The sequence below is a fragment of the Hyperoodon ampullatus genome (genome assembly GCF_949752795.1).
Source record: "Hyperoodon ampullatus genome assembly, chromosome: 11".
In the NCBI taxonomy this organism is placed as follows: domain Eukaryota; kingdom Metazoa; phylum Chordata; class Mammalia; order Artiodactyla; family Ziphiidae; genus Hyperoodon; species Hyperoodon ampullatus.
The window spans coordinates 66,780,324-66,901,861 of NC_136924.1; the positions used below are offsets into that span (position 1 = coordinate 66,780,324).

General features: G+C 39.1%; 2 protein-coding genes across 4 annotated transcripts; one reads left to right on the forward strand and one right to left on the reverse strand.

Annotated features, from left to right (window-relative positions):
* Positions 1 to 8,882: 8,882 nt before the first annotated feature.
* On the reverse strand, positions 8,883 to 72,887 carry LOC307060449 (uncharacterized protein C12orf56 homolog; the record flags this gene model as incomplete). Its single annotated transcript, XM_079714957.1, is given in 21 exon segments — positions 8,883 to 9,009; positions 12,510 to 12,688; positions 15,761 to 15,835; positions 16,145 to 16,213; positions 18,256 to 18,357; positions 18,582 to 18,603; positions 32,035 to 32,124; positions 32,761 to 32,867; positions 39,625 to 39,717; positions 39,720 to 39,738; positions 39,740 to 39,769; positions 48,263 to 48,336; positions 52,354 to 52,443; positions 52,445 to 52,766; positions 61,882 to 61,954; positions 62,135 to 62,599; positions 62,655 to 63,031; positions 63,112 to 63,267; positions 66,425 to 66,576; positions 72,635 to 72,811; positions 72,813 to 72,887. Coding segments are annotated over 21 exon segments (2,874 nt in total).
* Positions 72,888 to 84,123: 11,236 nt separating this feature from the next.
* XPOT (exportin for tRNA) lies at positions 84,124 to 118,750 on the forward strand (the record flags this gene model as incomplete). Of its 3 annotated transcripts, XM_079715190.1 has the most annotated exons (25): positions 84,139 to 84,198; positions 87,627 to 87,709; positions 89,586 to 89,642; positions 90,646 to 90,715; positions 91,485 to 91,703; positions 92,589 to 92,773; positions 92,859 to 93,027; positions 94,752 to 94,790; positions 94,911 to 94,988; positions 96,895 to 96,933; positions 97,068 to 97,130; positions 98,517 to 98,641; positions 99,018 to 99,162; positions 99,321 to 99,440; positions 99,797 to 99,891; positions 100,471 to 100,540; positions 102,244 to 102,482; positions 103,404 to 103,689; positions 104,638 to 104,827; positions 107,484 to 107,600; positions 107,780 to 107,895; positions 109,190 to 109,237; positions 113,085 to 113,156; positions 115,655 to 115,711; positions 118,138 to 118,750. In XM_079715190.1, 25 exons carry the CDS (start codon positions 84,139 to 84,141, stop codon positions 118,162 to 118,164), a joined length of 2,769 nt encoding a protein of 922 aa, XP_079571316.1. In that variant the 3' UTR covers positions 118,165 to 118,750. The 3 variants fall into 3 exon arrangements, with proteins under 3 accessions (XP_079571314.1, XP_079571316.1, XP_079571315.1); XM_079715188.1 differs by having other exon boundaries at positions 84,124 to 84,198; positions 94,752 to 94,988; XM_079715189.1 differs by having other exon boundaries at positions 91,491 to 91,703; positions 94,752 to 94,988; positions 107,490 to 107,600.
* Between the last annotated feature and the right edge of the window lie 2,788 nt (positions 118,751 to 121,538).

Sequence of the window (121,538 nt, forward strand, 5' to 3'; positions counted from 1 at the left end):
GAAGTCCCACAATTAAAATTTTTTAAATTGTGTTTATTTTTAAATGCACATTAGAAATATGTAAAAAAAAGAAAAAAAGAAATATGTAAACACAAGTATTTAAAAATATATATCTGGGGCTTCCCTGGTGGCGCAGTGGTTGACCCTGCCTGCCGATGCAGGGGACGTGGGTTCGTGCCCCAGTCCAGGAGGATCCCACATGCCGTGGAGCAGCTGGGCCCGTGAGCCATGGCCGCTGAGCCTGCACGTCCGGAGCCTGTGCTCCGCAACGGGAGAGGCCACAGCAGTGAGAGGCCCGCATACCGCAAAAAAAAAAAAAAAAAAAATATATATATATATATATATATATATATATATATATGACATCAACTCCATGATTTCCCAAGATATTCTTTAAGACATGGCTAAAGTAGGTAGAGATACTAGAAAAGTATTGAATAAATAATGATGTTAGGAAAATATGGAATAAATAAAAATACAGATGATATGGCAAAAATTTTGTAGGTTCTACTCAAATAATTCAGCTTAGAGAATTTAGCTTATTAGAACAAGAACCCAGTTTTATTTATTTTTGTATACCCTAAGTATCCAACTAGCTCCGAATAGATGCTTATTGAGTTGAATTGATTTCTCTCTGGGACAGTGAGGTCCTTGAAAATCATATGAAACCTCCTAAACGGCAGACCACGTTTAAGACATTGTCCCCACAATGAGTGTCCCCGGCACACGTGCCAGGGACAGGTGGTGCTTTTTTCCCTCTCCCTTCCCTGTCCATTATGACAAGTTGCCCCAGTTGGGGCTTGGTAAATGTGAAATAATGCTAATAATATTCATCATCTGAAGGAAAGAGGACTCAAAGTTGCTAGAATGCTCTCATTAGTATCACTTCAACAGACCAATCTCAGCAAATATCTGTTTGTGGGACATTTTTAGAGAAATATTTCTCAGTCTCCTTAAAAATCATATTTTATGGCATCTTTTCATTATTATTAACACTGAACCATCTGAAGTCACATTGGCAACTGAATTTGGTCTTGAGACTTGGCAGCGAGGAATCATTTTGTTGTGTAGCAAGCCCAAAGCATGATATTAGCCAAATTATGTCATACAGTTACAAAACTGCTGTCCTGTCTTCCAGCTTTTCTGAGTAAATGTGGCCCTTTCAGAAGTTTCGCTCCTCCTAACCTAAAATGACCTTATATGCTCTCAAATATCAGAGAATCCTCATTATGATGAAATCTTTCATTTTATGTATTTCCTTTCATATATAGCCTGTGTTTTGAGGTGGTGTTTTGGGAATATGGGGAGTCAGGGGAATCCCTGAGGCCTCTTAGTCACAAAAGAAGATCAGAACATGTCAAAAGTTTGGTTTAACCCCCAAAGCTTGACTCATATTGGACTAGATATGCTTCTCAAAGAAGCCTAAGAAGCTTCTGTAAGTGGCTTTAACTTTTGTTTCCTAACTCCCACTGCTAAGGCACAGGTCTTTCCTGATCTTAAAACTCCATGCTGGGACTGGTTTCTAAGCAGATATAACCTTATTACTTTATCATCCAAATGAGGACACTATTGAAAATAAAGCAGAGGGTGCTGGGGAAATACAGGCATAAACCACCCAGGGAAATTGTAAGGCCAAGTCACCATACTGACAACATTTTGAGCCCCTTATCCTCTGTAGCAGAGCCTCTCAAATTGGGGTCTAGATTTCAGCTTGAAAGTCTGTGGGGTTTCTTAGGAAATCTAAAGTTTTGTTTTCATTTCAACAAAATGCCCGTGTTTGCGTTGTCTATGTTGATCCATTGTTTGTCCCTAAGTGGGAGAACTTTAATTGTCCTTGGCCAAAAAAGAGAACAGAAGCAGACTTCATACATAGTGAAATGTTCAAGCTAAGGGACAGTCAGAGGTCTGCATGGCCTGTACATAAAGATGTGTAGTAGTTCTGAAAGAGAAGTGAAATGTGATAGTAGCATACTGAGCTCAAGAGTCTGTGTGGTACATTCTACTGTCTTCATTTTGCAGAGGAGTTGGAATTTGAGCAAAATATCATGCATTATGTTAATGATATTAATTTGCATTTAATTTTGTAAACTTTTAAATTGTATATTTGTGTTGATCTTATAAGAGCATATGGAGCTTTCTCACAACTAGATTTATGTTAGTACATATTAAAGACACCTGACAACAAGAATTAATTTAATTTTGAAGGTCAGCAGGAATTTTAGAAGTTTAAGAATCAATACTCCTAGAGCAGTTTTGCTTTTCTTTCTGTCCTCTAGTCCAATTATGCCCCCTGGTGGTTATAGTTGCTACTAGAAGTAGAATACTTCCTTTATAAATGTGTCCTTTCCAAATTCATTTGTCGGTCAGCTGTGCAGAAGACAGAATAATTTCCCTGTAGCAACAGTGTTATAAATAATGGCCACTATTGCAGGATAGCCCACAAAAACCCACAGTGGCCCCTATGCCACTTGATCTACACCCTCTACCCTCCTCCACTGACCTCCTTGCTGGCAAAACATACAAATCACCATATCTATCATCACTGCCACCACCACTAACTACTCTGTCCCCATCACCACCAAAAGTAGAAAGAGGAGGGGGTTAGTGCCTTGATCAAATCCATCATCTTTATTTATAGGCAACAACTTACGCCCTGAAATCCTACACCCCTCCTGGGATCTTCAAAGGAGTGGACCACCTAGAAGGAAACTTAAAGGTTTCTTTGCCTCTCAGAATCTTGGGGCAAATATTAATCTTGCTTCCTTTTATTTTGTCCCACCTGTAGCCCCTCTTAGTTCTCCAGGGTCAAAGTCACCTTCCAAGTAGAAGACAACAAGAAAGAAAAGACCAGAAAAATAATGGAAGAAAACCCTTTGCCCCATGGTTTCTCCAAACCCAGAAGCCAGAACTTTCTCAGATATGTAATGAATACACCTTCAAAGCCTTATCTCTTCCGAGCTTTGTAACTTTCCCTTTGTAACTAGGGACCGACTGGAAGGGGAAGGGTTGAGGGCAGAAGCAAGCTGAGTCTGCTTGGTGTTCATCATACACTATCAGCACTTAAGTGCTCAGCCGTTATTTGTGCTGTGTGATTCCAAAGACCCCTTCCCAGTAAGGGACAGTGACAATGTGGACCCTGTTGTGTCTATACAGATATAAATCCCATTTTAAAGAGACTGGGAGAACTCTGTAGAATGCTATCAAATCCATCTAAAGTGACAAAAGGGAAAATTTATATGATTTTAACAATGTAGAAAAAAGCTAGAAGAACATATAGACAAGTAAAATACTTATGCTGGTTAAAGTGCCTGATTGTGGTGAATTATTTATTTGGAATTACCTTAACATTGATATAATGTTGTAAAATTTTATTTAAAATAAATGAAAGGGTTCTTGTTTTATCTGTTGCTACATAATAAACTACTCCAAAACTTAGAGGCTTAAAACAACACTTTATTTCTTAAAAAGTCAAGCTCATAGAAACGGAGAATAGGAAGTAGTTGCCAGGGGCTGTGGGGTAGGGGAAATAGGGAGAGGTTGGTACTTCTCCAAACTTTGAAGGGTACAGACTTTCAATTATAAGGTGAATAAGGTCTGAGGATCTAATGTATAACACTGTGACCATAGTTGATAACACTGTATTATATAATTGAAATTTGCTCAGGCAGTTGAACTTAAATGGTGCCCCCCCAAAAAAGATAAATATGTGATGTGAGATGGATTTACTTGAGGCGGGGAATCCTTTCACAGATTATAAGAATATCAAACATCACGTTGTATACTTTAAATATCTTACAATTTTATTTGTCAATTATACCTCGGTGATGCTGAAAAAAATCCAACCCTTTATTATATCTCACAATTCTATGGATTGGCTGGGCAGTTCTTCTACAGGTCTCACTTGGGGTCTTTCATGAGTCTGCTGTGACGTGGTGGCTGGAGCTGGTGCTCCTGTCTGTGGGCTCCTTCTGCATGTTTCTTTAGCACATCCTTCACCCAACACAGTAGAGGCACTTGGCGCCAGGCACTATTCCAGGCGTTGGGATATAGTACTCAATAAGACAAATGAGGGCCAGACCCTCATAGAGCTTACATTCTTAAACTGTTACATTGCAAAGAATGCATAACAGGGCTTCCCTGGTGGCGCAGTGGTTGCGAGTCCGCCTGCCGATGCAGGGGACACGGGTTCGTGCCCCGGTCTGGGAAGATCCCACATGCCGCGGAGCGGCTGGGCCCGTGAGCCATGGCCGCTGAGCCTGCGCGTCAGGAGCCTGTGCTCCGCAACGGGAGAGGCCACAGCAGTGAGAGGCCCGCGTACCGAAAAAAAAAAAAAAAAAAAAAAAAAAAAGAATGCATAACAAATACACTATAAGGTGATGTAGGTGGGTGGGAGGCTACTTGGGAGTGATCAGAGAAGCCCTCTTTGAAGTGACATTTGAAGATCTGGGGGAAAAGCATTTGCTAGTCAAATGTCCAGGGCTTGAACAACTTGGAGATTTGAAGGAAAACCACAAAGGCCGGTGTGTTTAGGGAGCAGCGAGTGAGAAGAGTGATTGGATTAGGTCACAGAGGTAGTCAGAGGCCAGGTCGTGAAGGGCCCTGAAAGCCATGGATTTCATCTTGGGTAATGGGAAGAAAAGGGAAGGTTTTAAGTCATCAGTTGTATTGATTTCCTTGTTCAAAAGAACAGTCCACTCTCCTTTTTGAGAAACGATTGTAGGGGTCAAGGGTGAAAGTAGGGTGACTAAATAGTTTATTGTAGTCGGTGATGGAGGTTTGGACATGAGTAGTAGTAACTATGGGAAGTCAGTAGATTACTCATATATTTTGAAGGAATTTCCAATAAGGACTGTTGATGGATTGCATTTGGAGAATGAGAGAATGGAGAAAACACAGAGGTCTCCCAACTGTCTCTTTTGAGTAGTAGCGTGAATGAAGTACAATTCACTGAGGAGGAGACTGGTGGAAGAACAGATTTCTTTATTTTGGGGGAAGGCAAGGAAGAAAATTTTAAATTACATTTGAGCATGTTTAATTATATTATGCCCACTCAATAATTTGTAATTGAACCATATGATTTAAGGTTCATCCAAATCTGTGCAAGAATAAGCCACATTATAACAAAGTGCCATGCTATCTGGGAAATTAGAATTAATGACGTGTATTTAAAGTATAAGTTCTTAAAGCAAGTTAGTGTTTCTGTTAGGATAATTGCTACCATTTATTGAGGGGTTTTTATTTGTGTGAACCATACGAAATTACAGATATTGACAATTTTGAACTTGAAAATGGCAATGCCATATGGTTTGTCTCTGTATTTACTGGCCATAGAACTATTTATTTACATATAAATGAATGAATATTCACAAAAACCCTTAAGATAGGCTTTTATTAACATATGATTGATAAAATGGAAGTTCTGAGTTACATAACCTGCCAAAAGTCTGATGACAAGTAAGTAGGCAGGCAAGAATCAAAACAGGGTCTTTCTGACATAGCATCTGGACTCTTGGTCACAAAGTTACACCACCCAGATTTCCAGCCAGAGGCATGCCGCCTTCCCCTAAATGTGAAAAGCTTCAGATCCAAAAGACAGATATACAGACACAGAGTGCTTGGTCTGATGAGATGAAAAATTGCTGACTGTCTCCCTCCTATAGAGAGCCAAATCCAAGTGGACCTTACAAGTCAGTATTGCATTTTAGAAGTAAATACAATGAACAAAGAGAAATCAGACAGTGAGTTAACACTATTAAAGGTTGCTCAAAAATTCCCATCAAATTCATTTCTTCAAGAAATTTCCAGCTTCTCTTCCACATTTATCACCTAATGTCTCTACTATACAAAAACATTAAATATAAAACAAGTGATTCTAACCTCAGAAAAAATATAATGCCGCCAGCTGGAGATATTACCAGTCAACAAGCTGTGACCACTTTTATCAATTGCCTTATAGCACATTTAATACCATACTCTCAAGCATCTCTGTACGGTATGAAAAGTGGTACTACCAGTGAGTGAGGGTCAGTATGGAAATAAGTAAAATATGTTATCAATTATAGGGACTTCAAGCTTTTCCCTCTTTACATAGTTTCTAGGTTATCTATATTTCAGTAAAATGAAGAAACTCTTCATATATTTATTCTAACAGTACCTGTGAATCAATTAGGAACTCTATAAGGACAGAATGGCTATGTCTGTTTGATCAGTTAGTAATTAGCTATTTAAATCTAAGGTGAAAAAAGAGTTTACAGGACTGAAAAGATTTCTATCCACTCGTGGGAAGAATATTTCCCACATAGCTCTTGCATTGAGAATGTCAGTTAGAGTCAATGGTCCTTGGTGGTGAGCAGTAGAAATAGTCACTTAATTAAATCACACTCCTGCTAATATAAAATTGAATTTTCAGTTTAATAGTGAAATGGATCTGTTCTTCAGTAATATATGGATTAGGGGCTGAGTATAGTAGCTATTCCCCAAATTGGTCCAAAAAATAAGGGTAATACTTATAAATCTCTAAGTTCTCAGCCAGCTTTGATAGTATTTTAATAATAAATAGTACTGCATCCTTACTACTTCCACATGCCATGCTATGTGCTTTATCAACATCTTTTCATTTAAATCTAACAACCCTATGGGATAGGTTATACCCTTGGTTTGACCAAAACTTAGAGATGTTAAGTAACTTCCCAAGGTCCAATAGTGCAGAGTTGGGATTTAAATTCAGCTCTTTGACCTCAAAACCCATGTATATATAATGGTAGAGCTAATTACTATGACTTCACTCTTAGTGGGAGTGGTCAATGGCAATCCTTGTATTATAAAGGTGGCCAGAGAGTCCAGAATCTTGAACCCAGACTGAAAACTGGCTGTGTGTGGTGGTCCTTTTGGTGATCCTTTTTATTCTTTATAAGTTACACATGTGATTTTCATATTCAAAGTTTTTCTTCAATTAGTTTCCCTGAAAAATAATTATTTTGTGGTTTAAATCAATATTTAGTCCATCACATGTGTCTGATCACTAATAGAGATGGATTATTTAGTAATTTTCTTGGCTTTGGCAATAATGCAAAAAACACATAGTAGGAAAGAATTGTGGCAGGATACCCCTTCAAAGTATTAATTTCTGGGTTTTCCCTCTTCTCCCAGACTGTGTAAATGAATAGCCATGTGTCATAAGAAAATCAAGACAACAAATATTCAACCATTAGCTTTCAAAAAAGCTACTGACTAAGCCCTACATGGAAAGATTGAGGTACATTCGGATAGAGCTTTTGCTCCCAGAGATGAGATAAAGTATGCTTTCAGAGTGAAGGAAACTGTGGGAGAGGAGAAGCAACATGGACAAGAAAGCACATGGGAAAGAGACCCCAAGCCCTCTCCAGAGCCTCACTGCTACTCGCTCAGAGCCAGGGCACTGCCTAGAAGCTGAGGCAGAGATGAGTTGGTCCTCTCGTCATTCTGCAGGCTCCACATTCACCAGTAGTCAGCCCACTGTCCACCATTTGTCCAGTTTCAAGTGCTGCTTGCCTTTGTCTTGAGAATCTTCTTCTGATTAAGCATCCCTTGGGAATAATCCCTCGTCTAACAGCCCAGGACACTCATAAACACCATTTTGCTCCCCTTTCTGTCCCCAGATTAGAAAGTAGAAGACTTAAAGTCCTGGATGGGTGAGAGTGCAGAAAAGCCTTGGACACTTTCTGGAGCAATGCTGATGACAGCCAGAAGGGAAATGTTTAGTCCAAAGAAAGCAGGATTGTTGAAATCAATGTGAAATCATCCACTGAGCCAGGGTGCACAGGAATGCACTACCCCATTACAGAGTGTTAAGAAGTGTCTCATCACAGGCAGAGAATGTTAGAGTTGGAAGAGAACTTGGAGAACATCTAGCCTTACCCTTCCACGTAGCAGAGGAGGCCCCGAAAGGAGACCTGACTTTTTCCAGGTCAAACAGCCGATTAGTGGCTTAGCCAGAACCAGAAATAAGATGTCCTGAGTGAGTTTAATTCTCTCTCCACTGAACAGCACAGGCAGATCTGGCTTGGGAGCTCTTTCCTTGGTGGTGGATTTTTCTCTGATCCTCCCTTAAGTTGTAAGTTGAGTGGAGGACCCAGTTCCTAAGTTCTTAGAAGCCCAAATTCAGTAGCTCCACAGGGATGCCAAAGTTAAGGTTTTTGTTGGATTAAATTAGCTTATTACCATAAGATATAGCGAAGACATTTTTTAAACAACTGGAAGAGCCATAACTGCTAATAGACAGTTTCTCTTTCATAGAAACTGTACTGCACATTAGCCCCCAGGTGCCTGAAACAGAGTGGCAGAATGCATTCAGTGCTGTTGAAGAAAATCCAAGCTTTTTTCCCCATGATAAATGAGGAACTGACCTTCCTTATAGCTATGCTTGTATTCTTCTGCTCGTTCTTCCATGAATACTTATGTCACTAGAATTTTTACAGGTGGAGAAGGAGGGTTTCATTCTATTGCCCAGCATTTCTCTAATGTGATCACTTTGTAATGTATACTCCCCACAACAATTTATCTTTGGATATTTCAGTGGCTTCATGCCACTCACCATTATTAGACAACCAAACTCATCAGCCTGCACTTTCTACATTTGCTCTTCCTGGGTTTCTGTTTTCTTTATGTTTTTAGAAACTTTTTCTTTTAGAAGAACGCTAGTCTTTCACCCCACTTTATGTATGTCAGTGTATTTAAACAGTTTCTTTTTTGTAGCAGATTAAAAACTTTAAACACTTCTCTTAGAGAGGTATTGATGGAACCTTCAAATAAAATCTTTGTTTATAGAACACAGGAATATCTGGATATTAAATCAAAAAATGTTTCTCATTAAGTTGACTCCCAATTAACATTTTATACTCTTATTAACATTTCACACATTGTTTCTGTTCAACCAATTTCAGAACTTCATGAAAAAGTTGAGTGGTAGGTTGGGTAATAGGGTAACATAATGGGAGCCTTTTTTCCAAGGCTGGCATGTGAAAAAAGTACCTGCAAATCATAAAACGAAACAAAATAGAAAGCTTTACAAACAAGACTTTTCACACTGGTCACATCAGTACGTACACACTTACTGGCGTAGCGTTGTTGGGTGTGGGAGTCTAACCTGCAGCATTTTTAGCCCTCCAACCACCCCCATTTGTGACCTAGAAGACCTCTGATATGTATGCCTTTCAGCTCATTGAAGCACTTTGCTTCAGCAAAGTGAATTGCATTAATAATGTATCAGTTATCAAAGCATTAATAAGGAAGCCAAGACTGTCCTCACCACAGGGTGAGCTGAGGCTCCTGCCTCTTGTTTTCTCAGGCTATACATAGCAGGGAGTTGAAATGAGTCAAGCTGGGGTGACCACTAGGGCCAAGTCAAGAGGGAAGAGGAGAGTTCATCCCCACAGCCTCAGTAAAAGTACAGTTGACCCTTGAACAACATGGGTTTGATCTGCATGGGTCCACTTATACTTGGATTTTTTTCAATAAGTATACAAAAATATATGTCTAGAACATCGTGAGCAAGACTTATGTTGAAGTGGATAGCCTATCCTTATATAGGCATAAGGTGATGTTTAATATAGAATTAATAATGTGTTAGTTTTCTTATTACTGTTTTATAACTTTGCTTTCAAAGAATTACATACCATAGAGTATGCTTCTCTCTCTGGTAACTGGAGAAACTGCATATCAGCCTATCATAACAGGTAAGTGGTTTTTTAAAAAACGTAACAATATTTCCAATCCTATATTATGAATATGACTGTAATACTGTGTGCCATAAAAATTTTATTACGATTCATTCATTATTATAAGCTAGGCTACCATGAAGCAATCATATTGCTGCTTCTTTGTTTTCAATGCATGAATCATTATGCCTGTAAATAAATACAAATTTCTTTTTCATGTCTTTTCATTTTTGATGTCTGGTGTTAGTAATATGTGTAACATCTACAGTTTTGAATCATATAAGACAATATTAATGTAGATACTGGTAGACAGACGGTTCATCTTTTAAAGACAATGTAAACTTACTGTATCAATAAATACAATACAGTACTCTGTACTTTCTCTTCCTTATGATTTTCTTAGTTTCTTTTCTCTAGCTGACTTTATTGTAAGAGTACAGTATATAATACATATAACATACAAAATATGTGTTAATAAACTTTATGTTATCGGAATGGCTTCTGGTCAGCAATAGGCTATTAGTAGTTAAATTTCGGTGGAGTCAAAAGTTATATGTGGATTTTCAACTGCATGGGGGTTGGCGCCCCTAACCACAACATTGTTCAAGGGTCAACTGTATAGCAAAGGCCAGAGAAGAGACAAAAGTAAGAAAATCTTTAGCCAGCCTCTCGGATGGCTTAAAAGATTGGTTGTCAACCCTGGATGCACATTAGAATCACCTGGGCAGTTCATTTTAAATGTCAGTGCCGAGGCACAACCCCAGACAAACTGAACAGAACTTCTACATGTGAGACCTGGGTATCAGTATTTTTTAATAGTCCCTCTACTGATTCTATGCATGGCAGGTTGAAAGTCACTTGTGTAAAAACAAGGATCACAAACCTAAATGCCCACAGATAACATAGTAGGAGGAACGGTAAGAGTAAGGACAGAGAGAGGAGACAGTGGCAAACTAAACAGTGCATGATCTACCTAAGAAGGTAGCTGCTTTTGGGCCCTGACCAACTATTGTCATGTAGGCATGTGACACTCTTTTTGCCATTGTTCTGATTTTTAAATGTGCATAACTATTTTTTAAAAATTGGTTTGTGTGATCCATGCTACAACATGGATGAACCTTGAAAACATCATGCTAAGTGAAAGAAGCCAGACACAAAGGCCATATGTTGTATGATTATATTTGTATGAAATGTCTAGAATAGGCAAATCCACAGAGACAGAAAGTAGATTAGTGGTTGCCAGGGCCTGGGGTGTGACTGCTTCATGGGTAACAGGTTTCTTTTTTTTTTTTTTTTTTTTTTTTTGCGGTACGTGGGCCTCTCACTGCCGTGGCCTCTCCCGCTGCGGAGCACAGGCTCTGGGCGCACAGGCTCAGCGGCCATGGCTCACGGGCCCAGACGCTCCACGGCATGTGGGTTCTTCCCGGACCAGGGCACGAACCCGTGTCCCCTGCATCGGCAGGCGGACTCTCAACCACTGCGCCACCAGGGAAGCCCTAACAGGTTTCTTTGACAGTGATGAAAATGTTCGGCAATTAGATAGGGGTGATGGCTGCACAACATTGTGAAATGTATTAAAAGCCACTGAGGTGCACACTTTAAAATGTTTAAAATGGTGAATTTCATGCTATATGAATTTTACCTCAAAAAAAGTGAGGAGGGGCTTCCCTGGTGGCGCAGTGGTTGAGAGTCCGCCTGCCGATGCAGGGGACACGGGTTCGTGCCCCGGTCCGGGAAGATCCCACATGCCGCGGAGCGGCTGGGCCCGTGAGCCATGGCCGCTGAGCCTGCGCGTCCGGAGCCTGTGCTCCGCAACGGGAGAGGCCACAACAATGAGAGGCCCGCGTACCGCAAAAAAAAAAAAAAAGTGAGGAAAAAATTGGGTTGTGTGCACCAACTCAGAGTGGGCCCAACAAAACTCTTTTTTGGGAGCCAGAGTGGAACCTATGGTATAAAACCACATGGAGGAAAAACAGGATCCACAAGTTGGACTGTAACATTATTTAAAGCAAATCTTTAGGCCATAATATATGCCTCCACATCCTTGTATGTCTCCATCCAAACTGGTAGCAAAGCTATGCCTGCTGCACCCTTTTCATCTTAAGTTAGACACAACCTAGGTTTTTTTTCCTTGATAGGTGCCAATGCAGGGCTGTATGGCTAAGTGCATTTGGCTTTGGCAGCCTATAAATAGAAGCAGGAACCCCTGAGGTGCAGAACAAGCTGACTAATGAAACAAAGGCTTGCTAATGTTCTTTCTTACTATTTTGTTATGGAGAGTAAGAGAGGGGTAAATGAAACAAACAAACAAAACCCCCTAATAACTGCATTCATTGTTCCTCCTTTATCAATTATTTTTCTTTCCCGGTGACTCAGTTAATTCACAACCCATAATATATCGTCTCCTTTAGTAGGGTTGGTTACTTTCCATTACTCACAGCATGTTAAAATCATTAACATGATTCTGTGAGATAGATGCTGGTTGAAATCAAGACAATGAGGGAGAAACAGTTCTTCAGAGAGAGCTTTGATGAAAAGACTAGTGAACTAGTCTTTTCTGGCCTGGAAATGTGCTTCAAGTGGCAATGGTTCTTAGAGCACCACCCCCCCACCCCCCACCCCCCACCTCCCACCCCCAAATCCTAACTTACCACAGTAAGGTAACTATTTTATCAAAGTAAAATATTATTAAAAACAAAAATTAGAATTTCCCTTTGTCACTTAATCTTCTAAATATTGGGCAGCGTTGTAGTTTTGCATGAAAATCAGAAATGAGTGGATTTTACTGCAGATAAGATTCCGACTTTTTCTCACCTGAATTCTTCTCTGTTGTCATTCCTAATATACTCAGCTAAAGTCTTGCTGTACTGCAGGCAGCTCTTGAGGATGTAAAACTGCTGGTATAACAGAACTGCTTGGCCAGGACTTAGCAGCTGAAATGAAGCTGAAAGCCCCTTCACCCCTCGTTTCCCAATTCTGGCCACAAAAGTAATCTAGACCAGCAAAATGCAGTTACATGTAGGCTGCATGACACCTGTAAGAGCACCTACTTCAGCTGGAATCTCAACTATAAATCTAGGCTGAGGTCCTCACCACCCTTACACCAATGCCCTTGCATTGTGCTATTTCTTATTGAAATGGTACTCAGAGAGCACCAGACCATAGATGCATTGTGCTATTTCTTATTGAAATGGTACTCAGCACCAAACCATAGACAAATTGGGTTTGCCATTTGCCCCCCTACAAGCAGGATCAGAACTAGTACTGACTGTCAAAGAAGTTTGGCTCCAAAGTGGAAGGAGAGCATTAGAAGTATAAATTTAGGCTACTGTAAAAAAACAGAAAGGAAAACTAGTGTTCTTTCAGGCTCTAATAAGCAGGTCATTCTGGATGCCCCTTAAATTAGTACCAATAAATGTGGCCTTTTCTATTGATGTTGCTACAGACCATTCCTAAGTAGGGCAGGTGATTTGAAGTGAGGTTTCCCCAATTCAGGTCCATTTACACATATTTACTAGGTATTGTGTCAGGCAAATGCAGATTGAGGTCAGAGAGTCTGGAGCAGGGAAACAAAGCAATGGCCATATGGGGATTAAATTTTTAATTTCTTTAGCATCTTGCTCCAACCAAGTAAGAGAATCAGCCAGCGCTGACTGGGATGGTGTATTCAATGATCCCAACAGGTTCCTTGCTTGCAAATTTCTCTCAAATGGTCTGTTTCTATCCAAACTCTTTAGAAATGGGTTAATACCAAAGCTTTAAACAGTGTTAGTGGTCCTTTTGCCATCTTTCATCCTGACATGCTTTATGGTCACAGTCTGGGCTCATAATCAACTCAGTTCCTTTGGCGAACCAACCCTAGAGGTTGATAAGGAAACTTTCCTGTTGCTTGTAGTTTTTAGGACCCCGTCTGGAACCACCGCACAGAAAAAGGAAGGGTTTTGCATCTTGCACGTAAGAGCTTCTGGGCTGGGAATGACTATAACTTTACAGCACTCTGAAGTGGGCCTGAGATTGGTCGGGGTCTATGTGCTGCTAAAGGAGCCAAGTTCTTGGGTTCAGTCTCTGAATAAGGTAATTGGCTGAACTACTGGCAAGTGTACCCTCTGCCTCCAGCCAAGTTTTTGGAAACGTATGTCACAGAGATCTGGCAAGAGAATCTAGATTCCCTAGAACAGACTCAACATCACTCTAGAAAAATACCTCAAAGCAGAAAACCACCGATGGTCAAGAGAGGCATCTTCATATATGGAAAGAGAACATAATACCACATGTCAAATCCTGCATTAGCAATGAAAATTTAGTTTGGGTTACTGCCTTTTGAAAAGATTTCCATTTAAATCTATGTTGATTGAATAGACAAATACATGAATGAATAAAGGGAAAGTAAGTTTGGGGACATGAAAAGAGATTAGGGGATAAAGCCTTTGTTAGAATCAATTCAGCAGATATTTTATTTAGCATCTATTGTGTGCCTAGCACAACAGACATAGGTCCTACCCTTACGGCACCTGGAGTCTGTTTGGGGAGAAAGACATTGTATCAATCATGATAGACTAAGTTATGCTGTGGTAACAAATCTCACAAAACGTCAATGCTTTGCTTAATACAACAAAGGTTTATTATTTGCTCACACTGTATGTCCCTTAAGGGTCAGTAGGGGGTTCTACTCATTGTAGTCACTCAGGACCATATGGAGTGTTGCCAGTCACCATGCCAGAAGGAAAAAAGAAGGCAGGGAAGCATGCACTGGCTCCTAAACCTTTGCGCAAGAAGTGACATAGGTTACTTCTCAGATTCCATTGGCCAAAGCAAAAACAGAGAGCCACCTAATTTCAAGTGGGGAAGGATGTACGCTCCTACTACGTGCCTGGAAGGAGAGAGAGCCAGAATATGTGTGGACACTAATGGCTACCACAAGAAAGAACCAAATAATAACACAAACACATGTGACTACAACAGTGACAAGTCCTATGAAGAAAAGGAAGAAGGCGCCATGCTATGATTGTGTGCCCATAATGGGGGAATCTTACCTAGTCAGAGGTGAGAGAATCATCCCCCCCACCCTGCACCAGGAAGGGGCACTGAGGCCTGAAGGACAAGTAGGAGTTAACTAGGTGGGAAAGGGAGGGGAAAGTGTTTGAGGAGGGCAGACCAAGGGAATGGTAAAGATCCTGTGACGGAGTTGGGGGTGTTGGGGGTGAGCAGTGGGTATGAGACCGACATGGAAGAGTGAGGCAACTGATGAGGCTGTAGGGTCATAATATGTACAGCCTTGTTGGCCATATTAAGAAGTTTAGTCTTTATTTGTTATATCTTTCTTTATTACGAGAGATTTAAAGCAAAGGATGACATAATCAGATTTTTATGTTGAATAGGTTCCTCTGACTGTAGTCCGGTGGGAAGATAGGACAGATCATGTAGGTGCAATTATAGTGTCAAGGAGAGAGATGGTGATATTACAGACCAGGATGGTAGCTGCCAGGACAGAGTGGCCAGAGTATTAAAAGTGTTATATTCATACTTGCCAACTCACACTCAGTGTTTAAGATAAATGTTCATTTTTTTCACTTAATTATACAGCCAATATTTTAATATTCTGTTTTCTGCATATATCTTAGGGCTTTTTTTTTTTTTTTTGCGGTATGCGGGCCTCTCACTGTTGTGGCCTCTCCCGTTGCGGAGCACAGGCTCCGGACGCGCAGGCTCAGCAGCCATGGCTCACGGGCCCAGCCGCTCCGCGGCATGTGGGATCCTCCCAGACCGGGGCATGAACCCGTGTCCCCTGCATCGGCAGGTGGACTCTCAATCACTGTGCCACCAGGGAAGCCCAGAGCTTTTCATTAAATAAAGATCACATTTAAGATATCATTTCAGTACCTTAAACATTCATGCCCCAAATATAAAAACATTTTATTGTGGTTAATAAAATCATCAAATTTACATTTTCTTCTGTTTTATAAACTTGACTACTTACAGAGAAATTTTGTTTTATTAATTAAGCACAAGAGCATCTGTTTCATTAGCCTTGAGTGGTAGCTTTGTTTCTGCTTCTAGGTACTTACTATGGGAGGACAACTTTGTAGAAAGGACATCATCCAGCTAATAGCAAACTTTGATGACCCCAATCCAAGATTTCCCTAAAAGATTCAAGGAAATAAACAAGTTATATTCATGAAGTTCAAGTTGTAAAAAGATACCTAAAAAGATATTCATTCTCAAATACATTTTATCCTGATTAATCAAAGCTTTAAAATCAGTATTTAGGAAAATAAGCTAGATGAACACTTAAGAGCAAAAGCAGTACTATCATTTAAATCAACCAATTTTGGAGATTATCTCTAATACAAACATTTTTAAGGTATATTATTAATCATATATATCATATGACAGTCATGACATATATAATAATCACACAATATAGTATGTATAATAAAAACGTATTGTACCTGCTGAAAGACAAGAAGTATCTCATATAAAAGTGCTGTAGCTGTATCTGTATATTCCAGGATAAGCTTCTGTAATGAGAATTTTAAATAGTAATCAATGCAATATCATTGGCAGAGCCAGAAAATGATCATTTCTCTTGGTTCTCTTTAAGTATTTATAAAAGAATTTATGATCAACAAAAAATATTAGTGTGGTTAATTTTCTTGTTCTGTTTGATCCAGTCATTCTCAAAAAAGTGGCTCTCATAAAATGAGTGCACATTTAATAATGGCTAAGAAAGTGGGTCAGGGAAAGAAGATACAAGGTCCTATAGAATACTAACACAAAAAAATTGCACACTTGATTTGCAAAATCATTCAGATCAGCAACCCTGCTTCCTTTCAAGAATGTAGACATTTGCTCCCCAGAATTAAAGTGGGAGATTCTCTGGGGAATTTAGTCTTATGCCCAACTTGAAGGATAACTCCTTCTGTGGTATGGGTAAATATAGGGTTAGAAACATTTTGTTGCTGTTGTTCTCAAGAAATCCAAACAGTTGGTGAAGCTGTCTTCTAGCCCATAGGCCACTTGGTGCATGAGAAAGAACTGTGTCTGTAGGCATGCTACAGGCCAACACATTTTCCCTGATGGTATTCTTCGCAAGGAAGAGCTCTATTTTGAAATCTCCCACTCTATTAGACCTTGGAACCAGAATTTATATGATTTGCTCATGGCTTCACTAATAGCCCAGGTGCAAAAGATCAGCAGATCCAAAAACAGGAAATTCAGACCTATCTACACTGCCCACTAAATATTTTCATATGGAAATATCAAAGGTAAATCAAATAAACTAATCCAAAACCAAGCTCATTATTTCCCCTTTAAACCTACTCTTCTTGTTGTAATTCTTATCTGTCACCCAGGCCAGAATCTAGAAGTCATCTAATCTTAACTCTTTATTTTCCCATCAACTTATCAACTCAGTTTCCTAAAAATTTCTGTAATCTTTCCTCTTCACAACTACTATCCCTTTTTTTCATTTATTTATTCAACAAACATGCATCAGACACTGTACTAGTTGGAGTACTGTACTGTACTAATGGAGAGTAACAAGAGACATGGTTCCTGCCCTCATGGAGTATACAGTCTAGTGGGGAACAGACATCAGTCTAATAATCACATAAATTGCACAGTTACAAACTGAGACAAGGGCTATGAAAGAAAAACACAGGAAGGTAGGAGAGCTCTAAAAAGAAAGCCTAGTTTTGTTTAGGGGTCAAGGAAGGCTTCCTTCTGGCCCATATCATCCCTCACCTGGACTACAGCACTAGCTTCTTAACGCCTTTGCCTGTCAGTCTTGCTTCCATCCTCCTCTTTCATCCCTAATTCCCTCACTCCACTGTTGATATTGGTATCATAGACTCTCTGTATACAGTCTGCTGTAACACATTGATGTTATATTTGACTAACATCTGTCTATCCACTGCCTAGCACACTGTTTAGCTCATAACAGATGCTCAATAAATACTTATTGAATGAATGAGTGAATTTAAGAGTTTTCTAAAACATAACTCTGATTGTATGTTCAACAACTATGAAATCATGTCCCATCCTTTAAAGAAATTCTGTGTTGGCCTACTCAAAATAAACTAATAATACCTGATTTATTCTCTCAGAATAAGTGCATTATAGGCACTTTGATATCTCTAATGTTTTAGTAAAACTTTAGAAAAATAAGTAACTCTAAGTTTGCACTACTTAGATAGGTAAGGAAATGGTAAACTAAGGCAAGAACGTTAATCCTAAAATCTCTAAGACAGTGCTTTTTTACCCGTTAGACACTTGCTGTGGAATTATATATGTAAATATTTTATATAGAGACAAATATAAACAGATTTATCTAATGTATAAAGAATACTAATTATTTTTCTTAGTATGCATACTTTAAAACATATAAAATGGATATAATAGTAATATTGACAGAATAACTATCTAAATTTTGAGGTTAATAACAACATATTTACTCTTTGATTTAATTATCTTTCTATACTCTATGATGTCCTGGTCCACATAGAAGAACCCAGGATCCCTATATATTGTAGTTAGATAAATTCCAAAATTCTCATCTCACCTCAGCATCAAAAGACATCTCAACTAAAGCTGAATCAGCCACCAACTGGATGTCAAACACAGGACAAGATTTTGGAATCTGAGGCTCGCTAATTAAAATTACCAAGAGGGGGCTTCCCTGGTGGCGCAGTGGTTGAGAGTCCGCCTGCCGATGCAGGGGACACGAGTTCGTGCCCCGGTCCGGGAAGATCCCACATGCCACGGAGCGGCTGGGCCCGTGAGCCATGGCCGCTGAGCCTGTGCGTCTGGAGCCTGTGCTCTGCAAGGGGAGAGGCCACAACAGTGAGAGGCCCGCGTAACAAAAAAAAAAAAAAAAAAAAAAATTACCAAGAGGTTAAATAGTGTTCCCCTGAAAAAAAATAAAGGCAATTAATGAGAAAGTTAAAAAAAAATAGCAGTGACACTAAGTTTGCAGAAACTGAGTGTAATTATACTTACAAGTATGAAGCATTGCAGACCATTCTTTTTTTTTAATTGAGGTATAGTTGATTTACAATATTATATTTGTTTCAGGTATATAATATAGTGATTCAAAAATTTTATAGATTATACTCCATTTATAGTTATTATAAAATATTGGCTGTATTCCCCATTTTGTACAATATAGCCTTATAGCTTATTTATTTTATACGTAGTGGTTTGCCCTCTTAATTCCCTATGTCTGTCTTGCCCCTTCCCCCTTCCTTCTGCCCACTGGTAAGCACTAGTTTGTCCTCTATATCTGTGAGTCTGTTTCTTTTTTGTCAGATTCATTAGTTTTATTTTTTAGATTCCACATATAAGTGATATCATACAGTGTTTGTCTTTCACCGTTTGACTTATTTCACTAAGCGTAACACCCTCCAGGTCCATTCATGTTGTTGCAAATGGCAAAATCTTATTCTTTTTTAGAGCTGGGCACTATTCCATTGTGTGTGTGTGTGTGTATACACACACACACACATATATATACACACACACACTACATCTTCTTTATCCATTCATCTGTTAATAGACACTTAGGTTGCATCCATATTTTGGCAATTATAAATAATGCTGCTATGAACATTGGAGTGCATGTATCTTTTCGAATTAGTGTTTCTCATTTTGTTTAGATATATACCCAGGAATGGAATCGCTGGATCATATGGTAATTCTATTTTTAATTTTTTGAGAAACCTCCATACTGTTTTCCATAGTGGCTGCACCAATTTACATTCCCACCAACAGTGTACAAGAATTCCCTTTTTTCCACATCCTCACCAACATTTGTATTTGTGGTCTTTTTGATGATAGTCATTCTGGCAGATGTGAGGTGCTATCTCATTGTGGTTTTGATTTGCATTTCTCTGATGACTAGTGATGTCGAGCATCTTTTCATTTGCCTGTTTGCCATCTGTATGTCTTCTTCGAATAAATGTCTTTTCAGGTCTTCTGCCCATTTTTTAATCGGGTTGTTTGGGGTTTTTTTTGCATTGAGTTGTATGAGTTGTTTTATATTTTGGATATTAATCTTTTATCAGTCATATCATTTGCAAATATTTTCTCCCATTCAGTAGGTTGTCTTTTCATCTTGTCAATGGTTTCCTTTGCTGTGCAAAAGCTTTTAAGTTTAATTAGGTCCCACTTGTTCAGTTTTGCTTTTGTTTCCTTTGCCTTAGGAAACAGATCCAAAACAGCATTGCTACAATTCATGTCAAAGAGTGTTCTGCCTATGTTTTCTTCTAGGAGTTTTATGGTTTATGGTCTTACATTTAGGTCTCTAATCCATTTTGAGTTTATTTTTGTATATGGTATGAGAAAATGTTCTAATTTCATTCTTTTACATGTAGCTGTCCAGTTTTCCTGGCACCACTTACTGAAGCGGCTGTCTTTTCTCCATTGTATATTCTTGCATCCTTTGTTGTAGATTAATTGACCATAAGTGCATGGGTTTATTTCTGAGCTCTCTATTCTGTTCCATTGATCTATGTGTCTGTTTTCATGCCAGTACCATATTGTTTTGATTATTGTAGCTTTGTAGTATAGTCTGAAGTCAGGGAGCATGATACCTCTAGCTGTTTTTTCTCAAGATTGTTTTGGCTATATGGGGTCTTTTGTGTTTCCATACAAGTTTTTTAATTGTTTGCTCTAGTTGTGTGCCATTGGTATTTTGATAGGGATTATATTGAATCTGTAGCTTGCCTTGGGTAATATGGTCATTTTAAGGATATTAATTCTTCCAATCCACGAACACAGTATATCTTTCCATCTGTTTGCATCATCTTCAATTTCTTTCATCAGTGTCTTACAGTTTTCTGAGGTAGGTTTTTTGTTTTGTTTTGTTTTGTTTTTTGCGGTACACGGGCCTCTCACTGTTGTGGCCTCTCCCGTTGTGGAGCACAGGCTCCGGACGCGCAGACTCAACGGCCATGGCTCACGGGCCTAGCCACTCCGTGGCATGTGGGATCTTCCTGGACCGGGGCACGAACCCATGTCCCCTGCATCGGCAGGAGGACTCTCAACCATTGCGCCACCAGGGAAGCCCTCTGAGGTAGGTTTTACCTCAGAAAACTATAAGGTAGGTTTACCTCCCTTAGGTAGGTTTATTCCTCCTTAGGTAGGTTTATTCCTCCTTAGGTAAGTTTATTCCTAGGTATTTTATCTTCTTGATGTGATTGTAAATGAGATTGTTTTGTTTTGTTTTTTATGAAGTGGTAATTCATCATGGTTTTTTAAATTGATGTATAGTTGATGTACAATATTATATAAGTTACAGGTGTACACTATACTGATTCACAATTTTCAAAGGTTCTACTCCATTTATAGTTATTATAAAATATTGGCCATATTCCCCATGTTGTATAACATATCCTTGTAGCTTATTTTATACATAATAGTTTGTACCTCTTAATCCCTACCCCTATATTGCCCCTCCCAGGATTGTTTTCTTAATTTCTCTTTCTGGTAGTTCATTGTTAGTGTATAGAAATGCAACAGATTTCTGTGTATTAATTTTGAATCCTGCAACTTTACCAAATTCATTTATGAGCTCTAGTAGTTTTTAGTGGCGATTGCAGATCATTCTTGACTGAACTTTTGTATCCCTAGACATGCAGACGAATGTCTAGTGATAAAACATTTAAGTGAAAATATAATTTCTTGGTCTTTTGGTTCAGAAAAAATATAGTTCTAGAAGTTCACTTAGCTTGGAAAGCTTAGGGAATCTGGATTTAAGGGAAATTTGAGTGATTTAAATTATAGCAGTATTTCCCAAAGGGCTTTTTATGGATTACTAATTCCAGGCAATATTATAGTCAAAATAGGTTCTGTGGTCAAAGGAAGTATGGGAAATACTTGGGTAAGCCATGTCACTGGATAGCTTTACTACAGGACTTCTCAGAGATTTTATATCTGTTTATCTCTGGGACAAAGAAACAGTATGAAGCATTTCTTAAAACGCTTATCTCTTAAGTTTTTTGACTTGAGAAACCTTTTTTTAACAAAGCATTTCAGAGGTTTACTGTTCCACTAAAGATCACTAGCTATTAGTGAATAAAACTAGTATTAAACTTGAAGTCTTTTGATTTCAAACAAAAATGTGGACTGTTAGTACAGTCCACTAACGTACACTAATAACTCACTTAAATGTTACTATATATTTGAATAATATATCATAGTATTTGAAAATAAAAAGGTACACACAAAAAAATCACAATTCAAAACGTGCATCCTGAGAAGCTGGGTTAGTAACCCTATTTTCATGTGTATAGTACAACCCATGTATGGTTGAAAAAGAGCTGAAGGCAGACCACTGAAAATATCAGTTGCCTAATTGAAGTCAGTATCAGAGTAGCTTTGACAGATAGGAGCAATAAAAGAATTTACATGGGCTTCCCTGGTGGCGCAGTGGTTGAGAGTCCACCTGCCGATGCAGGGGACACGGGTTCGTGCCCCGGTCCGGGAAGATCCCACATGCCGCAGAACGGCTGGGCCCGTGAGCCATGGCCACTGGGCCTGCGCGTCCAGAGCCTGTGCTCCGCAACAGGAGAGGCCACAACAGTGAGAGGCCTGCGTACCGCAAAAAAAAAAAAAAAGAATGTACATATAGCACTGTATAAAAATTCTCTATAACCTTAAGCATTCCTTTTATAATGGAATAAAGAAGAATATAAACAATCCTTGTTTAGTAATATTTGAGACTTCCTAATCTTTTTACAATCATTTAAATCATTACCATGATTAGAAGTTTACCAAAATTCTACTAGAAATATAATTCCCCTCGTTTCTCCAACTCAAAAATCAAGTCTAGGGCTTCCCTGGTGGTGCAGTGGTTAAGAATCCGCCTGCCAATTCAGGGGACACGGGTTCGAGCCCTGGTCCGGGAAGATCCCACATGCCTCAAAGCAACTAAGCCCGTGCGCCACAACTACTGAGCCTGCGCTCTAGAGTCCGTGAGCCACAACTACTGAGCCCATGTGCCACAACTAATGAAGCCCGCACGCGTAGAGCCCGTGCTCCACAACAAGAGAAGCCACCGCAATGAGAGGCCTGCACACTGCAAGGAAGAGTAGCCCCCGCTCACCGCAACTAGAAAAAAGAAAGCCCGCGTGCAGCAACAAAGACCCAACGCAGCCAAAAATAACTAACTAAATAAATAAATAAAATTTAAAAAGAAAACAAAACAAGTCTAGTTCTCATATCTGCAAAAGAAGTTAGAACATTGTCAGTTAGCACATCGCTCAAAAAAGCAGGATATGTCCTACAGGATATTTGCTAATGTTTTATCCAGGCTGTTTTATAAAACAGCCAGTCTGTTTTCAGAAGACACTTCCAAAATCAACAAAGCACTCTATTTAGAAGCTTTTCCTGATATTAAGTTTGAATTGACTTTCCATTCACTGTTATATTTAATTATAGTCCTTTATTTTCAGCAACAGCTTCATTTCAAAGTATCATATATCCTAGGCTATGGGAAGGAACTCTCAAATTCTGAGTCACTTGCTGTGGTAATACATGAATTCAACCATAAGGATACTGAAAAAAAAGAAAGGATTATGGCATATTTCAAGAATACAATGAAGTGGGTTGAACAAATAAAATTTCTACTTATGAAAAAATAAAGAGAAAAATGCTGAAATGAATAAATGCTTTTTTATTTGCTCAAATGGAATTTAATTTGAAATCTATCCCTTCTGCCAACTCAATTTAAAATCCATTAAGCCAATAATAGAAAAAAGAATTTTAATCTAAAATGGTAGTTTCATCCTGACTTATTATAACAGACTTATTATAGGGTTGACATCACACCCTTAAAAATGGTACAAACAGTTTGATACTTTCATTGTTTACATTGTTATTATTTCTAATGTAAGAATTTTTAATGTATTAAAGTATCTTAAAATACAGACTTTGAATGGCAAACTCATGGTCTCATAAGTCATCTTATGTTATTGTGGTAGGCAGAATTTTAATATGGCTTCCAATATTTTCATCCCATGGTATATACACTATATGATCCCTTCCCCTAAAGTATGTTCAGGACCTGTGAATCTATTAGGCTATCACTCTTGTCATTATGTTATGTTAGATGAGAAAGATGAAGAGATTTTGCGAATATAATTGAGATCCCCAATTAGTTGACTTTTGAGTTAATCAAAGATTATCCTGAGTGGCCCTGATCTAATGAGGTGAGCCCTTTAAAGGAGAGTTTAGGCCTTTCCTGAGCTCAGAGATATTCCTGCCAAGAAGCAAGCTGTCATGAGTTTTACAGCTATAAGGAAATTAATTCCGCTAACAACTACCCAAATGAGCTTGGAAGAGGGCCCCAAGCCTCGGATGAGGCTGCAGCCCCAGCCAACACCTTGATTGAAGCCTTATGAGACCCTGAGCAGAGGATCCACCTAAGCTGTGCCCAAATTTCCTGATCTACAGAAACTGTGACATAATAAGTATATGTTGTTTGAAGCCACTAAATTTGTGGTAATTTGTTACATGGCAATAGAAGATTATTAGTTGTATTAAACATTTATGGTGGTAGTTAATGGTATAGGTAACATGATTTGACCCCTATGAATATAAAAATTGACTGAAAAGTTAGTGTTATAATCAGACTCTACTATAGCAATATAATATATATATCAAAGGACATAAAAAGAATTAGACATATCAGGAAAGAGGCTTGATGTAGTAGGGCTGATGTGGTTGAACCAAGTTAAGACAGACAATTAATATGCAACACTTTACAACAGAGATTGGTAAGAATGATTTTCTCCATCTTGGGTAAAGAAACGTAGGGACCAAAAGGTGGACAAAAAGGGTAACATGACTTAGCAATACTTTCAGTGTGGGAGAAGATGTAAATATCATTCATAATTTTGAATCTCTCTCTTGGAGATTGGGAAAATGGCAGTACCATCAACTGCATAAAGAAGTATGCAGAGAAAATAACAGAGTATATTTTCCTTGTATGCTGTAAAGCAGGGGTCAACAAACTATGGCCTGCAGTCCAAATAGCCTAGAACCTGTTTTTGTAAATAAAGCTTTATTGGAACACAGCTGTGCCCATTCCTTTGCATACTGTCTGTGGGTGCTTTTGTGACAATGGCAGCATTAAGTAGTTTCAACAGAGACTATATGGCCTGAAAAGCCGAAAAAATTTACTATATGGCCTATTTTTAAAAAAATTTTTGGCTGCAATGGGTCTCCGTTGCTGTGTGCGGGCTTTCTCTAGTTGTGGCGAGTGGGGGCTACTCTTTTTTTTTTTTATACAGCAGGTTCTTATTAGTTATATATTTTATACATATTAGCATATATATGTCAATCCCAATGTCCCAATTTATTTCACAGACACCACCGCCCCCGACATTTTCCCCTTTGGTGTCCATACCTTTGTTCTCTACATCTGTGTCTATTTCTGTCCTGCAAACCGGTTCATCTGTACCATTTTTCTAGGTTCCACATATATGTGTTAATATATAATATTTGTTTTTCTCTTTCTGACTTACTTCACTCTGTATAACAGTCTCTAGATCCATCCACGTCTCCACAAATGACCCAATTTCGTTCCTTTTTATGGCCGAGTACTATTCCATTGTATACATGTACCACACTTTCTTAATCCATTCATCTGTCGATGGGCATTTAGGTTGCTTCCATGACCTGGCTATTGTAAATAGTGCTGCAATGAACGTTGGGGTGCATGTGTCTTTTTGAATTATGGATTTCTCTGGGCATATGCCCAGTAGTGGGATTGCTGGGTCATATGGTAGTTCTATTTTTAGTTTTTTAAGGAACCTCCATACTGTTCTCCATAGTGGCTGTATCAATTTACATTCCCACCAACGGTGCAAGAGCGTTCCCTTTTCTCCACACCCTCTCCAGCATTTGTTGTTTGTAGATTTTCTAATGATGCCCACTCTAATTGGTGTGAGGTGATACCTCATTGTAGTTTTGATTTGCATTTCTCTAATAACTGGTGATGTTGAGCAGCTTTTCATGTGCTTCTTGGTCATCTGTATGTCTTCTTTGGAGAAATGTCTATTTAGGTCTTCTGCCCATTTTTTGATTGGGTTGTTTGTTTTTTAAATATTGACCCAGCACCACTCATTGAAGAGACTGTCTTTTCTCCATTGTATATCCTCGCCTCCTTTGTCATAGATTAGTTGACCATAGGTGCGTGGGTTTATCTCTGGGCTTTCTATCCTGTTCCATTGATCTATATTTCTGTTTTTGTGCCAATACCATATTGTCTTGATTACTGTAGCTTTTTAGTATAGTCTGAAGTCAAGGAGTCTGATTCCTCCAGCTCGATTTTTTTCCCTCAAGACTGCTTTGGCTATTCAGGGTCTTTTGTGTCTCCATACAAATTTTAAGATTTTTGTTATTGGTAGTTTGATAGGGATTGCATTGAATCTGTAGATTGCTTTGGGTAGTATAGTCATTTTCACAGTATTGATTCTTCAAATCCAAGAACATGGTATATCTCTCCATCTGTTTGGGACATCTTTGATTTCTTTCATCAACATCTTATAGTTTTCTGAGTACAGGTCTTTTACCTCCTTAGGTAGGTTTATTCCCAGGTATTTTATTCTTTTTGTTGCAATGGTGAATGGGATTCTTTCATTAATTTCCCTTTCTGATCTTTCATTGTTAGTGTATAGGAATGCAAGAGATTTCTGTGCATTAATTTTGTATCCTGCAACTTTACCAAATTCATTGATTAGCTTGAGTAGTTTTCTGGTGGCATCTTTAGAATTCTCTATGTATAGTATCATGTCATCTGCAAACAGTGACAGTTTTACTTCTTCTTTTCCAATTTGTATTCCTTGTGTTTCTTTTTCTTTTCTGATTGCCATGGCCAGGACTTCCAAAACTATGTTGAATAATAGTGGTGAGAGTGGACATCCTTGTCTTCTTCCTGATCTTAGAGGAAATGCTTTCAGTTTTTCACCATTGAGAATGATGTTTGCTGTGGGTTTGTCGTATATGGCCTTTATTATGATGAGGTAGGTTCCCTCTATGCCCACTTTCTGGATAGTTATTATCATAACTGGGTGTTGAATTTTGTCAAAAGCTTTTTCTGCATCGATTGAGATGATCATATGGTTTTTATTCTTCAATTTGTTAATATGGTGTATCACATTGATGGATTTGTGTATATTGAAGAATCCTTGCATCCCTGGGGTAAATCCCACTTGATCATGGTGTATGATCCTTTTAATGTGTTGTTGGATTCTGTTTGCTAGTATTTTTGCATCAATATTCATCAGTGATATTGGTCTGTAATTTTCTTTTTTTGTAGTATCTTTATCTGGTTTTGGTATCAGTGTGATGGTGGACTCATAGAATGAGTTTGGGAGTGTTTCTTCCTCTGCAATTTTTTGGAAGAGTTTGAGAAGGATGGGTGTTAGCTCTTCTCTAAATGTTTGATAGAATTCGCCTGTGAAGCCATCTGGTCCTGGGCTTTTGTTTGTTGGAAGATTTTTAATCACCGTTTCAATTTCATTACTTGTGATTGGTCTGTTCATATTTTCTATTTCTTCCTGGTTCAGTCTTAGAAGGTTATACCTTTCTAAGAATGTGTCCATTTCTTCCAGGTTGTCCATTTTATTGGCATAAAGTTGCTTGTGGTAGTCTCTTAGGATGCTTTGTATTTCTGTGGTGTCCGTTGTAACTTCTCCTTTTTCATTTCTAACTTTGTTTATTTGAGTCCTCTCACTCTTTTTCTTGATGAGTCTGGCTAAAGGTTTATCAATTTTGTTTATCTTCTCAAAGAACCAGCTTTTAGTTTTATTGATCTTTGCTATTGTTTTCTTTGTTTCTATTTCATTTATTTCTGCTCTGATCTTTATGATTTCTTTCCTTCTACTAACTTTGGGTTTTGTTTGTTCTTTTTCTAGTTCTTTTAGGTGTAAGTTTAGATTGTTTATTTGAGATTTTTCTTGCTTCTTGAGGTAGGCTTGTATTGCTATAAACTTCCCTTTTAGAACTGCTTTTGCTGCATCCCACAGGTTTTGGATAGTCGTGTTTTTGTTATAATTTGTCTCTAGGTATTTTTTGATTTCCTCAGTGATCTCTTGGTTATTTATAACGTATTGTTTAGCCTCCATGTGTTTGTGTTTTTTACATTTTTTTCCATGTAATTGATTTCTAATCTCATAGCGTTGTGGTCGGAAAATATGCTTGATATGATTTCAGTTTTTTTATATTTACCGAGGCTTGATTTGTGACCCAAGATATGATCTATCCTGGAGAAGGTTCCATGCGCACTTGAGAAGAAAGTGTAATCTGCTGTTTTTGGATGGAATGTCCTATAAATATCAATTAAATCTATCTGGTCTATTGTGTCATTTAAAGCTTGTGTTTCCGTATTAATTTTCTGTTTGGATGATCTGTCCATTGGTGTAAATGAGGTGTTAAAGTCCCCCACTATTATTGTGTTACTGTCCATTTCCTCTTTTATAGCTGTTAGCAGTTGCCTTATGTATTGAGGTGCTCCTATGTTGGGTGCATATATATTTATAATTGTTATATCTTCTTCATGGATTGATCCCTTGATCATTATGTAGTGTCCTTCCTTGTAACATTCTTTATTTTAAAGTCTATTTTATCCTATATGAGTATTGCTACTCCAGCTTTCTTTTGATATCCATTTGCATGGAATATCTTTTTCCATCCCCTCACTTTCAGTCTGTATGTGTCCCTAGGTCTGAAGTGGGTCTCTTGTAGACAGCATGTATATGGGTCTTGTTCTTGTATCCATTCAGCGAGCCTGTGTCTTTTGGTTGGAGCATTTAATCCATTCACTTTTAAGGTAATTATTGATATGTATGTTCCTGTTACCATTTTCTTAATTGTTATGGGTTTGTTTTTGTAGGTCCTTTTCTTCTCTTGTGTTTCCCAGTTAGAGAGGTTCCTTTAGCATTTGTTGTAGAGCTGGTTTGGTGGTGCTGAATTCTCTTAGCTTTTGCTTGTCTTAAAGTTTTTGATTTCTCTGTTGAATCTGAATGAGATCCTTGCTGGGTAGAGTAATATTGGTTGTAGCTTCTTCCCTTTCATCACTTTAAATATATCATGCCACTCCCTTCTGGCTCATAGAGTTTCTGCTGAGAAATCAGCTGTTAACCTTAAGGGAGTTCCTTGTATGTTATTTGTCGTTTTTCCCTTGCTGCTTTCAATAATTTTTCTTTGTCTTTAATTTTTGCCAACTTGATTACTATGTGTCTTGGCGTGTTTCTCCTTGGGTTTATCCTGCCTGGGACTCTCTGCACTTCTGGGACTTGGACGGCTATTTCCTTTCCCATGTTAGGGAAGTTTTTGGCTATAATCTCTTCAAATATTTTCTCACGTCCTTTCTCTCTTCTCCTTCTGGAACCCCTATAATATGAATATTGTTGCGTTTAATGTTGTCCCAGAGGTCTCTTGGGCTGTCTTCATTTCTTTTCATTCTTTTTTCTTTATTTAGTTCCGTGGCAGTGAATTCCACCATTCTGTCTTCCAGGTCACTTATCCGTTCTTCTGCCTCAGTTATTCTGCTATTGATTCCTTCTAGTGTATTTTTCATTTCAGTTATTGTATTGTTCATCTCTGTTTGTTTGTTCTTTAATTCTTCTAGGTGTTTGTTGTTTAATTCTTCTGGGTGTTTGTTAAACATTTCTTACATCTTCTCAATCTTTGCCTTCATTCTTTTTCCGAGGTCCTAGATCATCTTCGCTATCATTATTCTGAATTCTTTTTCTGGAAGGTTGCCTATCTCCACTTCATTTAGTTGTTTTTCTGGGGTTTTATCTTGTTCCTTCATCTGGTACAAAGTCCTTTGCCTTTTCATTGTGTCTATCTTTCTGTGAATGTGGTTTTCCTTCAACAGGCTGCAGAATTGTAGTTCTTCTTGCTTCTGCTGTCTGCCCTCTGGTGGATGAGGCTATCTAAGAGGCTTGTGCAAGTTCCCTTATGGGAGGGACTGGTGGTGGGTAGAGCTGGGTGTTGCTCTGGTCGGCAGAGCTCAGTAAAACTTTAATCTGCTTGTCTGCTGATGGGTGGGGCTGGGTTCCCTCCCTGTTGGTTGTTTGGCCTGAGGAGACCCAGCACTGGAACCTACCCAGCTTTTTGGTGGGGCTAATGGCGGACTGTGGGAGGGCTCACACCAAGGAGCAGTTCCCAGAACTTCTGCTGCCAGTGTCCTTGTCCTCACGGTGAGACACAGTCACCCCCACCTCTGCAGGAGACCCTCCAACACTAACAGGTAGGTCTGGTTCAGTCTCCTATGGGGTCACTGCTCCTTCCCCTGGGTCCCGATGCGCACACTACTTTGTGTGTGCCCTCCAAGAGTGGAGTCTCTGTTTCCCACAGTCCTGTCGATGTCCTGCAATCAAATCCCGCTAGCCTTCAAAGTCTGATTCTCTAGGAATTCCTCCTCCCATTGCTGGACCTCCGTGTTTGGAATCCCGACGTGGGGCTCACAACCTTCACTCCAATGGGTGGTATAAGTGTTCTCCAGTTTGTGAGTCACCCACCCAGCAGTTATGTTATTTGATTTTATTGTGATTGCGCCCCTCCCACTATCTCATTGCAACTTCTCCTTTGTCTTTGGATGTGGGGTATCTTTTCTGGTGAGTTCCAGTGTCTTCTTGTCAATGATTGTTCAGCAGTTAGTTGTGATTCCGGTGCTCTTGCAAGAGGGAATGAAGGCATGTCCTTCTACTCCACCATCTTGAGCCAATCTCTTGGAGTTGCTTTTGATGTTAATCATTTGACCAACAAGACAAATTCAGGATTTAGTCCAGAGTATAGTTATCACTGAGACACCTGCTCCTCGCAGATCCCAGAAGCTTGTGGGGGCCCTCCGGGGGCTACTCTTTGTTGCGGTGTGTGGGCTTCTCATTTCAGTGGCTTCTCTTGTTGTGCAGCATGGGCTCCAGGTGCACAGGCTTCAGTAGTTGTGGCTTGTGGGCTCTAGAGCGCAGGCTCAGTAGTTGTGGTGCACAGGCTCAGTTGCTCTGTGGCATGTGGGATCTTCCCGGACCAGGGCTCGAACCCTGGTCCACTGCATTGGCAGGTGGATTCTTAACCACTGAGTCACCAGGGAAGCCCATACTATATGGCCTTTTGCAGAAATGTTTGACCATCCCTGCTATAATGCACAGTATGCCCATAGTCCCTGGCACATAGCAAGTTGCTTAAGGTATGTTAATGAGTATTATCATTAAAATTTATTTGTAAAGGTCTCTACTAAATAGCCTGGACAAATATTACTAAAAGTTCTTATTCTTCCCTCTGGTTTAAATGTTTCAGAGTCCATGGCTCTCATCCTTCTTCCACCTTCTAGTACAAGAAATGTAGATAAACAATTGATATGGGTAGAAAAAAATTAAGATTTTAGTCAGACCATTGCCCAAGGGTGTAATTCATAGCCTATAAATCTCATAAAAAGGTCAAGCAGATAATATGCAAAACATGCAAACACATACTTTCTGTGGCAAAGAATGCTGTTGTCCCTCACTATACATTCTTCCATTCTTCCTTTAAATTACATATGTCCCATTGCCATCTATAGTTTAGCTAGGCACACAGCTGTCCAACTACAGACGCATTTTGCAGCCTCTTTTGCAGCTAGAAACACCATATGCCTAAAGTTCTCACCAATAGAAGGTAAGCAAAAGCCTTATACGCCTTGCTTGAAAAGGCAATTTGCTTGCCCTTTACTTCTCTTCCTGATTCCCACAGGGAGTTATGAAAGCAAGCAATTTAGCCAGCTAACCATGAGGACAAAGATAGCATGATAGAAGATAGCAGAGCAACAAAAAGGAAGGAACCTAAGTCTCTGGCTGATCTTGTAGAGGAAAAGCATGGCTATTAACTCGGGACTGTTATGTAAGAATGATGTAAATTTCTATCTTCTTTGGGCCACATATCTTGGAGTATCTTACAACAGCTTTCCCTCCAATGTCATTCACTCCAAGGTCACACAATTATATACTAAAGGGAGCGACTATAGTTCCTGCCTTTGCAATGTGGATAAAAGAGTACTCCAGAAAATTCTAATAGAGAACCCCTCGTTTTTAATGTATGATGGTTCATTTGGTCTTTTTCAGGCAATGACAAAAGATAAACTTATGCTAACAAAATCTTTGTGCCCCCAATAATCAGAGAGAACTCAGTATGTTAATTAATCTATTCATCACAGAAGGAAGTGAGACAAAAGAGTTTAATATATTTACAAGGGGATTGAACAGAGAAGTCAAGAGAGTTGAGTTCTGGAAGACACTCAGTAGAATAGTTAATGGGTTGTAACTACAAGGTCTCAATTTTTAAAAGGCCTTACTTCTTAGCTGCCAACGTGTTCAGGAATGATGCCTCAGTTTCTGTTTCTCTGAACATCATTCCCAGAGTCTGTATAATTTCAATGCATGCCCTAGAAAACAAAGAGAAAAAAAATCACGGAAATGGCATGATTTCATTGTAAGTTCAGAATTCTACAAAATCAGTAATGCTCAATAGAACTGCATTCAGATAGCCATGTAGAAAAAGTATAGGAAGGAAATTCTGTATATTAAATTGCCAACATCGGTTGAGTGTCTACTCTGTGACTGCTACATAGTAAGCACTCAAAAATATTTGTTGAATGAATGAATTAATAGGTGCATGTCAGGATTAAAAGTCATTTACATATTGATTTTTGCACTTATTTTTTGCAAAGTTTTAATGATAATCACGCTATTTTTAAACTACATTTAATAATTTTAACTGTTTCAAGTAGTAATTTCTGGCTCAAAATTTCAAAGGTTAAAAAAGGGAATACAGTGAAGGTGTCTTTTATTCATACACTCATTTTTTTCCCTTTTGGGACAGCCAGTATTACTAGCTTCTTGTGTAGTTTTTCTTTAACTGTACAATTAGAACAAAATAAATACTATTTTTTAAAAATCTATGTGAAGCAAAACTTGCTGCACTATTAATCATTAATACAGTGTATATTTTGCCCAGTGCCTTCCATTTATCTTGAACATCCTAGGGAAAAAATATCTGTGATTATCCAGTTAGTACTTACACCAGCTCATCAGCACTTTGGCTTTTATTTTGATGTGCATTCTTATCCCTAGTCTCTGGCAAGTACTCATGAAGTTTGTTCACTAGGAAATAAAAAAGGTCACTGGTCTGTGAAAGCAAGCAGGAAAGAAGATGGTAATTAAGGTATCTGTTGGCAAAACTCTCAATTCTTACATAATAAAAATAATAAGAAATGATTTGTTCTTCAATTAGGGAGAAAGTGATTTACATTCTCTCTCATTAACACTAGCATAACCCAAATTGAAAATATACTTTTACTTACAACCAGAAGACCATTGTCCTGGTGAACAGAGCCAGAGCTAAAACCTAGCGGGTGATGCTGAGAGATGCCTTCTAGGCCCAGCTTCACCACTAATAGTGAAGATCATCCAGAAGTAGGTATATAACCTTAGGCCAGTCATTCAGTCACCTTGGAATAATAATATTAAATGGGGGCCACTATATTTCCTGCCTTTCCAAAGTAATTTGGCCTTTGTGAGGACATAATGAAATAATGGCTAGAAAAGCACTCATTTAAAACTGTTTACTAATTCAGAAACAAATGTACAGCACTGATATAGCCTATGAAGATGGTGCAGAATGATTTTAATACTTCTGTTAATACAGTGGAAATGTAGATTGCCATTTCTGCCAAAATAAACACTGACTTAAGAGTGTGGGAACCAGTTTTTTTCTGTTCCTATCCAGTCTCATGAGATAATTGAGCATGAAAATAAGCACAGGCCCATGAAATCAGGCAAGCTGGTACTAATGAGAATTGGATATAATTGCTTCTCTTTTCTATTCCTCTACTGTTCATTTTTTTCCCAGCACTTTTGTTTACTAGTGGCAACTTAGACTCTTCGTTTAGACAGTTATATGTGTGCTCAGAAGAGGCTGAGGATGGCAGGTGGAGAGAGGGAAGGACAAAAGGAGCAGGACGTACACCTTGGCCCTCTCAGAAGTGCTGGGGTTGCAGAGTGTGGTAACTTTACACGCTGACTCTGGAGCCAGGTTCTTTGAGTTCAGATACCAGCTCTGCCACTGGGTAGCTGTAGGACATTTGGCAGATTACTTATACATTCTGTGACTTTTCATGTCTCAAATGGGATTAATAGAATCACCTCATGAGGCTGATGTGAGGATTAAGTAAGATATTATTTGTAAAGCCTGAACAGTACTCAACATATTGTATGTGCTTAATAAATATCAGTTATTATTGTGATCTCCCACCGCTCAGTGGTTCAGGAATTTTCACTTATAAAATATCTTCCGGGGCTTCCCTGGTGGCGCAGTGGTTGAGAGTCCGCCTGCCGATGTAGGGGACACGGGTTCGTGCCCCGGTCTGGGAAGATCCCACATGCCGCGGAGCAGCTGGGCCCGTGAGCCATGGCTGCTGAGCCTGCGCGTCCGGAGCCTGTGCTCCGCAACAGGAGACGCCACAGCAGTGAGAGGCCCGCGTACCGCAAAAAAAAAAAAAAAAAAAAAAAAAAAAATATCTTCCGCCTACCAGCAACAACATGAAAGAGTCTCAAAAATATTACGTCAAGAGAAGCCAAACACAAAAGTGTACATAGTGTACAATTCCATGTAAGTGGAATTCTAGGACAGGCAAAACTAATCTATGATGACAGAAAGTACAATAGTTGCCTGAGGCCAGGGGTCAGAGGAAACTGACTGCCAGAGGGCATGAGGTAGCCCTAAGGGGTGATAGAAATGTTCTCAGTCTTGACTGGGGTGGTGTTTATACAGATATATACATTTGTTAAAACTCTTTACAATGCACTCAAAAATATGTGCACTTTATAATATGTAAATTGGACGCCAGTGTTTCTCCAGAGAAGATATACAAATTGCCAATAAGCATGGGAAAAAATGCTCAACATCACTAATCATTAGGGAAATGCAAATCAAAACTATTAGGTACCCCCAACACCCATTAGAATGGCTACTATCAAAAAATCAGTAAAGGGCTTCCCTGGTGGTGCAGTGGTTGAGAGTCCGCCTGCCGATGCAGGGGACACGGGTTCGTGCCCCGGTCCAGGAAGATCCCACATGCCGCGGAGCGGCTGGGCCCGTGAGCCATGGCCGCTGAGCCTGCGCATCCGGAGCCTGTGCTCCGCAACAGGAGAGGCCACAACAGTGAGAGACCCGCGTACCGCAAAAAAAAAAAAAAAAAAAAAAAAAAATCAGTAAATAACAAGGATGTGGAAAAACTGGAGCCCTTATGCACTGTTGGTGGGAATGTAAAATGGTATCGCTGCTATGAAAAGCAGTATGGCAGTGCCTCAAAAAATTAAAAATAGAATTACCATGATTTAGCAATTCTGCTTCCAACTATACTCCCAAAAGAATTGAAAGCAGGGTCTCAAAGAGATACTTACACATCCATGTTCATAACAGCATTATTCACAGTAGCTAAAATGTGGGAGCAACCCAAGTGCTAATCAATAGATGAATGGATAAATAAAATGTGGTATTACATACCTGGAATATTATTCAACCTTAAAATGAAGGAAATTCTGACGTATACTATAACATCAATGAATCTGGAAGACATCATGCCAAGTGAGATGAGCCAGTCACAAAATGACAAATGCTGTATAATTCCTCTTACATGAGATATTTAGAATAGTCAAACTCATAGAAGCGCAAAGAAGAATGGTGGTTGCCAGGGGCTGGGGGGAAGGGGAAATGGGGTGTTGTTGTTTAATGAATATAGTTTCTGTTTTGTAAGATGGAAAGAGTTCTGGAGAAGGATGGTGGTGATAGATATACAACATGAGTGCCTAACACTGAACTAGACACTTAAAAATGGTTAAGATGGTAAATTTTATGTTATATGTATTTTACCATAGTTTTTAAAAACTGAAGGAAAAAAAAACTTCATGAAGAAAAAAAGAAGGGTTGGGAAATAACATGTCTAGAGAACTCTTTCATTCATCATTGAACATGTAACTATTGATTGCCCCCATGTGGCAGTTACTATGCTAAGTAATGAGAATAACATCTTAAGCAAAACTGGCAAACTGGACATGGTGTCTGTACTCCTAAAGCTTGCAGTTTAGTCAACCTGTACAAAAGTGTTCTCGTAATTTAAATTTTTTCTTGTAATAAAATTGAAGAATAAAAATTACCTAACAGAGGAAAATTATATCCCAATGAAGTTGATTTTTAAAAGGGAAAATGATATACATTTGACCCTTGAACAATATGGGATCTGAGTATAACTTACAGTCAGCCCTCCATATCTGCGGTTCCACACCTGTGGATTTAACTAACCGTGATCATGTAGTACTTTAGTATTTACTATTGAAAAAATCAACATATAAGTGGACCCAAGCAGTTCAAACTAATGTTGTTCAAGGGTCAACTGTATATATTATGATTGTATAATATTATATTGTTTATTATATGATTATAATAATTGTATTATTAATTATAAGAATATGCCTATAGTTATTCATTATATTAATTTTATTATAGTTTTTAAATATATATGTATAATTTCCCATCCTCTTACCCAAGAACCAAAAATTAAAGCTGCCTCTAATCTCCCCACCCCAGTGTGGGTTCTTAAAGGAGCTTCACATAAACTTACATTCTGCAGGGAGCCCAGCACAAAGTTGGAAAAAAACACTGCTTTAGCTTAAGGCTATGATAACCATTTAAATAAAAGAGCTCCTAAAAGAAGATTAAAATGTTGAGTTTTACTAGTCATATTTGTTAACTCTGTGTAAATGAATATGAGACTAGATTTTGGTTGCAGATTAGAGAGAGAACATAAGGCTACCAGCACTGAGGGACACCACGTACTCCACTGAAGTAGGGAAAGACCCCAAACAGGGAGACTACCTATGTGCCTTTTATTTCCCTCTCTATTCACTTTGGCCTTTCATTTTTGACAACTAAATTAGAAGATCTTCTATTGTAGTCCATCTAAGGACATTACATTAAAGTACGGCTGCAGAATTTTCAAGTAAGAAGCAGAACATGAATGCTTTACTCCTAGACTTCCAATCAGGTTAATTTTTCACAAGAGAATAAAATTTCAATTTATTATGAATTGGTGTGACCTGATATATGCAGGCATTATGTTAGGCCTTAGGGAGAATACAAAGATGAGTATGACACATGCCTGTCCTGAAGAAGCTTATAGAATACTATGGTAAATAAAAAATATATACCAAGCAAAAAGGAGAATGTCTGTGCTAATTCTTGAGGGTAGGGAGTGTGTCTTAGTCATGGTTGCATTTCTAGTGCCTAATTACTACGCCTAGCACAGAACAGGCATGCGATAGATGTTTATTGAATCGTTAAAGAGAAAGTGCTATGGGAGATGCTGTAGAACTGCATTGTCCAATACAGAAGCTGCTAGCCACATGTGGCTATTTACATTTAAATTGACTAAAACTGAATAAAATTGATGTTTCACTTCCTTGGTCACTAGCCACGTTCAAGTGCTTAATAGCCACATGTGGCTAGGTGGCTACTTTATTGAACAGTGCAGATTATAAAATATCAAGGAGAGTTCTAAGGCACAGAACTGCCATAACAGATCAAAAAGAGGAAGGTACCAAAGTTCTCCACTGAGGAAAGGCAGAAGAACAGCATTTGAGATGAGCCTTGGAGAATGAATGGGTAGGATTTTAACAGGAGAAAATGGAAAGAGTATCCTAGAGAAAGCAGTAGTAGGGGAAAACGTGGAGGGGCTGGGAAGGGCAGGGTGTTCAAATCATTTCACATGGTTCAAGCTTTTACAGAAAAGAGGTGAGAGTGATGAAGTGGTGGGTTGAGTGGGCTAGACCTGGTTTTATTCCCTTTCTCTGCACCCCTCTTTTCCTCCACAGCCGAGGCCACCTGCTTCAGGCCTGTTTTAAGATTGGAGACACTTAAGACCAACATTCTGGCATTCAGCATCAACACCCTTCTTCCGAGTCTAACCCTTAGGTGGTAGCTCCGTTCTCCTGCCTAGACATCTGCTTTAAATCAATCCCCTGATTGTGTCCAGGTTGTCTAGGTGGACCTCTTCTTTGGGCCCTGAGCTAAGTCCTTTGCCAGTCCTTTCCCAGCTACTGACTTTACTCTTGACTTTGTATCGTTGCTACTGCCCCCAACCCCACATTCCGTGAAGGCCCTGTTCCCAAATCCTAAACGTGCAGATCTTGCTGGTGCCAAATGTTTATGCAGACATCTGGGTGTAATCCACCCACATACTATAATGCCCTGATATTTCTCATTTTGCACATTCTCTTTGTAGAGATCACTCTCGTCCTTGGGCACTGTGCCTTCTCCCTTAGCATCTACAGCTGGATTCGTTTTCCCAGTGGCTGCCCTCTGTAGATGTTGGCCCCTTCCTGATAACCCACCCTGCAAAATAAAGGCCATGCCTGTCCAAATTTGGAATCTGTGACAAGAGGTCAGTAGTGGAGAGCCTTAAATGCCAAAGCCAAAGCACTTGTACTTAATAAGGAGAGCCTCAAGAAGTTTTTGAGGAAGCAAAGTCCTCACAATCAGTGTTATAGATGAGTAAACACCATGTAGGTTGGACTGGAGAGGTTTATTTGGGTGGGAGATAATACCAATTTCTTTAGCCTTTCCATGTGGACTCTTCATAACCATATGTAAGTCATTTTGGTGCCTGTCCCTGTATTTTCCATAATTCTCTGAAGTTTTGTAGTTAAAACTTGGATGGTGTATTCCTAACAGGGTCTATCTAGCTCAAGCATTTTTGATTATACAGCACTACATCATCCTTACCTGCCTCATTGTTGGGGACACTTGATACTCTATTCTCTGTAGTTACTCTGCCCTCTAATTAGGGTGATCAACCATCCCAATTTGCTTGGGACTGGTCTACCTTTTGCACTAAAAGTCCCAAGTGCCATGAACCTCCTCAGTCCCAGGCAAACTGGGACAGTTTGTTATCCTAGTCTAGGTAAACCAGGATGGTTGGTCATCAGATGTGTCAAGCACTTAGAATCTAAGAAATGGCCAAGACTGTCAGGTATGGCTGGGGAAGCTGTGCACTTCCCAACTGTGCAATAAAATGGTGGCAACTGTGTATAAGACCACTAACCAGAATGAGTCTCATTAGCACAGCACCAGTACTCACCTGGGCTTCTCAATACCTTCACCTAAACCTCATACTACAAGTCAGTCTTAAGAGTAAGTGTGTAACTTGCCAAGTAGGAGCTAGACTGCTTTGACTTCCCAGGAGTCACCTTTTAAAAAATAACAATCCTACATTCAAAAGTAACTTTTTTTTTTTTTTGCGGTACGCGGGCCTCTCACTGCTGTGGCCTCTCCCGTTGCGGAGCACAGGCTCCGGACGCACAGGCTCAGCGGCCATGGCTCACGGGCCCAGCTGCTCCGCGGCATGTGGGATCCTCCCAGACCGGGGCACGAACCTGTGTCCCCTGCATCGGCAGGCGGACTCTCAACCACTGCTCCACCAGGGAAGCCCCAAAAGTAACTTTTTAATTATATTTTTATTGTAGGGGAACATACACGTAAGACTTCTTGAAATGTACTTTCTCATCTCACTGTCTATACGGATACTTCTTGCATGCCAGGAGCTTCCCCTCAATCTCTTTTTTTGTGTCTGCTAACCCAACCCATGTGAGCTATTATCTTTTCCCTACTGCTCTCCCCTCTTCTGTCTCCCTGGCCCCAGCACGCCATATACAATGATTCCATCACAACATTTCAGGCATCAAGATGATTGCATTAAATTTAATCAACATTTTAAAATGCAGCATCAGTATACAACATTTATTTATATTTTACTTTAAGCTTGAATATGCTGCATTTGATAAACAGGTAAAACAAGCTTTAAAGATTAAAAATAAGACAAAACAACTACTTTCCAGAAAAGCCTTTTCAGAATGAAATTTTTCGGGGCTGCTACTTTAAGTTCTGTAATTAAACAAAGTATCTTCCTCGAAGTGTTGTCTTTTTAAGAAAAAGTTCAGATTTGTTGACTGAAGTGCTTAATTTTCTCCTCAGATCTACAGAAAGAAAAGAAAATTTTCCATGGAAAAAATGATAAACAGCAGTTGAGGAATATCAACAATTATTGCTAGGTTTGTAAAACTTTGTTACTAACTGAATTTTAATATAGTTTTGTACTTCTAGCTTTGTTACTTATCAGTAATGAAACTTGCTCCTCCCAAATTGAACTATTTATTAATCTCCAAACATACTTTTTTGCCATGCCCCTTTACTCAAGTTGTACATATCATGAATACTCTCATTGTTCCTGGAAAACTTCTGTCTCTCTTTCATAGTCCAGCACAGAGTTTGTTCACATACCATTTACCATAACCCACGAATCATATGTAATATTATTTGCTTAGTATTTTTTCTTGAAATCAACTCATTTTTTCTTAGAGAAATTTTTTATACAGAAAATTTTGTATCACTACTTCACATGGGAAAACCAGTACCATTTGCTATAAATAGCAGGTAACTGTAAAAATAGCAACAAAATTCTAAGTAGTTGCTCCCTATTTTGAGCCTGAAGTCTGCTCTCCCTTTGACAAAAAGGCATATGAGCATGTGTTTGAGAGCTGCCACTACTGGCACCAAGCCAAGAGGTTCTCCCTAATGAGGTCAGACGAATTGAAAAAGGGAATCATTTTTTACCATGGAATTCAAAGTTATTTCATGCCATGTCAGAATACCACGTGAAGTCATCTTCCATTACTGCCCCATGTGCGTTCCACACTTCAGGAAAAGCTGGCTTAGCTGAAATGAGTTAACACCTTCTTCTCAGAGCTTTCCCTAATTCCACCAATGATGGGGAATCCTCTCCCATAGCACTTTTTCCATACTTCTTACACCACACTAATCCTACTTCACTCCATTGCAGTTATTTGTGTACTTGTTCTGGCCCCTCGGCTTTACAGCAACTTGAAAACACATTATCAGGTTAGATATTGTTTCCATCTCCCACTGTGCTCAATAATAACAACCTGTACTTAATTGAGCACTGACTCTATGGCGGGGTCTGGCCTGGGTTCTCTTCATGGACTAGCTCATTCAGCGTCACTAGGAGGGCTGAGCTGGGAATTACTATCGCATTTATAGAATGTTAGGTTAAGTAGCCTGTCCAAGCTAACACAACCAGTGATTCAGAGAAGCAGGGTGCAAGGTAACAGTAACAGAACATGTGTAGGTTGATGGAAATGTCTTAGAATTTCTGACTTGAAGTAAAAATATTTTTACCACTTATTCCACAAATCTTGATACCAGCCATTTATTCCAGTAATGCTACATGGAATCTTGGTTCTTGCCTACTCCTTCCCCCTTTATTTAAAAAAAATCTAAGATGCTCTCCCCTATGCAATCAATGAACCTCTCTTATTAACGCAAAAATTAAAACTTCCTGAAAAACAGTCTCTTTTCTAGTGGAGATACTGGAGGAGATGATCGTTAAGAATTCAGTCTTAGCCATCAAAAAGACCACAAATAACAAATGTTGGCAAGGATGTGGAAAAAAAAGGGAACCTCTGTACACTGTTAGTGGGACTGTAAATTGGGAGAGCCACTATGGAAAACAGTATAGAGGTTTCTCAAAAAACTAAAAATAGAACTACCATATGACCCAGCAATTCCATTCCTGGGTACTTATCTGAAAAAAATGAAAACACTAATTCGAAAAGAGACATGCACCCCAATGTTCATAGCAGCATTATTTACAATGGCCAACGTATGTAAGCAACCTAAGTACCCATCAGCAGATGAATGGATAAAGAAGGTGTGGTATATATACACAATGGAATACTACTCAGCCATAAAAAAGAATGAAATTTTGCCATTTGCAACAACGTGGATGGACTTGGAGGGCATTAGGCTAATTGAAATAAGTCAGATAGAAAAAGGCAAATACTGTATGATATCACATATATGTGGAATCTAAAAAATAAAACAAACTAGTGAATATAACAAAAAAGAAACAGACTCACAGATCTAAAAAACAAACCAGTGGTTACCAGTGAAGAGAGGGAAGGGGAGAGGGGCAAGCTGGAGGTAGGGCATTAAGAGGTACAAACTACTATATATAAAATAAATAGGGGGACTTCCCTGGTGGCGCAGTGGTTAAGAATCCACCTGCCAATGCAGAGGACATGGGTTCAAGCACTGGCCTGGGAAGATCCCACATGCCACAGAGCAACTAAGCCCATGTGCCACAACTACTGAGCCTGCGCTCTAGAGCCTGCAAGCCACAACTGCTGAGCCCAAGTGCCACAGCTACTGAAGCCTGCATGCCTGGAGCCCGTGCTCCGCAACAAGAGAAGCCACCACAATGAGAAGCCCGCACACTGCAACGAAGAGTAGTCCCCGCTCGCCGCAACTAGAGAAAGCCCACAGCCACCACCATGAGAAGCCTGCACACCGCAACGAAGAGTAGCCCCCACTCGCCGCAACTAGAGAAAGCCCGCACACAGCAAGAAAGACCCAATGCAGCCAAAAATCAATCAATCAATAAATTTATAAAACATAAAATAAAATAAATAGGGACTTCCCTTGTGGTCCAGTGGGTAAGACTCCACGCTCCCAACGCAGGGGGCCCGGGCTCGATACCTGGTCGGGGAACTAGATCCCGCATGCATGCCACAACTAAGAGTTCTCATGCCACAACTAAGAGTCTGCATGCCATGACTAAGAAGTCTGCATGCTGCAACTAAAAGATCCCATGTGCCTCAACCAAGACCCAGTGCAACCTAAATAAATAAATAAATAAATAAATATTAAAAATAAAAATAAATAAGCTACAAGGATATATTGTACAGCACAGGGAATATAGCCAATTTTTATAATAACTATAAATGGAATATATCATTAAAAGTTATGAATCACTATGTTGTACACCTGAAACATATAATATTGTAAATCAGCTGTACTTGAGTTAAAATAATGAAAGAATTCAGTGATAACAGTCATGGAGGCAGAAGAACATGATTATGAGCATAGAGGCAGTGTCAGACAGGCTGATCAATATCCTAGGTCTGTCCCTGTTCCTCTAAGTAACTACCATGGGCAAGTTTCTTAGTCTTTCTGTGCCTCAATTTCCTCATGTGTAAAATAGGGATGATGATAGTACCTATCCCATTGTGCTCTTTTGATACTTTAGTTACTTCACGTGCTTAGCATACAGTAAGTGTTTAATAAATGTTATCTAAATAACAGAGGAGTAAGCTTTGAGATCTTGCTTCCCTATACATCCATTTCTAACTACTGCCACATGTCATTTGAAAAATAACCATAGGGGAGTGGGAAGGGTAAGCTGGGACGAAGTGAGAGAGTGGCATGGACATATATACACTACCAAATGTAAAATAGATAGCTAGTGGGAAGCAGCCACATAGCACAGGGAGATCAGGCTCAGTGCTTTGTGACCACCTAGAGGCGTGGGATAGGGAGGGTGGGAGGGAGACGCAAGAGGGAAGAGATATGGGAACATATGTATATGTATAACTGATTCACTTTGTTGTACAGCAGAAACTAACACACCATTGTAAAGCAATTATACTCCAATAAAGATGTTAAAAAAAACCCATAAAATCCCTCTATTCTCTGAGAATGCCAAAAAACAGCAGAAATGTAGTTTTCACAAAGAAATGAGCTTAGAAAAGCAAAAGCCCAGAAAAAATACAATATCAGCACAATTATTTTGAAATTGATTTTCCAGTTTTTTCCGTTAGGAGTCAGCAATTTGCTAAGATCCATGTAGAAAGGAACTGTTTTTATGTTTTGGCACCTATGATATCATAGGTGCCAAAAGATTATAATATCAAACTATATTTTTTTCAAAAAGGTCAAAACAAATTTCATAAGAAAAAGCACACTAATCTCTTCATACTAAAAATCAATTAATATATAAATTGAGGTCTCATATACCTCATAAATTCAAGTTAGATTCAGTAGCCTATATTTCTACAGAGAAGTTATGGATAATCACAGTTTCTCTGAACATTCGGAGAATATTGCTTTTACACAGATGACAAACTTTCTTTGACTAATTTAAATAAGAAAAAGTCTAGGCCAGAAGACTCCATTATTCAACTTAGGAATAAGAGGAAATTTTACCTTAATGTTAACAGATATTCTGTATTTTCATGAGCTAGAAAACATAAATTCACCCAAATAATGTAGCAGAAGGATTACTGATTTAATGATAAGCTCTATTTTTCCTATTTTTTTCGTTTTTCCAGACATTTAATATCAGTAATACCTTACATTTGAATAATGCTTTACAGCTGGTATGGTTTTTCATACATTATCTCAGAAGCTCTGTGTATGTGTTCTCAATGGTCAGATTACAGAACTCAAAACTGTGACAAAATCCTAATTTGAAAACCCAAAGAATATTTACTTCTTTTAAACTTCTTTAAACTTTTAAAGGTGCCTTGTAGGCACAGACTATTTCCTATGTATCTTGTGCATATATTTGCATCCTTCATGGTGCATTAAATTACTACACTTTAAATATGTTGCCTTCAGAAATTAACTTTACAAGAAATATGCTTTTCCTGAGTCAAGATAGTGGCAGAACTCTCCTTGCCTTCAGGGATAAATTTCAAGCCACACAAAGTAAGAGCCTGTTTTTATTATACAATTAGCTTTAAAATCACTTTACATAATATAGTACCAAAATTAAAACTGATACTTTTTTTTTAGAATAAACATAAGAAAACATGTAGAAATTCTAAGCTATCTGTATAATCATCTTTTAAAAAGAGAAATCCTGGGACTGGGCTTCCCTGGTGGTGCAGTGGTTAAGAATCCTCCTGCCGATGCAGGGGACACAGGTTCGAGCTCTGGTCCGGGAAGATCCCACATGCTGCGGAGCAACTAAGCCTGTGCACCACAACTACTGAGCCTGCGCTCTAGAACCCACGAGCCACAACTACTAAAGCCTGTGCACCTAGAGCCTGTGCTCCGCAACAAGAGAAGCCACTGCAATGAGAAGCTCGTGCATTGCAACAAAGAGTAGCCCTGGCTCACCGCATCTAGAGAAAGCCCACACGTGGCAACGAAGACCCAACGCAGCCAAAAATAAAATAAATTTTTTAAAAAGAAAGAAAAAAAAAAGAAATCCCAGGACTTCCCTGGTGGTCCAGTGGTTAAGACTCCACACTCCCGGGCTTCCCTGGTGGCGCAGTGGTTGAGAGTCTGCCTGCCAATGCGGGGGACACGGGTTCGAGCCCTGGTCTGGGAGGATCCCACATAACGCGGAGCAGCTGGGCCCGTGAGCCACAGCTACTGAGCCTGCGCGTCTGGAGCCTGTGCTCCGCAACAAGAGAGGCCACGACAGTGAGAGGCCCACGCACCGCGATGTAGAGTGGCCCCCGCTCTCCACAACTGGAGAAGGCCCTCGCGCAGAAATGAAGACCCAACACAGCCAAATTAATTAATTAATTAAAAAAAAAAAAAAAAAAAGACTCCACACTCCCAATGCAGGGGGCCCGGGTTCCATCCCTGGTTGGGGAACTAGAGCCTGCATGCTGCAAAGAAGATCCCGAGTGCCGCAACTAAGACCCGTCGCAGCCAAATTAATTAATTAATTAATTAATTAAAAAAAAGGAAATCCCAAACATTATGTTATTTAACTCCTACATAACTCAGAACATATCTCAAAATAACTGGAACATTTCCTTGCAAAATCATCATTAGCACACCAACAAACCTATCAATAATTCTATGGTATTGTCTAATACCCAGTCCATATTCAAATGTTCTCTCTTGTCTTAATAATGTCTTTTTATATTTGGTTCATTAAAACCAAGATCTAAATAAAATAATTGTTATATTTGCTTGCTATGTTTCTTAGGTCTTTTAAAAACTTCTACTATGGAAAATTTCAAACATACACAAAAATGGAGAAAGTCTTATAAGAAACCCTCACATACCCATCACTTAGCTTCAGTAATTTTCAACATTTTGCCATTCTTGTTTTATCTATTCCCTTACACACACACACACACACACCTTTTAAAATTTTGAGATAAAATATACATAACCTAAAATTTACCATTTTAACCATTTTCAGGTGTACAATTCAACGGCATTAAGTGCATTCACAATGTTGTGCAATCATCACTACTATCCATTTCCAGAACTTTTTCATCTTCCCAAACAGAAACTCTGCATCCATTAAACAGTAAGTCTCCATTTCCTGTCTCTCTGTGGCTCCTGGTAACCTATATTCTGCTTTCTGTTTCTGTGAATTTGCCTATTCTAGGTGCCTCATATAAGTGGAACCATATAATATTTGTCCTTTTACTACTGGCTTATTTAACTTAGCATAATTTCTTCAAGCCTCATCCATGTTGTCACATGTATCAGAATTTCATTCCTTCTCAAGGCTGACACTCGCACACTTTTAAGTCAGATTGCAGTTTAATTGTTTGAACAAAGATATGTCATAGGTGGTGCTATGTGTTTCATGTTACATCAAATAATGAGGCACATTATAATTTTTAAGTGCTTCATTATAGCATCCCACTTAAGTGATTCTAAGACTGATCAGTGTTTAGTTATTTACATGATCCCTCCATTTTGAAATTCCACTTCACCTTTCTGTCTGATGGTTCCATCCACTGAGGATCTTTGCATAAATCTATTATTTCATCAGAGGTTAAAAAATGGTAACTTTCTAATTCTGTTAAACCTTCCACATTCATTAGCTGGAACTCTGTAAAATGGAATTTGCTCTCATCAACTTGGGCTACTTGGTTACCCTGAACTAATTACAGTTTATGCAGGAAAGGCAGGATAAATGCTTAATTCTTTCCATTTGTTTGCTGATTTGCAGAAAAATGAATTAGTGCCCTATTTACTTCTAATGGAGTTCAGTACATTTTTATTTCTTAACCGGGTGGGGGAGGGTAGGAGGGAGAACTTTCTGTCTATGATGCATCATTATACACTTTGGAATTTTTATATATTCGTTATGTTTTAACCATCTCATTCATTATTTTTTCTGATTCTTGATTTGTTCCATCTTTGGCTATCAGGAGGCCCTTCATGTGGGCTCCTGTGTCCTTTAGTTTGAGCCCTGTTACTCTTTGCATTCTGCCACAAGCTGTTTCAGACTCATTTGTATATTTCCTACCCCAGACCTAGAATCAGTCATTCTTCCAAGGAACTTTGGTTCCCTTTAATGGGGAATGAATTGTATCTTTTAAAATTAAACTTTCCCTTAGTTCACTTACATCACCCCCAATATACGTCACTATCATAAACCTCTCAAAAGTCACTCATGACTTACTTAATATCAAAATTATTGGTACCATCAATTGACAGAGTGCTCTCTAAGTACAAAGCACTGTTTTAAGTAAGAAAAACATGATAATTAATAAGACATACTCCTTGCCTTCCAGGGGCTCACAATCTATTGGAAGTAATAGTCACATCACAAGTAACTACTTCAATGGAAGGCTGACTGTGATAAGAACATAATAGAACTATGAAGTCTGGATAAAATCCAAACTCCTTTGCCTTGCATATAAGGTCCCAGCCTCTATCTTATTTCACTCATTCATTCATTCATTCATTCATTGTATAAAGGCTTATTGGCAGCCTACTATGTGCCAGTGACCAAGGAATAGTCCCTGCCCTTAAGGAGCATATTGCATAATAGGGCAGCACATAAACAAGCAATCCATAATACAGAGTGGACAGTGCTGAGGATGTTATGGAGGGGCCCTCTTAACTTAGACTTGAGAAATGATTTTTAGACAAAGGAATAGTAGAAGAGAGTAAGGTTCTAGAATAGAGGCCATCATGTTAGGGCCCAGATTAACAGGGAGCTTTTTGAGAGCTATGAGTTCATTTGGATCAGGAACTTAGGGCAGGAGTGTGGAGGACACAATAGAAAAATAAAGAGACATCAGGAAGATTTGTAAAAAGCTGTTATAGAGTGTAGACCTTCTAAGGGCAATGGGGAGCTATGGAAAGGCTTTAAGGGAGGAGTTACACGATCACATTTGTGCTTCTGAAAGATTTCTCTGTTGTATTGAAGAATGGTCTAGAGAGGGGCAAGAGTGAAGGCAGAGGCCAGCCAGGAAAATACTGTCAGAGCCCAGAACAGATAATTGGATCTGAGCATGTGGCAGTAGAAAGAAGTGGATGTTATCCAGATATATTCAATAAGTACAGTGAATCATGTGGTGACGACTGGATTAGGGGATGGGGATCTCGGGATCCAGGACTCTGGCTTAGGCTGTCTAGAGATAATGACATCATGCCCTGTTTAGGAAACACAGATGGAAGATCAGGTCACAGAAGGAAGAGGCTGAGTTCTGTTTTGAATATGCTGACGTTATGGCTCCTGTGAAACATACAAGAAGTGATATCCAGTGGGTAATTGTCTTTGCAATTCAGGGCGAGAAGAGATGTAGGTATAAATGTGATGGTCAGCATCACATAGAGTTAGGAGAGGCAAAGAGGGCGAACACCCCCTGGTGCAACTCTGTCCTGTCATCACTCCTTACCTATATGGCTTTTGACTTCCAGTAGCAGGACTGAGCTCACTAACATATAGGGGATCTTGTAAAAGAGTAGCTTTCTGAAAGAGGAAACAAAGTGGGAATAGTTAGAATTTTTGTTTACTGAAAATCAATTCCCACTACTTTTAGTCAATATCATATATCCTTTAATCCCTTCTACAGTACATGATTTGTAACTCATTCCAGTATTTGCTAATACTACAGGGAATTTTTCCTTATATAGTTTTTTTAAAGTTTTAAACATAGCATTTGTTCATTATAAAATAGAATAATCTATCAAAATCAAACAGTACAGAAATGAAAAGTAAATGATAAAAGTTCCCTATCTCTCCCTACCCTTTCTATCTCAATATTCAAAACACCTTACTATTGTTGGTTTGGTTTATATTCTTTCAGGCATATAAAAACATGTTAATTATAGCATATACATTTATAATATTTACATGTTAGATGATATATTTTTATAATATGTATTTAATACTAGCTACATCATATCACATATTAATCTGGATTCTTTTTTTTTTTTTTTTTTTTTGTGCGGTACACGGGCCTCTCACTGTTGTGGCCTCTCCCGTTGCAGAGCACAGGCTCTGGACACGCAGGCTCAGCGGCCATGGCTCACGGGCCCAGCCGCTCCGCGGCATGTGGGATCTTCCCGGACCGGGGCACAAACCCGAGTCCCCTGCATCGGCAGGCAGACTCTCAACCACTGCGCCACCAGGGAAGCCCATTAATCTGGATTTTCTTTCACTTAATATATGGTGGACAGTTTTTCATGTCTATGTATATAGATTTACTTCAGCCTTTTTAATAATGATTACCCAGTATTACATAGCCGAGATATACAATAATTTTGTTAACTATTCCCCCATTAATGGGGTTATTTTTCCTTAAATCTTTAGTGCTGCCACTTCCCACTCATACTGGGTCTTGAAACAAATTGGCATGTAGTGTTCAGCAAGTTCTCTAAATAATTTTTTATTTATGTTGAGGCTTAACAGACAGGTCAGAAGGAATTTATGAAATGTTGCTGATTTACAACTCCAAACAACTCCTGTCTTATTCCTTAATAAGAGTAGGGTGGTGGGTGGGTGTGTAGGGGGGAATTATGTACTTTTTCTTACTATTTTTGTCATTGCTCTATGTTTAAAAAAAAAAAAAGATGCCTTTTTTTTCTCTCCAAGTGTTTGCCTTAAATCTAGAATTTTAATTTGAGGATATTCATTATTTAGCTTTCTAGCTGTTATTCCACAATGTATGAAGGGCAAAGAATTGCCATATTTTGTCTTTGTAGAATTTGAGATGCTAAGCAACGCAGATGTAATTACTTTTGGTGAAAGTTACAGATAAAATGGGTTACTGACAAGGACAACTCTTTGGAAACCTTTAAAATCAGAATGAGTGCTAATTTCTAACTGGATGGTTTAGGTTAATTTTACCTGAAAGTATACAGAGAGTTAAAATGTCTAATTCCTTTTCCCAGGAGCATCTATCCATACCTCAAGATGAAAGAAATCTCAAGGCACAAGAGAGCAATTATCCAAGATAATTCTGACAGATTTAGGAGATATTTTTGTCCATTTCCTAGAACTTATGAAGATACCCAAGACTAACCAAAGGTAACCAACCTAATGAAAGACTTCAACAATGTCACAAAAAAGTCACAACTTTTAAAATGTTTATATTGTTAATATCTTATTCTCACTAGAATGAATGCTAACCTGATAGATTCATCATTTATATATGAAATATTTGCTTACTCAGTTTTCATCCTTCAAGGGATAGAGCATTGTTTTTCTTTTGGCTGCACCGCGAGGCATGTGGTATCTTAGTTCCCGGACCAGGGATAGAACCCACACCCCCTGCAGTGCAAGCACAGAGTCTTAACTGCTGGACCGCCAGGGAATTCCCAGAACATTGTTTTCAATGATAATATCTGACAACTCATAAAGATAACCCCCCTCCATCCACATTGTTTCAGTGGTCATAGAAAAAAAAAATCAGACTGTCTGGGTTCAAATCCCAGCTCTATATTAGTTGTACAACCTTGAATATATCATTTAATTTCCCTGTGCCTCAATTTCCTCATCTATGAGATGAGAATAACAGTCCTACCTCGTAGGACTGTTGTACAGATTAAATGAGTTAATATGCAGAAAGCATCAGAACAGTTCCTACCAATAATAACACTACATGTTAGTTGTTTGTTATTGCTTATAGTATCAGAAGGGCTATGAGTTGGCCTGACTTACCCCAACCATGCCTTTGCTGCAGAATTTAAAAGTGGTACTTAAAACTGGGAGTTAGTTAAACAGTTATTTTGAAATATTTAGGTAGATTTTTACAAGTCAATTAAATTGTGGTTTTTCTATTAGAACATATGAAGCCTTCTTTTAATAGATCAGGATTTTCCCTCTATTTATGATTCACTTACATTCTTAATTTGGAGAAAGTGGTTTAAAATTTTAGAGAGGAATTTTAAACATTTAACATTTAATTTAAACAATAACATTCTGAACTGTGCTATGAGAAAAAAATGAGAGTTGTCTTGCAACCTTTCACAATTTTTGGCCACTTAATAAAACCCCCTCCTTCCTAGCTTCTTCTGAGTGAAAAGAGTCTTTCATACTTCTTAACATTATTATGTTGGAAGATCAATAATAAAAATTATGTATCACTGAAGATAAGTAAAAAGGGTCATACTATTCTTTTAATAAATTACTTATTTTAAAACTGATCCTGGTGTTATAAGAAGATCCCTAAATGCGAGTTCTGACTCTGCCCCTACACATATTATATAATGTTGAGTAAGTCACTTAGAATTTTTGTGCTTCAGTCTCCTCATTTATAAAATAAGGGACATAGACCAGGTGATCTCTATAAAATTATCTGATCTTACGACAATGAGTCTGTCAACTACAAATTGGCACTTGCCATTGGCACTTGCCATCTGCCTCTACAAGGATTAAATCATGTGCTGCTGCAGCTGCTAACTTTCAACACCTCCTGAAAGGAGTTCAGGGTGGAGAGCAGAAATGAGGCACTCTGTGCTCTGGGAAAAACTGGCAGAACAGGTCTTCAGATAGTTAGATATTTTCAGGAGCCGATGTTATGAGCCCAGTTCTTGTATCTTCTCTTATCTAGAAAAGCACTACTAAAATCCTTCATGACGTCTGTTCCTCGTGACTAGCAGTAACCTTCACAAGACTAGCAGAAACCTTCTGCAAAAAATATGTGCTTGATTGCACGTACTCCCCTTTCACCAAAATCACATATATACTGACCTTCCCCCCTACCTGTTCGGAGCAGTTTCTCAGAGCTATTTGAGATGCTGTCTCCCGGGCTATAGTCATCATTTTGCCCAAATAAAACTTAACTCACAAATCTCATGTTGTGCATTTTTTTTAAGTCAAAAACTCCCACTAACCTACTTTCAATAGCACAGCTAAGAAATGCAGAACCATATTGATACTGTTGAACTTTATCTGAGCTCCCTGGTCTCTGAAAGCAGAATGGTTGAGAAATCACCCCAGCTAACTGCAAAAGACCACCCTGCTCACAAATATTCCAAGATAAGACCTGTCTCCAACCGTCCTCATTGATTCCCATGAGACTCACTGCTGACTCCCTTATTACCTGCCTCTATAAAACCTCAGGTCCATCGCCTTTTCTTGAAGACATGTCTCATTAATGAGCATTTTCCCTATTGCAATAGCCTGGTAAAATCATACCCTTAATTGTCCAGTGCATTATGTCTGCACAATATTACTAAATTCGAAGGTTAAACTTCCAAAATGGGGAGGAAGAGCAGGGAAGCCTACCCTAAAAACCAATACTCAAGGGCTTCCCTGGTGGCGCAGTGGTTGAGAGTCCGCCTGCCGATGCAGGGGACGCGGGTTCGTGCACCGGTCCGGGAAGATCCCACATGCCACGGAGCGGCTGGGCCCGTGAGCCATGGCCGTTGAGCCTGCGCGTCCGGAGCCTGTGCTCCGCAACGTGAGAGGCCCGCGTACTGCAAAAAGAAAAGCAAACAAAAAACAATACTCAAGTCAAGGTTAATTTAGGAGGATACTTACTATAACATAATTGTTCCATGAACTTTTTAAGTGCAGAAATATTGATGAAGTTGTGGAAATAATGTACAAATGAAGTTTTGACTCCTTTTTTCTCTAGGTTTGGGTTACTCTGTAAAGGGGAGGCCAGGGAGGAATTTCCTAAGTAAAACTCATTTCCGTTCCCATTGCACTTGAAAGGGATTTCACTTAGAGGGTCTTTGTGATCTGAAAGTCGCTGGGGTTCTTTTGTGTTTGTGGTGCAAAATGGCACACCGACAGCCTTGCTAGTGGCTGATGTGGGCTGACAGCTCCTCCTGGAGGGGGTAGGTAAGGGCTGACAGGCACTTTGGCCATGAAGGGACAGCTTCTTGAGGTCTGAAGGAGGGCCAAGAGTTGAGTCCTTGGATGGTGGTGTGCTGCTTTCTTGGTGGTACCTGTCAGGTAGAATTTAGAGTTAAACATAATATTCAGAATTTAACAGTAAGGAACAAAGAGAACCCAATGGCCCCATTGCAGCAGTTTAAGAGTCTGAAAGTAAAAGTCTTCGCATAAAAGAAATGCTTGTAAGAGAAAGGAGTGATTTACTCTCACCTGCGGTTGACCATTGACCTAGAGGAGGTATGGCACAATTCTTCAGTATACACTCCTGCTTTCAGAAATAAAACTCTATGCTATGTCATTTAAAGAAGCATTTTTTATATCTAAAGCATTATGCCTGTCCTTCACAGAGCCCAACATTCCCAGTGAAAGGACTTTTCATTCTAGTTTTGAAACTTGATTGTTCTTTCATCTTGCATTTCTAACGGATCCCATAAAGAAAAAAGAACTATTCATATGGAGAGATGAAGAGAGATTTTTTTTAATTTTTTGGGGGGGAGAGAGATTTTTTTAAAATGGTGTTTTCTTTGATTCATATTTTGCTAACACTCTGATTTTTCCAATATCATCCCAATAGCATCAGCACTTTTTTCAGAACCAATTCTGGGTCCCATCTTTTACCTTCTCTGTTCTCTCCAGCTCACCATGACTCATTTCTTTTCTCTGCAACACAAGGAAGCAAGTGGTGGAGGCTAAGAAGTTGCAGAGTATGAGATCTAAGTTCTAATCCAGGTTCTGCCACTCAGTGGTTATGTGACTTTGATTGACCTAAGCCTCAATTTCCTAATTTTAAAATAGGAGCAATAATAGAACCAATCTCATTGAGTTTGTGTGAGGATTAAGTAAGAAAATACATGCAGTGTTTTTTAACACTGGAAACACTCAGTAGGTGCTAGGTATTAATATTATCCTATATTGCCTTGAATTGCTGGTTTATCATTTTACATTAAGATATCTTATCTTCCTTATGAGATTGGCACCTCCATGAAAGTGGAAAACCACTTTGTTTTTATTAGTTCTTAACTTTAAACAGGTATAAAATTCATTCATCATCTGTACAATGCTATGAACTGTGCTGAGTTCCAGCCCTCAGCTCCCTCTTCCACTGACCTTACATACGTGTACACGCATGCATGCACATACACACGCATACACAAGTGCTCACCTCAGTTCACTTATCCAAGTTCCATCCCCCTTAAACAGCCATCCTTGCCAAACCCTCAGGCTTAAGGATGTGCACACTGGCATTGTGGTCCCAGAGCATGATCAGGAAAGAGAGTGTACGAGCACCTCCTCCTTCCTCCACTCTTCTTGCCCTGGGGAGTGGCACATGACATGGCCAGATTTTAAACACACAACTAAACAAATTAATGTATATGACCCATAATCTCTGAATGCCACTTACTGATTATCTTACCTTGCCCTATTTCTTTATAGGATTCTAGTATTATGTAACAGTGATAGTATCTAAGAATATAAGATGCTCATATAGGATTTTCAGGTCAATGAATATGTGTAGCCCAGAAATGGATGATACGTACTCCAATCCTCTTGAAAGTGATAGCTTTTCTTTATTCTTGTAGATGATATTTTCTAAAATTTTCTCTATGGAAATTAAGAGAGTTAAATAACCAGTGCACAGATTATGTTAGGTAATGTTATGAAATTATGTTAAAATGTTCATTTTAGGCACAACATATGTTTCATGTGAAAGGTCAGCAAAATGATTTCAGGTAGTTACAGAAAGGCACACTTGGGGCTTCCCTGGTGGTGCAGTGGTTGAGAGTCTGCCTGCCGATGCAGGGGACACGGGTTCGTGCCCTGGTCCGGGAAGATCCCACATGCTGCGGAGAAGCTGGGCCCGTGAGCCATGGCCGCTGAGCCTGTGCGTCCGGAGCCTGTGCTCCGCAACGGGAGAGGCCACAGCAGTGAGAGGCCCGCGTACAGAAAAAAAAAAAAAAAAAAAAAAGAAAGGCGCACTTGAAGTGACTGTTATTTACTCAGCTGTATGAAAAAAATATTATTTTAAAGAGCTAAGAGTTTCTAAAAAGGATTACCTTTTAGACAGCATAAATTAAAATGTCATGGACATTATAGCTTCACCAGTGAAGCAAGCCAACTCATAAAGTTGAACTGTATTTTTCACATTTAATTCAATAATACCCACTTTTAGTAGTCTGATTAAAGAGTAGTTCATTACTAAGCAAGAGTTCTAGAACCGTGAGTTTCAACATGTGTCAACTTCATATTTACACAACTAACTTGCTAAAAGTCAAGTGTTTTTCTGATGAGCTGATTATGTATCTCTAGGGAGAGCCACCGCAAAGGAGAAAGCAATGGGAGAACTGGGAAAGAGAATGCCAGAATCAAAAGTATGCACAAATCGTTTTTCTCCTTTCTCCCTCTGCATCAAACACAGATAAACTCCTTGAGGCTGAAACTGTCAGGTTAAAAGCCAGAGTCCAAAAAGCAGCAGGCAACATTAAACAGCTTCAGAAAAATCTGTTAGATGCAAAGTCAGCTAAGAATGCCAAGTACATATATACTAGCATATTGACTCTATCAAGAAATGAAGAGGGGCTTCCCTGGTGGCGCAGTGGTTGAGAGTCCGCCTGCTGATGCAGGGGACACGGGTTCGTGCCCCGGTCTGGGAAGATCCCACATGCCGCAGAGCAGCTGGGCCCGTGAGCCATGGCCGCTGGGCCTGTGCGTCCAGAGCCTGTGCTCCGCAACGGGAGAGGCCACGTCAGTGAGAGGCCCATGTACCGCAAAAAAAAAAAAAAAAAAAAAAAAAAAAAAAAAAGAAATGAAGAAAAATGGTAAATAGAATTTACTTAACTTCTTTCTCATCCTTTTTAAGAGTTTTAAAATGGAATAGAAAAAATCATTGATTTTTAAAACTCTTTAAAAGGATGAGAAAGAAGTTAAGTAAATATGAAAACGGGGAGTTTAGTTTTCATGGAAAGCAAAACACTATCAGACCAAAATTGTCAGATTAATGTGCTAAAATATAAGAAACAAGCAGAACAATAAGGAACGATGACTCTTCCATAAAAAAAAAAGATATAGACCTAGATCTCAAGATGTAGAATTTGAGCTCTCCTGAATAAAAAATTCCCCATGAAGACTCTACTAAAGCAGAATTGGTGAAATATAAGCAATTCTATGTAAAATAATTCAAAGCTAGAAAATAATTCTCAGATATTTAAGTGTAATCAAGAGGCTGGCAGAGACCAGTACCAAACTCTTCATGTGACCCAAAGTCACATAATACTCAAAATGTCCCAGACGAAATCCAAAATTACTTGACATTTGAAAAGCCAGGAAAACCTCAATACCTTATGAGGAAAAAGAAAATGAACAGATATCAATCTTGAGATGACAAAGATGTTGGAATTATCAGACAAAAGCTTTAAGGTAACCATCATAACCATGCTCCAATAAATGAGAGTGAACCCCTTTGAAACAAATGGAAAGATAGAAAGTCTCAGCAGAGAAATAGCAAATATAAAAAGGAACCAAATGGAAATTTTAGGAGGAAAAAATACACTATAATAACTAAAAATTTTTAAATTCTCTGAATGGACTCAATGAGCAGACTAGAGATGACAAAGAAAAGAGTCATTGAATTTTGAAGATAGAGGAATAGAAATTATCCAATTTGAACAATCCAGAGAGAATAGAGATTGAAGAAAAAAATGAACACATTCTCAAGGGACTGTGTGACAATATGAAAAAGACCTAATATTCATGTCTTCAGAGTCCCAGAAGGAGAGGAAAAAGAGTGGTACAGAAAAAATATTTGAAGGAATAATGGTTGAAAACTCTCCAAATTAGGCAAAAGACATGAACTTATAGATTCAAGAAACTGAGTGAATCCCAAATAAGATAAACTCAAAGAATTCCACAGCAGACATATCATAATCTAACTGCTATAAGTGATAAAGGAAATTAAGAGATATTTAGAACTGAATGGCAATATACATCAAATACATGTGACTCAGCTAAAAGAGATTTTAGTTTATAGCTGTTGTTGACTCTGGGTCTTATTTAAATTCTATGTAGAATGTTGTGTTTTTTTTTTTTTTTTTTTTTTTTTTTTTTTTTTTTTGCGTTATGTGGGCCTCTCACTGTTGTGGCCTCTCCCGTTGCGGAGCACAGGCTCCGGACGCACAGGCCCAGCGGCCATGGCTCACGGGCCCAGCCGCTCCGCGGCATGTGGGATCTTCCCAGACCGGGGCACGAACCCGTGTCCCCTGCATCGGCAGGCGGACTCTCAACCACTGCGCCACCAGGGAAGCCCCTGTTGTGTGTTTTTTTTAATCAGGCAATCAACTGCTGTGTGCATTCTGTTCAGGATTTTTACTTCCATTCAGAGGGAGAGGTAGGGCAAAGTGTGCTCACTCCACCTCGACCAGAATTAAAAACTTAATTAATTTTATTACTTCAAAATTAAAATTCTACTCAGTAGAAGACACCACATAGAATAAGCTAATAGGTAGTTGACAATATGGGATGAGGTATTTTTAATCTCTAAAACCAATAAGCAGATTAGTATAATGTATATTAGTAGAATGTACAAAGCAATTCTGCTCCTGATTATATGTCCCAAGAAATTTTTCAAACAGGAAGAGAGTAAGGGGGAGAAAAATGAATATTGATTCTACCCCAACCCTCAATATTTTTTGTATTTTTATAAATCTGTAACTGATCAATGAATATTTGTTAATAATTATAAACTATGATCTAACTGTGTACAAGTGAATATATCTATTTAATAATTGCAGTGTCAATTTTGAGAAATATCAAGAAATAAGGACTTACTAAAAGAACAGCTAGGGCTTCCCTGGTGGCGCAGTGGTTGAGAATCCGCCTGCCGATGCAGGGGACGCGGGTTCGTGCCCTCGTCCGGGAGGATCCCACACGCCGCGGAGCAGCTGGGCCCGTGAGCCATGGCCGCTGAGCCTGCGCGTCCAGAGCCTGTGCTCTGCAACCGGAGAGGCCACGGCAGTGAGAGGCCCGCGCACTGCAAAAAAAAAAAAAAAAAAGAACAGCTATTGGAGGCCTTGAATCCTTCTCTTGAGTTTCTAAACATTCTGAATTCATATACTTACACATATAGTATATTTACATAAACACAGGACTTGGTCCTCTAATAGAAGTACAGCAACCTACTGCATAAGAAATCCTTAGGAAATTAATATAGATGGTGCCTCGTGCCAAATTATTGCACAATAGCATTTTTATTTTTTACATACCGTAGTATTTATTAGTGAGAAGAGAAAAGAGGAAATTTATTCTGTTTCAAGGCTTGATCAAGGATTCTGAGGATGCTAAATAGATTATTGCTCAGTGACTGACTTTGCAAAAATGAAAGAGCTAAGTTTAATAGGGACTCACTAAGTGCCACACACAGTTTAAGCTCTTTACATGTACAGTTGACCCTTGAACAATGTGGGATTTGGGGTACTGATCCTCTGCACAGTTGAAAATCAGCATATAACACTTTACAGTTCACCCCTCTGTATCCAAGTTTCCATATCCAAGGATTTTGTAGGACTGTAGTATGTATCTATTGAAGAAAATCTGCATATAAGTGGACCCTCAAAGTCCAAACCTGTGTTGTTCAAGGGTCAACTGTACATGACTTAGCCCTTTACATATCATCCCTGTGGGATATGTACCATTGTGAGCCCCATCCTACCCATGAGGAGTGAAGCCTGGGAAGGTTAAATAGTCCAAGGTAGAGTCCAGATTTGAAGTCAGCCAGTGTGGCTACAGAGCCTTTATATTTTTATCTACTATGCAGAGAAGAATAAAACAGCTCCCTTTTTCTACTTTCTGCCAAGAAGTGCTTCTTCTTAGAGAAAAATATAAGGTTCACCTTCTTGGTTGTTTTTTTCCCTTCTATTTTGCTAATGATATACAATTAAATGCAATACATTCTCATTTCATAAGGATGCCAAGGTGGTCAGCTCTAATTCTGTTTATTAAACAGATCGGTTTCTCCAAAAGTTCATCCCACTACTTGCCATGCACTATGGTTAGAAAATCTGCTTTTAAGTTTTCATTAGCTAAATATCAGTAGAGGCTATAAATAGATGTAAACTCAGATTGAAATCCACCCTGGTGGGTATGAGCTTAGCAGATCTGGACTGAGGGCTAAGCATTTTCACTCTTTTCCTTTGGATTATTCAAGGTGAATGCAATTAAATTTACATAAATCTTACTCTATGCCAGCACTGTAAAAATGTTCTATTGATCTGTATGTTTTTTTTATACGTGCAAGCAATAGGCAGTCTTTTTCCCCCCAGCTTTAGGGGATTCTTAAGTAGGTCACAATAAACTTTTCCTTAGAGAACATTTTGGTTAGATATCTGCTTGGGTTTTCTCCTGTAAAATGCATGACTACATGGAACTATCCACTAATGAAGAGCTATACTAAAGATAGAGAAACCAAAGTACTGAATCTCATTATCAGAGATCATCACCAGTCTGTTTTCTATCCCTCAGGTGTTAAAAGGCCTGTTGTTTACTATTACCTTGAAAAGTAATCATATTTATGTAAGTGTGATGTCCCAAGATAACTGCATCCTTCTTATGACCTGCAGCTTCTCATAATTAGGCCTAAAACTTTACACCTCAGAGGTGTCACAAAGCTCTGTACATGATAACATTCTTTAGCCCTCTAATTAGTGTTTATCGTAGCCTGCCTTTTGTTTACACTTTTGACTCAGATGTTTAATTATGAAGATGACAGTACTAGAAAACTATGGGATAGCAGACCTAACTCCACCATCCCCACTTTATTTGGAAATCACTCCTCCTCTCCACACATGGAGCACACAGAAGCTGCCATGTTTTTAAACCTCTTGGCTATGGTGGATATTTTTTAGCAGTCAATCGTTTATTCAAGTTAGGCATCAGAGACCTTCCCAGGATTTTTTAATTTGGTACAAGAAAGTGTGTGAGTTTGCCTTTGTGTGGTGGTGGGAGAAGTAAAAATTGAATTTAAGACAGTTGGTGACTTTGCTGTCCCACAGAAGACATGGTATTCAGTGAGAGAAAATGAAGCTGATCCACAAACATCAGAGGAGACAAAGTTCTATGGCACTCAAGTCCCAAGTTCCAGCTATGCCTAAGTCCAACTTCATTCTTAGCATTCCTACTTTCCTAAGTTGTGGTTTCTAACTTTTGCTGATTTTGCTCACCATTGTACATCTAAAATTGAAGAGCCCAGCAAATAGAATATGCCAGATTTAACAGGTAAAATAGATAGGTCTACATTTGTATCTATATTTATGTCTGTATCTATACATATCTGCTGAATGAATGTTGAATAACATGAGTTGCCCTCTAATTCCAATATTGCCCTGTAATTCCAATAAATTCCCCTTTTAACCTAAGTTGGACTTCTGCCACTTTTAACAGAGTTCTGACCTCCACAATAACCTAAAACAGCTACTGCATACATTACTTAGAAATCTCTTTTATTTTTCTAAACTGGAAGAAAACAATGAGGCTATCAGAGTGGTCTAGAAAAATTGGGGCATTATAGGCCAAAGGTGAAATGAATGTTGAATCTCAGAGCATGTGGATGGCTATCCACTGGCAGTGCCTCTCCCTCAGTACTTCCAGTTACAAGGGCCACGTTAGGAACTTCACTTAGTGCCCTGAGACAAGAAGGCAGAGACCCTCCTCCCAGAAGCTAGTAATTTATGGCGCTCAATGGAAGTGTATCAACCCCTTAAAACATAGCTTGCTATTACATGGATTTAGAACAAATCATGATCCTCTAAGCCTATATGATATAAGCCAGGCTTCCTAAAACAATTTTTTTTTCTTTTGGTGACAAAAAAAGTTAATCAAATTTAGTTTAAAAGACCTTTGTATGTCATTGTTCAGTGAGAGAAGGTATGAGAGTAAGTACAGTGGGAAAAGGCCCCTCCCCAGTAACCCATTGCACAGCATGGTACACCACAGGTCTTGGGGGTGAATACCCTCCAAGTAGGTGTTCACTTTTTCTTTGCACATTTTGCAATGTTTTCCTGGGGGCTGTTTTCCCCATGTCATGACCTGACTTTCAGGGCCCCAATGCACCTTAATTTTCCCCATGCCTATAATCCCCTGACTCAGAGCTCTTAGAATCCTATGCTCCCTTCCTCCTTCTAATGTCTAGATGCTTAAAGTGTGTAATAGAATCATACTTTGAGTTATGCAGCTTAGGAAACTCCTTTTTCAATTTATACATGTTCCATTTTTTCCTGCCTCTACCGTAGCTTCTACTGTTCCCTCCAACTGCAATATCTCTATCACCATGTGCACTATTCCTTCACCGACTGTCATCTGGCATCTTGACTTCTCCCCACAACCGAATAAAACCTTTCCCCTCATTAAATCTCTTTGACAATTTGCTCAAACTCAACTATGACACTTAGCATGCATACTTTGCAGTATCTTTATTTACACAAACGTCATATGTCCTGATGAGAATCAGTCTCTCAAGGATAAGAACTATGCCTTACTCATCTTTGTATCTATTACAGGGCCCAACATACCACTACACAGAACCAGAGTTCAATAAATGATTTGAATTTGATTTTAATCATTTATTTATATTGAGACATCTGTATATTCAATTGAAATGAGAAAAATTATAGTTTATAACTAACTGGATTTGAATTTAGAAGAAAATCTCACAAAATACCTTCTTCATTATTACGTACATGAGATAAACAGAACTCAGTTCAAAGACATGAGTAGAGAAAAAGCATTTTAAAAAGCCAGTTGAGGGCTTCCTTAGTGGCGCAGTGGTTAAGATCCTTCTGCCAATTCAGAGGACACGAGTTCGAGCCCTGGTCCAGGAAGATCCCACATGCTGTGGAGCAACTAGGCCCACGTGCCACAACTACTGAGCCCACGTGCCACAACTACTGAAGCCCCCATGCTCAGAGCCCGTGTTCCGCAACAAGAGAAGGCACCGCAATGAGAAGTTATGCACTGCAATGAAGAGTAGTCCCTGTTCACCGCAACTAGAGAAAGCCACGCACAGCAACAAAGAACCAAAGCAGCCAAAAATAAATAAATAAAATAAATAAAAATTTTTAAAGTCAATTGAAACGTAAAATAAGTTTTGGACAGCAAATTAAAAACACAAAACAACAATCTCACCTGAAAAGGGATTCATTCAGACTTTTAGGCTTTTTGCCTCTCCAAAAGGCAGGGCCATTATTCTCTTCTTTGACTTAAAAAAAAAAAAAAAGTTAGTTGGTCATTAATTACATGATTTGATTGAGTTTATAAAGAAGATAGAGTTACTGTACTGAATTGATGACTCTATAAATCCCCACAAAAACTTGCAAATTCAAAATTATAAACTGGGCAACATGATGGGCAAAAAGAAATTTGGGTCTGATGTTAAAACATATGCTCAGGCAGTAAGATCCAGCGAGGAGCCCAAGAGCGAGCGCGCAGCCCGAGAGCTCGAGCCGCCTCCGCCGCCAGCGCCTCGAGATCCGCACCGGCCTCCCGGAGAGCGAGCCCCGGCCGCCGCGACTTCCAGCCGCGCTAACCGCCGACCAACAGCCACCGAGGCGCCAGAGGGAGAACGGAGGAGGCGGCATGAGCGAGGCGGGCGAGGCCACCACCACCACTACCACCCTCCCACAGGCTCCGGCGGAGGCGGCCGCCGCGGCCCCCCAGGACCCCGCGTCCAAGAGCCCGGCGGGCGGCGGCGGCGCCCCCCAGGCCCCGGCCCCGGCGCCCGCCGCCCTGGTCGCGGGCAACCCCGGCGGGGACGCGGCCCCGGGCACCGCGGCCCCCGCCTCTTCGGCCGCCGCGGACAGTAAAGACGCGGAGAAGAAAGTTCTCGCCACCAAAGTCCTTGGCACTGTCAAATGGTTCAACGTCAAAAATGGATATGGATTTATAAATCGAAATGATACCAAAGAAGATGTATTCGTACATCAGACTGCCATCAAGAAGAATAACCCACGGAAATATCTGCGCAGTGTAGGAGATGGAGAAACTGTGGAGTTTGATGTGGTTGAAGGAGAGAAGGGTGCAGAAGCAGCCAACGTGACTGGCCCGGACGGCGTTCCTGTGAAAGGGAGCCGATATGCTGCAGATCGGCGCCGCTACAGACGCGGCTACTACGGCAGACGCCGTGGACCGCCCCGTAATGCGGGTGAGATTGGAGAGATGAAGGATGGAGTCCCAGAGGGAGCACAACTTCAGGGACCAGTTCATCGAAATCCGACTTACCGCGCAAGGTACCCTAGGGGCCCTCCTCGCCCACGACCTGCCCCAGCGGTTGGAGAGGCTGAAGATAAAGAGAATCAACAAGCGGCCAATGGTCCAAACCAGTCAACTGCTCGCCGTGGATACCGGCGCCCCTATAACTATCGGCGTCGCCCCCGTCCTCCTAATGCTCCTGCACAAGATGGCAAAGAGACCAAGGCAGGTGAAGCACCATCTGAGAACCCTGCTCCAGCCCCCGAGCAGAGCAGTGTCGAGTAACATCCGGCTCCCCAGGCACCTTCACCATCAGCAGGTGACCTAAAGAATTAATGACCACTCAAAAAATAAAGCAAAAAGCAGACCGCAACCTTACCAACACCAAAGAAACGTCCAAGACTAATAACCAAGACGTGTACATTAGAATGCTCACTACTATTCTTTACGAAGCAAACAGCTACACAAGGAAAGTGTCAGCCAGTTTTTCCAGCAGCTGAGATCCTGGGAATGCCTGTACGGAACAAGAGAGCAAACTCACCGGTTTCAGCAGCCACTAGGTTTATATTTTTTTCCTGGTTTTTACTGTTTTGGTAATATGAATTGAAAGAAGAAATATTAATACCACATGGGGAAACCCCCCCCAACCAAAGAAATCTAAAATATGTAGTAAATGCTTTTTTTCCCTTTTTTGTTCATTTTGGATGCTGGTGCTAAAGTTCCAAGTGTCATGAGTTAAAAAGAAATTTTATGCCCTTCTTATTTATTTTGAGGATGAGGGGAGGATAACATTTTGCCTTCTTATGTGACTCTCTTTGAAAATGTGCAGTATGAAATTCCTCAAAAATAAAATTTTTACCCTTGAAAGGAAAAAAACAAAAAAAACAAAAAAAACTTATGCTCAAATTCAGGATTTTCTTTTTTTTTAATAAATGACTTTATTTTGATTTTTTAAAAATAAATTTATTTATTTATTGTTTATGTTTGGCTGCATTGGGTCTTCGTTGCTGTGCGCGAGCTTTCTCTAGTTGCAGAGAGCAGGGGCTACTCCTCATTGCGGTGCACAGGCTTCTCAGTGCAGTTGAGAAGAGCAGAGCATGGGCTCTAGGTGCATGGGCTTCAGTAGTTGTGGCGTGTGGGCCCAGTAGTTGTGGTTCGTGGGCTCTAGAACGCAGGCTCAGTAGTTGTGGCGCATGGGCTTAGTTGCTCTGTGGCATGTGGGATCTTCCCAGACCGGGGATTGAACCCATGTCCCTTGTATTGGCAGGTGGATTCTTAACCACTGCGCCACCAGGGAAGTCCGGGACTTCTTTATTAAGAAGCTGATATTACCAGCGATCAGCCTGTACCTAGGTTCAAGTCATCTCTTAAACCTGATTTCATCCAGGTTCAACAACCAAACTTGAACTTTCTCTTTTTCTGTGTGAGGTCACTAAAATGTTGTGACAAAACAGCTTTAGTGTCAAAGTCCCTGCCTCTCTTTATGTTAGCTTTAAATTATTTGTAACAATGGGGTGGAGAAACTTAGGATCATCTGTTCTCCACTGAGAAATGAAGTATGGCTAGATTTCTGTTTCAACACTTGGTGGGATGTCTGGTCTCCTGGATGCCAATGACCAGAACCTGGCAGGGCTATAATGGCAATAATGACAAGAGAGCCTGAATACAGATAATAGAGTGACCTGCCCCTGTGTTCTCATGTGCATGCAGCAGTCTTCACTCCTCTTCAGTAGCTTAGATAGGAAGTCCTTCAGCTGTTCAGCACAATGTGTGTCTGATGGCATGCTCAGTGGTGCTGGTCAGCTAAGGAACACTTTTAGAAGCAACACTCCAAATAGAATGCGCCTGATATCTCAACTGTAGGAGGTCTGATTATGTTTGTGAAATCCTATTCCTGTGAGGAAGACCAAGCTTCGGTATTGATAGAAGTTATCCACTAAACCTGACTCATCAGTGCCTTGTTGTTTTAGTTTTACCCCACATCATTGGTTTCTGAAAATGTCTAGGTTTTAGGTTTAAAAGAAAAGTTATATACATACACACATACATACATATACATACACATATATAAAACTTTGATTCAGTTTATGTTTCATTAAATTATTATGTCTCATTCTGATTTGGGGATTAGTCTACTTCATTTTATGCCAATGTTTCAAAATATGCCACTAAAGCCTTTAAGGTCTTTTCCATGATTCTAGAGCTGCAGTGATCAAGTTGGTAGCCATGAGCCACCTGTGGCTATTAACATTAAAAATTAAATTAAAATTCAGTTAGTAGCACTAGTAATCTCAAGTGCTCAGTGGCCACATGGCTACTGTTTAGACATAATTAGACTAGATATAGAACAATTCCATCATTGCAGAAAGTTCTATTGAATAGTCCTGTTCTAGAATGTACCTGAAACTAAGGGGCTAATAACCCAATTCATTCCAGAGCTTTTACTGCTGATACAGTTCACCACTGTCACTCTGCTCCCATCAACACTGTTCATTTAGAGTTTACTAACCATTCCCTTCATCTAAACATAAAAAGTACAATTCAGGGCTTCCCTGGTGGCGCAGTGGTTGAGAGTCCGCCTGCCAATGCAGTGGACACGGGTTTGTGCCCTGGTCCAGGAAGATCCCACATGCCGCGGAGCGGCTGGTCCCGTGAGCCATGGCCGCTGAGCCTGCGCGTCCGGAGCCTGTGCTCCGCAACGGGAGAGGCCACAACAGTGAGGGGCCCATGTACCGTAAAAAAATAATAATAATTAATTTTTTTTAATTAAAAAAAAAGAAACAGCCACAATGACTGATAAAGAGTTTACCACTTCTTTCTTCCTCCCACAGTGAGATCTTTGAAATGCAACAAGTGAGTCAAAATAGAGGGAAAAATAGCTCAAGATAAAAAGAAGTATGCATAACATGGTCTCATATAACTCTCACTATCTCTCAAAATGCATGACACAGATAAACAACACAGGGATCATCCCATACAAACACAAAAGAAGCATTAAGAGAGCTGAACCTGAGCAGCAGGAGACCCGTGGGAATTTACTCTTGACTCTGCCACTAACTGGCTATGTAACTCTGGCCAGTGTGATGAGTTGTCAGTCTCCCAAGTTCCTCAATATTTGGAAGTAAGGAAATATATCCCTTTCTAAGAGGTAAATTGTATGATGGATCTGAGCATCCATTTATTCACTTATTCATTCTTCCAATTTTACAAGTAGTTATTGACTATCTGCTATGTGTCAGGGAATATAACGCACAGTGATACAGGGATGAAAAGACAAACAGGGTCCTGCTCTCATGGAGCTTACATTTACTATGGGACATAGACAATAATAAATCACTAAACATGTTAATCTTATACTGCAAATAGTGGTGTTTTGAAACAAAGAGATGTGCTAAGTGTGTTGGGGGAATGGTACTTTAGATTGGGTGAACACAGAAGGCATCCCTGTGGAGGTGATGCTGAATTCAGAAACATGACTGACAAGAAGGAATCAACCCTCTGAAGATCTGAGGAAAAGTGTTCCAGGTAGGATGGCAGGTGCAAAGGCCCTGAGGCAGGAAGAAGGGCAGAAAGAGCTCTGGGAAGAGTGGTAGGAGGTAAGTCAGAGATGGAGGGGTCAAACCATGGAAGCTCCTATAGGCAATAAGGAGTTTGCAAGTTCATGCAGACTTTGAAACAGAAGAGTGATATAATTTAATTTATAATTATTATTTAAAAGGATCATCCCAACTGCTAAGTGGAGAGGAATCAATTTGGAGGCAATTTCAGTAGTCTGGATAAGGGGCTGGACAAGTGGTGCTAGAAAAAGGAATAAGAAAAATGGGAAAGGTCATAGTTAGATATATTTTGGAAGACAAGTGATGGGATTCAGAACACACTACCCCAAAATAGGTGCCTTGGCATACTGAATACTTTGAGCTGAAGGAATTCAAGAAAGCACAGATGCAGCAAAGTCCTTCTGACCTTCCCCAGCCCTCCTCCCCTGAATCAGGTCTTAAGGCCCTCATGGGAGAGGTGCCCTCCCTATACCCAGAGGAAAGGAGCATCCTTATCTCCAAGACAGGGATGTTAAGACAAATCCAAACAAGCAGGCCTTTCTAAAATTTCCCCAGTCTATTACCCTTAGCTTTTTTGAACTTTTTTGAACTATCACATTTTCCTATGACTCTCCATTCTTCATTAAACCTAGTACTAAACACACATAGGTTTAACTGTTTCTTCTTTGAGATTTCATTTCCTTATAAAGGCTCCCATGTCATATAAAATTTTCAGACCTAGCCAGGGTCCCTAAGAGGGCTGAGAAAAACATTCTCCTCTTCTACACAAGTCGAGATGACATACTGATGTGTAGGATGAGGAGAGTGAAAGAAAGATAGAATTAAAGATAATGGAAGATGATGTTACTTCCTAAAATAGGAAAAGCTAAGAGAGGAACACGTTTGGGGGTGGAGATCAGGAATTCTGTTTTTGAACATATAAAACTTGACAAACCCAGTGCACAAATTTTCAAAAAGAATAAGTGAGATTTAAAAACACCTAATATATAGGGACTTCCCTGGTGGCCCAGTGGGTAAGACTCCCTGCTGCCAACGCAGGGGGCCTGGGTTCAGTCCCTGGTGGGGCAACTAGATCCCGCAGGTATGCCACAACTAAGAGTCCTCATGCCACAAATAAGACCTGGCGCAGCCTAAATAAATAAATAAAACACCTAATACATAATCAATGCTCAAAAACCAGTTATTTTTTTCCCAAATTTACTAAATCTAAAGAGATAATATCAATCTTACAGATTCACGAACCTTAGTTGACTTAATATATGTGCATAAAGGTTATTGATAATAATGAAACATGTATGTAGCTCTTCCCATGTGCCAAGTACTATTTTCAGTGTGTTTCATCTATTAATGAAGTTAATCCTCCCAACAGCTCTATAAGGAAGGTGCTGTTACCTCCATTTCACAGATGAAGAAATGGAGGCACAAAGTAGAGGTTGAATAACTTGACCAAATCCACACAGGTAGAAAGCAAAAGCTGAATAAAAATGTATTACTAAATGCCCCGATGTATATTGCAGATAATAAACTGAGAAACAAAGAGACAGATTGTGTTGAATATTTAACAAATATTTATTGGCCATCTCACCTGTATCAGGCAATGTTCTAGGGACCAGATAGAGCAATGAACAAAACAGACCAAAAGACCTGCTCTCATGGGCTCAGTCAAGGAAAAGTGATTTGGAGAAAGAACAACTTGGGCTTAGCCTGGAAACCGTGTAGGATCTGAACACGGAAAGGGGAAAGCAGGAATCCGTTAGCAAACTACAGTGGCCCCTTCGGCACAGCCTGTGACCTGTTTCTGTCTGAGCCGAGAATATTTTTTACATTTTTAAAAGGAGAAAGAGAAGGAGGAAGGTTATAGATATGACGTTCTGAACATCCTTGAAGGAGGAGGAAGCAAACACTGCAAGCAAACAGGCCCAGCTATGAAGATGCATTTGCTGCCTGTTCAAGAAGCCACATGGACCCCAGGATGGCTGGAGAGGAGATATTCACTGAGGAAAGTGGTGAAAGGACAAGGACAAAGAAAGGCAAAAAGTAGAAACAAGGGCTGCTGAAGTTGACAGGCTTTTTTTCTTTGTAGGTGATGGGATGGCCTTGAAGGAGAGTGAATCCATAGGAAATCACTGTTCAGGAGAGTTGGTTCTCACACTTGAAAAATGTGTCTAATCTTTTTTTTTTTTTTTTTTTTTGCGGTACGCGGGCCTCTCACTGCTGTGGCCTCTCCCGTTGCGGAGCACAGGCTCCGGACGCGCAGGCTCAGCGGCCATGGCTCAGGGGCCCAGCCGCTCCACGGCATGCGGGATCCTCCCGGACCGGGGCACGAACCTGTGTCCCCTGCATCGGCAGGTGGACTCCCAACCACTGCGCCACCAGGGAAGCCCTGTGTCTAATCTTAGAAGGGCTTAAAGAATAGTATTGTGATGCACAGGACAAGGGCAGAACTCTAGAGCTTTCAAAAGCAACTTTGAAAGAAAACATCTGCCTTTCACAAAAGCTCTGCCCAAACAACCTTGGAAACGCTTTCTTTTAGGATATGAACCATATCAAACACCTACTGAGTGGTGATCATTTTGTAATGTATAGAAATATCAAACCCTATGTTGTACGCCGGAAACTAACATAGTGTTACAAGTCAATTATATATCAACTTTTAAAATAATTAAATTTTAAATATAAGTGATTAAAAAACTTACACAGAATTATTTAAATAAAACTGACATTAATTTGTTTTGAAAAAACAAAAACAAATCACCTACTGAGACCTCCAAGTGCACGTGGAGCTTGTCTTTGCTAGAACAGAAATCTCACTTCTATACTCTGGGTCTAACGTTTTGTTGCTGTTCTTTCAATTTTTTTTCCTTAGGGGAGAGAACAGAATTTTATCTGTATATTTGCAAATTTTATCCTAAGTATAACTGGAATATGAGACATGAACTATGTGGAGAAATCTGGCCAAATATGGAACAAGAAGGGTAGGGGCCCAGAGGCATAAAGGACCGGTTTGCTTAGGGGCTTTATTGACAGGACAGTAAAAACAAAGGCCAAGTGGGAACCTGAGCCAACTGAAAGTTAAATAACAAGAGACAAACTTGCACAGTAAAATGAGAAGACCTTTGAGAATGGAAAAGTATGTCTAAAGAGGTAGGCTTAGAAAGAGGACAGCACCCTAGTAGAAAAGGAGATTAAACAGTTTATCTTTCAAGAAAGGAGGAACCAGTTCTAAAAAACAAAGCTGCCTGGCACTGAGATAATATAATCCAATGCAATAGATAGCAGGACAACTATATATGACATAACATAGAAATCAGCAAAATTCTCTATGTGGTACCAAGGACAGATATAGTGTTATTAATTGGTTATTAACTGACACTAGATAAAGCAATTTGGGGACACCCATTTTTCACACACCCTGTGGAGCTTAGTACAAGCCACTGAAATGTAATAATAACTGTAATAAAAACCCAGAAAAAGAGATTAAGGCATTTGTGCTTGGCGTGATTATACTTATTTCTCACTGAAACAATACATTTTTTTAACAATTACCCATTTTAAAACAACACAAGAGAAAACACTTCCGTATTGAATTCCTATTGCTGTTGTAACACATTACCATAAACTTGGTGGTATTAAACAACGCAAACTTATTTTCTTACAGTTCTGGGGTCAGAAGTCTGAAATGGGTCTCACTGGTGTAAAACCAAGGTATCAGCAAGACTGCATTCTTTCTGGAGGCTCTAGGGAAAAACCTGTTTCTGTGACTTTTCCAGCTTTTAGAGGCTGCGCACATTCCTTGGTTCGTGGCCCCCTTCCAACTTCAAAACCAGTAGTCTTTCTTATGCTGCATCACTCTGCTGCTGACTCTTCTTCTGCCTCCCTTTTCCACCCTTAAGGATTTTGTGATTACATTCGCCTTATGCAGATAATCCAAGATAATCTCCCTATTTTAAGGTCAGCTGATTAGCTAGCAACCTTAATTTTATCTGCAACTTTAATTCCCCTTTGCCGTGTAACGTAAAATATGGACAGGTTCTGGAGATATGTTTTGGGAGCCATTATTCTGCCTACCACAACTTTAACCAAAGTTAAACTATATTGTGTAAAATGGACATTCAATCTATCAACAATGCTGAAATCTTAGATTTGTTCAGCACCTTTATAGACATTACACATTCTTCTATATGCCTGAAAGGTAAACTCTGTACATCGAGTACAGAGTTTACCTTGTAAACGAAATAAATTGGTATGCCTTTTTGTAATATTCTTGGCTTGGGAGGCCTAGGGAGCTTTACTGTACTTTGCAGATTCTGACAGCTTAAAAAGAAATATATATAGCAACTACTGAAATATGTAGTATTTCATGTAAATAAATAAATTGGTATGCCTTTTTGTAATATTCTTGGCTTGGGAGGCCTAGGGAGCTTTACTGTACTTTTCAGATTCTGACAGCTTAAAAAGAAATATATATAACAACTACTGAAATATGTATACTGTCTCTTTTTGGGGAGAGTAACAATATCCTAAAATCACTATTTTCTGTTACAAGAATACATGTTTAACTGCAGACACTAGAAAAAGTTGAGTGTTTAATGTTTTCTAAAACATTTGGTCAGAAATTTAATTTTTAAAAAATTTTACTTCAAGAGAATGCAAACAGTAGCAGTGAGGAAAAGGCAGTTTTACTTCCAGCTTTGGCTCAAATAAAGCAAAGAAATTAGCATAGTGATATCAGCCCACGGCGGTATTTTAAGTAGAAAAAGAAAGCATTTACTTTTTTCATTTATTTATTTTTTTAAATTTATTTATCATTTTTTTAATTTTTGGCTGCATTGGGTCTTCATTGCTGCGTGCAGGCTTTCTCTAGTTGCGGTGAGCGGGAGCTACTCTTGGTTGCGGTGCGCGGGCTTCTCATTGCAGTGGCTTGTTGCGGAGCACGGGCTCTAGGCGCACGAGTTTCAGTAGTTGTGGCGTGCGGGCTCAGTAGTTGTGGCTCGCAGGTTCTAGAGCACAGGCTCAGTAGTTGTGGTGCACGGGCTTAGCTGCTCCGCGGCATGTGGGATCTTCCCGGACCAGGGCTCAAACCCATGTCCCCTGCATTAGCAGGCGGATTCTTAACCACTGTGCCACCAGGGAAGCCCTACTTTTTTCATTTAACTTTATTATTTTCTTACAGGCATGTTCCAAACAAGCTATGACTCTCTTGGCAAAACAGCTCTATCAAGAGTCTCGCCAACCTCTCCCTTGAGGGACACAGAGACTAGGGCAAAGGAAAGAAAAACAAGGCTAGACACCTGTCCCCAATGGAAAAAGGAAGAACACACCTGAAGAGCAGCTCAGACAAAGGGAGCCAAGGGGGAAAAACAGTAATTGGAGAGAGACTGCTTCAAGCTGTTGCTGGTTTATAAGGTAAATCTATTCCTGGACGAAAGGGATACAGTAGCAGCACACTAAAAACTGGGACAGATTGTATCTCCTTCAAGGCTCCACTCTTATGACACTCCTTCCAGGAAGTTTTCCCAGCATGGCCTGAGCCCAGTTTGGATGAATGACCCGCCTGAGATTGCCAGGCGTCCCATGCGCATCTCATTAATTCATGCATACATTCATTCATTAATTCATGCATGCATTCATTAATTCATTTATTCACTCAACTCATATTGAGCACCTAACACGCTCTAAGCCCTAAAAATAAAAAAATAAACAAGGCATAATAGCATTTATCACATGGCATTTATTTGTCCTGGTGTTGGCTTTCTGTCTCTCCCACAGCAGCTTCTGGGAGGCGCCCTATTTCATTTTTGCATCCTCAGTGTCTAGACAGTGCTTGGCAAGGCTAGGTGCTTCATGAACTTAGGAATGACCTCAAAGCGTACTTCTGATAGGGGGCTATGTTCTCCAAATCTGTATTTGAGGGGACAGGGGATGACCGGTACACAAGATGAGAACGGTAAAAGCATCTTTATTCGGAGTGCATACAGCAACCCAGTTTTCCTATGTGGCTGCTAGTAGGGGAGTGTAAGTTAAAGAGAGTCCTGGAGTCCAGGGCGGGGTGAGGAAGGTCCTCCTTCCCGCGTGCAGGAGGGATTGGGGGCCCCAAGAAGGGGCGTTCTCGCGAACCCGCCCGCGCGCCTCACCAGGTCAATGGCCGCGATGTTCCGGAGCGCCACGACTCGCCGGATGGACTGGAGCGGGTTCTCGGTCAGGTAGATGAGCCGGTCACTGAGCAGCACGTACTTTAAGGTGTGTTTCCCCGTGTCGGACACCACGATGCACAGCTCGTAGGCGCGGATGGCGTCGTAGACCTCGGGCCGGCAGATGCCTCCGCAGGAACGCGTCCAGGCGGCTGTTCTTGCGCGCGGGGAAACACGCCCGCGCGGGGCTGGCCATGCGGGGCGCCCGCGGCAGGGCCGAGGGCTGAGGGTGGCAGACGCCTCCGCGCAGCCCCGCGTCCGCGCCGCCCGCGGTAGAACCCAAGCGCACCACAAAGCCGCCGCCACCCCCGGGCGCTGGGGGCCGGGCCCCGGGATTCGGAGCCCAACTCCTGGGTCCGGCTCCCTGGAGCATCACCCCCCCTCCCGGCCCCGCCCCCGCCCCCGCCCCCGCTTCCCCCCAATCCTGGTCTCAACCCCAGACAACAGGTTCCTTGCTGGCAAGCATCCTGGGCCCTCCTCTCACCCCGGCCCCCTACCCTCGCCTACTCCAGCTGTTGCAGACCAAGCCATTTCTTACAAACTGTGTGGAAGCCTCGGTTTTAGTCAGGTTTTCTATTAGAAACTTGAATGACATGGAATTTACCGATTTATTTTTAAATAGAACAATCCTAGAGCCCTATTAAGATCAATTACACAGGTTTAGCATTTGATTATAACACTGCCTGGCATAGCTTTCTAATTTTTATGAGTAGAAACGTAGCTTTTCTTAATCCAACTACATAAAATCTCTCTGACAGAAGAAAATCTTATAAATTGTTTTGAGCACACCCAAGCCTACCTAATGGATATGCTTCTGTTCCCAGTGCCCAGGACAACGCCCTGTAGACAGTCGGAGCTTAATCTGTGTAGGATGAATGAATGAGTGAAGCCTGCATCTTGAAAAAATTGAAGCTTAGAGGTTGAGAAATGCTGATCATGCAGCCTTGAGACTGCAGGGTAGTAAAAGTACTGCTTAGTTTTTACAGACCATGAATAACTTACTATAAATTAGGTTAGAGAGATGAGAAGGACACAGCAACAGAAACTTGCTTCCAATAACTCTAGGTGAGAACTTTCATTTTAATTTCAAATCCTAGAAAAGTCATTCTCTCTCCCTGCCCACTCATCCAGAGACCTGGTAATGCAAACCATATATTTATATTTTGTTTGATTTGCTCCAGCTACCTGCAACCCAGAATCGAATTATATATTCTTTATTGCATTTTATATTCTCCTTTTCCTCATATTTTACTATGGCATACTGTGTGTTGTAAGCAATTTCAAATCCTTTGTGGAGAGTATAAATAAATTAAAATGCATAAACATATTGTAAACTAAATCGCTGCAAAAGGGAACTGAGGAGAAATGTTTGGATGTGACTAAAGAAGTCTGAGGAACTCAATAGCAGCCAAGAAATAGAAACGGTATTTCTTTTTTTGGCGAGAATGTATTTGGTGAATAAGGAGAGAAGAGCCACCTGCTGACAAAATTTTGAATGACCTAGCATTTAAAGTTTTCTTAGAAACTGATCATACATCTGACTCTTCATAACTTCATACCTGGAGCCCCAGATGCATGGCTATTTCCTCTGAAATAAAGACTATTCGCTATGTAACCCATTCTAGAATTTGTTGCCTCAAACCAACAGAAGGCAAAGGCCCTTCAGCTTTGCCAAATAGCCACACCTCACAAGAGAGGTTGAGAAGTAAATGGCTACTGCAGAGGTGGAATGTGAGGAAAGTGGGGAAAGGCATCAGTCCAGACTGCTATTTCGTGTCTCTCGGGCTCCCTGTTCCATACCCACTTCCTGGGACTAAGAAACAGAATTACTGGATCAGGACTGGAAAAGATAGCATATCTGCTCTGTCAGGAATCCCATCATAAATGAGCTTTTGGTGATAAGGGTACTAGGCTTAACAAATGTTGCACATGAAGAAGGGAATTTAACAAAGGGTCTGGTGGTTAAGGTGACCTCGGTTAAATGTTTAACTTTGTGGCACACAGAGAAGGCAGTATCTCGGTTTCCAGGCACTTGTTCTATACTGTTGCCAGCGTAACAGCAAAGTTCGGATCACAGGAAAGGGGTTTAATATAGGAGAAAGATCCCTGGATTTGGATTCAGGAGAACTGGATTAGAGCACTAATCCTTTTGCTCAGTATCTGAGATTTTTGGAAAGTCACTTCACCTTTTTGAGCCTCATTTCACCATTCGTAAAATGAAACTAGTACTGATTTATGCCCTGCTAACCAAAGAGCTGATGTGAGGAGTAAAGGCAATGACTTATGAGTTCTAAAAGCACTACAGACATGTAAAGTATCCATATTCCCTTATCTTTTGGTAAGCTTTATGAGGATAGTTAACATAAATACACCCTACATAAGCATTTACTCCTTATCTTCTAAGTCCATCCAAACTCAGGAAGCATTTGGTACAGATCCTGTGCAATCAAGCACTTAAGAGATGTTTCTTGATAAAACTATCAAAAGGAATGGAACATTACTTACCTGGAACTAATCCCCAAAGGCACCCTCCTTAACCAGAAGAACAGAATAGCCTTAGGTCCAAGGATGAAAGGACAGTAGTGTTGAGCATAGGTATGCAGAGCCAGATGACCTGGTTCAAGTTCCAGATCTCACTCAGTAGTTTAAAAAATTACCTTGTACAACTTTATTTATTTATTTGGCCACACTGCACGGCACGCAGGATCCTAGTTCCCAAACCAGGGATCAAACCTGGGCCCTTGGCAGGGAGAGTATGGAGTCTTAACCACTGGACTGCCAGGGAGTTCCTGGATAACTTACCTTAATTGCTCAGTGCCCCAGTTTCCTGATCTGTGAAATGGGGTAATAGTACCAACCCCGTAGAGTTATTATGAGGATTAGCAATGTTTCTAAGTACTCAGAACAGGTACCTAGAACAGAGCAAACAATGTGTAAGTGTTTTAAAAATAAATTGAACAAGTATGTGATTTCCTGGTACATATATGGTCATTTAGTTCCCCATATACAAAGTAGTAATATTAAACTCTTCCTTGTTGGGTGCTAGCCTAACTTTTTAAACTTTAGATTAAGGCTCAAGACAAAATCTAATCTACATGCACAAATATACAAACAAAAGAATGGCATTTTTACCTTTTTTTTTTTTTAGTTGCATTTTTGGTGGAGAAATGAGCACTGGGCCACAGTTCATAAGAATCCTGTAAGGATTTCAAACTAGAAGTACCCTTCAGTGGGTCTAGGGATCCCAAGTGTTCCCATCTCCCAGCGTGAAACTAAAGACAGTATGTATAGAGAGATACTTGAAGCCTGTAGTAGGTAAATAGAACCTGCACTTTTAAAGGTGTCTGAATTAGGAATCCCTTGGTATTTCTACTTAGTATTAATGGATACTGACCATTTAAATATCTACAACATTAGCAGTCAACTGACATATAGAGAAGAGGTATCATTATGATAAAGTCTAAGGAAACATGCAAATGCTTTGGATTAAAACAAACAACTTTTTCTTTCACTAAATAATGCCCCAGTGCTCTGTTCTGCCTCAGGCTTCCTGCTTCACACCCACTTACTCTAAAAGAAACCAATGATTGGACTAGAACCCAATAAAGAGAGCTCACCTGACCTATTTTCCAACTTCTCTCTTGGCCAGGAAGCCCATCATGAATGCGCTTTTGGTGACAATGACACTAGCCTTAATAAGCTTTGAGACAAATAAGAGAATCTGACACAGAGCTCAATGGTTATCAGCTCATATTATATTATTTGGGTTCAATTCAATACATTTCACAGATATTTACAGAGAAATTATTACCCATAAACATAATCAGGATAAAACTTATTTTCAGTCTTCAAGAATTGACTAATAGGTGAGTAAGACAACCACACAAATTTAATACAAAACAAAAACATATTAAAATATATTAATGACATGAGAGGTATGAAAAAAAAGCACAACATCAAAGAAATGATCAAACAAGCCTGGTTGTGGAAATGTGGAAACACTTCATGAGGGAGGTAGCATTCAATAAATTTTCAAAGAGTGAATGAAACTGTTTCTTTTTTTCCTTTTTATAGTCAGTTTTTAAAAGTTTTTTTTTTTAATGAATGGACTACATGTTCACTGTGGAGCATTTTTTTTTAAATCCAAAAAGGTACAAGGAAGATAACAAAAATCACCTGCAGTCTCACAACCTAAAGATAACTTTCAAGTAATGGATAAGTTTCCTTCAGTAAGTCCATAAGAGAAGCTTTGAAAGCCTAGTGTAAGGTAGAGGAAATAAGGAAAGGAACAGAAAAGATAGATGTGACAGCACTATGCTGAAATTGAACTGGATCACTGAACATGAAAGCAACAAACTGACCCTAAGAGCACAGAGTTACGTTGAGGAGTTGAATGCATTGGCAGAAATAGCCATATCAGGAGGGAGATGTATTTTGTGGGTGAGATCACGACTTTGGTTCTGGACATGTTAAGAGTTGACGTGCTGGTGAGATGTGTAGGTGTCTTGTAACACAAGTTAGGAGTACAGAATCTTAGAACCAGAAGTAGAGAATGGGAGATCATCTTCATAGAAATGAGTGTTGAAGCCATGGAAATAATTACTGAGAGCAAGTGCAGAAAACAGAAAGCCAGATGGCTAAGAAGGCAGCCTTGGGGAAGACATGGTAAAGAGAACAAAAGCAGGAGTGCAGTGAAGACAGAGTAGTCATCAAAAAAAAAAAAAGGATTTTGAGGATAACACAGGGTCAGAGTCAAGAGAGGAGAGAATTTCAAGGAGGAAGGAAATAGTCAACAGAAAAGTTGAAATAAATTAATAAAAATGGTCACAGGGTTGGATCATTTGTAAGAGTTTTAGTAGAGTGATTTGGGAACAGAAAACAGATTACAATAAGTGAGAGACTGGAAGATTAAGTGTAGGCAACATATATGGTGTCCTGAAGACAGGAAATCTAGAATCAAGAATCTAGGGTTCTAGCCCACCATTTACTAGCTATGTGGCTTAGGATAAGTTACTTAAAATAGCTCCACCTGTTTTCTTTTTTAATTAATTAATTTATTTATTTTTGGCTGCATTGGGTCTTTGTTGCTGCGTGTGGGCTTCCTCTAGTTGCAGCGAGTGGGGGCTACTCTGTTGTGGTGCGTGGGCTTCTCATTGCGGTGGCTTCTCTTGTTGCAGAGCACGGGCTCTAGGTGCACAGGCTTCAGTAGTTGTGGTGCGTGGGCTCAGTAGTTGTGGCTCATTGGCTCTAGAACACAGGCTCAGTAGTTGTGGCGCATGGGCTTAGTTGTTCCGTGGCATGTGGGATCTTCCGAGACCAGGGCTCAAACCCATGTCCCCTGCATTGGCAGGCGGATTCTTAACCACTGTGCCACGAAGGAAGCTCCTGTTTCCTTTTCTGTAAATTAAAAATGATGATGATCATGATGATCATGATCATGATCATGATATCTGCTCCATCCCTACAAGGTTAAGAGGAACAAATTAGAAAAGTTGTATGGAGACATATTGTAAACCATAATGAAATATAAAAATGTTATCTATCCTAATTCTTTCAAGTACTCTGGCAATTGAAAAAAATGGGAAATATGGGACAGGAACAATGTTTTATTGTTATAAGAGAGGTGCCTCACCATATTTATAGGAAGAAAAACTGACTTAGTACAATAGTTCTACAGCGTCATCACCGTTTAGTGGAACTTCATTTGAGAGACAGGGGTTAGAAGCACAGACTCTAGGGTCAGACTCTGTGCGTTTGAATCCCAGTTCTGCTACTTAACTTTTATGCACTGCCGTTTCCTCATCTATAAAATGGGCGTAACGATAGTACCTTGTTGTGAGGATTAACATCTGAACATTCAGGACTGTTTCTGACACATAATAAATGCTCCAAAATGTTGCCAATTAGTACATAAAAGCATTGCCGTGTGCAAACACACATGCTTTAAGTTAAAATAATCACAGCTCTTTGTCAACATTTTGATAACTGGCATTTTATATTAGTCTGAGATGGGAAACTGTCCATCCCTTTATGGATGGGGGAACCAGAATATGGAATGGTCAAATTTAATATCCCTCTCAGATCCTCTTCAGGTAGATTCCAAGTAGTTTCCTTATTTGTTACGAAATAACATGAATTTACAAAATTCAGAGATTTTTACAATCCTAGGTATTTGAACTACCATAAAGGGCCAGTGTTATGAGATAAACTGTAGATAAGCTATAGATACTAGATAAGCTGTAGATAAACTTCCCCATATGAAGTATCCACAAAATGAATTTACAAATAAAAAAGGCAAATATAGATGGTAACAATACAATAGACTGTATTTTGAGATTCTTTAGGATGATACAGTGGAATACACTGAACATATTACAGACTGTGGAGCCACTTAGACCACGATTAGCATTAGGCCTCCATATTGTTCACTTATTGAGTTGTAACTACAGGCTGGCATGGTACTAGACGCTGGGGATACACTGTAATAGGACAGGAGTCCTAGCCTGACATTTTAAACGAGTAAATTACAAGCGTGATGCAAAAGTGATTCGAGATACTTTATATATGATATGCCTGGTGCAGTGTCTCGCATATGGCCGGTCACTAAATAAATGTAGCTGTTAAATGGTTACATTAATTTTATTCTACTTTTCTTCCATTCCCCTCTCCCAAGTTTTGTTTTTCACTGTAGTTCCAGTGAGGGCAACCTAGTCTGTATTCAGTACATACTTAACAATCAACAATAAAACCTAAATAACGAGCACTTACTGTATGCCAAACACATGTATTAATTTAATCCTGCCAACAACACTTTGAGGTCAATACGATTATCATCCACCGTTTCACTGATGAGTAAACTTAAGTACAGATAGATTATGTAACGCGCCTGAAACTGAGGTTAACAACTAGTGAGCGGGGTGGCAGGTGACGGGAGTGGGGCGAGCTGGATCCAAATCTACGCAGCTTGTGCCTACACTTCCTACTCAGTATTAATAAACTAATCGGTGAATGAATAAACGAAGTAACAGCATCATAGAAGGAACCTACGAGTAGGACTTCCTAAGAAAGCGCTCCTTCTTTTCACGAATGACAAAAATACTGGTACGTTTAAAGTGAAAATAAAAAATTTTCAGCGCTCCTCGGGAGGATCCTCACGCGGGGGAACACGTGGGACCACAAAAGAGAATAATTAAACAACTGACTCACACGTGGTTTCGACCACGTCGTGAGGCTCTCCGGGGCTCCATACTCTAACCTGCCAACTACCTACCTAAGCCTTTATGGAACGTGCTAAGCAAACCCAACCCTGGATCTCTGTGCCGGCGCAGAAACAGCAAGGGACTCTACAGCCGGGAGAGATTCCTACGAACCCCCCATCCCAGCATGCACCAGAGACCCCGGCGACCACGCCTCCTGGCGAGCACCCGGCGAGCGCGTGCGCCCCATCGCCCGGAAGTGTCGCCTGCACATTGCATGCTGGGAGTTGTAGGCTCTCGGTCCGGGTTCGCGGGCCGTAGTCCGCACTCTCCATGAGGCTGCTGGCTTTGGTCCGCGCGGCGCCGACGCGGGGAACGCGCTTCGCGCTGACTCAGCGGCGACGGTGGCGGCAGCGTTAGCTGGCCCTCGCGCTCTTTCCTTTCCTGGGGCGCCGACCCCGCCCGCCAGCTTGCTAGCTTGCCTGCCCGGCGCCACGCAATAGAAGGCGCCAGGGGACGCGGAGCGGCGAGAGGCGCGCGGCCCCGGCCAGCTCTGTCTCCGGGGTTAGCGCTGCGGCCGTGGCGGAGGACGACGGTGACAAGGGCGAGGGCCGCTCTCCCCGCTCCCTGCTTGCGGCGCCGCTCCGCTCTGCTGACCGGCCCTCGGGAGTGCAGGCGGGGAGGCGGGATGGAGTGATAGGGAAGGTGACTCGGGGCTCGGGGCGGGACTCGGACCCGACTCGGTCCACGCGAGGCTGCGGGGAAGTTGGCCGGGAGGACTGGCCCGGGGATCCCCCATGTCGGGGAGTGGTGCGGGTCGGGCCCTCCATGGCGATGCTCCCAGAGGCTGGGCGGACTGGGTGGGGGTGGGTACAAGCTGCGGCCGCCGAGGCTGAGCGCGTCCCCAGTGCGTGGCCGCTCGTTGCCGGGTGTTTCATCACCCGAGTTGCCACGAGGCTCCCTTTAGGGGAGGGATCCGGGGGAAGGAAGGGGGTAAGGCCGGCCGAGGAGGGCCCCCATTGCCTGTGGCCCCCGATATAGTAAAAGTGGCTGAGCCCGTTTGTAATACTTGTAGCGTGTCCCACCAGTTTCAACTGCAGAGACCTCAAACTTGATTCCTAACCCCCCCCGACCCCCGTCCCAGGACAAAAAAGAAAAAAGTATTATTTCTGTGTAGTAATTTGCCAGCACGGCACGCCATTTTTGCTTTTCCCTTCCTCACAATTCTGCAGGAGTAGAGAAGCGTGATGTTTCCCTGTAACCCGAAAAATGGAGTACCTTTTGAAAGTGCTAATTGTAACAACTAGCACTGTTTGAGAGTGCTAGTTGTTACTGAGGAAAGTTACGTTTTATTAAAGCGACTTGTCATAGTGGTGTTAAAAGGCTGGAAAGATTCAGTCCTGGTCTTTGAACAGTCTTCAGTAGGTATAGAGGAATTTTTCCAGATTGTTTTGATTCTTGATTTAATGGCTATACATGGGAGAGTTAGGGCTTGATATTTCAAGTATGTTGCTCGCCTTCCCCCGGAACATTTGCTAGATACGTAATTGAAATGTTTATCACATTGTAACAAATGTTTAAGCCTGCACCGCTATGCGGTGTTAGAACATTATGCACAACCTTTTACTGGTAAAATTGTCACCTTTTTGCACAGGTTGTAACTTTTCAGGTTTTTGCATACATGTGAGTAATTTACCATTGCATGTTGATTATTATCCAAATGCCTTCTCCGTGGGGGATTCTTTCTGTGCTGACAACTGTAACAAGTTTTGTTTCCTTAAGTTGTTTTGTTTGCGATGTTTTTTCTTAGGACCACTTGCTGTTTCCATTGATAAAATCAAAGTGACCAAGGACTTATGCAATTTTCAACTGTAACAAGTTTTGTTTCCTTAAGTTGTTTTGTTTGCGATGTTTTTTCTTAGGACCACTTGCTGTTTCCCTTGGTAGAATCAGAGTGACCAAGTTTACGCAATTTTCCCTAAAGCCAGGCCAAATTCAAGGAATCTTTTATAGGACTTAATCTGGGATTCATAGAAATTCAGATTGTCTTTTCTTTCTGTGTGTGCATTTTTCAGGGGAATTGTCATCAGATTTTCAACAGTACCTTTTTTGGTTTTCCATCTGTTCAAAATGCCAGTTTACTAGTATAAGAAACCTAGGGCTTCCCTGGTGGCGCAGTGGTTGGGAGTCGTCCTGACGATGCAGGGGACACGGGTTCGTGCCTCGGTCCGGGAAGATCCCACATGCCGCGGAGCGGCTGGGCCCATGAGCCATGGCCGCTGAGCCTGCGCTTCCGGAGCCTGTGCTCCGCAACGGGAGAGGCCACGGCAGTGAGAGGCCCGCGTACCGCAAAAAAAAAAAATCTAGATTACTCCAAGTAGTTCACATTCCCCCGTGTGCCTAGCTCTGAATGATAGATAAGCTATTGAGGACCCACTAGGTGCCAGGCATGCTTTACATACCTTATCTCATTGAAGTCTTTGCAACTTTATGAGTCAAATGCTCTTTTTCCCATTTCATAGAAAGGGCTCTCTCTCTCAGGTTTGGTAGTTGTGTATGTGGCCCTAGTTTGAAAATGACAAGATCAGAGTACCAATACAGGTCTTTCCAAATCCAAAATGTATGTTATATTATGTTCTAGGGACACAGTGACAAATACTCAGACAGTCCCTCCTTCCCTTTAAGGTTAATGAGAGAAAAGTAGTAAGCAGACAGTGACAGTGTATATCAGCATTTAGGTGGGGCATCTAATCCAGTTTGGGAGAGTTGAACAATAGGGGTCAAAGAAGCGTTTTTGAAAGAGGTGACCTCTAGGCTGAATTCTGAAGAACAAGCAGAGGTTAACTAAGTAACAAGGAAAGAGCAATGTGTCCAAAGAAGATGAAAGGCAGAATACCACTGGCCTTGCTGGGTTAGGGTGCAGAATGGTGAGGAGTCGTTGAAAAGTGTTTGGATCTTAATCCTGAGGGCAGTGGGGAGTTACACTGCCTCTCTGTAGTCTGTAAGTATGATGGTAACCGTAAGAGAAGGGGTCAAGCTTTCTTCTCCAAGGCTCTCAGCACATATCCTGATTTATCATTTGATTCAGGCAGAGCCGGGGAGACAGAAAAGCATGTTGTAGTAGGAGTCTTCTAACCTGGATCTGATCCTGGTCTTACCATTCCCGAAAGGCTATGGCCCCTTCCACACCACATCCCCCATTTAGGTTCTTGACCCCTTTAGGCTCTGATCTTCTCTTTGGTTAGATCAGTTATGGTCTAATTGGTTATGATAATTTTTTTTTTTAAAAGCCTTAAAACCTTTTAACAGGAATAGTAAGACCTGGTCTCCCTACCTCAGGTAGAGTTTGTTCTTTGTTTCTGCAGATAAATATACACTTTATCAGAAACCAAGTTGCCTTTAGGGCTGGTCATGTTCTTACTTGAGAATGTTAGACCCTATATTGTGAAAAAATGCAGTATTTTCCAGAGACTAAAAAAAGTTCTTAAATAAGAAAAATCAGTGTTGTCAATTTTTATAGCTACTGTTAGAAAACAGTTTTTGAAATACATTTCTGGAATTGGGCTGGCAAGAGCAGAGATCTGTAAAAGGCAGAGCTAGCCCATTTTTCAAAAGCTAAATGACTTGTTTTTCACTCTTTAGCTCCTTTTTCATTTGACTTCTCCTGAAGTACTTGGTAGACTCTCCAGAAAGGCACTCTGAGATCCGTATTTAGTCAGCCATTCTAATTTTTTTAAAAGGATTGTGATATTGATAAATGGCAGTAAGCAAGTATTATAATTAGTATAATAAGATGATCTGGATTTGTCTTTTTTTTAACTTAATATAGCTGCACAATTGCACTTTAATGGAGATGGTAATAACATAAATTAGATACTTCCATTTGAAGAAAAAGAATTACTTTCTGTACTTTATTGATGATCTTGAAGAGAAACATTTGAGAACCTTAATAGCATACCTTAGATGTTTAGAAATTACACCTTAGCGGAGTATTTAGCAGACCCAATCTTCTGAGACTTAGGCTCCTTTAGTTGTAATTTGGATAGGTTCAAAAGAAGTTCTTTTAACTCTTAAACTTCTTTGCATAATGTTACCGCTTGTTATGATATTCTGGATAAGCATCTGTTTTGTTTATCAAGTATTGTTTTCTTTCAACTTTGTGTGTGTGTGTGTGCAGATGTTTGTGGATTCTTCTGTGGGATCAGAGGGCACGCCTATTGTAATCAGAAAACTCCAAGTATAGCAGCAGGGATGGATGAACAGGCTCTTTTAGGGCTAAATCCAAATGCTGATTCAGACTTCAGGCAAAGGGTAAGTTAAGTTGGCTTAATCATTTTTTAAAGCATGTTACGGAAAGATTTGCATTAGAGGACTTGAATCAAAAATATACATCTGATAAAGGTTTAATTTGGGTGGAAATGAATAGAGAAACAAATTTGAGGTATTTGACTATATTCTGAATACAGAAACAGTGAGTGATTGTGATTTATTTTCTCTTTAGTTGGCTTAGAAGTATTAAAATCTCATGTAATTCAAGGCAGGTCTTTATGTCACATCACTATTTCTAACTATTTAAAAGTTGTAATGCAAAGGATTGTTCAAGGAGCTTTCCATAGTAGCCGGTGTACATATTTTCCCATTGCTTGGTTTGGTCTAAAAAAGTTGCTTAACCCAATCATGTTAGTGATAGTTAACATCCTTGTTATTTAGACATGTAAGTAAGCAGTTATGATATGCTATCAGGTTATGTAAAATGATCACATGACAAAGAATCCATTACGAGGTGCCGGGATATTTGGGTAAGTATAAACAAACATAATTTACCCTACACCTGTAATCATGACTATGGCTGAATGACAGAAGAATCTAAAGAACAAGCCTATAATTAAATTTTTTAAAGGTGCGTGGGTGGTTTGAAGTATAAGGTAAGTGGATGGAGAGTCATTTTCTTCTTTCTACTTCTCATAGCAAAGAATATTTTTTATAAATGAGCTAAACGAGGTTAACAATTTCACAAAAAATAGCAATTTAACAATTTTACAAAAAATAGCAATTTTTCTGCTTTTAAGCAGAGATTTTTTTAAGTAGTAAAAAATTTCCAGGGGTTTCCAGCATAGTATCATGTGCATGTCTCTGCTGTTAAAAGAAGTAACCAGCCCTCCAGATGGAGGTAAATAACAAGAATTGAGATTTAAATAGCTAATTACAAGATACCTATCAAACTGGTTAGGACATGAAAAGTCATTAAATGTCCATGTCTTCTGTGTATGGACAAATATTTCTTTTCATGGGAGTGTAAGCTACCTGCCTTCAAACCCTTAGTCACATAGTCGAAGCATCACAGACCTGTACCTTTAGTCTGGCTTGGTACTACATAGTTGTTATAACTAAAATCTTTGACTATTTGTTTAGTTATTAAATAAACTTCTGTTATTTTTTATGTTCCTTTTTTGAAATCCTTTGTTTTATAATTAAATTCCACCATCCAACAGGTTTTTTTTTTTTAATGTGCCATGATTTTCTTTTTCAGAAAAGTAAAACTAGTACACTGGCAATGGTTTTAATATAGAAGTTAGGTTTTTAATCAATAAAAATGGGTTCTATCAGTCACAGGCATATGTTAGGCATCCTGGTGCAGGCTTAATTTGATATCCCATTAAGCCAACCTGCATAACAATTAGGATGAAAAACAAGGAATCTTAAGGAAAAGTGAGTTCTGATAGTCCTGATAATTGGAATTCAGGAGTAGTGGGAACTTAATTCAGTTTCGTAGTAAGATAAATGACTACCAACCCTGGTTCCCAATTGTCTGTCTGTAGTTCTCTGTTTTCTACATGGGCAGTAAGTAGCTGAACTGACTCTGTTGCCACTTAGAGACAGTGGAGCATTAGAAAGAAGTTACGAGAGAACTGGGTGATAAAAGCTTTGACTTGTTCGTCATCGCCACAGTTTTTTTTTTGATGCTAGTATCACTTGGATTCAGAGTGCAAAGACTAGCTAAAACTGAGATTTTTCAAGTTATTATCACTTAAAAAAATAGAATATCTGTCTTTGGTTTAAAACTTGCTATTATTTAAAGAAAATGGTATGTCAGTGACAATTCTAGCAGCTGAATCACGCCTCCCCCACCTCTTTTGGTAAGTGAAATATTAGGTGGTAATGCAGTATACGATTGACTTCAGCATTGTCCCCTGCCCTGGCCCCTGAGGTATTCCTAAAGGAAACTCTAGGTTTCATGGAATAGATATTGTTAGACACCTGAACTAGATTATTTTGCAGCTGCTTGGGTTCCTGTATTCTTAATTTCTAAAAATAGCTGTTACTTACACTTAAGATAGTATTTGGTGATCTTCTTCATCTGCTCACGTTTATTTATCTGGTCCTCTGTCAGTGGGAGCAGCCACTGAGACCACGTCTGAAAACGCATTCCCTCATTCATACAGTTACATAACACAGGAAACTATCACCTAAATACAGTGGATTTTTTGCTGCTTATTTTTTTTTAACCTCTAACTGAAAGGAAAAAATAATTTTATATCTTGACAGTATATGTGTGTGTGTGTGTGTTTGTATGTATGTATATATATAAACATAGACACATATACACATGAATATATGACATATACACACATGACTAAAACAAGTTACACAAAATAATAGTTATTCTTGCTAGGTGCAGTGCACTCTGATATTCTATATTCTGTTTCATTTTAAAAATTGCTGATCAAGACCAATAAAATTGTCTTCATCATGGATGGGGCGCAAACCACATTTAAAAAAAATATACTGGCTAATTGAAATTAGGTTCCTCTAAGGCTTAATATTGTTTCTAACTAATTTCAGGGTTTGTATCAGTATGTAATTGCTTTAAAATCATTTAGCAGTGTTTCTAGAGATTATTGTTATTTTCCTGTCTGAGATATTTTTTACAAGTTGGTGAGATTACTGTTTGTCCATTGTCATATGTGAAACCTGCATCTGTCATTGATTCCAGTTGCAACATACTAATGGAAAAGTGGCAGAAATCACTCCCATTTTCCCGACAGTGGTAGAGAGCATATGGACTTGGTGCTGCATCCATTCTAGAGTATACTTGCTCTTATGACAGGCCCCAGAATTTGTGAATACAGGGATGAGAAACACGTTTCCTAAAACTTTGACCATTTCAATTATTTGGTACTTCTGCAAACTTCATATCAAGCACTTGAACTCCAACTTTAATCTCACTTTTTAGGAAACTTACATGATATAGCTGAAGATTTTAAATAACTCTCCTTTTCTGTTAAACAGTAGATCAAATGGCATACAGAGTATGTTTCTTCTTTTATAATCACCTCTTTAATAGCATGTTTGCTATTAAATAGGAAAAATATTGTTTATATACCATTTTATAATTGCATATACCACAGTAGTATAGCACTTGACACAGCACTTGAGTGTTTTCTCTTTGATCTTCCTAATAATTCATAGATATCTGCAGGGCATTTTTGTGTTGTCCCCTTTCCTGTAAGGAAACAGGTTGGAGTATCCAACTGATGGAATTTGTTTTTTACTTAACCTTTTTCCTAGGAATGATCACTAAGTTGCACATACTCAGAAGCCTGAATTCAATGTTTAGCTATTTTTTATTTAGTCACTTTTTTGTTGTTAGTTTGCTACTCCCAGAAAACTTTATTGAGTATTGGCAGAGAATTGAGATTGACTATTCCAAATGCATTTTCTGCTTTGCAATCTTACAGGCCCTGGCCTATTTTGAGCAGTTAAAGATTTCCCCAGATGCCTGGCAGGTGTGTGCAGAAGCTCTGGCCCAGAGGACGTACAGGTGATTAAAACAAAATTTGCATGATTTGTAGGAGAATTTAAATTTTTGTGAACTTGACAGGATTGTTACATTTACCTGTTTGGAAAATGTTTTCATAAAAACATTTTATGACTTATATTTTGGAAAACTATTCAGTGTAGAAATGAGAAAAATAGTAAACTAATAATTTGGCCATTCCAGAATTGACTTCTCATTAAAATATCCTTTGCCTTATTCTGAGCACCTGGCAGTAGATCCCAAGTGGCATATAGTTTCTATACAATAGAAACTTCCTTATCTTCTTATGATGGGGAGGGATAGTTGGTTTTCTAAAAAGTTGGTAAAGGAGATAATCAAAAATTATATATATCTTAATTTTTAATTTTAATTTAAAGTATATAAACAGTTACTAATCTTTTGATATTGGACCAAGGACTTTTATTTGCGTATATGCCACTAACATTCACTTCATCATTCTCAACGTTGATCACACCCATAATTGATCCTCTGTAATTTCCACTTTGGGTCCCTGTAGTGGATTGAGGAACAGTGAGTACAGATTTCTAAACTTTTTATTTATTTGTTCCTATCTCTCCAAGTTTTCTGTCTCACATCACATAGGTCCAAGGTTTTCCCCCTGCAGTGTGACTTCCTATGAACTCTTTCTAAAGCATTCAACTTAATTTTTATGAAAATATAAACCGTCATCATACTAATTTCATTAGTTTATTTAATAATTAAGTTACTTACATACAAAAGAAGTACAATGCACATAGTGAGGCTTGGGGAAACACAGCTGACTAGTTGTAAATAAACAACTCTACTAGTGGGAGTAGAAGTTTATAGGGGTCAGTGATGACTCTTAGCTAGAGTTCTTGGCATGCTGTGGGTGTCAGTCACTACATTTTATAGCCGAAAGGAAGTGCTCCAGTTTAGTGAAAGTTGGTTTTGAGAATATCTATATGTCTTAGAGTAAATAAGGGCTGGCTTTTAATTAAAGGCTCCCTATAGTTTATATTTTGAGTGGAAGATCTATGTCATATAATTAGTTAAAGCTTCAGTGCCATCCATGATAAGATTAGAAACCCTAGGGTCTTAGAAGAGATGCAAATTAAATGTAACTTTTTAAAAAAACTTTTAAAAATTAAGTTTCATTTTCTTAAGTGTGAAATTATTAATTTTTTTGGTTAATTGATGTAGTCTAAATGAAGATAACATCTCCATTCTTGTATTGACTAGTTAGCTTTGTATATGAAAAATTGTTCCATGACTAAGCCTGGCCCAGACCAACTGTCTTAAGATGAACAGATTGTTGTTCACTAACGGGACTTGGTCAGAGTTTGTAGCTGGGTGGGTGTTGATTTTTAATCCCCTTTTATAAGGGCAATATATTGGTAACTTGGTTTTCTGTATGAATTTTTGGGGCTGGACTGCCAGTCCAGGTGACTCTGCTTGCTTTGGATTTGACTGCAGTAGAACTTTTAAGTATGACTTTGATGACCATTTCTGGTTTGACTCAGTCTCTGGCTGTTCTACCGTTTGTAATTTTACATCTAGCCTTTCTATTGTAAAACGTAGGAGTTGTTCTGGGAATCCTAACATCTAGAATTTAGGGGGAATGCCTTCTGTTTGCAAAAGCACTGTATGTACTTAAAGTGCATCTTAAATTTTTTTGGTTATTGCATTTGCCAGATTTCCATTGAATATTGTATAACATAAAAAGTTCTCTTAGCTTTTTAAACAAATGGATGTGAATGTAAAACTTGAGATCAATAAGCCAAAGGTCTAGTTTGAGAAACTTTTCAACTGTAGTTTATTCATTACTATTTTACCTTTGATTTGTTTTCCCTAATTCATATTCTGCTTATCTAATTTTTCTTTTTTTTTTCTTTTTCAGTGATGATCACATTAAATTTTTCTGCTTTCAAGTACTAGAACATCAAGTTAAATACAAGTAAGGCTTTTCTCCCTGAGATTTGTGGGGAGAGGCCGTTTTGGTTTTTTTTTTTAACTTTTTAATTAATTAATTTCTTTTTGACTACGTTGGGTCTCTGTTGCTGCAGTCAGGCTTCCTCTAGTTGCAGCGAGCAGGGGCTACTCTTCGTTGTGGTGCCCGGGCTTTTCATTGCAGTGGCTTCTCTTGTTGCAGAGCACAGGCTCTAGGCGCACGGGCTTCAGTAGTTGTGTACAGGCTTAGTTGCTCTGTGACTTGTGGGATCTTCCTGGACCAGGGATCGAACCCGTGACCCCTGCGTTGGCAGGCGGATTCTTAACCACTGCGCCACCAGGGCAGTCCTGAGAGGCCATTTTTAAATTAGTTTTTCCCTCTTTGGGGACACCATAACATAGGTTGTAAATTGATGGTATATGTCATATCCAGCTCATATATGTATTTTGATTTATCCCAAAAAGTGTTTTAAAAATACGGAGTTCATTGGTTACATATAAAAATCCAGTCATTTCACAGGAAAAAAAATAGATTTCCAGCTTTTCTGGAAAAAATTAGAAGATCTAGCGATACTGAGCCTGTTTCTCTGAACGATGACTCTCTGTTAGAGTTGAGTGGCAGTGTGGGCACTTGCATGTAGAACCTCTGCCTAATTTAAGTAAAAACAGTGAATTGCTGCTCTGGGGATCCTTAGTTTGCCTACTGATTTATTCTGTAAACCACAGACCTGAGACCATGGATGTATTTTCGTCTGAAAAATTGTGTAGCTGCCATTTTGTTTTAACATGAACTGAACCACAAAACAAAGATCAGTATTGATACCCCACCTGCCTCTCCCACCCCTGTCTTTAAAGCAGTGATGAGAGGTATTACCAATTTGTTTTAGGGAATTTTAGATAGTCGAGTGCTGTACAAATTTTCTCATTCAAATTTATAAGAGGCCGTTACTTTTTCAAAACCACAGACACTAAACATTATCATTGTTATTTTTCTTCCCTATTTTGAACAGATATTCAGAACTAACTACTGTTCAACAACAACTGATTAGGGAGACACTCATATCTTGGCTTCAAGCTCAGGTAAAATAGTAGTTTTTACATTTAGTACCTCAAATTGCCAGATATTTAAATTTTTATTTTTGCAAGAGTTTGCAACTTCACCTCAAAAATGTCACTCATTTATCCTCCATTTCATCATGTAGCTCTTTTAGAAAGTGCTGTTTTTGAAGATCACGGGTAGATGAAAACTTAGCAATAACTTAAAATTATTTTGATAATTGAAGCTGTCATTCTGCCCATGACACATGGTGGAAACTTCGGTTTTAAAATGTAATATTTTTTTAACTACTTGACAAAAGTGGCTTTTCTGTTCACACTTAAGGTGAGCCCTCCTGGACAGCCTCTTAACAAAGAGCCCTTTTCAAAGGAGCCAATAGAGTTCTTTATTCACTACATTCTTTTTCATTAATTTTAGCTAATCTTAATGTATTAAAGCAGTTGTGTAGCTCGGATGTTTCTTTTCCTTAAAGAGCAAGCAGCTAAAAGAAAAATCATTGAATTTTTTTTCTTCCTAGAAAAAATTATAGGAACTACTAATGCTCTGCCCATGAAACTTTTCTCTGAAAGTGTGAGAGTGAGGTGTAACCATTAGCACCTTTGTTCATTTGATTGTTCTCCATCTGGCTAGTCACCTCAGAACTTTGGTAATTCTCAAGCATATTTGTTGCACAGCTGTTCTAGAGCCTAGTGAAGTTTGGTGGGGTTTTGCCTATTAACGATAAATAGGAAAACAACGTTTGAGTCTTTTCCATTTACATTTAACATTATGAACTATTTCTCTGTTTGTCAGATGCTGAATCCCCAACCAGAGAAGACCTTTATACGAAATAAAGCAGCCCAAGTCTTCGCCTTGCTTTTTGTTACAGAATATCTCACTAAATGGCCCAAGTTTTTTTTTGACATTCTCTCAGTAGTGGACCTAAATCCAAGGGGAGTAGATCTGTACCTCCGAATTCTCATGGCTATTGATTCAGAGTTGGTGGATCGTGATGTGGTGCATACATCAGAGGCAAGTAACTTCCTATTAATTTTAAGTTTTTAATGTAGATATTGTAGGAGATGGTGGGCATATAATAAAAGGATCAAGAAGGTTTTGTTATTGTTTTTTTTTGAGATAAAACTTTATTAAGAATACTTACAAGTTTTTTCAACATTTTGAATTTTGTTTTACAAAGGAATTTAAACTTGGGTTTTTTTTGCAGGTGTAGGGTGAAGTTAGAGTATTCAGATTTTTTTTTTTTTAACCAGGCAAGAACTTTCTCTAGAGAAATACACAAATTGATTTTTTCCTATGAATCTACCGTAGTCAAATGTGGCCTATATTTACTACTGCTTTAGAGTCACCGAGTGAGGAAAAAGCATTGCTTATGAATCAGTGCTGGGTTCTTCTGTATTCTCAGTTAGTCACATAGCCCGTCACCTTAGTCTTTCTCTATTTCTGTATTACCCAATATAACTTTCTCCTTTTTCTTAAAGAACACAATGGAAATAGCTTAATTCAAATGTGTATGATAATTTGAGGTCATTGTATGTCAAATATGTTTGTAACATTTAAGTAATTGCTATTCTCGTAAGTAATTTTAAGTATTTGTATAATATTAAGAAATAACTTTTATCACATGATTAAGATTCCTAAGCAATGTTTATTTATAGTTTGTGTTTAATAAGAAATTATGTCTGAGGAAATGAGTAGAATGGAAGGAGGAATTAGAAAGAATCACAGGTTATTATTTTAGAGCAGATAAATAGGAAATAGCGGCAGGGAATGTGTTAACAAGTCTGGAAGTTTAGTGGTGAGGAAATTACTGTGTACAACTATTATTCAGATGTTAAACATTATTTTGGGAGGTAATCTACTTTAATTGTGTATATGGTACTTTGTTTTGTCTTTTAGGAGGCTCGTAGGAATACTCTCATAAAAGATACCATGAGGGAACAGTGCATTCCAAACTTGGTGGAATCATGGTACCAAATCCTACAAAACTATCAGTATACTAATTCAGAAGTAACATGTCAGTGCCTTGAAGTAGTTGGGGCTTATGTCTCTTGGATAGACTTATCCCTTATAGCCAATGATAGGTAAGTTAACCTATATTTTAAAAATACAGTATGTAAAACTCATGAATTTGAAAATATTATAACAATTTTATTTCACCATTGCCAGGTTTATAAATATGCTGCTAGGTCATATGTCAATAGAAGTTCTACGGGAAGAAGCATGTGATTGTTTATTTGAAGTTGTAAATAAAGGAATGGATCCTGTTGATAAAATGAAACTAGTAGAATCTTTGTGTCAAGTATTACAGTCTGCTGGGTTTTTCAGCATTGACCAGGTCAGTAAATTTATGTATAAGGTTTTGAAAATGTTAGAACAAATTAGGATAGGCAGTAATTTAAATATGCTTTCCTTTTCTTTTTCTTTTTGTTTTGTTTTTAAATGCTGGAAACTTCCTTGACATTATAATAATGAAACATTGTATCTAGAAAGCCATAATGTTATCTGTAACATTTGCCTTGAACAATAGATTATACAAGACTTAAACTTGAAGATCTGGGATGATACTTACAATTGTGCGTTTCTAACAAACTCTCAGGTGATACTGTGATACTGCTGGTTCATGGACCACACTTTAAGAAGCATGGCAATGCATTTTGACCTAAATTAGACTCAATTATAAATGTTATATTTTCATCACATTCAACTTTGAGCTGTTAAAGTTTAGCCTCAGCAGAATTAGGGCTGAGGGTGGTAAATTAGTAATTTAGAAACTGAATTTGAAGGTTTTTATTTTTACCTGTGATATTGGTAAAGAATTACTGAGAAGTCTTTGTATTGTTGATATGTCAGGAGTACAACACCTCTGGTATTTTCCTAGCTGACAAATAGTATTGTTTTCTTACACTGCTAATAATTGTCTTATTTAGTCCCTGGTAAAAGATTTAAAATGGTGATGGTAGAAATCTCTTTCTATAGGAAACATCATAAGGATAATTAATGAAAATAACCTAATTTTAAGTTCTAGAATTAGTGCTGATGTGACCATAGGCCGGTTATTATAATAGCAGTTTTGTCTCTTTGTAGTGCAGTTGAGGTTCAAATTAAATAGTATCAGAAAGGACTGTTGTAAATTCATATACATAGCATAATATGGCAGCATTAACTTTATTAGAACATATTTACTAAATTCAGCAGTTTAGAGAGGTTTTGAAACCACAGATCTCTTTTTTTTAAGCTTTTATAAGTTGGCAATATCTACATGACTATAATCATTTTAAAAAGTTGCTTTGAAGAGTTAGTACTAGTGGATAATAATAGTAGAAGAATTCAAATTCTTAAGATTTCCCAGTCAAAATGGTAGAATTGTTAGTGTCTAATGTTAGTTTAAGAATGACTCCTTGGGGCTTCCCTGGTGGCGCAGTGGTTGAGAGTCCGCCTGCCGATGCAGGGGACACGGGTTCGTGCCCCGGTCCGGGAAGATCCCACATGCTGCGGAGTGGCTGCGCCCATGAGCCATGGCCACTGAGCCTGCGCGTCCGGAGCCTGTGCTCTGCAATGGGAGAGGCCACAACAGTGAGAGGCCCGCGTACCACAAAAAAAAAAAAAAAAAAAAAAAAAAGAATTGACTCCTGAGACTTCCCTGGTGGCCCAGTGGTTAAGAATCCGCCTGCCAATGCAGGGGACATGGGTTCGAGCTGTGGTCCGGGAAGATCCCACATGCGCAGCAGCTAAGCCCGTGCGCCACAACTACTGAGCCTGTGCTCTAGAACCCATGAGCCATAACTACTGAGCCCCCATGCCACAACTGCTGAAGTCCGCGTGCCTAGAACACTTCAATGAGAAGCCCACGCACTGCAACGAAGAGTAGACCTGGCTCGCTGTAACTAGAGAAAGCTGGCGTGCAGCAACGAAGACCCAATGCAGCCAAAAATAAAAAATAAATAAATAAAATAAAAATAAAAATGACTCCTATGATTGGCACTTGACCCATACCTAAGTTTAGAGTTTTTCCTCTTAGGTGGTTGGTTTTAAATTGAAGTCTGTATTGATCATTTGTAGGAAGAAGATGTTGACTTCCTGGCCAGATTTTCTAAACTGGTAAACGGAATGGGACAGTCATTGATAGTTAGCTGGACTAAATTAATTAAGAATGGGGATATCAAGAATGCTCAAGAGGCACTACAAGCTATTGAAACAAAGGTGGCACTGATGTTGCAGCTCCTAGTTCATGAGGATGATGACATCTCTTCTAACATTATTGGATTTTGTTATGATTATCTTCATATTTTGAAACAGGTAAGTCCTTATTTTAATCTTTTTGTCCAGTAGATAATATAGAAGAGCAATAGAGAATTGGAAAATACAGGAAAAATGAAAACAAGAAAATACTCATAATTCTACACTCTAGTGACATTTACTGTTAATTATTAATGTATTTTCATCTTTTTTTTTTTCTTTAAACTTCTTAGCCAGAAAACAGAAATGGCCAGGTTCTAAAATTCACTAGACTAAAAAGCTTCAGAATTAGTTATAGGTTTAGGTTGTTTTTTTATTTTGAATCTGTGTTTATTTCTTTTTCTTTTTTTTAAATCTTGGCTGCTTTGCATGGCTTATGGGATCTCAGTTCCCCGACCAGAGGTTGAACCTGGGCCCCGGCAGTGAAAGCGCCAAATCGTAATCACTAGACTACCAGGGAACTCCATGAATCTGTTTATTTTTATTTATTTATTTATTTTGGCTGTGCGGCATGTAGGGTCTCAGTTCCCTGACCAGGGATTGAATCCATGCCCCCTGCATTGGGAGCGCAGAGTCTTAACCACTGGACCGCCAGGGAAGCCCCCTCTGTTTATTTCTAAATACAGTAGAAATTTTGTTAAACGTGGTTCATTATTTTTTTTTTAAATTATTTAATTTATTTATTTTTGGCTGCATTGGGTCTTCGTTGCTGCATGCGGGCTTTCTCTAGTTGTGGCGAGCAGGGGCTACTCTTCGTTGAGGTGTGCAGGCTTCTTATTGCAGTGGCTTCTCTTGTTGTGGAGCCCGGGCTCTAGGCATGCAGGCTTCAGTAGTTGCAGCATGCGGGCTCAGTAGTTGTGGCTTACGGGCTCTAGAGCACAGGCTCAGTAGTTGTGGCGCCCGGGCTTAGTTGCTGCACAGCATGTGGGATCTTCCCGGACCAGGGTTCACACCCGTGTCCCCTTCGTTGGCAGGCAGATTCTTAACCAGTGCACCACCAGGGAAGTCCCCGTGGTTCGTTATTTTAATTACATATGCATTATTTCTTATAAACAATTTTTTTTTACAATTAAAAGTTTCCCCCTAGAGAGTTGCTTCCAATAATAGACCTTAAAATGTAGAAGGTATGAATCTCCCATATTATATTGATAGCATGTAGCCTTTTAAAGAATTAGTGATTTCTCATTATGACATTAGGTGAGAGCCATTCCTATTTTATTGATATTTACATTGAATTAGTTCAATTGAGTCAAGCTTAAAATAGTTTTTTTCCAAACTTGAGTTTAGCTTCTGTTATAAACCTAATATGTTTCTGCATGCATACTTTAAGAAATTTTAGGCAATGTGGAAAGGTATGAAGAAAGTTAAAATTGGTATCACTATTGATAGTCCCACTGTGTATCTCATAATGGATTTCTAGGCTTTTTTGGCCTTGTTTAAAAACAAAGTGAGATCATACTTTGCTGTTCTATAATCTGCTTCTTTGCTGAATACATTTATAAGTATCTTTTTTTTTTTTTTTTTTTTTTTTTTTGCGGTATGCGGGCCTCTCACTGTTGTGGCCTCTCCCATTGCGGAGCACAGGCTCCGGACGCGCAGGCTCAGCGGCCATGCCTCACGGGCCTAGCCGCTCCGCGGCATGTGGGATCTTCCCAGACCGGGGCATGAACCCGCATCCCCTGCATCGGCAGGCGGACTCTCAACCACTGTGCCACCAGGGAAGCCCTATAAGTATCTTTTAAAATCAAATTCATCTACATGTCTTTGCCTACATGTCAAGTTACTTACTAGAAGTGAAATTGATAGATCTTAGGTTAGGTACATTTCAAATATAGAAATGTACTGTCAAACTGCCCTCCAGAAAAGCTGTGTGCATGTTTGAAAAGATCTTAACTGATCAGAAAAATATTCTGCTAAGCAAGTATAACTTTAGGAAACCTAATAAATGATTGCTTTCTTTCAACAGCTTACTGTGCTCTCTGATCAGCAAAAAGCTAATGTAGAGGTAATTGACTTCTTTTTGTTTCTTTTAAACCAATAATAGAATCTACATCTGCAGTCTGCCTTGAAATATAGCTTAATTTCAAATTATATGAAATTAAAGGAGACTGACAAAAGATATTTTATTCTTAATTTTAGGCAATCATGTTGGCCGTTATGAAAAAATTAACCTATGATGAAGAATATAACTTTGAAAATGAGGTAAGAATTTTGCATTGAGGAGAAATCAGTTTTAATTTTGTTTACTTACATCAAATTAATATTCCAAGTTTTGATTGTCTTAAAAAATTAGTCTTGGGGTTTTGTTTTTGTTTTTGTTTTTTGACTGCATTGGGTCTTCGTTGCTGCTCACAGGCTTTCTCTAGTTGTGGCGAGCAGGGGCTAATCTTCTTTGCGGTGCATGGGCTTCTCATTGTGGTGGCTTCTCTTGTTGCAGAGCACGGGTTCTAGGCGTGCAGGCTTCAGTAGTTGCAGCACACAGGCTCAGTAGTTGTGGCTCATGAGCTCTAGAGTGCAGGCTCAGTAGCTGTGGCGCACGGGCTCAGTTGCTCCACGGCATGTGGGATCTTCCCGGACCAGGGCTCAAACCTGTGTCCCCTGCATTGGCAGGTGGATTCTTAACCACTGCGCCACCAGGGAAGTCCCTAGTCTTGTTTATATTGACCTCTATTTAGGGGAAATCAATGGAAACTTTCATAATCCTTCATTTTTTTGTATTTTGTCCCTCTTTAAAATGACCCTTTTAAAAACACTTTGTAGCATTGAACTTCATAAATATTGACAGTATTATTGGTGATCATATTTCACTTTATATTTAGTAAGAGTGATCAGTTGAGGCCCAGTTGATGGACCTCAGATCATAATTGTCTGTGGGAGAGTAGGAATGAGGTACTTAACTGTCTCTGGACTTGTTCTGGTTAAAGTCTTGTCCAGGGTTGTCAGTGAGTCAGCTTTTCATCAATCACAAGGGTCATCGGTGCTTTCTAGCAACTCAGTGATGGCGTGTACTGTCTAGTTGTGTGCTAACGTGTTCTGTTACCCACTTCAGGCATTCAAAAACTTCTAACTGTAAAAGAATACTGGTGATGATCACCAACACACCATGCACTTATGAAGTGCTAGGCTCATTACATATAATATCGTCAATCATGTGATATTATTGCAGTTCTTAAAGTGGACAGTGAGATACAAGGAGTATAAATAAGGTGCCAGAGTTCTCACAGAGCCCTACATGAACCCATCCTGGCTTAGACTCTTGTTTTTGTTTTTTCCCCAAAGCCTTGCATTATCTGTCCTTTGCTTAATTGTCCCTCAATAACTCTCTCCTGTTAGACTTTTGTTTTTAATGTCCTCCCTATTGCTATTTCTGGCTATAGGCTTTCATGGTCTAGGGCTGTGTTCAGATAAAATTATTTGTGAGCAGGAGGGGAAAGGCTACTGAGCATAGTACATTTTCCTACATAAATAAATATTGATGAAAAAATAAAAGTGTATTAAATTTGTAAATACAAAAACTAGTGAGAACTCACCATTTTATGTGTTTTAAGATCTTTTAAGTTTTTTAATGGAATTTTTAAAATATCATAGGGTGAAGATGAAGCCATGTTTGTAGAATACAGAAAACAACTGAAGTTATTGTTGGACAGGCTTGCTCAAGTTTCACCCGAGTTACTTCTGGCTTCTGTTCGCAGAGTTTTTAGTTCTACCCTGCAGTAAGTTTGTTACGCTGTTTCTAACAAGTGACCTCTTTCCTTTTCTCCCTGATGATGGTCTACCATAAGTGATTCACGTGACTTATTAATTTATGTTACTTATGAAGATCTTATGTGTATCTCTGAAACAATGCACTTGCGTCTGATTTATCTTGATTCTTGGAGGGAAATACTGCTCTTTGGAATGTCAATAAAATGGATTTCATTAGTTTTATATACTTTTGTGATATGAATTATGTTGCCTGGCAAAATTAACAATTGCTGTGACTGTTTAATAATTAAAGAGGCTTTGGTTGGTGTCTTTTTATCCCATGCATCACTAGTTGTATAGAAAGTTTATATTCAGATTTCACTGACATATTATATACCTTGGTAGGAATTGGCAGACTACAAGGTTTATGGAAGTTGAAGTGGCAATAAGATTGCTGTATATGTTGGCAGAAGCTCTTCCAGTATCTCATGGTGCTCACTTCTCAGGTGATGTTTCAAAAGCTAGTGCTTTGCAGGATATGATGCGAACTGTAAGTATACTAAAGATAATTTATTTTGAACATAATTTTCTGTTTTCATATAAGCTAATGTGAGTTCCTTAATTGTTAGAGCTTAATATATGTTAATACTGGGACATTTTGATGTTGCAGTAAATAAGGATAGATTTCTTAACTTTTTCCTGCTCCAGTTGGTAACATCAGGAGTCAGTTCCTACCAGCACACGTCTGTGACATTGGAGTTCTTCGAAACTGTTGTTAGATATGAAAAGTTTTTCACAGTTGAACCTCAACACATTCCATGTGTACTAGTAAGTATACACTTTACTCTCAACTTTTATTTTCCGTGTGTTTCAGCTAATGAGCAGATAGTATTCTATCTTTCTTTTATTACTTTTTCCAGAGCCAGAACCTCTCAAAAACTCTTCAACACACTGAAACTAACCCCTCCTCCATTCCTTTAAAATGGAGTTTGTCTAGTCAGTTATTTAAAACAAATACTCAAGGGCCTGTTTGTGTGTAGCATAGGCTTACTTTTTATATGTACCTAGTTCTTCCCTTCTAGAGCTAAAAAGTAGAATTTGGTGTGAACAAAAATGTGTCATGACAATAGCAATAAAAGCCTTAAATAAGTACAGAAATAGTAAAAGTGTCTCTGTTTCTTTAGATGGCTTTCTTAGATCACAGGGGTCTGCGGCACTCTAGTGCAAAAGTACGGAGCAGAACTGCTTACCTGTTTTCTAGATTTGTCAAATCTCTGAAGTAAGTACAAAATTTCATCTATAATGTTTAATTCTTGTTTTTAAGATTGTTAAGATGTAAATTATTTTCTAAGAGTCTGTGGTAGATTTGGTCTTTTCATCCTAAGGCTTTTGTAAAATTTTGGTGTTCCTTTTTGTATCATGATGTTACGATTTCTTTTCCTTCTCTTTAGCCAGGTACTTTGTTCATCGTTAAACAGTGATTTGTTTGAATATTTTTGTATGTAACACCTGTCATCACTAATGACGTTAGTTACGTAACAGTTTTACTGCTGTAGATAACTATGGCTTCTTTGAAATTCTAAAGATGATATTCCTTGGAAATACATTTTGAACTTAATCTGTTTTACATTGTATTGTTCTTTACTAGTACCAGTTTTTGGTATGAAAACTACTTATTCTTAGGCTTATAAAATTGTAGTTTAAAAAAATCATAGATAGTCTGAATGATCACATGTGTGACTACCTTAGCACTGAACTTTTTTTTTTAGTTCTGCCTTAAAGAGGGATTTGGCATTTCCGCACTTTGCCAAGCACTGTTATTTATGTAATTGTGGTTTTCCTTTTTGCCTTTATTCAGTAAACAAATGAATCCTTTCATTGAGGATATTCTGAATAGAATACAAGATTTATTAGAACTTTCTCCACCTGTAAGTATCTATCCTTCTGAGTGATAAGTTTTCCCCAATATTGAGGCTACATATCCCTTTAGCCTTTAGTGTTAATGCCTTTGGGTGGTTTTTTTTGTTTTTGTTTTTGTTTTTTAAAGTGTGGATGGAGGATGTGCAAGGGTTAGTTTTGTTTACCAAAACTCTGTTGAGATACAGTAAACAAAACATAGTAATAGAAATAGAAAGGAATCAAACTTTGACTGATAGATTTAGCAGTGTGAGATATGGTCTGCTCTCTGTACTGTTAAATGCAAGTGAAGTGTTTTTTTTTGGAGAAGGAAAATTCGGTTTCTAAATTATTCTCTGTTTAGTACTATGATCACATTAGCCATTCTCAGTGACTGCTACTGGTAGACAGAAGTTTTTCTGTGAAACTTCTGGCTTGGGGTAAAAAAAATTTTAATGCTGGTTGATCTGTATATTTCGGTGTTTATTTCACTAGACAGATTTATGTTGAGATACTTTGTAAGCACATTTTGACTGATACATGTTTTTGTGTAAAGCAAAATACTGACCTTGACATTTTTTTTCATTTTGATGAAAGTTATTACTAGAGCTGCCACTTGAAAAGTGTTAAACATAAAATAATATTTTGGGTTTTTAAAAAATAAATATCAGTATTCAGGGTACAAAGGTATATAGTTTCATTGCATGAAAGGTTACTAGTGCATTATATGGTTAAATTATCTTTGCCTACATGTTAAAGAAACATATATATTAAAATACTTCATGGGACTTCCCCTGGTGGTCCAGTACTTAAGACTCCACACTCCCAGTGCAGGGGGCCCAGGTTCAATCCCTGGTTGGGGAACTAGATCCTGCATGCATGCTGCAACTAAGAGTCCACATGCTGCATCTAAGAGCCCGCAAGCTGCAACTACAAGTCCACATGCCACAGCTAAAAGATCCCGCGTGCCACAACTAAGACCCAGTGCAGCCTAAATAAATAAATTTATATAAAAAATAAATAGGGACATTCACTTTTAAAAGATGAGGTCTTTTTTTTAATAATAAGACTGCCACATAATTTATCTGTTTTAAGACTAGGCTTTTAAATAATTTCTTAACAGGGAGCTTTATTGTTAGAGCTAGAGGGGCCTCTGATATTTTCCCCCTCCTCCTGGCCTCTCAGACTGCATAAATGTGAAAAATAACAAACTCATTAATAAAAATGGATCAATATATAGATGTTTGCTTATGCTTGAATGAGATCTTTTTTTTCACTTGCAGTCTTATTTTCAGATGTTCTAAAGTAACAACTGTTGTGTATGTGTGTTTTTATTGTATGGTGTTTATTGATTTAACTCTTAAACACTCTAAAGTATTAACTTGTGTGGCTTTTGTCCTAACATTCAAAGCACGTTGTATACCTGATTGTTAGCCTCCTAATAATAAATAGGTTTTACAAAAGAAAACAAGTTAGAAAACTAACAGTTACATTATATGACCATTTATGAAGTCTTGTTAGGGGTAGAATTAGACCCATGATCTTTTGACCTCTAATTCCATTTGTTTTCCATTATATGATCCTGGGAAAAATTTTATTTTATAAGTACTCAGTCTTCTTTTTAATAATGAGTTGATGTGATAGATTAAATCTCCTGTCCCTCTTGTACCTATTCTCATTTAAATGAGAGGAACTGAACAAAGAAACACTTCAGTAAGACTAAATTTCATTTTAGGAGAATGGTTACCAGTCTTTGTTGAGCAGCGATGATCAATTATTTATTTATGAGACAGCTGGAGTGCTGATTGTTAATAGTGAGTACTCAGCAGAACGGAAGCAGGCATTAATGAGGAATCTGTTGACTCCACTCATGGAGAAGTTTAAAATTCTGTTAGAAAAATTGATGCTGGCGCAGGACGAAGAAAGGCAGGCATCTCTTGCAGACTGTCTCAACCACGCTGTTGGATTTGCCAGGTGAGTGATTGCATTTAAATTTGTGAAGTGATTTTTTTCAACATACACAGAATCATTTGCTTGGATTTTTCTAATTGGGCATGCATATCTATGTTTGCAAAACTAGATTGTCCAGAGAATTGTTTAAATTGTTTCTTTTCTAATTCATTGAATTAGATTTAACTGAAGAAGGAATTAGGTCATGTAACATTATGCATTTCTGACTTGACAGTTATCTAAATCCTTAACTCCTCTGATTTCTTTGTTATAAATTGATTACGTATTTAAGGAGATTAGTCTAAGTGTTTATGTACCAATGACATCAGGGGATCAGTTTTGGAACCTTAAAGAGAAGGTGCTGAGGCTTCTTTTTAGTTGTTACATTGTGTCCTGAAGACCACCCAAGCTGCCCTTTGTTTCTCTCTGTTTATTGGCAAATAATAACAGCATGAAAGTTATAGTGATTGCTAATTAGAAGCTACATAGAGAAATTGCTCTGCAGAAGACTTTAGTGCAAAAGCTTATGTTAAAGATGTTGTATAAATAACTTGATTCTAAGATTGTTTTAAATATAAATTGGTAGTTTACAGATTGTGTAGTATAGCCTATTAATAATAAATAGATTTTTTTTCTCTTTTCTGCATACGTTGTCAGCAGGATTTTAGTAAAACATTTAGGTGGACTCACATTTGAGAGATTGTATTAATTACATTTCATTCATTCATTTAATTTTAACTTGAGCTCTTTCTGGAATGGTAACTGGAAGCAATAGTTTACAAATAACCATATCAGCTAAAGATAGACGTAGCTGTGACATGGAAAATAAAGAAATGGCTTCTTTGTTTTGTCAGTTTTGTAATTTGTTGTGTGTTGTTTTTGACTACTCCATAAAACATTTGAAGAATAAACTTAAAACTAGTTACCTGATAATTGTTTATATAGTCGAACCAGCAAAGCTTTCAGCAACAAGCAGACCGTGAAACAGTGTGGCTGTTCCGAAGTTTATCTGGACTGTTTACAGACGTTCTTGCCAGCCCTCAGTTGTCCCTTACAAAAGGATATTCTCAGAAGTGGGGTTCGCACGTTCCTTCATCGCATGATTATTTGCCTGGAGGAAGAGGTCCTTCCGTTCATTCCATCTGCTTCAGAACACATGCTCAAAGATTGTGAAGCAAAAGACCTCCAGGAATTCATTCCTCTCATCAACCAGATTACAGCCAAATTTAAGGTACCACAAACCTTCAGAGCTCAGAGAATTTCCTGACTTTAAGACCTCCTGACTTCAAGATTAGATGTATTTATCTTTAGGTATATTTTAGCATTTGACCCTTGTTTTTTTTTTTTTTTAAGTATGAGTTTCTTGGGGGCATGGATCGTAGGTATTTTTATCATCCCCAGTGTCTGCAACACTGCCTGACACATAGGAAATGCTTAAAAGATGTTTTAATAAGAACAGACCTTTTCTGTTCTATGCAGCAGAAGAAAACTATTAGTCTGGTATTTTAGAAAAGCAAATAAAACAGCATTGAATAATAAATGCCTAAAGAATAAATTTTAAGCCCTGTAATTTGGGTGCCCAAGTAGTTTAAAAATAATTCAGTGTCAGTTTTATGTACAAGGAAATGTAACCTAAGCGTAAGTTGGCTAATAAAAATTACTAACACTTACATAGTGTTCTGTGTTCAAAATCTGTTCAGAGCATTTTCTTTTACATTCATTTGATCTTTGTAACAACCCTAGAAGTTAAGTATTGTTGTTTTAAGGATGAAGAGACTGAGACACAGAAGTTAAGCAATTTGCTCAAGGGCATGTAAAGCCTGAGAGCTCAATCATATAAATTCATATATAATTTAGCAGTAGAATTCATTTATTGAAAATTTAAATTTGAAAATATTCCATGGCAATATTTGATTGTGAAATATGTCTGACTCCATGTTATTTGAACCTGAATCTTGAACTGTAGGAAATGGGTTGAACTTAACGATCTTGAGGCTTTCAATACTGTTATGCTCTATAGATTTTTGTCTTAACATTGATATTTGCTAACCGAATTATGTAAATACGTGTCCTAGCTAGAATCTCTAGAAAAAGGCTTTATGTAAAACATGTTTTTTCTAAGTTTCGTGTTACTAATTTTCTTATTTCTGAAATAGTAATCGTTGTTTCATCTCTTCAGATACAGGTATCCCCATTTTTACAACAAATGTTTATGCCTCTTCTTCATGCAATTTTTGAAGTTTTGCTCCGACCAGCAGAAGAAAACGACCAGTCTGCTGCTTTAGAGAAGCAGATGTTGCGCAGGAGTTACTTTGCTTTCCTGCAAACAGTCACAGGCAGTGGAATGAGCGAAGTCATAGCAAATCAAGGTGAGGATGTATGCAGTGCCTAAGTCGTCTAAGTACTTGTCACAGTTGTATATCTATATGAGCAAGAGCTAGTTGGAGTAAACACTTTTGAAGTCGTTATATGTTGGCCCCAAAGATGACAGTTTATTACCATCAGGGTGGGAATCATTTTCATGTAGAGGACCTTAAAATTAACTTGTATTCAGTTCCCATTTTCCTAAAGCAGTATTCCTTTTTTTTTTTTTTTTTCAAGTTGATTTACAATGTTTTCTGTTAGTTTCAGGTATACAGCAAAGTGATTCAGTTATACACGTATATACATATCCTTTTTCAGATTCTTTTCCATTATAGGTTATTACAGCATATTGAATACAGTTCCCTGTGTTATAAGTAAATCCTTGTTGTTTATCTTTTATATATAGTAGTGTGTATGTGTTAACCTCATACTCCTAATTTATCCCTCCCTACCTTCCCCTTTGTAACCATAAGTTTGTTTTCTACGTCTGTGAGTCTGTTTCTGTTTTATAAATAAGTTCATTTGTGTCATGTTTTAGATTCCACGTATAAGTGATATCATACAATATTTGTCTTTCTCTGTCTGACTTACTTCACTTAGTATGATAATTTCTAAGTCCATCCATGTTGCTGCAAATTGAAATATTTCATTCTTTTTTATGGCTGAGTAATATTCCATTGTATATATACCCCACGTCTTCTTTATCCATTCATTTGCTGATGGACATTTAGGTTGCTTCCATGTTTCGGCTGTTGTAAATAGTGCTGCTGTGAACATTGGTGTGCATGTATCTTTTCTAATTAGAGTTTTCATGTTTTCCGGGTATATACCCAGGAGTCGGATTGCTGGATCATATGGTAACTCCACTTTTAGTTTTTTAAGGAACCACCAGTTTTTTAAGGAACTGTTCTCCATAGCGGGTGCACCAATTTACATTGCCACCAACAGTGTAGGAGGGTTCCCTTTTCTCTACACCCTCTCCAGCATTTATTATTTGGATACTTTTTGATGAGGGCTATTCTGACCAGTGTGAGGTGATACCTCATCATAGTTTTGATTTGCATTTCTCTAATAATTAGCAATGTTGAGCATCTTTCAATGTGCATGTTGGCCATCTGTTTGTCTTTGGAGAAATGTCTATTTAGGTTTTCTGCCCATTTTTTGACAGGGTTGGCTTTTTCTTTGTTGTTATTGAGTAGTATGAGCTATTTGTATATTTTGGAAATTAAGCCCTTGTTGGTTTCATCACTTGCAAATATTTTCTTCCAGTCCATAGGTTGTCTTTTCGTTTCATTTATGGTTTCCTTTGCGGTGCAAAAGCTTATAAGTTTGACTAGGTCCCATTTGTTTATTTTTGATTTTATTTCTTTTGCCTTGGGAGACTGATCTAAGAAAATATTGCTATGATTTACTTACTTGTTTGTTCATTTATTAAAATAAAGCGCTTTTTTTTTTTTTTTTTTGGCTGCTTCGTTGCTGCGCATGGGCTTTCTCTAGTTGTGGTGAGTGGGGGCTACTCTTCATTGCAGTACACGGGCTTCTCATTGCAGTGGCTTCTCTTGCGGAGCACGGGCTCTAGGCTCACGGGCTTCAGTAGTTGCAGCATGCGTGCCCTAGAGTGCATGGGCTCAGTAGTTGCAGCACACAGGCTCTAGGGCACACAGGCTTCAGTAGTTGTGGCCCACGGGCTCAGTAGTTGTGGCTCACAGGCTCTGGAGCACAGGCTCAGTAGTTGTGGTGTGCAGGCTTAGTTGCTCTGCAGTATGTGGGATCTTCCTGGACTAGGGATTGAACCCATGTCCCCTGTATTGGCAGGCAGTTTCTTAACCACTGTGCCACCAGGCAAGTCCCCCAGCTCTTGGTTTTATTGACTTTTTCTGTTTTTTTTTAAATCTCTGTTTAGTTCCTCTCTGATCTTTATTTCCTTCCTTCTGTTGACTTCAGATTTTGCGTCTTCTTTTTCTAATTCTTTTAGCTGGTAGGTTAAGTTGTTTTTTGAGGAAGGCCTGAATCTCTATAAACTTCCCTCCTATGACTGCTTTTGCTGCATTCTATAGATTTTCGTATGGTTGTGTTTTCATTAGCGTTTGTTTTGGTATTTTTTGATTTCCTCCTTTTTTTTTAGTAGCATGTTGTTTAGTCTGCATGTAGTCGGGGTATTTTTTGTTTTTCTTCTGTGGTTGATTTCTAGTTTCATGCCGTTGTGGTCAGAAAAGATGCTTGAAATAATTTCTATCCTCTTAAATTTGTTGAGGCTTGTTTTGTGTTCTAGTATGTGGTCTATCTAGAGAATGATCCATGCATGCCTAAAGCTGTATTAATTGGTTCCTTCATAGTATAAATAGTGTGGTAGCTACTTGCCAGAATTGACCTGACAATTAAATCTTACTGGCCACTTTGCTGTTTTGAAATTTAAAATAAATGAGACTATATAGATCAACATAGAATATTTTGCTATATGGAAATCCAGAGGGCAAGATAATAAGGGAATAGTAATTTTTCAATGTTTTATGCTTAAAATTTAGGAGCCAAGTTAATAAAAACTGAGGATCTTAGCAACTCTGTAATTGTTTTTGTCATGTTACTGTATATGAAGTGAGAGCTTCAGGTTGCCTTTCTAGTTCTTTATGAGATTGAACTCAGTTTTTTTTTTCTTTTCAGGTGCAGAGAATGTAGAACGAGTGTTGGTAACTGTTATTCAAGGAGCAGTCGAATATCCAGATCCAATTGCCCAGAAAACGTGTTTTATCATCCTTTCCAAGTTGGTAGAACTCTGGGGTAAGATGATTTAGAAAAAAAAAAAAAAAAACTTCATTCCCCAACCTGTTTCCTAAGACAAGAGAGATGAAATGGGATCCTGGCCCTAACATAGACAGGAGCTGGGAGTTGATTTTCACCAGTGATAAATTAAATGACTTTCTTTTTATACAAGATGAAAATCTGAATTCTCTTTACAGGAGGTAAAGACGGACCAGTGGGATTTGCTGATTTTGTTTATAAGCACATTGTCCCCGCATGTTTCTTAGCACCTTTAAAACAAACCTTTGACCTGGCAGATGCACAAACAGTATTGGTAAGCACCTAGGAGTCTCTGTTTACTTTGTGTAAATCTCATGTGTTCTAACTCACAATTTCTTTTTTAATGCCAGGTTGATTATATTAGATTTCAGTGCCTTTTTAAAACAAAAAAAATTTCAAATTAGAATTCATTTTTTAAAAATTGATACCTTTTGGACCTTGTGATTCTTAACTAAATCTTGATGTTAAAGTTGAATGTATAGGGCTTCCCTGGTGGCGCAGTGGTTGAGAGTCCACCTGCTGATGCAGGGGACACGGGTTCGTGCCCCGGTCCGGGAGGATCCCACGTGCCGCGGAGCGGCTGGGCCCGTGAGCCATGGCCGCTGAGCCTGCGCGTCTGAGCCTGTGCTCCGCAACGGGAGAGGCCACAACAGTGAGAGGCCTGTGTACGGAAAAAAAAAAAAAAAAAGTTGAATGTATAAAATCCAACTCCTCCAACTTTAACAGCCAAGACTTTTTCTAGGACCATGAAAGGGTACATGATGCAAACATTTTTTAAAGCTTTGATTGAGTTATTAGTTTCCTGCCTCTACTTTCATTCTAAAACTTGGCTTAATGGTTTTTTCCCTAATTATTAAGAGTAACTTTCTCTTCCTCATTTGATAGTTTCCCCAAATCTCATCTTCAGAATGCTTAATGTCAAGCAGTTGCCCTTTACTCACTTACCCAGGACCTAGTAAAAGCTAGATTTCTTAATTATCATCTACTGCGTTAAGACAGCATTTTTGTATTTTTCTATTTTTAAAATTTTCTATTTAACCCATTTGTTCCATCTCCCTGCCTGTTACCTTTCCTTTCTCTATCCCTTCTTTTTTTTTTTGTAAATTTATTTTATTTTTTTAATTTATTTTGGCTGCATTGGGTCTTTGTTGCTGCACACAGGCTTTCTCTAGTTGAGGCGAGCGGGGGCTACTCTTTGTTGCAGTGCGTGGGCTTCTCATTGTGGTGGCTTCTCTTGTTGCAGAGCACGGGCTCTAGGCATGCAGGCTTCAGTAGTTGTGGCACACTGGCTCTGTAGTTGCAGCTTGCGGGCTCTAGAGTGCAGGCTCAGTAGTTGTGGCACACGGGCTTTGTTGCTCCGTGGCATGTGGGATCTTCCTGGACCAGGGATTGAACCCATGTCCCCTGTATTGGCAGGTGGATACTTAACCACTGAGCCACCCGGGAAATCATTCCATCCCTTCTTTGGAGGTAAATGTTAATGAGCAGTGGCCAGGGAAATAAAAAGAAAAGTTGGAACAGTAACCAAGAATTGACCATATTAAAATTCTTAATCTTGTTTCTCACAGGCTTTATCTGAGTGTGCAGTGACGCTGAAAACAATTCACCTCAAACGGGTAAGCTTTGTACTCCCTGCCCCTTCGTTTTCAGCTCACATGCTTATTGTTATAGTTTTTTGGGGTTTTTGTGTTTTTTTTGCTTTATTTATTTATTTATTTATTTATTTATGTATTTAGGTAGGCTTCTCATCACGGTGGCTTCTCTTGTTGTGGAGCATAGGCTGTAGGCACATGGGCTTCAGTAGTTGTGGCGCACGGGCTTTGTTGTTCTGCAGCATGTGGGATCTTCCTGGACCCGGCCTCAAACCCGTGTCCCCTGCATTGGCAGGCGGATTCTAAACCACTGCGCCACCAGGGAAGTCCCTTATTTGTTGTAGTTTTGAGCATGTCTTGTTCTTGAAAGCTATATCTTTTATAAAAGTTAACTTCAGTTCTGACTTTTTTGGATGTGAGGGGCGGGTCGAATGAAAATAGTAGTGTCCTTTATTGTCTTTCATGTTTGGGGTAACAGGAAGGTTAAAATGTATGTTTGTTTGGTTTGACAAGAGTGAGAAAAATTTTAACCAGAATTTCACGATCTAGATTTCACTACCTCGTGGTTCTTCACAGATTTGTCCAACTTCTTAGTATTACAGATTGGTTAGAACACTTTACTGCTTCAGAATGTTGTAGTGTCCTTGTCAGTTTAACCGTTTGTATAAATTATAAGTGATTCTGAGCTGAATCTATCTGGTGTGTTGTTTGCTTTATACAGTATTTTAAATAATAATGAGTTGATTGCCAATATTTGAAAATCAGGTAGCTTTTTTTTAACAAAAATTTCTGTCTCCAACTTCACAAAGCTAGGATGCCAACACAGGACTAGCATTCCCCCATAGTTGCAGTCATCTAATGAGTCTTCCCTCAGTTGCCTAAAATAAAAGCATGACGTCTTGTTCAGAGTCTCCATATAGCCCCCTCTTCGTTTGAACTTGAATTTTTGATTCCCAAAGAGATTTGAAGGGTTTTCAATCAGGCATTTTCTCTGTGTGCTAGGGTGAGGGGTATGTGTTTGGGGGCTGCAAGAGACCTATATAAATATGAATAAAAAGTGCCCCAATATTTGTGGAGCTTAGAATCAGGGGAGACCAGTACCTAAAAACTCAATTGGATGGGTTAAGTAAGTATTTTAACAGAGGTATATTAAACTAATACATTTGTATTAAATGTAACATGGTGGGACTAAAGATGAATGAGCAGCTTTGCCTATGAGGGCAGTCTAAGACAGCCATTGAAAAGAGGGGGTATTTTTCTGTTTTTCTGATAGACCTTGAAACAAATGTACATTCATCGGGCTGACCAGGAGGAGCTGGCACTCTGGGCAAAGTTATGCGGTGGGTGTATGAAGACAGATCAGATGTCACATGGTAGACTTGGTAGAAAATAGTGTTATCCCGTTTAGCTAAAGCATGGAGGTAGAATAGCTAAAAACCAAAACGGATCTAGGTGTGTGTTACATGTGAAAAGTTGGTAAGTCAGTAGTCAGTGGGGTTGAACTTAGGAGAGCTAAGTGGAAAAAATGTTCACAGCGCACTTTGAAATACGGGTCTAGAGCAGTTAGAACTAAATACTGATTTTGGAGTCCTCAGGTTGTAGTTTGCTAAGATGAAGTAGTAGGAATGAATGAGACTTTCTAAGACCAGGATAGAAAGAACTTTGGCTAAAGCAAGAGTCAAGAGAAAGCTAGAAGTAGAACCAAAGGAATGAAAGTTAAGGGAAGAGAGTCATGAAAGAGACTAGTTGACATTGTTGGATGCTAGAGAGTCAAGAAGGATGAGGAATAACAAACAGCAAGAATGATATTTATAATTCAGAAGTATTTATCTTGTTCTTAGAGCTGTTATTTAGACACACAGAGAATTGAATCAAATGGAACATATTAGAAAACGTTTTGCTTCATTGTTCTGTTTTCTCATTTATCTACCTGACTGGCTTCCTCTTGAGGTCTAACTTTACTTTTCCTCATTAAAAAAAAAAAAAAGTATACTCCATTTTTAAGTGGTAACAGTGGGGTTATATGCAATGATGAGCAGTGAGTGGGCAGTAAGTATAGGGAGAGTAGACTAAAGAAAAAGGTGAGGGGGAGAGTAGAAGGGGTGTGAGAAACTTTCATAAACAGTGCAGTGTTACCTCCTCTCAAAGCTTCCTTTGAAGGGTCATTAAATTGTGACCTAGATTGATTGGATTAGACGGCCAGGAGTCAAGGTCGATGAGGAAACAGAGAGAAATCCTTTGATTCAGGAGCAGTACTATTAACAGGAAATCCACATATTAATGCAGGGGGAAGTACATTGAGGAGAGTTGGATTGATTTCATTTTGATAACTGTTACTTTCAGTTGGGCTAGATTGGAGTCATTAACATATTAAAGCCTTTAAGTCAGGCTCAAGTTTGAAAGTGAAATTAGCTGGGTTTTTTGTTTTTCTTTTTTCTTTCTTTCTTTTTTTTTTTTTGCAGTACGCGGGCCTCTCACTGCTGCGGCCTCTCCCGCTGCAGAGCACAGGCTCCGGACGCGCAGGCTCAGCGGCCATGGCTCACGGGCCCAGCCGCTCTGCGGCATGTGGGATCTTCCCGGACCGGGGCACGAACCCGCATCCCCTGCATCGGCAGGCGGACTCTCAACCACTGCGCCACCAGGGAAGCCCTCTTTTTTTTTTAAGTATTGGATTTTATTGCATTTGGTCGAGGCCACCATCTCAGAAACAAATTGCTGTAGGAAAACCGTTTTCAAATTGTATCCTAAGTTCCTTTGTAGCTGTTGAGAAGGTGTAGGGCTTAGGGGTTAGTTTGTGGAATTCTCCCTTCCCTCTACCAAGTTTACCCTTAAAAACCCAGAAAACTATTAGAGTTTTAGCATCTAGCAGTACCAGCAGTTGGCAATGAAGAGCAATGGTTTTAGAAGGTGACCTGCTTTTTACTTAGTGCAGACTTAATTAACAGCAAATTAGCCAATTCACCCTGTCTTTCTGGGTATTGGTTTCCTCACCTCTCTACTAAATTCCTGTTTCCTAGTTTATTGAACTGGAAGGGGGAGGGGTTGTACTTTTATTGCTGTTATCTCCCGACATAGCATTTTGTTCTTTCTTGCTTGTATTTTAGTTTCTAAAGATGTTCATTATCCTGGCACTACCCACAGGCTTCCCCTTGCGCACCCATAGACACCCTATAGTCCACCCAATGGTAGATTGAACCAGAAGCCCCTCTCTTTGCTTTCTCCTTTCAGTGCGTGGAACCAGGCTTTGGCGTTGTGACTTCTGCATTTAGAAGAGTATTTGTTTAATCTTTAGCACTGCATAACACTTAGTAATGTGAACATGTCCTCAGTGCTAAGTGCTATTCTAACAGCTTTATGTTTCTTAACTCATCCAAGCCTCACAATAACTCCATTTTTCAGGTGGGGAAACTGAGGCTCAGAGAGGTTAAATAACTTTCACAGTTACTAGAAATTTGCCAGAGCCAGGATTCAGACCAAAGCAATCTGGCTTCCGAGTCTGTGTTCTTAATCACAATACCATTTTGTGTTTAAAGTATACATATGGGGGCTTCCCTGGTGGCGCAGTGGTTGAGAATCTGCCTGCCAATGCAGGGGACACGGGTTCGAGCCCTGGTCTGGGAAGATCCCACATGCCGTGGAGCAACTGGGCCCGTGAGCCCCAGCTACTGAGCCTGCGCGTCTGGAGCCTGTGCTCCGCAACAAGAGAGGCCGAGATAGTGAGAGGCCCGCGCACCGCAATGAAGAGTGGCCCCTGCTCGCCGCAACTAGAGAAAGCCCTCCCACAGAAACAAAGACCCAACACAGCCAAAAATAAATAAATAAATTAAAAAAAACATAAAGTATACATATGTTGTTCCAATTTAATTTTCAGGGCCCAGAATGTGTTCAGTATCTTCAACAAGAATACCTGCCTTCCTTGCAAGTAGCTCCAGAGATAATTCAGGTAAGATCTGTCCTAGTGGATTTTCCTCTTAATTAAAGAAATAGAGCTATGTAATTCAATCTAAGATTTGATTCAAGGAAGCCAAACTACATTCTCCTTGATTTACTATGTATAGGATAGCAAAAGTCCAAATGTCAGGGGGCCTATGAAATTGAATGAGAAAAAACTGTTTTTATTTTCACTACCTTTAACAGAAATTTAATTTCCTACCATTGTGTAGGGGACAAATCACAGTAGTATTTGCATTGCCTGTGACGTTGTCACCCACAGAAATCACAGATATTTTTATATCGCATTAGTTGTTCCACAGATCTCAAAATATTATTTATATTCATCTTTTTGAAATTATGAGTTATTAGAATATACCACTAGACCTTGTTATCTAAATCAATAAGTGTTATTCTTCTACCACATGTCACAAATACATTTGATAACCATAATTCATTGTAATTAGCTTCCTTTGTAACCCCATGTGTCACAAGTGTGTTTTTTAAAACATTCTGCAAGAAGTCCAGCAGGCTCCCCTAGACTGCCAGAGGGGGCTGTGGCACACAAACCTCTGCTCTGAAAGTTTGTGCCAGGTAGTTCGTTTTACACAGGCCAAGCTCACCAGTGCTTAATTTGTGAATCTGAAACCGTATTTTGAGGTAAGTGCCTGGAAAGCTATCTTACATTTTTGCACTCTTTCAGAGTGATTTTTATGATGGCATTCAATTGTTTTCTGGATGCATAGTTATCCAGACCTGTTGTTCAATAGCACATAATTCTAATGAGGTAGAAACAGATCTCACATAAGAGTAATCATAAAACTCATTTTTAGTGAATTTATGATCTCTTATTTTATGACATATATTTAACTTGATATTAATTTTCTCAGTTATCATTTGTTACACAAGTAAATTAGTATTTTATGAAAATAATACATTAATTACTCATATGATCTTAGTGCACCTCAAAAATAGAAATGTACCATTCAATTTTGAATAATATCAAGTTTCCCAGATTGCTAAATGAAGCAAAATTATTTTTTCTTTTCTTTCTTTTTTTATTTTTATTGGAGTTTAGTTGACTACAGTGTTGTGTTAGTTTCAGATGTACAGCAAAGTGAATCAGTTATACATATACGTATATCCACTCTTTTTTAGATTCTTTTCCCATATAGGCTATTATAAAGTATTGAGTAGAGTTGCCTGTGCTATACAGTAGGTTCTTATGAGTTATCTATTTTATATATAGTAGTGTGTATACGTCAGTCCCAATCTCCCAATTTATCCCTCCCACACGCACACACACATTTCCCCTTTGGTAACCATAAGTTTGTTTTTGGAGTCTGTTTCTGTTTTGTAAATAAGTTCATTTGTACCCTCTTTTTAGACTCCACATATAAGCAATATCATATATTTGTCTTTCTGTGTATTATATTTCTATCTAATAATTTGCTTATAAAAGTTAATGATTCCCAGTTTTCCCTTTTTCATATGCCTTCTGACAGCACTTTTTGCACAATCCTTTTTTTTTTTTTTAATTTGGCTATGCCAGGTCTTAGTTGTGGCATGCAGAATCTTTTAGCTGTCACCTGTGGGATCTTTGGTTGCGGCATGCAAACTCTTAGTTGCAGCATGTGGAATCTAGTTTCCTGACCAGGGATCGAACCCAGGCCCCCTGCATTGGGAGCAGGGAGTCTTGGCCACTGGACCACCAGGGAAGTCCCTGCACAATTCTATTGAAGAGAATTTTCTCTTTTTCTTTCAGTCTGGCTCCGCTCAGTTACCCTCTTACTAGATGAAAACAGCCATAGCCATGTGGTTTTTGTCCCACCCACCCTTCTGAGGCAAGAGTCAGTCTTGCCCAGGAGGCCATGTTCTCAAAAGTGAAAGCAGCCTGTCTGACAAGTATTACATTTGAAAATGTCATATAAACTTTTTGGTGAGGAACTGTTCAGGTTAATTAATTGATAAATTATAATATGAATCCTAGAGATCTGAAGCAGCCTAAATGCTCATTGATGGGTGAATGGATAAGTAAAATGTGGTATATACATACAATGGAATATGATTTGGCCTTAAAAAAAAAAAAGGAAATTCTGTCATATGCTACAACATGGATGAACCTTGAGGATGTTATGCTAAATGAAATAAGCCAGTCACAAAAAGGGATGCTGCATGATTCCACGTACTATGAAGTATCTAAAGTGGTCAAACTCTTAGAAACAGAAAGCAGAATGGTGGTGGCTAGGGGATGGGGGCTGGAAAAAGGGGAAAAGGGGGAGTTGTTCACTGGGTATAGAGTTTCAGTTTTGCAAGATGAAAAAATTCTAGAGATCTGTTGCATGACAGTTGCCTATAGTTAACACTGGTACTATACACATAAAAATGGTTAAGATGGTCGATTTTATTTTTTTCATCATAATTTAAAAAGAATACTGTGGTTTTGAATTATGATGAATTTAATACAAATAGACTCATTCTTTTCTCTCTCCTCCCCTCCTGGCCCCCTAGGAGTTTTGCCAAGCGCTTCAGCAGCCTGATGCTAAAGTTTTTAAAAACTACTTAAAGGTAGGTATTTGGAAAAACTTATATATCTTCATACAATTAGGTGATGTTTCAGAGCCAAGAGAGAATACATATTACAGGATACTGTGTCATACTGTAGTTTGACCAACAGTTACATATTTGGGGATCTCTTTGCTCTAAAACCTGCTTCTAAGAATCCATGGTTAATAGATGTTACACTTCAGAGTTTTCTGTGAAGCCCCTTTCAACTGAGCTCCTACAAAAGATTATAGAAAGTTAGATAAGCAAACTGAATGTGTATGTGCCTGAGCATGTTGGTATGAAAATGTAAGTTTCCTTTAAGTTTTGTGATATAATTAAATAGGAACTAGAGGACTGGGAGAACAAGTAATGTTTATGAACAGCTGCCCATATTGAGTTGAAAGGAAGGAGCTAAAAATAAAGAAACCAGTATGAATTACTTGGTTATATCCTATCTTGAAACTTTTGAATTGCAAAATGGACAAATAGTAGAATCCTCAGATTTGGCCATTAAGGCTCTTTTTACATTCATAAAATCACCAAATTAAAACAAACCAACCAATCAACCTCCAAGTTGGCAAGAAGTACCAAATATGTATTTGGTATTCATGTTTACAGTTAAATCCATGAAACGGCTATCTTGCTTTCACCCGGGTAGTCAGTCATTCAGTTCTCCATGACTGCTTTTTATGTAACACATACTATGCTAACTGCTGCAAATACCAATACGAGTGACTTTCCTTGCCCTCAAGGAGCTCATGGCCTGGAAATAAAGTTACAGTGTGACAGGATGAGGAGCTATTCTTTATTTTTATTTATTATCTTCATTCAGCAAATCTGAGGGTAAAGCACTGTGTTAAATTTCTTAGTGGTAGGTAACTTAATGGCTCCCTCGTTCTTTTGCCCAAGGCATTCAAGTCAAGGGGCTTTGCTGATAAATAAATGTGCTATCCTTTGACTTTGGTGCTAACATCTTCCCTTGCAAGTTTTTCCCCTAGTAGTAGTTTGTCAGCTTAAACTGACAAAGGAGTTTGTGAGAAGATAGAGTTACTGTCTGTCATTGAGAACCTTCCCTCTCCCATTTCCCCATAAAAGCAAAGTGCCTGTGGAGATAACCTCTGTTAAGTAACAGATCAATCACACTGGATTAAAGGACTAAAAAAATTGTAACTCTCTATTAGAGGTATCTGTTATAGCAGATCTGGGTACCTTGTAGCAGGCTTGTGCCCCAAACATATTCATCCGAGCAGCATTTATAAAGTCTTCCTCCCCAGCCCAGCTTCTCTTCTGTGATAGCGTTATTCTTCTAGTTGGAAAAAATGAAGTTCCTTCTTTTGTGCCTACTCTGTTCCTATCTGACTGATCCTTAGATCTTGCTGATTGTTTCCTCCTTGCTCTCTAACTTCCTTTCTGTCTCTACTGCTGCCACTCTGGTGTAGGCTTCTTAACTCACTCTGATTTCCCTTCCATTGTTCTATCCAAGCTGATCTGTTTGAAAACATTGAACAGTCCTCTGAAATTCCTTCCTCTTCCTCATAATCTTCATAACTTATTGACTAAAAAGTACATATTTCTTAGTTTGGCATTTAGGTGTTTTTTTTCAGATTCTGATCTCAGACTACCTTTCCCGTTTCTCTTGAAGGAACAGTCTTTACTATTCTTGCTGTTCTTCAAGAATTCTGCCTTATTAGCATGCTTCTCCTTTATGAATTCTACCCATTCTTCTAGGCTTATCTCAAGCATGGCCTCTTTGTAGGGCTATTTTTTGCTCATATATTGATGATTCTTTTCTCTCCACTTAGTCAATAGACAGTTAATAATTGTTAAGTGAATGTCTGATCTACTAGGTGTTAGGGATATAGTGACGAATGTGGTCCTTATCCATAATGAGCTTACTGCCTACCATTTATTCTTTCGAGTACTCACTTAACATGTACCCAACTATGGAAGGTAGTAATACTGAGCCAGTGCCTAGCACAACCTCTAGCCTACTCGTTCATAGTCTCAAATGTTGAATTGGAAGTATTTTTTCATAATCAAATAAATAAATAGTTAAGAGATAACAACTGCTGTCTTTAGCTTTGACTTGTTTGTTTCTTCCTCAAAATTTAATTTCCTAGCATTAACTTTGACAGTAGTGCCAATCAGCAAAAAGGTGTCAAGAGCATCTTTTCCTCTGACTGCTTGAATCTCACAGCATTGGAAGTGATACCATATTTTCACTAGTAAATGGCAACATAAGTTATCTCTAGACCTTATCAAGTTGTCCAGAAGAGAAAGTTCTTGACTTGTATTATGTGTGGATTTATGGAGTATATGAAATGTTTTACATAATCTATTGTATTTTACAAAAGAGTGACTAGCACCCAGTAACCTGGAGCCATTCTTCAGATAAAGGTGATAATCTTCTGACATCGGTACTAATTGTACTAATACTTTATTTACAGGTGTTTTTCCAGAGAGCAAAGCCCTAAGGACTGGATCTCCCTGTGCCTACTTCATGATCAGGAATTCCAGTTAATAATTTATAAAGAAACAATTTTTGTGTGCCATTCACACTGGTCTTTTTAACACTGCTTTGAGCTTATTGCAGTATATGCATTGGGATTTTTCTGTAAAATGGGTGTAATTTTCCCTAAATTACTGGTATGTGACAACTAGAGAAGTTGCTTGCATGCCAATTCAAATCGTTCTATATAAAAATGCTGTTATAAGATACAGCAGAGTTATCCTAGTACCTTTTTTTTTAACTTGAAAATTTAAGTCCTTTATAAAGACCATAGCAGGAAAGCAGTGTACTGTTTTTTTTAATTGCTGAATATAAAATGTTTGAAAATTTTAATTTTCTTTTATGTGTGCAGACTCATAAAGTATGGGGGAAATACAACAAATCAAAACTAATTTTTTGTAGATAGCCATTACATTTCTTTAAATTGTTTCAATGCCAATGTGTATTCTACAAAAGAGAATGGTTTCATAAATTAACTGATTGAAGAGTAGGTGCTGGTGTTATACATTTTTTATAAAAAAAAGGAAATAAATTTTACATAGTGAAATCTACTGAGTCTTTTTTGGAATTATTATAAATACTGGAGTCTTATTTTCTCATCTCTCCTGATTACCCATTTAAAGGATTGCACATATAAGTGTATGGATGATTTATTTACTTATGCTCCTAAAAGATTACATGTGACTTAGTTCTATTAAATAATTTAGAATCCTTTTTTTAAATGAACTAGAAAAAGCCTGTGTCAGTATGTTGATAGAATTAAAAATCTAATATTTTCTGTCTTACTAGATTTACTTAGGGCACAATATACTTATGTGTTTATGATGCTTGTAAGTAGTAGCTGCCCGTTTAGTTCCCCTGCCTTCCCTTTTTTTTTTTTTTTTTTTGCGGTACGCGGGCCTCTCACTGTTGTGGCCTCTCCCGTTGCGGAGCACAGGCTCCGGACGCGCAGGCTCAGTGGCCATGGCCACGGGCCCAGCCGCTCCGCGGCATGTGGGATCTTCCTGGACCGGGGCACGAACCCGTGTCCCCTGCATCGGCAGGCGGACTCTCAACCACTGCGCCACCAGGGAAGCCCTTTCCCCCATTTTTATTCATGACTATGGAAGAAACCAAGAAGACAAATAGTGTCAGTAGTAGTACTGGAAAATTAAGAAACGATGGACAAAACTGAGCAGCACACTTCCTATAGTCATCATTTAAGTTTAAATTTTAAAAGCCCAAGTAAGGTTTTAGGGTGGTTGAGGGTTTTTTTTAAACCTTTGGCCCATGTGGTCCCTAGAGGTTTCATGGATGGGCTTCAGTGGTCTTCTAAATTCCCTAAAATTGTATTCTAAATTTTGCACATAAATCTTATCCTGGTGTTAATTCCAGAAGAGATTATAAATATTTTCCTTACATCATAGAATAAAGGTACTAAACTAAGTTGACAGTTAACTGTAAAAATAGATCAGTGGAATGTATATTATACAGTCAGCCCTCTGTAGGTGCAGGTTCCACATCCATAGTTGCAACCAACCTTAGGTCAAAAATACTTGGGAAAAAGAACTTCCAGAAAGCTCCAAAAAGCAAAACTTGAATTTGTTGCACTTGGGAACCATTTACATAGCATTTACATTGTGTTAGGTATTATAAGTATTCTAGAGATAATTTAAAGTATATGGGAGGATGTGCATGGATTACATGCAAATACTATGCTATTTTATATAAGAAACGAGCATCCAAAGATTTTGGTATCTGTGGAGGTCCTGGAACCAGTCCTCTGTGGATACTGAGGGATGACTGTACTTAAATAAAAATGGTTTTAAAAATAGATGAGTGAGAGCTAATTGTTTCTTTTACAGTGGGAGAGATCATTGCATCTATTGCAGTGATCCTTGAACTAATTGTCCAAAGTATACTGAATTGCATAGCATAGTAGTTAAGAGCTTAGACAGGCTCAGGATCCAGATTAAGTAGGTTCAAATAGCAGTGCTGCCAGTAATTGGTTTCAGAATCTTGAGCAGGTTAAATAACTTCTCCCTGCCCCAGTTTCCCCATCTGTAAAACGGGGGAAATAATGATAACTACCTCATAACTAAGAATTCAGTAAGTTAAACATGAAAAGAGTTTACTACAGTATCTGCAAATGAAGGCTTGATAATAGCTATTGTTATACTGTTTATTCCGTATGTGTAAAGGCAACACCTCCTTTTCCCCTGGTTCTTTAAAGCCCTTCAGAAGATTAACAAGTTTTCAGAGCTAAGGGAAATCAAAATGTGGGAATTAAGAGTCTGTAACAGAAATTAAAACTTCATGTTATCTAATCATGTGTAATAATTCCCACCTTCCTTCCCTGAAGTTGCCTAGAGCACTTAGGGAGTACCATAGCAATTAGGAAACTGTTCCACCATGAATTACCTTTTCTGTATTGTTCTTAGTCTCCAAAAGCAAACACCCAAATAATTGTCTCAACGGTGAATCTCATCAGTTAACAGTCTCATTGAGGCAGTAAGACTGAGGGATTTGTATGACTTAACTATGGAAATACAAGAGTTTTATGAGGCCTGGTATAGTTCTGTGCCTAACAGTTTATTTAAATCTTAAATACTAATATTAATTGGTTCACAAACGGCTTGATCTTTAAGAAAATGTATTTCAGTGTTCCTCACTCATGTGGTAAACATGTGAATCAAGGCCTTCAGCTAATCACATTTTCTCCCATTCACCTTTGAGATGTGAGTTATAAGGAACTTGGACAGGTTCTCTTCTTGGCATTAGACAGGGGACAACTAAAATTGGTGGGAATGTAAGCAGTGAATAGATTGTTGTTACAGTAGAATGATTCCATCACTTAAACATTGTTTAAAGGTTTAATAAAGTAAATTCCTTTGTAACAAGCATTACAGTGGGCTTTCCTTATCTCCACTGTATATATGATATGTGATTAAACAGGCTTACAGAGGTTTTTTTAAAAATGGCTTAAAGTCAGTATTTGGCAGGGAGAGCTGGGACTGCAACCCTAGGTCTCTTCCATTAAAAAGCCTCTGCTCTTAACCACTCTGCCATAGGTTCCTATTTCACTGCCGGCTCCTATAGTTCTCATCTGGGAAGAACTCCCTCCTTCCGCCTCCCTCCCTCAGAAATTTAGCCCTTATCTGCAGAGGTCTCTTCGGCCTCTCTGCCTCACGTTACGCTGAGAAAGGCTGCAGTTCTGTCAGTGGGCAAAAAGGATCACTCGGGAACAGCTGCTTGAGATCCTAGCGGCACGAATACTGCAGGGGATCTGATTTTAGTCCCTAGATTATCCAGTATTGCCATTTTCCAAAATACCGTCTAAAAAGAGGGAATTAAATGAGT